At 41.0% G+C, this 134,843-nt stretch overlaps 1 protein-coding gene across 1 annotated transcript; it reads right to left on the bottom strand.

Moving 5' to 3' along the window:
* Positions 1-13,151: 13,151 nt before the first annotated feature.
* Positions 13,152-86,367, bottom strand: nectin1 (nectin cell adhesion molecule 1). Its single transcript, XM_022761498.1, has 6 exons — positions 85,574-86,367; positions 36,385-36,756; positions 33,990-34,289; positions 32,925-33,042; positions 27,026-27,177; positions 13,152-14,312 (listed from the first exon to the last, which is right to left on the bottom strand). The coding sequence occupies exons 1-6, from the start codon at positions 85,623-85,625 to the stop codon at positions 13,804-13,806; spliced, it is 1,503 nt and encodes a 500-aa protein (XP_022617219.1). The 5' UTR covers positions 85,626-86,367; the 3' UTR covers positions 13,152-13,803.
* Positions 86,368-134,843: the final 48,476 nt, after the last annotated feature.

The raw sequence follows: 134,843 nt of genomic DNA, 5'->3' as shown, positions 1-134,843 counted from the left end.
CCTGGCGTTAATTGACGCCACCTCCTCTTATGATACCGCAAAAACATTCTATTAATTTTTTTAAATGGCTCTCTGGGAACAAGAACTGCTATCTGTGAGATGGCCTGGTAAAGAAGCATTGGTTCCTTGTGGCCCAGCCACCTTTAATCTCCATCAGCAGCGGCACCTTGCCATCGGTGCTGGGGAACACATGGTCACCAGTTCCAAGCCGGCCACTGATTTCTTGGAAGCTGAATGTCTTTCAGAACATACAACAGTCCCGCCTGGGTTCACAATTTGGATGGCTTGAATTGCCATTTGCCCGGGTTTGAAGTGTTGAGAGAAACTGACGTCTCGCACTTGTCCCAGAAAACATTGGCAAAGATGTTGGACTTGACGCCACTGGTGTCTATAGAGATTCTAGAGGACAGCTAAAGTCCCACCGGCTTGGAGCTGAAGAGAGGGTTGAGCTTTCTGTGTTGAGGAGAAACAGCAGGAGACAATATGAAAGGGTCAGTAGGGTCCGTCGACACTGGAATGAGGGGGCGTGCATTTATTATAGGCTGAAACTCCGCCATGAAAGGTGAACGAGAACCCCTCGTGAGTGAGTTTTTGTTGGTTTTGAGTTCAAAAGAAGCATTAGTGTCAAGAATCCTGCCTGCCAGCCAACATCCATCTCACATGCACCGCCAAATGAGAGGGCGTGTGGGGGGATTGAAAGTCCATGCACATCCTTGTTCTGACAAAGGTAAGTTTTCTTCACTGCTGCATTGTTTATGTTTGAGGGTTATCTGGAGTTTCTTTGCAAGCACAATAAAATTAGTGCCCGCGATCGAATGGATACTCTTCAACCGGACCCCTAAACATAGCCAAGAATCGTCTGAGTGAGTTTTGATGAAACTTTGACGTGTCAAGTGGATTCGATCACTTCGATATGAACTGCCCTCATACTCAAACAGTGAAGATGACAGCCGCATCTTTTGTTGTTGTGTGAGCCTCCTCTTGTGCGTTTGTGCAGAAACCCTCCAGGGCCAAACACATCTAAGCCCCAGTTTGTAAATGGGGGTCCAGTTGAGAGACGTGTGCCTGGGAGACTGGCCATCTTTTTTGTACACTGAGGGGGGCTCTCAACCTATCTACAATCTTACACAATGGTGGATACACAGCTGACCTTCCTTTTGCCACCCAACCATCCACAACCTGCTGTCCGACCAGCTCCTTCTGTGACAACCGACCTTGATGGCGCGTCTGTTCGGTGGTGATTGTTCTCAACGATGAGGCCTGCAATGTGGATGTTGGCACAGGAACAATGAGTGGGTTCTTTTCTGACTTGACTTAGATCTGCCTCGCTGATTGGCGTCGCCCAACCCTAAGCAGACCATGGTTTTGTCTTTAAGAAGGATCAGATTTTTGATTGGATACTGCCTTAATGATTTTTTCTTGTTGCTCTTTTAATGCAGCTTGATCTCGTCCAGCGTACAGCTTCCTTCTTGTACTGATCGGATGACAATGTTTTTAGCTTTCTCCAACTCTTCCCACTGTGAACTCCGCATTTCGCAATAGTGCAGCCCCTTACAAGAACTGTCTCTATCTGATGGTTTGCTTGAAGCGTGAACAACATGCTAACAGAACCAGAGAAATGGCAACGCAGCAGGGAAGCTCCACTGGGAAAAACTTTGTGATCTTTCAGAACAAAGCAGTTTTCAACACTAAGCTGTGGTTTTCAGAGCTGAAGACCTGAGGTCTGACTGTCAGTGTCTAACTGGGTTTCAACAAGGTCCAATTACGTGTCGGATGGAACTTTGATTGTCTTTGGAGCGGAATTTGGGGCCAGTGAACCAGTTTAGTGTGCATGAGCTGAATGTTGCAGGAACAGACCGTGTTGCAAAGATCCGCTGGGTTCTGGTTTCGTACGGCACGTAATGCCACTGACTTGCTTGTGAAGACCTCTAATCCGTTGCCACCCGATTTGCTAAACATAGACATAGAAAAGCGTCCTTGTCCCTCGTTGTAAACTATATCCCCAAAACAACTTTAACTGTCCTGTGAAAAAATGGGTGTTGTTCAAGCTGAATGTCCAAGCTCTCCTGCCAGACCAAATCAGCGATGTTCAAACTGCTAGCACAGCGGCGCAAGCCAGTTCTTAGTCTGGGGATAGTTTGATCTGGCACGTGGTGTCAGCTTTGCTTGTTCCCATGATAAGCCAATTTCCACAGTTCCGCGTCTGCATCAGTTTACCTCATGTAAGCCACCGCTGCAATGGCTTTTTTGGTCGACGCGTCACAGAAGATGCACACGTTTCTCTGTACGTCCGACTTCTGAAGGTGAGATGTTAGTGTATACTGTTCTGGTGAATCGAGATGTTTAGAGCAGCGTCATCATGACTCTCCTCCAAAGAACCACGGCATGACTCCTCATCCGCGTTGGGGCATGCGGAGCGTCCCAGGGTCACACATTATCTGCATGAGCTCTCTGAGGAATAGGATTTGCCATGGTAATTGTAACGGCGCTACAAAGCCTAGCGGGTCATAGAGGACTGTTTATGGTAAGATAATACACCACGTCGGGTGAAGGCTTTAGTCTCATCAGACCAGCATTGAAGGTGAAACGTCTTTCTGAGGTCCCAAGGAGACCCAGGCTCCGTTGCATGGCAGTGCATCTACTTCAAGATCTAAAGTCTTTGAGATCTTTTGCATGATCTTGGGATGGAAAAGCTTCCAGGATCTCTTTTTCTGTTAGCTGCGATCTTGTGCAACCTCAAAGTTTGACTTGGCAAGGATATCTCGAGTCTTTCTGCAGGAGTGTCACGGCCATTTCTTACAGTGGGAAGAGATTTAAGGCCGTCATCTACATAAAATCACGTGTCACAAACTTGCTTGACGTCAGCGTCGAAGTCCATCTCAGAGCAGTGGTTACAGACTGATGTAGGCCAATATTGCTACTGCCGGAGAGGGACTGTTACCAAAAACGTGGACTCTCATCCGATCTCCTGTGATGTCATTGCAGAGGTTGTTGTCAACGAAACCACAAAAAACGGAGAAAATTCCTGTCCTCTTTCCGCGCAACGTAGAAACAGTAAAACATCTGCTCGATGTCCGCTGTAAAAGCTACTGCTTCTTTCCTGAAGCGGCATGAGGACGCCCGAGGAGTGAGTTGTTGGAGGTCTGGGCCCTTTAATGAACATCATTAAGTGACAGTCCATTGTATTGAGCACTGCTGTCAAAAACAACTCTGATTTGTTTCGGCTTTTTGGGGTGATAAACCCCGAACAGAGGCAATACCATCTCTCCTCATTCTCCTTTAAAGGAGGGGCGACCTCAGCATGACATTTTGGAAAATCTTTTCCATGAAAGCTATGAAATGGTCCTCATCTCTGGTTTTCTGTCAAAATGGCGGATCAGAGACATGAGCCGACTCATAGCCTGAGGCTGTTGTTGGGCAGCCTTTGACGAGGTGATCTGAATGGTAATGGAGCTGTCCAGTGATTGTTCGGCGGTCTTTTTGTCATTCCTTCTTCCATTATTTTCATGAAGGCATTGTTCTTGAATGGAAGGTGAGAGACTTGATTGTCATTTTTGGTTTGTTCAAACACACAACATTCCAAGGTGGTCTGATTCACAACTAGATTTGTCGCTTTGTTTGTGGTGTGTTTGTGGTAGGGGATTTGGAGACCACAGGATCTTTTCTTTTATCTTAAACAGATTAGGGGCAGAGCTGAAAAAGTGTAGGGCGTCCTCTCTCTGTTGTGTTTGTGTAGAAGGCATTCACACAGTGATTGTTTTTTTATGAACACCACCTAAACACACATTTCCCACTACAACCACCCCAAGTCTAATTTTTTGTGGCGTAGGGTGCGTCGTTGGGGCCACTTATCTGTTTATGGACTTTGTGAACCCTGACGATGTCCGCGTCCAAGCAGCATCAGTATGTGGGCGTTGGGGTCGAGTTCGGGATGAGGTGTGAGACATTCTTTAAATGGGGATGGTGGAGTGCTGCGCTGGGAGTGGGTATCTCCTCTCTGTTGTTGGGGATGTCATTAACTCCAATCAGACTGGGCAGGGGAATGTGGAGTGTCCCATCTAGTGTCTCTACGACATAACCAGTGGCTCTTCTTCCCATAGTCTCTTTAAGGCCTGCACACGTTCTCAGTGAGTAGGGAGAGCTGGGGCCATTTTTCACCGAACACTTCAAAAAAACTCTGAAACGGAAAAGAGAACGGTTACTCTGTTCATCATGTATTGCATACATCCTGATCGCTCTGTCTGGTTGGCTGGCTGGGTATCACGCTTAACAAGGCAGATTTTGGAACAAGACCTGCCAGCAAGATTGTCACCACAAACTTGAGTGCATTTGGAAGTGATTTCACTTAATGGAGTGGCGCCTTGCTCCCGCCGTGCTCTACATCCAGAGTCGGTTTCTTTGCTCCAGGGAGCTGGGCCTGGTGAAGAGCTGTGTTGTGATTTCCATTTCAACATTCAGACAATTGCACTTTGGCTTACAATGTTTAGGCAAAATGTGTTGAAGAGGCACAACATCTAAAACAAATATTGTTCTCTTTCAGAAATGTTTTGCGTTCTTCGATGGACCTTCTCAACGAAAGGCTCTGCATTTCCAGAGGGCATGGGGTTTTTTGTGTCACTGGGCAAAGTTTTGTTACAGTCTCTTGTATTTCTTTGAATTCCCCATATGACTCGTGGCGGTGGGATTTGGAAACACCTCTGTTTTATGTACTGACACTTCTCTCTGTCTGTTAAATTTCCAGGAGGGTTTCTCAGGTCTGGGTGCAGGGTCGGTGGGTGGCAAAGTTAAAGCTTGGGTCATTTTTAACAATGGCTTCTGACTAACAAAATTCTACAAAAACATGAAAATGGAGGGAATGAGACCTGATATTCACCGTTTGTAACTTGCACGACCTGAAACCCACTTATCTTGCAGGTGAAAGGGGAGTTTCTGAACAATTGGGTTCAAACCCCTTGCAGAGTCCCAGGAAAGAGAGGCCAGGGAGGTCTCCTTCCTCCTTGCAACTCTGGAGCTCCATGAGTATGGTCACTGGAATTTCCTCAGCTTCAACATAGTCTCTGTTTGTGATCTTTGGAAAATTGTTCAATTTCTTTAAGACAGAGCGTCCTCAACTACTTCTGCTGAGCCATAACATTGGTCAAGTCTCCTCCCAGATTCATCTTTAGCCCAGCATCTGGACGGTTGATGTGTAACTGGCTCTGATTGTTCAACATGCTCAGCAGATTCCTTACCGAGCCACACTTGAACAACAGATCCATCTCCTACTTGCTGTTAAGTCCAAGCCTCCTTACTGTGTTCTCAAAAGAGCGTTTTCCAGGCTCTGTAATTCTGTGGTTTGTCGTTGAATCGAAGGATGACCCCGTTGCTTACAAATTCCCGACTGAGCAAAGTATCTGACAAAATTTCACTGTGTTTCCAATCATCAGTGGCCGTGAATGTCTGGATTTGCGGCCGAGATTTCCATAGCTGTGACTTGATTTTTGTTGTGTCCAATTGTGTTTTCCGTTTACGGTCATCTGGACTGTGTATAGGGGGGCACCAGAGAGATGGAGCTGGATGAAGGTGTGCTTTATCACACAGGTTGATTGAATACATTTTGTTTCTTCTGGTGAGGGTGTCAACAGTCTTGGTGGGTTGGTGTGTGAGGGACGAGTACGCACCAGGGGGGTCAACTATATTAGCTGGAGGTTTATCAAATGATGAGGGCTCTTGTATTTCAATTGTTTTATTCTCTACAAACTGGACTTGAGCCAATGACATACCTTTCAGTCCGGTGTGAACTTTGCGAGAGAAGGCAGGTCATCTAAAACATGTCCGATGCTTTGTTCATCTATTTGTGATTTAACAGCAGCTTCTAAGATGTCTGCCTCTGTTGGCGGCCGTAGCTGGCCTCTTCTCACCATTGGAGGAGTTCAATGGATGCCTCTAACTTAGCCCTCTCTAGTTTTAGAGTTAATTCTTTCTGAGCAAAGGTTAGACGAGTCTTTGTGCCCCGCCTCGCTCTTTGCTCTTGCCTTGGCTGCTGCTGAACCAGTAGAAGAACACGAGGCTTGAGATCTTGTTTTATATGATTTAGCAGACATGACTGGCGTCGAAAGCTTCTGGTGGACACTGCCGTGGTAGCCGTGCTTAGCTTGATGCGTCGTGGCGTCTTGGACGTGTCTGCCTGTTAGCGCTGTTCAGCGTTTCAATTGTTCGCTGAGATGCCGTCGTTTCACTGTTCTGTCCTCAATGCGAAGCATGCATGTGTTGACAGGCAGCTAAACTCTTCACTCCAAACAACACACTGGGTATCATCTTTGCCAGATTTATTGATGAAGTAAAGTGTGAAACTAAAAAAGATAAACAAATAATACAGTCATAAACATTGCATTTACGGAGATGCATAAACCGTAAAATAAACGATTACCAAAGTCTAACATGGCTAACCAAATAGCTCACGCAAAGTAGACTAAATGCACATGATAACACAAATAAGTACACAATGTAATATTATTTTGCCACTTAAACTCAAGCATATAATATAAATTCACACGTAAACACATACCGACGATGCAACTCGAAGATGTATGCTGGAGTGGCTAGTCATAGCTAAAACCGGGCTGGTCTGAACTTCTTTGTTGTTTTTCTGTCACTTCCTGAATAAAGATTTTATTCAACATTGACAAAGCCTAGCCGCTGAACCAAAATCGGCCCGTAGATGGCGGTACTGCTATTTGACTCAATTATTTTTAACTTACTCCATAGAAACATCATGAAATGTATGAAATTAAACACATTAAATCCTTTTTAACTTTTTATCTGAATCTTATGAATTAAACTGAACAGCGGTTTTAAGTGGATGGAAAGAAGAGCGAGAGCTCACTCTGAGATGTGAATGTGCCTTCTTTTCTTTTTTTTTTCTTTCTTTATTTCACTGGTTTTGGTAATGGCAGGAATATGTCTCCAAATTATGTGCCTTGCGTTTTGGATGGTGCTCCAAGTGAAACATGTGTCATCTTTAATCGCGCTGTTCGTTGCCGGAGAGACAAAAGTGGAGGAGACTAAAAACCAACAAACTGAGAGTCGAAATGCAGAAAAATTGAAGCGGGAAGATGACAGGAGTCAGCTCAGGACATCTTTGAGGAGATGACCAACGAAAACACCACAAGTGAGGTGGGAAAATATTAGCAGCCTCTTCCCTGGTAATTATCATGAAGCTGTAGTTTTGTTTGGAATAACATCTAGACTCAGAACAAAGTAGCAGTATGAAATAGCTGACGTTAATCTTTTTTTTTTCTTTTTTTTTTTTTAAACAAGAGGATGATAATGTGTTTTACATCACCAATTAAATGGTGAAACTCTTCATGTAGAAGACTCACAGTTTCAGCAGTGGTTGAAAACGTGACAATAAAAATAACTAAATATTAGTTTTGTGGTTAATCCAGCTGAACTTCCAAAACAAACCCACATTAGGAATGAGTTCATATGCCGACAGCTGTGTTTGTTGGCATCATATATACAGATAAATGTATTTTAGCCAGTATTTTTCTATTTACTTATTTTTTGTTCTCGCTGTTGAGCTCTCATCGATATATATTCACATGCTTCTTGCTAAACTGAAGCAGCATGCAGTATATCACGTCCAGTCAGACCACAATACTGAATATAGTTGCATTTTTTGCTTTAATAATATAATATTACTGCACTAAGTGGTGCAGCAGCAACGTTAAACCATGCACCTCAGACACAGCTGCATATTCAAATTGACAAAAGCAACAACACCCCTGATTCTCACCACCACCTTTAAAAACCTTTCTCTGATGGTGCAGCTGATTAACCTGAACTGATTAAAGGCGTCTTTTATCCTTTGCGAGGCCGAATGCTGCGGAGTGACTGTGTTAGGCTCCTTGCCATCAAACCTTGAGAGGAGAAGCAATCTTCACAGGAATGAACTTTTATTATGAACAACCCCGTGTGACCTGAAACTGCACACACTGAAGAGAGGAAGAAAACAAGAGCAAAAGAAGAAACTGATTTCTAGAAGCTGTGAACAATCTCTTCGTATATGTATGAGGAAAAAAAAGGTTATTATAAAGAACTAACGCATAAACAAACCATGGTATATGCTGTTTTTACAGGCTCTGACACTGTCTTTTGAGAACAACATTTACCGACAGAACATTTCATAAAGCAGCTAAATAAAGATCTTGAGTGAAAACACCCGTCATTAGAAGAAATCAGATTTCCTCCCTCCTGTATGTGGAGCTGTATAAAATGGACCTGCAGCTAATAGTCGCTCACTGATCACTGAGGAAACTCTCCAGCCCCAATGAATTGTTCATTAACCATTTAATCGCTGTAGTTAAACGACTCGCGGTATTGGCTGCCTGTGTGCTTTCCTGACGACACTTGGATTGATACATTTTTCCAATTCTTAGTTTATCAGCAGCCAAACAATTAACAGTGAAGAGTTTATTCCAACACCAGCTGAATTTAAGAGTCCAGGCCTGAGTTAAGTGAGCAGTGGTGGCCTATAAAAGCAGACTGAAAACTCATCAACTCGTGGGTGCTGCACTGTACCCATGACTTCAGCTTCAAATACAAAGCTTGTCTGAGCATATTAGCACCAAAAAATATGAGAACTATCATTATGACTGTAAAAAAAACCAAAACATACTGATCTACATAAAATCATGGCAGGCACAGTCACAGATCATTTTTCATTTTCCTCCTCAGAGATTGCAGCCTTTGATACGACATAGCTGTGATATGAATCCTCTGATTTTACACCGTGTCGAATGGAGTGACATCACATGCCGCACGAGGTGCTTTAGCAAACTCGCTTTTGGATTTACGGCCCATGAGGAACGTATTGTAAAACAAAAATCCAGCCATATTTCATCCTAGGAGAAGCTTGATAGAGGAAATGTTGTAGGATTCCACTGGCGGCTCTGTTAGGAAGAGAAATAACTAGACGGCCATGCATGTTAAAAGCCTATGTGCCATCAAAGCCCCTTGGGCTACAAAGGGCTCTTTTAGCAAATGGATGGCAACAGCTGCAAACTCTGGGCTGTTCTTAATGTGCACGGTGCAGATGTCTGCACTTGAGTCCCACAGTCTGAGACAGATCTGTCTGCCTCTACACTGGGCCTCTCTTATCATATCACTGTAGCTTCATTAAGCACTGAATTCAGTATCAGCATCTGTCTGACAGTTTTTGCTCTCCAATTAAAGGAAAAATCCACAAAAAGCTGCTGTAATATCCATCAGAGACCCTCCTTATGTGCTTCATGTATCCCTTCATTTATCTTGCGTTAGCCTCATAAAATGATTATCAGTGTGACACCAGGACCGTTTCAGCTTCTTGCAATTACTAATTCTCAGTGGTAGAAGCTGTTTTGGCACCAAAAATGCTGGACCTTCTAACTCTGTAAGTAATATGATATAAGTGATATACTGTGTTTGGAGTATGAGATGTTTTCTGCTTCTATTTTTATTTCATTTATATCATCATACTTGTCTCATGCTCAGGCACAAACACTGCAGCGAACAATGACAGGAACCGCGGAGGCTCCCAAAGAGAATCACCCTCCTTTAGCCTCTGTAGCCTTTTACCGCTGAAACCTGAAGCAGCAATGAAGAGCTGTGTGGCTCTGTCTAATGGCTGGATGCCTGAACACACACGAAATTGGCTCTTGGAGCAGAGCTACAGCTGGATTTAAATATTGTTCTTGCAAAGTCTATTTTTGTTCAAACTGAAGAAAAGTTTATTTGCAGAACAAAAAAGTCTTACACTGAAGTGATACAGCTGGAAAAGAAATCCAAATAATCACCCGCATGAGGCGACGGGGACACACCACTGATCAAAGCTATCGGCAAAAGCGCTGCTATTACTTAAAATCAATTGCACAGCGATAAGAAATGCGTTGCAGACATGAACCATATTCAATCAGATTACACACATCTATCCAATCAGTGAACTGGGACAGAACATTGTTGACTATTGAACTCATTTAATGCTTAAAACAAATACAAGTTACTTCACTGGGTCATCACAATTGAACAAGAGATTTTTTTCATATTTGTAACACCCTCAGAAATATACATTCACATGGCTGCATACAGACAATTTCTCTCTTTTCATTTTCTTTCCATAACATCAAAATCGACAAATCGTATGCCTCACCCCTTATTGTATGACAGTGAAGCTGCTAGTGGCGCTTTTAAAAACGTACCGGAGGAGCATTTTTAGGGTGGGGCTTTGGAAATAAGCTATGTGTCAACTTCATCTACCCATCATCGAGTCTCTATGTTTGCAGTCAAAATATATTTTACATGAACAGGGTCCCTACGCAATTGTCCCTAAATAAATCCCGACTATAATCTCAACCGTATGTACAGTATTTACAGTGGAATGTTGAACATACTGAATACAAAAAGTAGATTAGGATGGAATGAAGTTACAGTCAGTATTACAAAATAGAAACTCATAACACCCCGACAACATGAAGACAATGTTTACATCTACCAGTATACAGAACGTCAACTCAAATCTGAAAGGTGTTTTTCTCTCTCTCTCTCTCTCTCTCTCTCTCTGACATGTGTTAGAAGCAAGCGTGGCAGTGGTTTCATGAGGGATGCAGGAAAAGAAAATGAAATGAAACCGTAAACTTGTGCTTTAAAAAGAAGGTAGAGTTGGTCTTTGCTTTGGGCCAAAGATGTTTTTTTGTTTTTTTTTTTTGTTGTTTTTTGTTTTTTAATTTAAATTTATAAGTTAAATCTCTTTTCACTGGATTAATTTCAATTGTTGTGCTTAGAAAAGTCAGCCATGTGTGACTAAGTAGCAAAAGTCTGATCTCTTCAGGACTCTTCAGGAAAAAAAAGTGCCGCGTTACCATTTTGCCATCAATAAATGTTTACATGGTAATGAATACAGCTTTTTAGGAGATCAATTGATTTAAAGGTCGGGTATAGACGAACTGTTAGTATCATGCTGGAGCTCAGGTGGAAGAACATCCCCACTATACTAATGAAAACTCACTGCAAGTTAAAAAAAATTAAATAAAATCAAACATATTTCGTCTGATTTAAAGACGTTTGCGGCTCATGTCATATTTCAGTATTATTTCTCATGTTAATCTGAGCGTGAATGACGGAGCAGCAACTGTTCAGACTAAATCATGTCTCCTAACTTCGATAGGCACTGAATGCAAGAGTAAAATATAAAGACATGCTTCTCATACCTTTGTCTCTATTAATTCTATAATGTGAACCATGTGGAAAACTAAAGGCTATAAAACTGTAATTTGCTTTGCACTTTGAAAGCGGCAACCCCGCGACTTGTCAATTAGTTTTTCCCCCCTCTCGAACTTTCTGTGACGAACCTCATGTATTGCTCTCCAACAATAGTGGATGCATTATACAGAAAAAAAAAAAGAAAAAAAGAAAACGTAGAAACTGATGAACCTGAACTAAACTGAACCAAACCTTTAATAAGAACGTGTTATTTACCATTTTGTGATGTTAATTTGTGTTGAAAATACGATGTTGTTTGAGGCTCATGATTAACATGCTCATCTAAAAACATACAGTAGACAAGCATGAACTGTAAAACATTCACATCTCCTGCTGGCAGAGAGATCTGCTCTCACAGAGATGTTATTTTTTCATCTTTATTTATATATATTTATATATATTTATATACTTTTTTGTGTGTTAACTGCAATATTGTTGCTGGGTACTGTGTGCCCATAAACTCATACCTCTTTCAATACTGACAACACTGACAAAGTGCTGTCTTTTGAGCTGCAAATGAGGACAAACGCACTGGAATTGATACAGAAAAAATAGCAACATACGCACTTCCACTCCCACACAAAAAACATGCATAAAATAAGGCTTAATACAGTATTTATATTGTTCAGAGCCAGTCAGATATGTCATTTATATCCACGGATTTACTCCTCTTTGCTTCTGTTTTATCCCATTTTTCACATTGGACTCTCTTTTTTTTTTTTTTAAGTTTAGAAGCAAATACATTTCGCTGATTGTGTGACGGACCTCAGTGCTGAGGAGAAACACAAGTCATTTGCTATGCTAGCATCCACTGGCACTTGTTAACAATGACTAAAAAAAACCACATATATATAATGCCTTCCTTCCGACAGGGTCATTGTTATCCCCGTTGGCAGATTCAGACGCCAACATCAGCGAGGGAAGGACAACCAATCATTCCTTTAAAATCCCCCAAACAGCGAGTGAAATTTGTTTTTTGTTTTTTTTTTTAGAAAGAAACAGGAGATGGATTGAAAACATCATGAAAGCAGCAGGTGACTTATCATATACTCCAGCGTGGTCACCGTCATATTTTGATTTCCCTTTACATGTTTTAAAATGTTTTCTCTGTAGATGTAAATCAAAGCATCACTGTGTTGATATTTTCCTCCTCTCCGTGTCCTTTGTGTCCATGGGCGACTCCTCATAGAAAAATGCTGTTGGTGTGAGTGGGGGAGGCTTTAGCCAATTCCTCAGCACCAAGTCACACAATTATAATGAGAGACAAAGTCATTAATGGGAAACTCCCCAGACACTTTTCTCTGACATCCATTTGATATAAAAAAAAGGGTTAGAACAAAACATAATTAAGACAACAAAAAAAAAAAAAAAAAAAAAAAAAAACCCAGACATTTCATTATAGTGGTAAGATTTAGAGCTCGTGTACACAGGTCAACCTGTTCAAGTCAAGAGACAATTACGACATTTCAGAGCATCATCAAGGTTTCACTGTGAGACTCACCAAACCTCTTTTGGACGTGATTGTGATGCACCACTGAAAAAGGAGAAATTGTTGTGTATAATACGATTGCAGCCCTTCTCTCCCCTGCTGTTCCGATTCGCTGATGTGGGAACTAGTTTAACATGATTGAAAATTGAAAACACTCAATATTTATCTGTTACTGCCAATACGGCTCAGTAGACTGGCTCCCTATCAGTAAAGAGACAAATCAGGCAATATAAACGCAGAGGGTCAAGAAATACTAAGCATGTCTTTGGAAAAACAGCAATAACATATCTGCCTTTAATGCTGTAAATATACAAAAGTGAATCATTTCATGGACGCTAACCCCAGTGAGAAACGAGAGAAATGATGCAGGTGCTGTATGGCGGAATTTTTTTTTTTTTTTTTTTTTTCTTTCTCAAACATTTGACCACAAAATTACAAACACTTACAACGCCACCTGTAATTATGTCAAGCATTATACTCTCAGTTTTCTGGTCAAAAATCATACAAAAAGACATAAAAGTAACAAAATGTCAATGATAATAGAAAAAAACCAAGACAAACAAAAAAAATAAAGGCAGAAACAAATCGTACATCCAGTGTAGGACTTTCACAAATGTGCTCAGCAAAACCTCAACCTGCAGTCTCTTTTTATACATTTAATACATTTATAACATGAAAAAAAAATACACAAAAAGAATAATACACCAGTATTAATCAACCAACCACCTCCCTGGCCTCGTAGGTCAGTGACAATAAGTCCTTTTACATACCTTAGTTTTTATTCTTGCCCATTCACCTGATGGAACTGATACCAATGCTGTCGTGCTGAGAAGTTGATGTTGCTAGCACTTTAAATAGACGCTTGATTTTCTAATAGAGATTAGTTGGATGGGGTCTGATGTGGGGGAGTCAGGGGGGGAGGGACCGTGACGGGTGCAGTTTGACGAATGGGAGGGTGGGGTTGTGATGGAAGTGAAAGGTGCGGTGGAATGCAGGTGGGGGACAAAGGGGTTGTTTGGTTTGGTTGTTGCATGCCACTACACATACCACTCTTTCTTAGAAATGACAGAGCCGTCGGTCTGAGAGATCATATCATCGGCTATCTCAGGTTCAGGGTCATACTGGAAAGCCAGAGTCCGCTCGTCATAATCTCGGCTCTCTCCTTCATCCACAGTGAAATAGGGCCTCTTCAGGTCCTCTGCTTCGCCATCAAAGTCGCGCTCACTCGCCTCAAACCCTCCGGGGCCGCCGATCTGGGCGGGTTTCTTCTCGTCGTCCGAGTCATCCGGGTACTGCAGGTTCTTGGGGATGGGGGGATGGGCGGGCAGGCCGCCGGCCTTGCTGTACCCATTTCCGAACACGTGTTTCTTGGTGCTGTAGTCTCCTTTGAAGGTGCGCTGGCGGCGGCGCAGGAATACAAAGAGCAGTGTGGCCGCTACGCCCAATAGGGCGACTCCCCCCACAGCGCCCCCGATGGCAGCGCTTGGATTGTGCGGCTCCGCCGGTATCTCACTGCCGTTCCGTTCTGTCGGGTTGTTAGGGAATTCTGGGTAGGAAAAGACAGATGGAAGGGAGTGTGTCAGTGCTCTGGTGGGAGGAGGTGCATTTGTGCAGGTGCAGATTTTTTTTTTTTTTTTTTTTAGGAAAGATGAAGTAAGGGAGACAAGGACGGAAAAGCAAAGGGGAAAGGAAGGACCCAGCCCCATGACAACCCCCCCAACCCCCCAACCCCAGAGGAGCCCTTACCAACAGTGTGGCAAGGCTCAGTCATTCACAGTCACATGCAGTTTCAGACATGGAAATAATGAAATTAACAGCCAGGCCACCACACAGCACCATCAAAGAGAGAACAAAGTGAGTGAAGCTTTGTCAGCATGCATTAACCATCATTTCTTCTCTGTTTGGGTGGCAGAGCAAAATGAAACACTTTAATGAACAAACTGTGGAAGAATTAATTCATGTGGCCTTTCACTTAATACAGTCAACTCTGCAGGATTCAAACAAGTCCAAGTCAACATATTGAATGATAGACTGCAGTTAAGCCCAGCATAAAATAGTACAGCAAAACATATAACCAAGTTCAATCATCATTGTGGTGGTAATGAAATGAAAGAAGACTGTCAGAGATGATTATCAGCAGCCAAGCATACACAGCCACGATGCATCAAGAGAGCTGATAAACATGAAGCTCTTATTTTCAGGCAGCAGAACAGACAGCAGAAAATAGCATATGCTTCCAAGAGAAAAGTATATACTATTCAGGAGAAACAGCAGAGAGAGACAGAGAAAGTTATCAAATGAAGCAAAGATGTGTTCTAATCTACCACAGAGTGACAGAGACTAATGGCCTACTAGAGACAAACAATGACTAAGATGCCAGAGTTGGAAGGCTGTGATTTTGCCTTGCAAATATAAAAAAAAGATATGCTTTTAAATTCACAACTGCCACAGCCATACCATATCTAGAGCTAAACTGAGCCATCACATCCACTCCACCACTTTAAGGAGCACAAAACCTCCACACAAGAAGATAAACAACACTTGTGACTAAAGCACAGTCGTCGCTTACAATAAAAAAATGTCCCTTACATACACGTCTTCACTTAAAACCGAAAAAAATAAAATAAAATGTACAAAGCTCCTTCAAGCACAGAGACGGGAGAGACTTTTATCTGAAACGTGATCAAAGCCTCGAGCTGCACAGGTAGTGCGCGTCTAAAGCTGCAGAGCAGAGGCACATTTAACTTCAATGGTAAACGCTGAATCCTCAATGGAAAGATGGGAGGAAAAAAAATAACAATGCAGTTAGTTACGCCGTCTACTAAACAAATTGTGGGGGAGATCGGCTGGAAAAAAAAGAAAAGAAAAAAAAAAAGTTCAAACGAAAACAGTGAGGAAGAGAGGCAGAAACCACAGGCTCGTATGCACAGTGTGCAACATGGCAGGACACGTCAGTACAGAAACAAAAGATTTACTGCTATTGATACTATTTGTATCTACTGTTGTACTTAATTAGAACCACCTCGTTATGACCTATCATTATCTTGTTAGCACACACCATTACACTGTTGATCAGCTGATCTCTCCAGGAAACATCTGGATCTGATAAACATCTGATGAGCACTGAAATACTCAGGTAGCACACTTCATTGTGCCACGCCTTCATTTTCACAATAGGGTTTTAATAATAGTTTATATATGCATAGATTATCTGCATATGTGCCGCCAACTGGCAGATAACATCGTTATTCATAGTTTATTAGTATTGCCCTGAACTGTGACACTTAATATATATAATATATACTGTATATGGATGATATTGATGGGGAAATTATCTTTATGAACCTCCAAACTCATTTACAAAGTAACTGATCATAATTGAGCCTGAATGAAGGTTTATGTGAAGTTCCACGGCGATATTAAATTCCCTGTGTTGCCTTCAAATACAGTCAACTCAATGCAAAATCCTGCAAATATGACAACCTCTGCCAAGAGGCAAAACAAAAATTACAAATTCTCCACATAAGCAGAAGATCATTTTCAAATTATTGCCTTACACTGTTGAACCAAACACATTATACTCCATTAGAGCTGTTTTTTTCAGTGGAAATGATGAATCTCTAGGCATTAATCTGCTAGAAAAGGATGGTATTGGGTTAAGTAAAGATGCCACTGAAGCCTGACTCTCTGCGTTAATTACAATGGCACTCATTCAGTCCTATGGAGGGACCTCCCAAAAACTGTCGCTCTCCTCAGCTGCTCTTCCTCTGCACCCTCTCTCGCATGCAGGGCCGACAGCAAAGCTCTCCAATTTCTAAAGCGGTGCCGGGCACAGTCTCAAATATCAGCTCAGGTTTTAATCTGACCACCTAATGGGATTATTCAGACACCGGCCTTCATTACACACATGAATGAGAGAGCAGAGCCAGGTCACCCCTGCTCGAGAACACATCCTCCCACCAAGTCCAAAGAGGGGTGAAAATCCAGGGGATTGAAGGAGAGGAGAGAGAAGGGAGAACGTTCTCCTGTAATCCTCTCCTCTACCCCTCACTGTCTTCCTCTGCGAGGATCAGTTTTCCCGCCCATCAGTCCCCTTATTCAATCTAAATTAGGGCAGCTTTTTGCCTTGCATTTCTAAGGCGGCAAAGACTTGATATTTACCACTTAGAGAGGTGAAAAACACAAGGCGAGACCATTAAAGTTACCAAATAGTGGCAATAAAAGATGATGCAGCGAGCCTTCAGAAGCGCACTCCATCCCCTCCATTTCTATAAAAGGATCAAGTGACACCACCTCTTGACACCAGTATTTGAAGAATGTGAATGTCAACACTAATGATTTAAAAATATGTTATACTTCAAACAAAACAGAGACATGAAAGCAGTTATAAACATTCAGGTATTTTTCTGGCTTCTCTTGGTCTCCGCATCTCCTCCGGAGGAAACCTTGGAAGTTGCCGTGCCGAAAACGAGTGCAGTTTTTTTTTTTTTTACAGGAGTTAAGATGTTTTACTAGAGGGAGAATGGAAGGGAAGAGTGTTGAAGTATTCAGATGGCTCTACCTGGGTAATGGGGGAGGGGGGTACATTAAAAGCAGCTGAAGAAGCTCAGGAAACACCAGGAAAAGCTCATCAGATTGCTTGTGTGCAGTGGTAGGAACACACTGCTTTCATTCTGCAACTCAAAGACGCATGTTCACAAATAGGACTGCCTGTTCTTGACGTGTTATCCAGCACACCTCTGCTGTGTACTCAACTCACTGCGAGGTCACATCACAACACCGCCTCCCATTCAGCGCGCAGGGGCCTCGTGCGCACAACAAGATAACAAAATGGCAAAAGAAGATTTCTCAATTTCCCCGCCATTGTGGCTTTGTCGAGGACACGTACTCTGTGAATGTGAGTATGTGAAATTAAGAGTGGCTATGGTACAAACTAATCACATTACAGAAGCACTAATAATAAAACGCATTTGAAATGGTTAGGGGTACGTATGGGTGTTTGACAGCACGGAGGTGGTAGGAGGCGTTCCACCAGCACGCCATCGCTACCGGCAACACCTGCCAACAGATAGATAAAAAAGAGCTCAAAGCAGCACAACAACAGCCCTGATACAGTTCCAGGCAACAAAAGGCAGTGTCTATTAACACCACTCTGGAAATATGCAGATAGTCGGGTAACCTTGAGTTGCAATGACTAAAATGTACTATTGAGATTAATAGGTGCCAAGATGTGCTATGAAAGGCTATAATTCAATCCAGGGACATGATAGATTTATGCAGGTAATGAATAACATGAAATACTGCAGCTATTCAAACGCTGCAACCGTGCTGTTTGGTATTACATTAATCACTCTATTTTGAATGTTCACATCTGACTTGATTGAGTGGATGATTTACTTCATCCAAACATCTTAGTGACAAAATCTGTTTCCTTCACAACTTGATGATGAGTTCTCCCTCTGAGTCATTTCTGTAAAACACAAGTGACTCTTTAAGAGAAACAAATGGGGCACACTCATTAAAAAAAAAAAAAAAAGAAAAAAAAAAAGCCATCTTGTTGCGGAAATGACACATCAGGTCCGAGCCGGAAAACAACATACAGGGTTTTGTGTTTCAGTGTAAGCCGCAGTATAAAACAACCAGCAGCAGCAAATATTCAAAGATATTTAAGAAGAGGCAAGTCTGAGGCAGAAGTGCCTGTAAAGTAGAGGAAACTGTTTCACAACTCTGTCCTGCAGGTACAGTTTCTGGGTGTGCTCTACTCATGTCTGCACATGAAAAGAAAGAAAGACTCTCATTCCTGAGTCTTAGCGCAATCACTTGGACAAGGTGTTATGACAGAGGCTGGGAAAATGAGAGAGGATTTCAAAGAGTGGTACAGGGTGTGGTGTTTTAATATGACTAAATGAGGAACACGCAGCAGACAACAGAAGATGAAAAGAAAATAGAGGGCTACTAAGACGAGGAGTGGCAAGTAGAAAAAAGAAAGAAAGAAGATGGAGCGAGTGTCTTTGAGAGGTTGGGGAGTGACAACAGAGAGTAAAGGATGGTATAATGAGTGAGTGAGGATGAGGACAATCGGGGAGGGGGATGCATTAATTCAGTGATTCCAACAATCCTCATTACTCCCCTGTCTGAAATTGCCAGTGGTTGTGAAGTCATGGAAATATAATGCTGCCACAACGAATAAAAGCTCATCACTGACAGGATTTCAACGTGCTGCCTGGGGAGTCGACACCGAGGCAAAGTTCTTTTTCACCCCATCATATACTACTTTCCAATACCCACCATTTCTTTCTTTCTGTTTGTCAACATGTCTTTTTTTTTTTTTTTTTGATTATTTCACAGAAGGCGTGAGTTTATCTTGTATACAGGTAAATGCCACTAGCGCCATTAAAACCTCCAGAGAAGTAATTCAAATTCCATTTGCTGTAAAAAGCCAACGGATAAGAGGCACCAGATGTGCTGGAGGAGATAGCACTGTGAAATACTGGCATCAAAACACAGGTGACATCATCTGTGACATGTTGTGAACATGCAGCGACTTGCAGAATGGTCCTGTCACACAAGGCACAGGCTTCTCTTTGTTTTCATCTCCACGCACCAGAAGCGGTGCGTAATCTTTATTGGCTGCCACTCGTGACCAAGAATACCACAATACTTGACAGACTGCGGATTACGTGTATGGTTGTTTACATTTGGAATAAACTATAAAGTCATGTCAACAATAAGCATGACTACGATGGCAAATCACAGCAGAGGTGCCACAAAAACCATTTCTGTCCTAAATGATTTCAGATTTCCCTTGCCGATATAACATGGTCATTTTGTGCTACGAGTGGGTGTAACAATCATTCTTAAAGCGCCTTTAATGACCAATGAATATTTACACCGGCATCTAAACACCAATGCTCTTTTACAAATCATGTTTGCTCATAAGGCACCATTATTAATGCATCTCTACATTCCCTGTTAGCCTGTGTGTGGCTCTCCTGCTAAGCGGAAGTGCTGTAAGGGGGAAGTTATTGGATCAGCAGACACGCAGCAAACAAATCTAGATGTTAGTACGTGTTAAGCCAGGAGAGGTCGGGCCACGACACAGCATCCTACCCTCAGCTTCTGCTCTGTTGTTTTGTTTTTTTCCCCCCATCTTGTGTTTTAGTCTCCTTGTTGTTATTTTGGAGCTGTGTGTGTGTAATGAGTGAATCACCACGCAGCATCAGCATCAGCATCAGCATCAACAGCAGCAGCTCTGGAGCCAGTGGTCAGACCCTGGGACAGCGTCTGACCTACTTCATCAGGCTCTCAGGGAGGCGTGACAGATCCAACACCACACGGGTGGACAGAGAGAAGGAGGAGGAGGAGGAGGACGGAGGAGCAGAGCTGGGCCGAAGGGGCTCAGCCAATCCCCCTGCTCCATCTGTCTGCCACATCGCTCTCCTCTGCATATCCTCCGGAGAGAAGAAACAGCAAGCCATGCAGAAACAAATGTTAAGATAAATCACTACGATCTCAGCTGCTCTGCTCTCACATGCTCTCCCCTGGTGACATTTCCATTTCACTCCTCTAGCCGGGCTATCTCTTTTCTCCAAATAAAAAACGAGCCGCAGCCACGATGTCTTCCCCCTCAGTGCTTTCCCTGGCACAGAACAGCACAGCAGAGGCTTTATGGGGCGGCCTATGGTGTGTGAGCGCGGGAGCAGCTCATGCTAATGTCTCATTTGGATAATGAGGTGTGATCTTGGCAGGATCTGAGCAGCGAGCAGCCCCTCCTGTAGCGAGGACGTGGGGGCTAGAAAGTCGCTCTATCAGCCTGCAGACCCAAATCATTCCATGTTTTTTTTTTTTTTTTTTTTTTTTTTTGACGCCTGATCGGGAAGTTCAAGGGTGATGAGAATCTAGCAGGGAGAGCAAAGACCAAGACTGTGAATATGCTCCTCAACCTGCCTGACAGACTGCGTCTACTTGAAGTGAGGGTGTAATGATATACAAGATATACACGTGTGTGGCCTTTGGATCTATGAATAATGCAGACGGTGCGATGTGAGAAAGCGACAGCGCAATGTGCTATAGCGCACAGATTGAGACAGACTCCACCATGACAGGCGAAGACAAACAAATTTCACATTGCTTGGGGAGCCTTTGCAAAGCTGACATCATAATGTCTCTTGTCTCTGTCAGAGAGAAGAAAGAGACAAACGGCTGCATGGAGCAGCTCTGCTGTTAGATGTTAGTAATATATGGTTCGATACTTGTTCTATTCAAGGATGCTCTCGCCTCGGTCTCGCAAGTTTTATTACGCGAAGCGATCAGTGCGATATCACGTTGAGAAAACCGTCAGACCCTGCTGTAACGGAAAGAGTAACACGCCTGTTTCGCAGCTGATAAAAATGAACCACACCATCAACACCTCGAGTTATTTGCAGTTTTGCTGGTGTTTGTGGAGATCAGCGAGGAGGGACTGGAAGTGTTTTAATAGAAATCACAGGAGAAAGTCCGACTTTGGAACATTCCTGTAGATTAAATTCTTTTGAAAGCCAACACAGTTTTGGATTGTTTTGGGGGTTTGGGAGCCCCTGCGGACAATAAGTTGAAGTTGCCATGAGAACCAACTGTGAGCTTCTTGTCACAACATCTCCCTTAAAGTACCATGAAATGGTATTATTGTGTCTCTAATGTGAAGTATTTTTTGTTGTAACAAGACAGTGGGGAATCAATCCTAAGTGTAAAACAGTCGGCTGTAAGTTACAGAGAGAAAAGGAAGTTTAATTTGATAGGACAGGCTGCAAGGCATGACTGTTGTAGTTCAAGTGTCCATTTCATTGGATGTTTAAACCATCCACATCCTTAGCTGCTAATGTGTTAAAAAGAGAGCGAACCAGAGAATGGATTTTGGCAAAGATATCTTGTAAAATGTGAACTAATGAGGCTGATACCTGTCTAATAAAAGGATAAATGTCTACTAAATGTCTAATTGTATCTATGTAAATTTGGTAATATAATCTGACAATAGTAAAAAAAAAAAAAAGTGTGTTACGCAGCCATGTCTAGTTGTAATAAGTTTTATGACAATTATAACATCTAATGTCAGCTCACAGCAACATCTCCTGCACAGTAATTTAAATTTATGCTGAGACAGCTCCCCCTGCCACTGCCAACCTGCTGCTGCTTCCCTGCCAAACTGGTAGCAAGCATTTGGAGTCATTATATAGACATAGCTAATGTTCTCGGCAATGGCCTCATTTACTTTCACTGGTTATGTGGAGCCAGTAAAATTAAAACGAGATTGGTAAATAAACAGTGAAAAAGTCCACACGGGTACATTTTGAAGGATGTCAGCCCCTCTCGCTACCACTACTGTCTTTGCATATCATTGTACTGCAGGACCTGGAGGATAGAGAAAGTGACAAGCAGAGAACACCAGGAGCCGTAAACAGCCCATTTCTGGATTCCACTTTACCTCTGCAACTAAATTCCAAAAACCAAACCCAGTGAAGCATCTCCATCAGTCACATGGAAACCTTTATTTATTTATATTTCCATTGGACTGCTTATGTTTTATTCATCTCATTTTCACCATGTAGTTATGATTTTTTTTCTCCCCCCCCCCCTCACCTCTTCTCTCTCAACTTCATTTTCTCACACGGGAAGGAACTATTGCTTGTTCAGGCGAGCGTGAACAGATGCCGGCACCGGTTGCCTGTGCTTACAGAAGGATCCATCCTCACGCTTTCTTGGTAAATTGAAGAGAACGCTCCCACTCCATCCAGTTTAACCTGAGTGGTAAAGCCCTGTAGCAAAGCTGACTGCACCTCTGCTCTCCAAAGCAGCTCGGTGCCACAGCTCCGACAAAAGGAGGATGAAAGTCAGCGCTGCTGGGCCATAAGTGGAATCACCGAGAGGTTCACATACTGTCTGACCCCCGGAGCTGATCTGATATCACCGCTCGCAGCTGATCCTGCTAATGTGGCGGGAATTATTCACTGTCTTTCCCTCAGTTCGGCCCTCGTCTCACAAAGATTAGCGCTGTTGTGTGGGAGAGTCAAGGTTAAAAAAAAAATATCTAATCAAGTTTACAAGATTATTTGTGTGGGTAAACAAATTAATTCTGCACTGAATGTGCTGCTTCACTGGAGGAAATTTTCCCACGTCACGTTAGCTGTGAAATGCCAAGAATAAAACCACACATCTCCTTTCTCAGGGGTGATAATGACATAATTGTAAGGCCATCCTGACAAAATGGTCGTTCATCACGTCTTATTATGCTCTGGGAAGAAATTTAAGATGGCAGCATCGATTTGTTTCGAGCACAAAGAGTGTGATGTTGGAGGAGCTGATTATCTTAATGAAAGGCTGATTCTGCTCTCTTAAGATGGGGAGGATCTTTGAGTTTAACCACACTGCTCAGCTCTCTTCCTGTGGCTTTTTGCAGCTGCAATATTTTACAGGAGTGCATGTTTGACTGGCATTCCTATTAGACAGTGAAACGCTGCGGAGAACGAATCGTCAAAAAATAACTTTCAATGTGAGGCTGTTTAATTGTCTCTTGTTTTTTAACTTGGCCTCTGATGCCCGTTAGTAATTAGCTGATTAATCAGATCTGACGACTTGTCAAGTTTCCCTCTGGAGAATTCTGATCTGAATTTGAATGAGGAGAGGTATTTTGCTAAGAAAAAGCCTATTACACCAAGTCAGATTTTATTTATATAGCCCAATATCACAAATCACGAATTTGCCTTAAAGGGCTTAACAATCTGCACAGCATTAGGACACCTTCTGTCCTAAGAAGCTCACCTCTCTTGTTATAAATCCTCTCCCTACCCTCGCCTCCTGCTCTTCTCTTTCCATCAGACTTCCTTTTTCACCTTTTTTTCTGAGAATGAGGATTGATTAAAACAGGAGAGTGGTTCATTAGATTCTGACAAGCGACACCATATCTGCAGAACACATGTCCTTGGAGAAAGCCGTCTTAGCCCATGTGGCTTACCGTAGTCGATGCCATCTCCACAGCAAACACTATCCCCAAACTAATTGAAACAAGGTGCTTCGCTGGCCCGCTATCTGCCGGGGTGACAGTTATGCGGCTCTCGCAAATCCGTCCGTGAAAACTGAGGAGCTTGATTAAAATGTGCCTTTCTTAAGTGCTCCATCAGTGTTGTTTCCCAGTGTGGGAAAATAGCTTTTCTGTGATACAAACAAGTTGTCACGGACATTTTATCTTCCACTGACACTGGAAGCAGGGTTGTCTCCCTGGCAGGTGTATATTGCCGTGCCAATCTAAAAATCTACTTCAAAATGAAAACAAAAAGTGCTACTGCCAAATCCATGCATAATGTAGCTAGTGGTGTTTACACAAATCTTGGTCTTGATGGTGACAAAACTATGTACAATGGTGGGATGAAGGGCTTGATAGCTTCTTTAAGTGTCTATTTGTCATTGCTCTGATAGAGTTTACTGAAGGCTAAAAAAAAACAGCTATGATGGCTGAATTATTGACTCTAGAAACACACAACTCTCCTGAGTGCCTCTAAATCCAAAGACTATTAAAATGTGCCCTTTAACAAGGAAACAAAATAATTATTTCATGCTCTGATATTGTCAGCCCTGGTAGCTCTGTGAGCTGCTGAACAAATGTACTGCAGCTATCAGTTTGGTCACCTTCCTTCTCTGCAGACAACACTTGGCTAGAGTTTACTGAGGCCCAGTGCTGCAGCCTTGAACAGCGGCCAGCAGTGGGCTCTCTCACCTGCCATGTCTGAGCCGCGCTTGTCCAAGACTGTTGGGAGGCACAAAGATGCTCTTTGAAGTTAATGAAGCATCAGCATACTTCTCTACCTCCACCACCCGGTCATTATGCACAGCCAATGTCAAGGCTGCACAGAGCACTTCAAAGAATTAGTAGGTAATGCCATGCTCACCCTCGAGTTCACCTCTAACAGTTTATTCATGTCATCATAACCGATGCGAAGTCCACCACGAGCTGATCTACAGTCATAGAAATCTCCTCCAAACTGAAAGATTTCTTTTACACGTGTACATGAAGCTTAATGGCGTTCAGTGGCGGTGTGAGAGATTATGCTGACATGCCCACATTAAGACAAGGATAGGCTAGCATTTCACAACGTCAGCAAGGAGCACAGTGTATGATCCTATTGTAACATATCCATGTTGCACCTGCATGAGACGCAAGGGCAGGACAGCTCTGCCCCTGTCTGTACACGCCGCTGCACCCGGCTCTCCATCCTACAGCACCAAACCATACTAACGTCTGACAGTCGAGCTGTTTTGCAATTTGACTGGGCGCCATGTTTGGAGCTGAGGCTCTGAACTGTGGAGGGGAGGACTGGCTCTCCTCCCTTTAACTTGTCACTGTTACTATGGGAACTGGCAACATGCTTTTACGGCTCGTATGGGACCCTTTGGGATTGCATCCTAAACAGAAATTCATGTCTAACAATATAGAACGACACTTGCATCCAGCCAACCTATGACTACAAAGGAACAGACCACCAAGTGCTTTGTGACTATATATATACTGTATATACTTAGGATATGTTCTGGCATGAGGGCACTTACAGTATAACTCCAAATATCAAGGATGGAGTTATTTCAGGCAAAGGAAAAACACTTCAAGTCAGAATTATGTCTCTGAATGAGACGTAGAAAACCAAGGCATAATGACAGGAAGTAACAACCATGTCGAGCTGAGAACCACAGAATTAAAATCAGTCATTGCATTTCCTTTAATCTACTGCTGAACATTTTTCTCAAAGTTTAAAAAAAATAAAAAATTTTAGATTTCAATTTTGTATGCAGACAAATTGAAACTGAACACGCTCAAATTATGTACCCACGCACTGCTCACCTCAGTCACTCCATAAAACTATACGGACAAATGATGAGAATAAACAGAAGGACTACTGGGACAATAGCAGTGTGGTTTGTTAATTTAAGCAATCAATGAAAAAGCAGAAATAGAAAATGACTTTAGTGCCATTGTTTTGCCTTTCAAAAGGGATACAGTACTTTATGCTTGGCAGTACAATCTTTTCGGAACACAATTACTCAATACAAGCTGGTGCAGGGTGATTTCCTGAAGGTAGATTACTTCCTCACTTTCCTGTCTGATAAGTAAAGGCTGTTCAAGCCCCTTTTGAGATCTCTATTATCACACCACTAACCCGCCTACATTGGATGCAGGTGCTGACATCACATCCTACAAAGCCGCTTTGTCCTAGCCTTACCCTTAACAGTAAGAATAGCACGCTGAATGAGAAGAAACAGAAAAGAAGGTATGCAATGATACTGTAAGGCACAGCTGTTCACTTCACAGCAAGCACAGCGTTCCCAGAGACACAACATGAGTCAACATGCAAAGCAATGCAAGTTAGAACACCCCCGCTTCCCAGAAACCCAGCAGCACAGAGAGTCAAGGGGGGAAAATCTTACCATTCTGACCAGAGCAAAACTGTGACAGTCTCCCAGTACCACACACACACACACACAGCTTGTACCAATAAGAGCAAGATCCCCACATCTTGTATACGTTTGTAGGAAGGGCTTTGAGAGCAAAATATCGTCTCCTATGGATAAGAACCCAGAGGAACCACAGTGCGTGTGTGCCAACAATTATGTGGAAGGCAAGGGAACTGAATCAGTTTTGTTCAGCATTTTGTTTTCCCCAGAAGACAGACGAAGAGGAGACAAAAAGAACGAGCGCAGAGCTCAACTGCGAAAGAGGCACGGGCTGTTTGGAGAAATGTGAGCGTGATGCGAGCAAACTATGATCAATACAGTACCCTCACCTCAAACCCCCATTTTGCTTGATGTTATTTTAGGTGCTGATAATAGACCTGCTTTATATCACTCCCACGCATGCGCCTGGGTGCGTAACAGGGCAGGCTGGGAGGGAGCGGCTTTTATGTTCTCACAGTGTGTGTGTGCATGTGTGTGTGTGTGTGGAGTTCTCATACACAAACACAGAGGCTTTTTTTTTTTCTCCTCTAACCTTCCACACGGTGCAGTAGGGAGCCGCACAGCTCGGGCAGGTGGGAACCACATCGAAAACATAGGCGGTCTGCTCCAATCACCCGGTCTGTGCTTGTGCATGGATGCTTGTGTTTATTTGTGCGGATGGGGGTCTGATGGTCCCAGACAACATTTTTTTTTTTTTTTTTTTGTAGGGTATTGTATTGATGCAGGCCATGCCAGACTCACTGAAGAAACAGAGAACGGAAAAGACTGCCGCAGACAACCTACCTGTGATGTTGACGTCCACGATGCCAGTGCGAGTCCCGATGCCGTTGGTAGCGTCGCAGACGTACGTGCCGGCCAAGTCGTAGGTCACCGGCCCCTTGAAGAACAGGGTGTTGTTCTTGATCTCCACATTACTGGGCAGGGAGCCGTTCAAGCTGTGGAGAGAGAGAGAGAGAGAGGCAATAATACAGACACCATAAAAAGGCGGAATTACACCAGACCACAGAAAAAAAAAAAAAGAAAAATCCCTCTCCCAGGAGCAGCAAAGCAATTCAAAGCGCATGAAAAATACAGTCTCTAGTGCCAAACAAACCTGAATGTGTGTGTGGGGGTGAGATAAATACCAGGAATATTTGACAGCGCTATATTTCAGCCGTCATCCATCAAGTCCAAACAAAATTATGAGGACAGGGAATCCCAGCAGGTCCAAACAGGTAAGACATAGCTGATGCCTGAGGACACTGAGGGTTTTTTTGGCATGTGAAATACAAAACAGACAGTGGTGGTGGGGTTCGTGGTGGTGGTGGTGGTGGTGGTGGTGGGGCTTCCTTCCTAAACTACAGCACAGCTCACATGGCTGAACTCAAAACTCAGGGGAGCTGTCAAGAGAGGCAAGTGATCAAGCGATAAATGCAGAATCTACCAAATGCTGAGCTGTCAATGGGAACTGGAGCCTCTTTCTCCTGCCCGAGATGTTTGTCTTCATGGTTCGCCGTCTCTACCGCGTTCTGACCCGCTCGTGTCCTTTGATCAGGTCAGCACACTTTGAGGTCATGGATCATGAGCACACCAACCACTCCATTCTATTATCTAAACCCCTTTTATGGAGCCCGGAGGCAGACAAAAAAAGAAAAACGGTATCAAATTGCGTCGCAATTAGCCATTTCCTGTTGCCTCCCTGTCGATAAGCCTCATCAGCTGCTCTGAATGGATCCAGCGCAAGTAAAGCTACAAACACGACAGCGATAATATTAAACAGGTCTCTGGTCCGATTGTGGTGAGCTGCTGCTGGGTGTTGGTGGCAGTTTTGGTTTCTTCAAACAATAAAAGATGCTGCAAAGACTCCTGGGCTCGCTCTCCGTCAGTGAAACACTTTGAGATCCACTGGTGCGTGAGAACATTAAAAACAATGAAATGCTCCATTTATTATAGTGAAAGAAAAACAAAATGACATTACACAGGCAACAAAATTAGACCCCATGCTAACAATGGCCACACATCAAGCACTTAAGCTACACTAAACAGGCCTTCAATAACAGCCTCTTCAGCGATAGGGGGAGAGAGAAACAGTGACGGGTTATTTGTTAATTAATCAATCATAAAATGTAAAATACAAACAGCTGGTCCATGTGTGGTTAAATTAATTCCACAGGGAGCATTTTCAGGACACGGCGGTATTAAAAAAAAAAACAACTAGATTTTTCTCTATGAGCAACAAAGTGCTCATGGTTCAGAACAAAAAGTAATAAGAAGAGCTATGGTTGAGTTGTTTTTCATTGGCCACCGGTGTGATGGGTTTGCAATGGAGCTGCAAACAACCCTCAATACAGTATGTCACGATTCAATAATCAGTTACCTTGTGAGCCTCTATCAAATGCTGTTCTGCAAAGCCCAATTGATTTGCTGCAGAAATGAAATGCTAGCAAACTGCGATTCACCACAGATTCAGCCACAACCAGAGATGTCTGCATTTGTATGACACATATGAATGTGTGTGTGTGTTTGTGTGTGTGTGTGTGTGTGTGTGTGTGTGTGTGTGTGTGTGTGTGTGTGTGTGTGTGTGTGTGCACGGAGCCTGAGGGACATCAAAATGAAAGGCTAACAAACAGCTTGAGAGGGATGCAGATTCTTTGAGGACTGGCTGGCCTGCGCATGTGCATGCATTTATGTGATGTGTGTGTATAGATGTGGGTGACTCAAAGACTCTATACATCAACCCAGGATCCAGATTTCACTTTAAGCGGCAGGATGTTGTGGAGATGGCTTCAAACTTGAATGTAGAAAAACATATATATGTGCCCCAGGCGCCAAAATCTGAAATTTCACTATTATTTGTATTCAGGTCTCAAAAAGACAACTTATTAGAGGAGATTATATTACATATTATATTCATTAAAAGAAGGAATAAAGAATGCTCTCTGGACTTCAAACTAACAAGTAAGTGGCATTAAAGGATGGTGTCTTTTAATCAAACATCCATCTGTTTAGTTGGCCTGAAAAGCTTTTGAACATTCATGTTTAATGTGGGATTTCATTCTGTTGGAATAGCCACAGTGTTTCCCTAATATGCATTCAGATTATGCGCGCTGCTGCTGAAATTCCACATGGTTAATTAATATTCATGACAAAACGTAACCTGGAGCTAGTATGAAACGAAGGGGATCCTACCACACACCCACAAACAAATACAAGCACGCACAGTGTATGCACATAATACCTGCACACTTCCCCCGATTACTCACGTCAAGTGTCTAATTAAACAGATACAGCTATATAGTACGACAGAGTACCGCATCACTGACATCTGTAGGGAATATCACCGAACCTTGTGGAAATACTGCACATCCGTGGGGTTGGTACGCCATGTGATCAGAATATGAATAAAACTATTTCGATTCATTTGTGAACACAAAATAAAAATTTGTGCCCGAGTCATTATCGAGAAATTAAATATTAAAATTTTAAGCAAATAACTCAAAAGTGGTCTAATTTATTTGTACATCATTTGTGCACATTTGTGCAAGCAAAACAAACATCTGCGCTTCTCACAGTTCTCACAATTTATTAATCTGGTGTGTAATGCTCATAACTTGAGAATTAATGAAGCAAACATGTTTGTTTTGCCTGCACAAACCTGCACAAATGATGTGCAAATGAATGAATTGCCACTTTGGAGTCATTTGGACATGAATGAGGTGCTGAGGCCTGCGCTTAAAAATATAATGTTTAATTTCTCACAAACAGTGCGAGCACAATTTTTTTTATATGGGGTGCAAACTTCAAAGAGGTACAAACTTAAACTAAACTGGTGTAACTTTGTCCTGCACACTCAGCATTTTAGTCAAAATACATATGAATTTCCAGACTTCAGAGTCTGAAAGACTGGCTCATTAAGTTTATGTTATGAGATTATCTATGTGTTGAGGCATTTCATTCTATGGGATTTATTTCTACAGCGATCTGGGCCTCCAGAGCCCTTCAACTGTCAAAAGCTGCTGGGAAATTGAACATGAATAACTCCATCTGTAACGGTTCTAAGGCCGTTTTCAGCTATCCCTCCACCAACGCACGTAAATAAGTGGCAGGATATAACGCGCTTAGGGAAGCGCGCACAACAGCCAGGCTTCTGAAATCCTGAGGGAAACAATGACCCAGAGACAACATTAGCAATATTTAGTAACTGGTTATGTTAAATAAAAAGATGCATCAGCCTTTGAAGCCTCTGCGGTGTCAGGACTGGCTGCTCTGATGCTTGAGAACAAACCTGACTTATATAATTTAAAGGGGAATTAAGTAACGTGAGTTTTATCCACAGCTATTAGTGACCGAGGAAGTGAACCAACAGTTCTCTCTGGCGGCTTTTAATCGGCATGAATAATAGAATCACATTTTCAATAGAGATAAGTAAGCTAGCTAATTAGAGCAGAGTTTGAGGTAATCACACTGCGAACAGCCGTAATAACAATAATACTGACGCTATTATTTATAGCATCCCATATCTGCGAGCAAGTCAAACTGTATCATGCTAACGCTGGAAAATGGCTTTTCAGGGAAACAAAGGAAAGGAACGTATTAAGTCTGAAATCTTAAAACACAAGTAATTGAGTTACTTGTGATAATAAACAACTCTGCAGCCCTCCCTTCCCCCCACTAACTATTCCTAGGCCTGTTGAAAGCTCCAATACAGCAGGGCGAGTCAAAAATGCCCTACAAACAAACATCTCAAAAACAAACACTATAGTTCAAACAGGTTGTGTCCTTTTTTTACTCTCGTCTGCTGTTTCACTGCAGCTCCCCATTAACCCATTTTGAGAAACAGCTTTGGCATTGTGCTCTAAGAAAGAACAAAAGAAAAAAAAATCAAAAGGTGTTTGGATTGTGTATATGCCAAGGCTTTATGCACACTCCACACACACAATGCAGAGAAACATGAACAGAAAGTTTGAAAAAGTGATTGCTGATGTTACAAATAAAGACTTTTTTTTCATTTTAGCTGCTGCAATAATGCAAATGATTTAGAAAAAAAAAACTTCTCTGAACTCAATGAATAAGATAAACACTATAACAATTGATTGTCTATGGAAATAATGTGGATCTGTATCAAAGTCATTAACATTTATTGGATGTGGCTACACCTTTACCGCACGTGCGCGCGGGTGTGTGTCTGTGGTTAAGTGTGACGCAATCCTGCCGGCCTGTTCCGGATCGTTCCGTCACAGTCCTGTGCTGACCTCCACACTGGAGCCCTGGGGAACCTTCACAACAGATTTGGCATCTCATTTTCAGTGCAGCAATGGCCGTCCTCTCCTATCTGTCAGCACAGTGCCCTCGTCTTTCTAGATCACATCTCCTCACCCTCCTCCTCTTCTCTCCCTATCTTCCCCTATCTCCCTACATCTCCCTTTGCCAGCGATAAAAAAAAAAGAAAAACAAACAGGGCGAAATCTTCTCTGTCTTGTCTTCTTCCGCTGCTGCTGTGTTTACATCAGTGTTTCTGCCCTGGAAGCTAAATCTATACATAAGAAAAGAAAAAAAAAAAAAAAAAAAGAAAAAAACCTCCACATGCCTCATTAAAATCTAACAGTGGCCCACTGAGAAGATACAATGAGGGCACAATGCTCTATTAATCCACATCCACTGAAGTCCACTCAAGACATATTTTTCAACTCAACCATCACCGGGCAATTACAGGGCAAATTGCTACATTTAGCTGTTAATTTTAACCTATAATACTTTGATTCAAAACCGTGATTTGCTTTATATTCAAAGAGCTGCACTCACTTTTCTTTTTTTTTTTTTTATATATAAATTTTTGTGTCTGACATCAAAATGCTGTGAAAAGTTTGATCAGTGCAAATTAAAGCAAACAGCCCTGTGTTCTAGTTGTATTCCTTCCATGTCGCTGTGCTATATATTTAAACGGCATAATTTCTACATGACCAACTTTCATACCGTTACTCACAGCAGATCAAACCTGGGGTTATTTGGTGAGTCCCAGAGGCCTTGAAAACATGTTTGTATCTCTTCCTTGCTTGTGTATTTGCAGCGATAGTCTCTGAGGCAAAAACACTGATGTCAGCCCTGCGGTATGCCAGCCTAATCCACTGCTCCTACTCCGGCTCCAGCTCCAGCCCCCTGCTCTGTGTGTCAGGGACAAACCGCTGCCTTCTGGGCCCTCCAGAGAGCACAACAGCACTAACAATGACGCTTTCGTACCCCTCTACCTGCATGCTGGTCCTCAGACTTCAAAGCAAAGAGCCCCAAAAGCAAAGCTAACCGTGCTCTGTTTGCATTTATCTCCCAGTATCTGTGACCGTCAGGCAGATAGGGGTGTGTGTAGCTGCTGTAATAGGCCCATTGTGCTGTGCCTCGGGTCCTAGTCTTATCTTCATTACCCGTTTTATAAACAAACAAATAAACGGAGACACATTTCTGGTGAGGATGAAGGAAGTTTCTGTGTTTTTATCTTTGCAGATTACTTTGTTGTATATGTATGCCTTGAAACAAATGTTAGGAGGGAACAGACTCCATTAGCCTGGGCCATTTTATAAAATAGTCTTCCACAAAAACATTTTTTTTTTTTTTTTTTTCCAGTAAGAAATCTAACGTGAGAGAAACAACACGTAGCCATGCTGTCTTGTCTTCGGAGCCTTAAGGGCTTTTAGGGTTTAGTCAGACTCACAGTTTCCACTGGTAGATTGTGACAGGGGGGTTGGCATCGGCCCTGCAGGTCAGCTGAACATTCTGACGGTTCAAATACCAGTTCCCATCAAAGCCCTCGATCTTCACGTCAGGTTCATCTGCAAGGAAGGCACGAAGACGTCAGCTCATCCCTCCACAACATCACACAAGAAACATTGTTTTATCATTGTACCTCTGCTGAAGCGTATCAATAATCCGGCAGTGAGATCATTAGAGAACAGTGATGCTCTAAGAACAACAGATCCATTCATTACTCTTGTAAGGCAGTGAAATCATCCTGATTATAATGTGTGTCCTTTAGCTATGTGCGTATATCATCCAAAACTGTAAAATGTTAAACTGTTGCGTTTTCAAAATCCCATCCTTTGTTGTAAAAAGTTCAAATTAACTCGACTCATGGAATAACAGCTGGGTGAGGTGTTGATCAGCTCCGTTTATTTGAACAACAGCTGAAAACATCGGAGCCGTTTCCTCACACCTTTAACCATTTGAGCTGTGCTGCTATTTTACACTCAAGCTGATGATTCAAAATACAAAGTAAGTAAAGTGTAATTTGATGCACACCTGTAAGACAGATGTGGAAGGGAAGTAGTGAAATTCTGCAGTGTCAGCACAAAGTTGATTAAAAAGTTCCTCTGAATAAATGTATATATTTTTAAAGTTTTGGATTTTAGTGGTTTTATCTTGAGTAATTAACATAAAATCTATTTTTTTTTTTTTTTGGGGGGGGGGGGGTCATTTTAAAAATACAATTTACTTAGAGGAAGTCTGGTGCATACTACATAAGCTTATTTGTGTATATTTCTCTTCACTTGCTGTAACTGGAGGGTTTCTGAGCTGTGTTTACAAAAGGACCTTGTTTACTGTAAACTATGCTGATCCGTGTCCTCTTGCAACTGGACACACAACTTTTGAGTGCATGACATCACAAAGTAGCAGATTAAAACAGGTTTGAATCCATCAGCTCTGAACAATACAAGGCTGGAAACCATCATATAAACGGAATTAGCATTAGCATTAGAGTTTTAGGAAAACAGGTTCTTACACTGCACATTGAGCACCACGCTGTCCGTGATCTTCTCATTTCGGTACGTCACGATACACGTGAGCCTCTGTTTGTGGGTCTCGCGGCTGGGCACCACCACGTAGTTGCTCCGTACCGTCACCGTCCCATTTTGGTTGCGGGTCTCCTGGAAAGTGGCTTCGCCCTTCAACCTGGTGTCCCATTTGATCACACTCGGGGGCTTGCCATTGGCCGATACACAAGTGGCGACGGTCATCTTGCGTTTCTGAGGCCTGGCCACAATCGTGGGCGTCGTCAAGGTCATACGTGTCATGGGCCGAGCTGCAGAGGAGAAAAGCAATCAAATTAGCGAAATGAAATTAAAACTCATTAAACAAAGATTTTGCCATTTTTGCTTTCAGTTTCAATCTTACTTTAATGTCTAATTTTGTCTACTTCATCCACAACCAGCCTTAGATTTGATGAAAACCGCCATTTGAAGTAAATTAAACTGCGAGGCTGAGATGAAAACGGTGTTGTAACTCAAATCAGGCGAAGTTTTGCTTCTTTCCGCCCTCAAAGCCAAAGCAGTTGTCAAAGCTCTCACAGATGTAGAAGCCACTTGCCTACCCAAATGCACAGTCATCCAATTTGAATCCTTTGTGAGTTGCCAATTAGCAATCTACTTTTAGTACATCAAAAGGCAGGCTTGAGCTTGAGCGAATGCACAACTGAAAGAGATAGGCCATGAGGAGGCTTCTTTGAACGCTGCCAGTCAGTTATCTGCACACAGGTTCCTGACGTTCACTGAGCCGCAGAAGCCTAAAAAGACCTGAGAGGCTCAGTGACACAAAATGGGGACTCAGAGCTAACAAGAAGCTCTTGTTAGGCAACAGGGACTACTTAAGCCAAGAGCTTTTTCTTTACTGGGACTTAATGGAAAACACACCAACACTTAATTTTGAATTAGATCTTTAATCAGAGTCAGCGCACAACCTTTTCAAAGCTGCCTCTCTCCAAGATAAACTACATCTCAGGCCCTGCTTTTTTTTCTCCACAAGATGAGATTATTCAAGCCGAATTACACACTCTGAAGTGGCCTTATTGATTTTCGTCTAACCTGCCATTTTTATTGACTGCTCTCTGCGGCGGTTTCCTATTTTATAAAAGCCATATGGGGCAAACTGGGATTGGTGTTAAACGACACGTCACTCCAATCATCACATCATGAATCCGTCACAATGATTTTCATCTCAGCGCCGAGCATGTACACTCTACGAACGAGACCCTTGTAGACTCAACCAAAATATGGCAGTCAGAGAGCTTCAGAAAACAGAGACAGATCTTCTGTTCTGAAGGAATTTAACCTATTTTACAACAAAGCCTGTGGCAATGTAACATTGAAGTGTTTTCTTTTAGTCTCTAAAAAGGAAGATGTCAGTTTGACCCTGCTATCTGATTCTGAAAAATGTTCTTTTTCTGCCTAAAGTCAAAGAGAAACAACATTAGAGTGACAGGTTTAACATCCTCAGACTGCTCATCAGGGCAGTGGTAACATGTTTGAGAAAATTGCTCCTTAACTCATTTTAAGATGTAGCTCCTGATATTTTTTTCTGTTATCTTGGCTTAAAACATAATTACACATTCATGATTCACTGCAACAATCTTATCTGTACAATCCATCTTTCTTCTAAAACGTGCAGAAACTTAACTTAAAACAACCAATTACTGACCGGGGCGTATAACCCTGGGCTCCAAAGTCATCAGATTGTGGCTCTGACTGTAGATGCTTTTCTGATATTACACAGTGATCCTATTTCTTTCCATCTCCGTCCAGTGAAAATCATGTATCTCCAGATTTGGTGGTTTTAAATTTTTTAGACGAACTGAAGGATTACAGTTTTCCTCACTGGACTGAGAAAATTCTACTTCTTCTTCAGCCAAATACAATAATGTAAAATCCCAGTGAATTATGGGGAAAATGCATCATCACAAAGCTAAAAAGAGGACTCGCAATTTGTTGGCAAACAACACCTTGGCAATATAGACTTCATCAATAAAAGTTGCTGAAAATGTTGGTGCGACTTGTAAGGGGTCAAGCTTTTAAAGATAGTAACTTAAATTAAAGAAGCAAAAATGTCTTGTTTGGGCCAAAAACACATTGAAAACCTATGCTGAGTGTCCAACTACCGCCTCCATGGAGATAAATCAGGCCGGGATAAAGGAGAAAACAAATTCTATGACAAAAAAAAAAAAGAAGAACTAAAGTTAAATTGCTAACATTCAGAACTCCACAGAGGACCAATGTTCTGACTAAAACACAAGATATTGCCAGTTTTATCATTCAAATTGCAGCTGTTGTAGATTTAATCCTACAGTAAAGTCAGTAGTAATCTCCAAAATTTTAACATTTCACTATTTCTCTATGAATTCTTACCAAATACAGTGAGGTTGACCATGTTCTCCCGGTTGCCCGCAGGAAATGTGGTATACTCGCAGATGTAGGCAGCTTCGTCAGACAGCTGCAGGTTAGAGAACACGATGGTGGTGTCCTCCAGCGAGGGCGTGCGATGACGAACCGCAGCCTGCTTGAAGCTGACCCGCTCCTTGAAGGGCTGCAGGACTGACACGCCGAGGGCCGGGTTGGCTATGGCCACGTTCTGTTTGGTGCCGTTGAGCAGCTTCTGCCAGGTGACTTGAGAGATCTTGACTGGCGGGTTACTGTTGATGAAAATGCAGCGCAGCTCCACTTGCGAACCCACAAAGCCAGACTTACTGGGGTCCATCTGTACCATCTGTCCGTTGCCAGCTAGAAGTAACACAGAGAGGAAAGAAAAAAAAAAAATGTAATTACGATTAACAGGTGTCCAAGGCCAAGCAAAGCACTTCATTCAATAGCAAGTACATGCACTGAAAGTCAAGGAGTCAATTCGGCCTCCTAGGTAGTACATGCACACATGACACTCAGAGGGAAACTCATGGATTCCGCCACGCACTCCCCATATGCTACCGGAAGCGCCGTCTGCTCCCTATACATCAGCGTAAAAAGTCGGTACGCGGCGGTGGTTGTGTGCAAAAATGCTGGGGGGAGTTGTTATTAACATAATGGGCACATCTATACAACGCTGTCTTTGTCCACGAGGGTGCTGTTTCTGATGAGATGGGAGGGCTGAGCGAGAACCAATGCATCACTAATGAATGGGTACAAGGGCAATGAGTTGGAGCCAAGTCATCGTCTGCTGTGCTCACCCTCCACCTACCCAGCAACACACTGGCTAGGCCCATTGTAATTTTAATTACTTTTTACTCACAAATACTTCAATGACTGCCTGGAGCTCCTATTAAAAGAAACAATGTGGAGTCCTGTGTAGGCACTCAAAACAATGAGAACACACACATTAGCTATATAAAAAAAAAACGCAAGTAATTATGCCCTTCTCCTTACTATCTAAGCATATGAGGAGTTTGATAGTAGAAAAAAAAAAAAAGTCAATTAGCAAAGATGGACCTTCTGTAAACTCGCCTGTGGTTTAGTCTTTCATGCTTATGTTGACCTAAACTGAAGTGTCAGCTCCCTCCTCTCTCAGGCTCATCTGCTTTTTACTCGATGCCTGGTATGGCCACTGATTAACAGTTGACATCCTTGAATTAGACACTCATTAGACCACCTGCTTTTTATCTAGAACTGAAACAGTTCGCTGATCGACAGAAAATGAACTAATATGAGATAAATATGAGAAACATTCAATAGTTCCAGCTTCTCAAACTCGAGGATTTTCTCTGTTTTAGATCATTGTCAACTGAATACCTCAAGCAGTTCTTGTCGGACAGACAAAACAAACACTGAAGTTTTAACCTTGTTACCGTGAAACTGAGACGAGCATTTTGCACTATTTTCTGACATTTTACCAACTAAATAATACAAAAAGTTTGAAGATTCATCCATATAAAATAATCATTGCAGCTCTTCTTTTATCAACAACACTTCCTCCTCACGTCCTTCAATCTGAGTCTTAAATGCAGAAAAACATCTAGAACCTTCATTTACACCTGATCTGGGGTCTGAAATGACTGCAGTCTGAACAGATGTGTCATTAAACTACAGCAGGGCTCCTGCATCCTGTTGTCTTTGACACATCTTTGTTATCTCAGGCTCTGATTTATGTTCCTTTCCAGGTGAAGCCTGATGATGTCCCATTTCCTCGTCCGACAACCCCTGGCTGGGCTCGTATTTACAACCAGCCGCAGCTATAATTATCTCCTGCGGATAGGTGAGGACCCACAGGAAGAAGGACTGAAATTCTTCCGTTAATCACACCGGACTCATAAAGCCACCAGTGAATCAAGTCATAAACAGAGAGGAAATATGTTGTGGCCTCAAGTGGAGGACTGGGGCCCGGTACACATGCACCACAAACAGAGCAGCTCTTTAACACTGAGTAACTGCATCACAATGATGAATAATCCCTGTGTTCAGAGATAAAGTTTCCACAGGGGGTTTTAAAATGTGTAAGAATACATGAGAGGGATCCATTTATGTATACCCCCACTGAATACAATATCTCATGTAGTCTATCTTCAACGATACAGGAATCTGAAGAAGAGAGGAGAGGAGCTCTGTGCATGCAGCTGTCAAACTGTCTAAGCAGCAACAGCAGCAGCAGCAGCAGCAGAGACTGTTCTGAAATTTCTTCTTATAAACTGTAGGTAGTCAGCCGAAGGACACCGGGGCACAATACATGCATGAAAAAAGGAAATAGTTGGTGCAGGCTGTGGCTCTAGAAGACCATTAAGATGAACAATTTATTTCTTTCCGTCTTTCACAGTAGGCGCACAACTCTCAGGTTGAATGGCTTATGCTGGAAAGCAGTGCATTACGAGAGAAAGACAATTTCTTTCCATTGTTATATGCTCTCATTCAAGTACAGCCTGTGCTGTCTACATGAAATCATATGAAAAAACAAAGTGACAACCTTTTGCAGTTACTGAGTACACATCATCTTTCATTTCCTTCTGACCACATCAGCAAGAACCCTCTCTATAGAGATTTAAACTTGAGGGATTCGAAGATGACAGATTGATTTACTAATACAGTTTGACAGGGAGGACTAGCAACCTTGTCATCTGTACCCTGAGAAACACCTGTGTCCTTGTGCACCTCAAGGCAATTCTTTACTCCATTTTATCACAGCTTAGATTGTTGGTTGTTGACCAGTTGTGGCAGCTATAGTATGATATTTTTTGAACTAGCAAAACACAATTTACTGTGTGACAACACTAGTTAAAGTTTAATCTTAAGTTGGTGCGAAGCGGGGGGACTGTGTGCTCAGGGGGGCTGTAAAAACTCATAAATATGTACCTGGCCAGACCTCACCCACTCAAATGCTAAAACAATACTGGCAGGGGCTGGCTTTATAAGAGGTTTGCAGCCCCTCCCTCCATCGCTCTGCCCTTCCTCTTTTGATTCCGATGCTCCCCACTCAGATTGAACCAAATAAACAGCAGCTCACGCAAATGGAATCCAGAGGAATAGGCATAATTATGCAGCCACAGAGCCCAAATCCCCTCCGTGAAGGACCAGGGGCACCCACGGGGACCCCTTTCACTCAAGGACTGGAGGAGTCCTTGGCTGAGCACACAGTAAAGCTTTAATTACAGACTACACCACAGAGCAGCAAAGCCATAGAAGAACAGAGCCACATACATACAAGAGGCATTAAGAAGGTAGATTTTGTGAGGGTTATGAGAGCCGGTGGTACAGAAACAGAGGAGGAAAACAGAGGAGGAAAAAAAAAAAAAAAAAGGAAGGCAAAGTAGTGCAGTCGCAGAACTGGCGAGAGGCAGAAGGAGACAAAGAGGAGGGAGGAGCTTTAGGGAGATTTGTAGGTGTGCTGCAGGTTTGAGGTTGGCCAGCGTTGAGGCTTGTGCTGCTGCTGCTGCTGCTTTGTTCTGACACTGACAAGAGGGTGACTGGGGGACAGTCATGCTCTAATACACCTGAGGCCAGACATTGGCTTGAGAGTTGCCAGTGGAGAGAGGAGCCCTGTTTCTGGAGGGAAAAGCAATAGGACCAACAAACAAAGCAGAAAGTATGCCCGAGCTGGCAGAGTATAAAAAAAGAAGAGTGGTCTGATTCACACCAGGTGAGCTGACTTGGATGAAGGGGGACATAAGGGGCGCTATTAAAACAGCTGCTGTACCGTCTGGCCCTGCACTGATAGCAAGAGACTCCCAAGGCCTGTTCACAGAACTGTAATAAGATCTTGCCTGTCAGGCAACAAGAAAAAGCATGTGCTTTGTGATGTTTGCTTATGGCACACTGGACAACGCATGGGGCAAATAACAACCCTCAGTCAAATGGCGATCCCATGGTGTGTAGTTGATATCCAGGAATATACAGAACTGCAGGGCAAATTTTCTTTTTCTTTTTTTTTTTTTACAAAGAATTGTGATCATAAAAGCTGACAAGTGAAAGTGTTTAAACCGATCGCAAATTTTGTTACCTAGATGGGAAAACAAATGTGAATATAAAAAATGAATGAGAAACATGACATTAACGTTTAATATTTGCTTTTTGCCTCTGCTGCAGAGAGAAAAAAAATCAAATTAAAGTTTCAACATCAAATACACTGCATTAATCCAGCCTTTTGTTCCCAGACATTCTTCCGTACAATATTAAACCAGATCTCTCTCTACATATAAAACAATACCACTACCATAAAAGCCTAAATTGAAAACCAGGGCTCCAACCATAAAACAACTACAATTTGGCAGCTCATCTCGTAATGGATATGTAACACTATTGTCTTTTTTTTTCCAGCTGAACTGGCCAACAACCAACAATATTTCACAAGACAATTATTGGCTTGTTTACCATCACTTGGGCCATTCTCATCCAAGAAATATCCATTTGAGCCTGAGTCAAATAAAGTTCAGCATAATTCACCTCTCGCTTCAGCGATGTGAAGAAGGCAAAGATTAAATAGGACTGAATGCATATTTTAGAAGAGGCACTCATTAATGTCTTCTATTTAAAGCGGCACCAGGCTACTTGGCGCACTGTCAGTCCCAAACGGCAGCTCGACATCACTGTTTGAAGTCTGAAGACTTCAAAACCCAGAAAATGTGTAATGTGATGTCATTAAACTGTACTCTTCTTGGACCTAAATGTCGTCTTCTCTGTGGCTTTTCGGGGGTGGAGATGAAGAAGAGCTTCCATTTTCACTGGACCGAAACGCTCACTTGTCACTTCCCGTAAAAAAGGGAAGATTTCATGATTCTGTCCAATCCCAACATTAAAATTCAATTTAGGGAAATAGGTCAAACCTGAAACTCAGTTTTGTAGAGATGCAACAGTCTGGTTTGCATCCACTTTGTGAGGCAGGCAGCTGAAATGGGAGTTTACTTGGGTGTAAACTTCTTGCCAAATGCAGCTTTGAAGCTTATCAAACGAAGACACATCATCTCCTCATGTTTGATATGGTTACTCCATTGTTACTTAAGTGGGATGCTGATAGATAAAACATGGATTCAACCACTCGGGATAATGACTGTTTAATGTAGTCCCAGTTCCCACGGCAATGGCACAGGCCTCTGAGCTCCCTTATTCATGACCACACATGGGGTGTTTAGGGGGAGTCCAAATCTTCTGTTTTACACACACACACACACACACACACACACACACACACACACACACACACACACACACACACACACACACACACACACACACACACACACAACCCACCCATTAGTTTTTTTATGATGCTTTTGTCATTCAGTATTTTAGAGCTCAACCAGTGGCATTCTTCTTACAGTACATTATCAAGAGACAAAAGTGCTTTCCAAAATGCTTTAGAAAATACATTATGCTACATTTAGGGACAACTGGGAGCTATTTCACTGTGCTGGAGGCTTTAATACATCCAGATAGGGCACTTCATTTAGCAGGAGCAGCTATATTCTATGTATAATGTATAATGCTACTGGTTGACCCTGGCCATTCAGCTTTTTGAGACAGAGCAGTGTAATGTCAGATAATTTGTTTTAATCTACACTCAGACACTATTTGGTGGTGCTTCAGCTGGGTCTCTTGGGTAAACAATGGTGTACCTGCCAAAGTAGCACTCTTTACCCTTTGTCTCCCCAAGCAAACATTCAACTGCAGAGGCAAGAGAAACCTCGCTGGAACAGATGGTTAGTAGACCTGTTACTAATTTTCCACTATCTGGTTCAAATTTGAAATGCTCTTTTGTACAACACACTCGTTCATTGAGGACAATGTAACATCTGCTGCGCTGTAAATGTTAATGATTATCGGGAATATTTATTATGTTAGGCATCTTCCCAATCTGGAAATGCTCCACGAAAGGCTCTGTGCATTTTCATTTGAACTATTCCCAATGGCTGTTTGTTTGTGGGTGGGGGTGTGTTGGTGGGGTAATGTAATGACCGAGCGCCACAGCACAGTAATCGTGTGTTTTCCACTGGGGTTCTAAAATTACAACTTTCAGGTTGGCAGTGCGTAGCATCGTCCAGTCAACCGTACACACCGACTCTAACACCTAATGTAGTTGCATCCATCGTTTCTGAGGCAACACGAGGTTCAGAGCACAAGCCCACACACACACACACACGCACACACACACACGCGCCCCTCGAGCAGCTTTAAGGCATTTCAAATGTCAAGGGGATGCATCAGTTCGCCTGCAACAGAGCTTCTCATCTTAGTTCAGCTGGATAATGATTCATCTTTGAATGAAACACTGGAAAACACTGCTACTCCATTTTGTTATCAGGCGGTTTCAAAGAACCCAACACAGATGACACAGCAGAGTATATAATGCCCTTTTCGGGAGGCTCTTACTCTCCTCTTTGAGTTTAATATATACAGTGGGTAACAGTGCTTTCCTGTAATTAATGCTTTTTATTCTGTTCTAATAGGAAATATGCTAGGAGTAATCTGGGATTTTAGTTGTCTTTGACCGTGGCAATGACAAATAAGGCTGGGCCAAAAATAAGGCTTTTGCCCTAGGGGGAGAGAGAGAAAGAGAGAGAGAGAGAGAGAGACAGAGAGAGAGAGAGAGAGTGTATAGCACGTATCAAGTGTAAACACAGTATCAGAGAGCTCTGACCCTCCTCCCTCCCCCTGCAGCTTAACTAAACAAGGCCACCACGGTTTCGGTTCTACAACACAAAGTAAACAGCACTGACGTTACCTGACCAAATGGCGAAATGACATCACCCACTGATACCAGATAGCAAGCAACTGTCAGTAAACAAAAGGCCTGGTCCAAGTGAAATGGAGGGAGAATGTCCCCCTACCTGGTAAATGAATGACTGTAAGTATTACAACTGTGCTTGTTTGACTGAAACTGGTGAAAAAACACAGGGAGCAGATCAAGGTATCACGAGTATCTGAAAGTGTATCCAAAATATGTTGTGTTGTAAGAGCAGTAACAGCTGTATAATAACAGATTTTATCAGCCCAGACACGAGGGAGCACTTACATAGACCAGACAATTAACAAAGCATCTCATCCACTGAGTGGGCTCAGCTCACACAATATGGGCTGGTTATTTTTCAATAATGCAAAAGTTTCCCTGGGCTTTCAAACGAGGACAGCTGTTCGAAGATTTTAATAGGAAAGAGATGATCAATAAATAAAAAGGTGGCCACAGGCGTGTGGCAAAGTGATGCATTATGGTCTCCGACAGGCCTGGCCCTTGCGGGCACAGGTGTGGGCTTGGCGGGTGCAGGAGGTAAGGGGTGGGGGTTACATAAACGTGCTGTAGAGGATTTTGGGGGAGTTACAGGGGAGGGTAAGCAGTGAGAATGACACGCAGTGGGTCAGACGTGGTGAGCAGATTAGAGCACTCAGGATATTAAAGTGGAGGAGAGACGATGCTGCAGGCAATACACCTCCCGTGGAAATCTCAGTATTAGCACAGGGTGACACAGAGGCTATGTCCACATTTCTTTCGAGTCGACGAATACACAACCGCTGCAGGAGCATGCTGCTCCTCACGCCTTTAGGAGGCAGTACCTGTGGCAAAGGTCAGAGCGGCTCTGACTGAAATTCTTCCTCATGGCACAGTACAAGGGAAATTAATTTGGATCAACATTAAATTTGACAGGAACACAATAAATGCATAAAAAGTGTAGATATGCAGGTAAACCTAGGTCTGCAGTCTGGTTGATAGCTGCTCACTTCAACTGCTGAAACAGTCAAATGTTGGAAAAAAGTAACAATGTTTGCTAACAATGAAGATTTGTTACTTTTCTATCATTTGATATCTTTGGGGTTTTCTGTTGGTTGGATAAACAAGCAGTTCTGGGAACTTGTAATGGACATTATTTTGTATTATCAGACATATTATAGAAGAAAAATCATCAGAAAAATAATGGACAGAATAACAAATTACCACTGGTTACAACAGCTGCTTGTTTTGCTTGCATGAGTCAGTATTAATGTTCTGTTTCTCAAAGTAAGAACCACAAACACCATCACTGAATATGCATTAGACAATGAAGCACACAGGATTATCTATACGAATGGTCTTGGAGTGGAACGTATAGAACGGGGGTGGCTCAGTCTGAGCCAGCACCGCAGCAGTACCCTATACCTCTGCTAAGCACCCAGAAAATACAGCATGAAACGCATATAAAGTCCTGCCAAAAAGTGCTGAGAAAGAGTCTGGCCCTGGACAACCATGCATGACAAATCCTTCTCTCACACCATCTGTTCCATTGTCCACAAGTAAAGATAAGTCTTGCATAGAGTACAAACACTGAATACTTCCATGTGATTATGCCGAGCACTTGTGTTGGATACATTATAAAACATTAAGATTTGAAAAATCAAACAACTATTCAGCTGAAACTGGATGATCAATTATTGGCTGAGCATGAGGAAGGAAATGGACGTGTGATGTGGAGCCCTTCTGCATTCTCAGTGAAAACAACATCATATGGGTGTAAATCCATACAGCCCAAGCAAGGTGACCTTTAGAAATACTCAGCGAGAGCAAAGAATATTGTTTTTGGCGTCTGACCTGTGTTGACCTTTATTGGTGGAGTTTTTCTCGGTCTTTTTAACAAAGACCAGCTGATATCTAACAGGCAAACAGGCGGATGGGGGACTTTGGGGGGTAAATTGGTCCAGTATAAGCATGGAGAGAAGCACTGTTGCATGACCAGTGGCTTATTAAACCAAGAAAAGAGAACGTACAATCAATATTTGATTAGAGTCACTTGTGATTTTTTCAGACATTTCCACTGTGTGTTATCGGAGCGGCCTCCATAGATTTCTTGAAAGAAATTAGTGTTGTGCATATCATGCATTTTTAAAGATGTGTGGAAAAAAATAGAAGAACTGGCTGTCATCAAAGTGCATCTCTAATTGTGGTTGGGACATAAACAGGACAGCAGGGGCAATGTGCACACAGCTCTGCTTGTTGGTGTGTTGCACTAAGCTATTTTTCTCCAGCATTTCTGGCACAGGCCATTTATACAGCAGATTCATTAACATATAGGAGAGGGAATTCACACTCCAGCTGGAGTGGGCAGTGGGCTGAAGCCCCAGTCTGCTATCAATTAACAAGCACACTTAGTATGTGTCTGAGTCATGATCATCATGGGACTCTGACAAATGCTGTGCATTTGCTCACAATAAGTATTGTTACAATAGCAAATCTTTAGCTGATTACAAGCCCTCATATCACTTCTGATGGTCTAAACCAACAACATCGCCTGCAAACTGAAAAGCAATAAAATCTACTCAACAGTGGCATCGACCTAATACTGTAACGAACCAGTCATCTCTGTGCACGTGTACAAGGAATTAAGTACAAATAAACACGATTATGAATTTTGCCCTGCAGTCACATCATTTAGGCATGGATTAGTCTCCTGTTTTCACCACTGGAGGAATGAATGTGCACAGTTACTTAAGCTGATAAAGTTAGACATGCTATACTTACTTTATCCCTGAACATGTTATCTTATCTTGTTATTTAAACAATTTTTCACATCAGTAATGCATGTTCATTTTTAATATGCAGTTTAACTGAGACATTCACTACATGCAGTGAGAAGGTTTCAGGCTTTTTCATCAGGATCATTTTGCCCTGAATCTTCTGAAAGGAGTGATACAAAAAGACAAGATTAATGCTAAGATGTGGCAGAGATGGCTACATGGGAACATGGAGAGTTTCAGCACAAATGTTGGATTCTGGCCTTTGCCAAATTCCCCTTTTTCATGTGTGTTTTGATCATAAACCTCTATGAAATGCAGTGGTTCTCGGCAGAACTCCGAGACCAGGGGCTGAACCATTTCCTAAACCATGACCACAGCCTATCTTTCCAAGGCGAGTACGGCTCCATGTTCCACATACATATAACCGTTGGAATGCTCACCACATCTCAGGACCATGTTAGTATTCTGCTGCATGTGCTTTCCAGCTGTGTTGGAGTATTGTCTTTCCCACCAGTCTCCGAGCTTCATCATATACAGTGCTTTCTCACATCTCGGTATGTTTCCATACAGCGTCTTTCTGTACATCAAGCCAATGTGGGATATCATGAAATATCTTTGATCTTGACTTAAATGTCAGTCTTACAGCACATCCATTTCTCTTTAATGACTGATGTATACCTAACTGACGGTGAGAAGAGAATAAACACTATTGGTGAATAGAGCTCTTTTGAAAGACTTAATGATAATATCAGGGGAAGCACTTTTCTGGACAGTTATCTTTCATTGTTCATATTGTGACATTATGTGATGGAGGGGAACAAAAAGAACACGAAATAACAGCACTTAAATGTCTGCACAGTTTGCTCTGGTCTTTCAACAGAGGAGCAACTGGCATGGAGACATGAGTAGGGGACCACAAAGCCACAGAAAGGGGAAAGGAACTGCCTGAAAGCTGAGTCGGTTGGTATGAGTTACTCCAGTCTCCACTGGTTGTTAGATGTCTAACAATGTGTATTGACACAGAGACCCAGGACACAAAAGCCATTTAGTGCATTCTCAAAGATGTACGGGACAGGAGGCACTCCTGAAATGTGACTGGAGGGAGAAAGAACGGGAGCAGTAATCAATCATTGGAATCAAAAATCACAAAACAACTCTCTGGGTTTCTCTCAGTTTCGCCTGAAAACACCGCAGTGGGTGGGCTGTGGGCTTGGGGCATAAAGAATGTCAGGAAATGAACTCATAGCTTTGTAGCCACCGCTGCTGCTGCTGAAAATCGAGGAGTGGGATTCAACACGTTCAGGCCCAGAGAGCGCTGAATAAAAACAAGCAGGGGGCTCAACAATCACTTGCTACGAATCTCAACATGTAAGTGTAAAACTTAACACTAAGTGGCATCCAGATAAAATGAACAATGGTGAAGAAAGCTGCCAGTGACTGGAGATAATTGTGTGGTTCAATGCAATTTCAGTGTGGCCAAATTGTAACTGTGTGTCTGCTGTGTGACTGCTATGCTGACAGCTTGTGCTATTAACTGCAATCAAACCAGCACCGTGATTACCCTCCGAGTTAAAAGATTCTGTAGTTAAACCTCTCTCCAAATGCAGGAGGATACGGAGGGAAATAAGCCTGTAAGAATGGAACAGGTTCTGGCTCATAGGGCTTTGATGAGACACAGAAAAAAAAAAAAAAAAGTATTGATAGTGTATTACTATTGATCAGAGATTCAATAACTCAATTAGGACAGTAACTAATGGAGAAACGTACTGTTTTTTTTTTGGGATGAAAAGAAAAAAAAAGTCTGATTTGCATTCCATGCAAAATTTGTGAAGGTGAGGGAACCATCTCCCATGATGCCATGGAAGTCAACCAAAAGCTTTTTTTGTAGCCGCAAACATTATCCCAGAATGCCGGATGGCATCATTAGCGTGAACACCTACACTTTGACATTAATAGCCTCTGAAATCTGCTGACAGGGTTTAAACTACTGCTGGAGCTGGCTCAAAGACACCGGGGCCTGTCCGGCAGGAGATCAGACGAAATAACTGTACACTGCATGTACCGGCTTTTTTTTTCCTTGGGGCTGCAGGAGTATTATTTGGAGCTCTTACCCTCGTGTTGCCCTCCCTTACTGTGTCTATACTGTGGGCTGCTCATTGTTTGACAGGATTGACAAGCTCCCTGGCAGAGCTGATTAAAAGCTTTAAGGTCAGAGAAGTGGGACAGATATCGAGCGAACACCTGTCTCCTCACTGCGAGCCAGTCCCCTTCTGGGTGTGTCCTCCATTGGCGCAGGATCAATGGCTCCATTAAGACCCAACGTGGACTCTTTTTTTTTTTTTTGTCTGACAGTGCTGCTTTGGCTTGCAAAGAACCTTTGACATGCCTCTTCCTCTTTTGACTTCCCTCTGCTTTACTTGCAGTCATATCAGAAAGAGAATGAGTCGTTCACAGTAAGAGAGCAACATATTTTTGTACAACCAAGAGCGTCGGCTAGCTTTTGTTTAGTTAAAAGAATGTTCGGAATAAAATGTACATGTACACTCTGCAATGTATTTATTTTTTTTCCAGCTTCAGACTTAATTTCATCATGATTTCCACATCCTGGTAAAAATAACTTTGAAAGCCCAGCTGCCCACTGAAGATTTGCCAAAGGATTATAGATCATTAAAGAGATGTTTGAAGTTCACTTGAAGCCTCTCCAAATAAGTTACTGGAATCACAGAGTTTATGGAGTCTCAGCCGCACGTTTTCTCTCTCGCTCACTGTAACCGGTTTTCTTTTAAAACGAGGGTCTCACAAATTGCAACAGCTGGCCACGCTCTCTGGAGACATAATCCAGAAATTGACATTTCAATTTAATTCAGCTGAGTTTGGATGATAGTGAATTAAGATACCTGCTCCCGTGGATACCTTACTGATTTCACCCCTTCTGGTAGGCTTTCCACTCACAGCTTCACAGAAGAGAAAATGTTCTTCTTCTGACATTGTATCTCGCAATAATCTATAAAATGAAACCTAATACCATAGCTTTAGCCATGGGATAAGACCTCAAGGGATGGGTGACTTTCACCAAGAAGATATCTGGAACCGTGTCCCACACACCACTCATCACTACTTTCATCTCCAGAGTACTTCCATTTTCACAGGTTTCTGAATCCCTCCCCCACACAGTCACCTAACTGGTCTGTCTTGATATGATTCAGTGGCTGAGCACAGAGGCGCATTGTGCTGCAGTTTTTATCACATTGATATGGTTTGTAATCTTGTTTCTGTTTGCTGTGAGAAAATAAAGTCGCTGACTAAATCAACTTAATAGACACTGCAAAGATTTTGACATAGAGAAACAAGCAATAACAAAGTGTCAGATGTGCTCATTTTCATATTTCTAGCCTGTACCACTGAAGAGAATCATTACTTTTATGACTGATGGCATCATTTCATCGTTACTGAATGAAAAAGATTGGTAGGAAAGTGTTAATTCATTCTATTAAAATAGATATATGAACGCTTCAGTGACTGATTACAAATATAGACAAAAAAAAAAACTTGCCGAGCGAGGTGAACTGGTTAATGACTTGTTACACCAAATAACCCATTACAATATACTACTAATTTGGATGTGCATGGAAGTGCTTCACCGCTTCACTTTTTCACATTTAGATATTTGATGAAGATGTAGCACAACAGTGAAGTGAAAGAAGCGAGTTCACACTTCTCCAGTAGTGTTTTCAAATAGGTGTGAAACTGGGTTTCCACAAGGAAAGGGTGAAGGTGTTGCTGGAGTGCTAGGTCACATCTCCATTTGCAGCTGCTCTTTGGCCCTTTCTCGTGTATGTATTTTTTTGTATCCTTTTATTTTTTGGAGCTGGGTTTGAGTCGAGGTCAGAAGGAGGAGGGGGTGCGGTCCAATGTCCCTGAGCTACACTGGAAAGAAAAGAAAAGAAGAGAGACTCGGAAAATCAATGGAATTTGTGGAAAATGTTTTAAACAATAAACTATTGTTGGTCTGACTTTAAAGTCTTGTTTACTTATTATAATGTCACATATTTACAGATTCAAATCATAATTTTGCCAATTTACGGCTTCTTTGAAAGAGCTTTGAAGAAAAACATGTTTATATTTCTCAAAGTTATGTATATAATGGTGCAGAAACTCAGATACCACGCTGACAAAAGAAACTTTCAAAATTTCAAACGATCCCCAGCCATTTATTTTTTATTATTTCTTATCTTTCTGTCCTGAAAAGATAGTAATTTCCTTTTTACATTTTGCATAATGCATGGAGCAAAATAAGGAAAGTTTATAGAAAAACATCACAGTTGTAAAAGCAGTTGTGTTCTTAAGGTGACGACATTTGCCTAACAAAACCATGGGGAAATATATCTTATCTTTACCGCTACTGCTGGCAACAATTAGAACAATGAGATTTAGACCATCTCTCATTGGTTAAGGGTCAGACTTTTGCCCTGCAGCCTGGGTATTTTTATAGACATCCAGGGAACACTTACTGGCTCCTGGATTATAAATACCAGTGTTTTCAACCACAGTGCATTAGATCTGTTGCCTAGAAATGATTGTTGCTTGGGTAAAATTTCTCATCTTCTCTGTGACCTTCACAGATTGCAAGTGTACCCTGAGCTCCCACACTCACTCGCTTGCAATCCCAGCCCTGCAGAGCTGGTAGAAAATGTTTGAGCAGAAATGAGCTGGGCACTGGCGTCTTGAAAATTGACAAAACTGCGTTTGGGCATTCAAAGTTGGGGGAGGCTCACGCCGCCGCACACACATAACTGTTGTGAATGGATGCTGGAATAAAGCTCGACATATGGGCTAATGCAGGCCAGGGTAAAATAAAGGGCAGTGAGCTGTGACAGGTGTATTCCTTATGGGCATAATCTTGTGTTTAATCTTGTTTAAAGTTATTTATAATTTCAGACTGTGTTGTGCATTAATCTGCCATGCATATCAGTACGGTAATTACAGCTGGTATTAATTTCAGAATGATGGATATGTTTAGGATAAGAAAAGAAAGCAACACAAATAATCACATTAATCATTTTATCTTTGGATAGACATGAACTGTTTGTGACAGTTACACAGACACACACAGCGGTGATGTGGCTACAAAACAACTGACAGGAATGTATCCAAGCATAAATTGCAAAGTAAGCTAACAGCTAGCATCTTATCAGCCTTTTATGTGACAATACTACACAAACAGTATTTATTGTAACCTACTCAACATTGTAGTTAAAACCTGTTACAGCCCCAGAGGACATGTGGCGCTCGTGCTAAGCTGTAACACGCCGTCACTGTCTCGGAATAAAATCCAGTAAATCACTGACTGATGATGGGGAGTGGTGGGTTGAAGAATATCAACAGAGACTGGGCTCTTAAAGCTGCTTTTATCTGCTCCTGCTCGGCTGCAATGTGTCCTCACGTCGCGTAATAGTGACACAGCCATAAGTCATAGATGTGTTGGCGCTACAGATGCTAGAGGCTAAGGGGTCGGTGCAGGACATTTTTTTTTTTCTGTTTTTCATTCATCGTTGAGCAGTAGCTGTTAAAACTGAACATATTAACCGATGACAAGTCTGTATTTCTCAACAATGGAAGCAACAAACAAAACAAAATCTATGAACCGTGACTTCACACATGGGGCGCTGTGAGTCTTCACAACTAGAGCAGCTCATTATTATGTCAACTTATTGTTCTTAATGAAACTGGATTAACGAACAAACTAACATTAATAGCAGATGCATTTAGATTTAACTGCATATTTTCTTCTGTTCCGACAATGATCAAAGACATTAGTTTCCTGGGAGGTGGGAGCATCGACGGTGTGGAGCAATTAACAACGTATTGTATTCCTATTCCCCAAACAGTTAGTTATTTAACAATTATCATGTTCACCATAATTTTGCTATAGTTTTGAAATGCAATTTTCTTTATGAATACAAATGCCTCTCCCCCTTTTTTTTTTTTTTTTTTTTTTTTTTTTTTTAATCCTGTTGTTGTGGGGAGAAAAACATTAATAAAAAAAACTGTTAAATATTTATATACCCATTTTCTAGCTACGAGCAGATCTCGCTCGGCTGCACTAAAATGAAACTTGTTGTGACCTAGTTAGAAGAATGCCGCATGACGAGGCCGTGCCCGCCCTCTATCCGTGAGACTAGCCAAGCAGAAACAGCCGTATCGAGCATGATATTTTGCACCGGGATCCTTATCGACAGTTTGTTAGCAGGATGCGGGGCAGCAAGGTCTGTGTCCTACTCCTTGGCTGATTAGGTGGGTGAAGGACAGACCCTGGCTGCTCCGGCTCTTCGTTGCAGGAGGCTGAGGTGGCCACGCTTTGTTAATGTCCTGCCACTCCCCTGCAGGGTGAGCAGGCCTGGACAGGCTGAGGTGACGCCCGCCCTCTTTCCCACAGCTCAGCCAGCTTGACTTTGCTTGGCTGATGAACTGTGACGGGACACAACTCCAAGGTTGTTTGTGCCGCTTTTTTTTTTTCTTTCTTTTTTTTTTCCACCACGCAAGCCAGTCAGAGCAAGAGTGTGAAACATTGTTGAACTCTGCTGATGGCTCTCAACCTTCATATCAGCTGGCTCTGCTGCACCCGTGACACACTCCAGTGAACACCTGAAGGATCCCCACTGTCAGAATGTACGTTGCAGGCTGTACACCCAGCTGCTTATGTTTCAATACTACAAGAGGAGCATAAACAACGTTACAGACCTGCCCAGACATGATTTACCTTGCACAACTTAAAATGAGTCACTCCTTTGATGGAAGACAGCGGAGCACTCAAACTCCACGAAACTTACTTCACAAGTCAAGCCTAAACAAAGCTTTCTGAGGAAGTGTGTTTATGTGTGTGTGGCGAAAGTGCTGTTCTTTTACAATTATTATTCCGATCACTTCTATGGCCATTTCTACCGCCGCTAGAGAGCTTAAAACCACCATTTGTGGGTCTCAAAGCACACTGTAGAGCTTTCCTCGGGTAGTTTTGTGATAATTCTCCCCTTACAACTGTAGAAGTGTTACAAAGGGCCCTGTGTGCTGGGAAGGTTGTTATTTCATGCTGCTCTTTCAACTCTCTTCAAGTCAGAAACATACAGTCGCCCATGTCACTGTACTTCAGGATCTCCTTCACGTTTGCTGAAATAGAATCCAACAGCACCATAAATGCTCACACTGCTGGGGTCAAAGAGGGGGCTGCTACAAAAGCAATCAGTGAGGCCATTGTACATTTTTGCAGGGAGCTTGACAAAATCCCATAGCAGGAGAGGCTGCCAAAACCTCTGCATGCTTATTATACAAAGAGCTCTCTTAAAATGGTATGATGAATTTCCACAAGATGAATTCTTCTTCATGTTACAGCACGGAGAACAAATTTCTATCAATGTTAAACAAAATTTTTTTTTTTTTTTTTTTTGAGCGCTACCTACTGAAAAGCGAAATGTCTATAAACTACTCTCTTTGTTGTTTTTGCAAACATATCACACCTAGTAGTTAGCTCCAAGACCTTGTTCACACCCATTGTCTCATCACTGCAATCTAACACAACAGGTAAACTGCACAAACTGCGGCCGTCGCAAAACAGCATTCACTCGCCATCTGTAGGTAGCCGATGTCTGTGGAGGCTTTGCTGGATGTAAACCGTTCAGATTAACACATTCAAATTCAGCACACGACTCCGAGTGAATACAAGAGATAGGCATTGATGTTGGGAGAGTGACAGAAAGACAAACAAGTGCCATTATCACTTCTTCACTTCAAGAAAAAAAGAAAATTACAAATTTCTCTGTGATTGTAGGGTGTTAAAATCAAACTGCGCAGACAGACAGTAAGAAAATTGCAAAGCCAAGCAATTATGTTCCAATCTACACTTTTACTGTATAATCGTTCTTCTGGCTTAGTGCTTCATCCCTCACAGTTGCTGTTAACCCCTCTCCAAACACTCCACTACAGGTCTGTACTGGCCTTTTCCAGCCACTTAACAAGTGTCAGTTTTCCTTAAAGTTTTCTCAAGTTTTTGTTTTTTTGTTCATTTGTTCAAAGCTAATTTAGCAGACTCGGCATGTGTGGCTGTCAGGGGATTACTAGTTCTACACTGTTTGTTGGTTTGACTACATAAACCAATTACAGAATGAGGCACCATAAGAGAATTAAAAGTTTGATTAGCCGTAGGGTGGATGGCAGTTAAATTGGATTGGATAGCAGTTGGGTGGTTGCCATCTGTGAAAAAAAAAAAAAAAAAAAAAGAGCTATGCATTTCTACAAAATGGCTGATAATGGTAAAGAGTTACAAATAAATAACTTGTGAAATGTTGAAATAAATATATTTCTATGTAGTGACAGGACAGAGAAGGCACAGATAATTAAATATACACCAACTACACCATTTAAGAAATGAATTATAAATGAAAAGTTGAATACAAAGGCATTAAATCACATTCATACTCTCTTTATTATAATAAGGGCTTTTGTTACTCCAGCTTTACTTGGTCTGGTATGACCGGTAGCTTATGGTAGCTAAAGTTAGCTAATGTCAGCAAGCTTAAGATGGATCTTGCTGTTCAACTGATGTTATCAAGTCAGTTCAGACCATGTGACTCGTCTCTAGTTGTGCTACCATTACACTACATTTTACCTTTTAGCATTATCCTGTAATTGCCACTTGAGGCTACAATGGCCATTATTCAGCAAGGTCTAACTTAAAAACTCGGTGGTAAGTAGCACATTCCAGTACAAAATTATTTTACACTACCAGGACTTCAAAGTATGTGTGCATGTCTGTGGCTGAAATGCATTGCAATGTGCATGAGGAAGCATTAGCTGTTGTTGAGTTTCATTTGAAATTTAAAAATATCACACTTTCCATGCGGCTTTGCCTTGTAAATCTTAGACACTGTGAGTTGTTCTGTGTGTCCTCTTTCTTTTTTTTTTTTTTTGCATTGTATTAATGTGACGAGCCAATCACAGCCCAGACTGCAACACAACAGTGTGACATTTGAAAATATCAGGTGAAAGTCAGTCAGGTTTGAAAGCTTTGATTTGAAGTTTGCGGTGTGTTTTAGCTGCAAAATGAACGCTTGTGTGATAAATAAAAGAACTATGTAGTTGCTATTATAAAAAGAGTGACACCTACTAAAAGGTCATCCGCATCGATACAACATAGAAAGAAAAATCAAAACAAGAACACACATATGTTTTCGAGGGATATAAAAGACAGGCGATAAAAAAATTGATGCATTTATTTTGAAAAGGTGTCTATTCTTGTAGTCTATGTTGCTCTAGATTTTCTACAGACTCCAAAAGCCAGAGGGATAATAATGAACCCACTAGGATATAATTTGGAACTCATAAAAGTATGAGCTATACAGATGATTACAATGCCAAAATAATTATGGCTTTTTAATCAGCTGGGCCTTGGTCTGTCCCAAAGTGCTGGGAATCCTGAGTTAGTGAGCCAAGTCTGAAGAGTTTTCGAGTATGTGAACAGCAGTTTAACAAGTCAAGTGTGGGAGCAGTGTGCGGTGCAGCAATGAGCTGGGTTTAGCTCCGTGGATGTCACTATAAGTAATAACAATTCTAAAACTGTGCCATGAATTATATAAAGCTGCAGTGTTTGGTGCCCCCCCCCCCACTTCCACCCCCCGCACTTAGATCCAACCCCCTCTCACCCCCTATTCTTAGGAAACAATTTGACACAGACTGAGCTGACATTTCTATTGCAGCCATGCTGACGGTTAAAGTAATCAGACTAGTTGCTGTCGAGCGCTTCCTCGACACTTTTAACTCTTGCCCATATTTCCTCCTTATCATAGCAGAATGCTGCGAACTGAAAACTGATTACTACTTCTATTCTTTCTGGGAAAACTGTTGCGATTCATCTGAATCTGCAGAGATGTCCTTGAACCAGCAGCTATCTACGATAAACACCGCATTAATCCAAACTTGTCAAGAATGGAGAGTGTTCGGATTACAGAGATACTCTCAGCGCTGTTGTAGATTAACTGCCTTTAATTCAGAAATCGGTTGAATATTTTACATGCAGTTCATGATTCAATGAAACACCCATCTAAATTCAAACACCTACAGACATGACTTAAATTGGGAAAAGGCTCTACTCTATTTAGAAATTATTGACCTGAAATGGCCTAAACCTTGAGCTGCTAATAAATAAAAACAACAGCGGAGATACATTTAAATTTCATCTTGTCTAAATATTCAATAAGTTTTACATGGTGAGAGCATAAATAAAATAACAGCTCAGCATTATTGAATGGTAAGTGTGTGTGTGTGTGTGTTTGTGTGTGTCCTCTCCTTGTGGCAACACTGTCCTTGACTGACCTTACTGAGGCGATCACCCTGAGGTTTGGCTCTGACATGTTTACACTGACTATATACTGTAGCCCGCTCTGTATGGTTTGCAGTCATGTAGCAGATCCTCTGAGGGGGGCCACTGACAGGAAAAAACCAGTGAACGCTGAAATGGAAAAATACATCTCCAGCAGCAAATACGCCTCCTGTTTTCTTTCCAATAAGTGACTGAGAGGAAGATCTGTATTAATTTTCATTCACACGTCCCAAACACTGTCACATCCAAGGGTAAGAGTAACCTACTACTATTATACAATACAGGGATGGCACGATGAAAGAAGGCGTGGGAGTTTTATGAGAAAGGCAAGGGAGAGACACAAAAATAGACAAACGGTGGGATGAGAAACGGAAAGAGAAAGAGATGAGCACTTTCACTCCTCTGAGATTCATCTTATCAGACGCCGCTTCTATTTGCTGTGTCTCCTTTGTCTCCTCTTACGTGTTTAGCAAGATACTGCGCTCTACCTTGTGAATGTGCATCGCCCACACTGTAAACAATAAAGTTCCTGATGAAAGAATAGGTGTTTGGCAAGGTGAAAATGAGGGATTATTGTTGGAACTTCTACAAAGTCATTTCAAAGAGCTTACCAGGAAAATTAGCTGTGTTTAACATCATTATGGAAGGATTTTCTTTCTTTCACTTATTTTGATTTCAACTTTGCTATTGAAATCAGTGGCTCACGGTGGAAAAAAAAAAAAAAAAAAAAAAAAGTCTAACAAAGTGACCAAAGCAGAAAACTAAGTGCATGTTAGGACAGCGCTGCGGTTTCCCCCAGGTAGTTTCTTAAAAGCACCCAAGAACCATGTTCCAATGCTTCTACAATTCCTGACACCTAAAAGGTCATTCAGGGGTGAATTTTTCATGAAGAGGAAACATAAGCTCCTCACTGGCTCCTTTTGGAAGCTGGAAGCACGACACCAGTGTTCCAGGGGTGCACATAAGCCTGTGAATTTAGACTTTTGGGCATTTGTAAAAAAAATAAATAAAAAAAAAGGAGACAGGGAGAAACAGGAAGCAGGAGGTCGATAGAGAGGACAGAGAGCAGAGAAACAGCTGGGGAGCCGGATCAAATGGTAATGGGGGAGGGAAAGGCTTGTTTTGCCCCTGCACAGCAATGGGGGAGAACCAAGCGTGTAGTGCATCAAATTTTCATGTGAGCATCAGTGAACAGCTTAGAACTGCATTATGGAACCAAAGCAGCAGAAAATATCCTTGAGGAACAGCTGAATAAAAATGTGGCTTATTTATAGACCGTGAGGAGAACACAGTTGAATGATTTAATTAAGCTAATTAAAGGACAGTGAAGGGCCATCAAGCAAAATATGTATTTATATAGTAATGTGCGTGGAATTATTCTGGGATATGCCACATTATATTCCAATTTATACCTACATTTCATTCAACTCTGTGCACATATTAAGAATTAATGAGAGAAGGGAAAATCAATATGCTCACTAGTTTAAGCAGAATTTTAAATGAGAGTCTTGGTCCAGTGTTGTGCTCATATGTTGCTTTATACTGCCATGTTGAGTAAACATATACTGGAATGTCTCCGTAGAGATCACTGGCAAAACGCTCACACAAAGCAACATGTCCAGACTGGGAGAGTTGTTGGTGGTAAACAGGGCTGCATTTACTGACATACACATCTGATCCTGGGTGTGTTCGAAATATATTATACATAAATTATACATATACTGTATATATATATATATATATGTACACACATATATACAAATACAGTATATATAGGTTAACTCCTATCATCGACTGTTTAGAATAGTGATGGCTTTGGGTTTTCTGCTATGGAAAAATTTCATGTTGATTGTGTTCAAACGTGACCGTGCCGCTGCAGTCAGAGCCACAACGCTCGAACAATATGAGACATGTGGCACGTGAGGCAACATCAGCATGTACTCTACAACTTGCAAGGTGAGTTTACTGAAACATATGACTAAGCTTCATCTTTTTTTTTTTTTTTATAAACGTAATGTGGGGCGCATAGTTCACAAAAGTCTTTCCTTGGAGTCAAATCTATCAGGAACATTTCTGCTTTCCCGGGAAATGTGTGGCTTTTATTTACATTAGAGGCTTGTAGAAGATGTTGTAGAAATGTTACTTTGTCCTAGGTTGATAAGATTTCCAGAGTGAGTTTTACAAGAAATTTGAACCTGGGTCGTTTCCAAATAAAAAAAAAAAAAACACCTGGTGAAAGTGACTCTCAATAAATGTAAAATAAACAAATAGGTGGAAGGATGAACTGATATTTGACAAACCCTTTGTGAGCCTTTTCGAGAAGGCCGTCTCCCTCAAACTCTGATGAAGACCGCCTCGTCAAAACGTTGATTTGGGATCCCACAAAAAATATACGTGTCCTTTTCAATAACGAGGCCAACATGTTAACCTGGCAGAGAGCCTTCTAGATTGCCGTGCTTGTCTGAAAAGGTCTGTAGTCATCAGCAGGTAAGCGAGAGATGAAAGTTCTGCCTGACAAATGAGGACTCTATAATCTCTGTAATACTTGGGTCATGTTTGGGAGCACACCTGGTTCCCAGCCTTGGCACCCGCTTCACAGATGCAGTTAGCAGATGTGCCATTGAGAAGATATAACGCTCTGTTATGTGGGTGTAAAAAAGAATGACTACAGAGCCCACAGGATTACAATATTCACAGACATAAAGCACGTTGAATAAATTGGAGGCAGGCTGCCTAATAATTTTTGTCCAAAAAAATGTGTCAACAAGCATCTCCCAGGGTAAAAACAACAAGCAAGGGTGTCCACATGTTTTTTTTTGTTTGTTTTTGTCTTATCTCCTTCCTCAGAGTCAAGGCTGTCTTTGGTTCAGTGCAGGTCAATTAAGCAATACACTTTGGGCTTCTTGAGAGAAGAGGGGGGCCAAGGAGCCAAAGCTCAGAACATATGCATCTATACACGTGAAGTAAAAACTCACACTCTGAATGAGACAGGCGAGAGCTGTGCAAGCCGAATAGCAGCAGACAGATTGGGCTGGTTGGCGTGATAAGGCTGTTTCATGGTCTCTGGTGTGAAATTGTGACATTTGAGAATGGTAAGGTAATGGTGTCACAACCGATCCCGCTTTCAAAAGCCACACGATTTTCGTAGTGAAATTGCCATTAAGCACAAGACTGAAAGGTGTAAGTGGCACATTCCAGTTCTGCGAAAGTTCCATTTTGAACATCTGTGAAGGAGCAGACTTTACGGTTTGAAGCGAGATTCGGCAATAATGGCAAATATTATACTAGACTATATGAGAGAAGAGAAAAGAGTTTGTGAAGAAATCCTTGTTGAACATTTAAAAGCTGGAGGACATTCATTGTGTTTCCTTTGCCATGTTGTTCAACTTAGAGTTCAGGTAAACATGTCAGCAGTACGATATAATGATGGGAATAAATGTGTCCGTGTTGCTTTTGGCTCTACTTCAACAGCTCTATTAAAATACAGTCATTCATCCCTGATCCTCTTGCTCCCATCTTAAGACATGTTTGTTTACAGAAGTCAGCCTGGCACTGACACAGTGCTGCGAGCTCGAGGAAAAAAAACATATCCATTCATTGTTATTGGTGTCACATGCAATGTAAGACGTATAAAATAATCATTTTACGTCCTCTTAAAATCGGATAAATGGGAAATGTTTCTTGTATAATTAAAGCTGCACAACAAAACTTTGTAAGATGGCGGATTCAGATGGGAGTATGAAGAAACCCAGAAATCCACAGTGACATGAACAAAGTCAGCACAGTTCTGGTGATTGGCAGGTCAAAAGATGACTAGATGTCTGGGTTAAAACTGGGCCACACGACGCACAAAAACCTGCACTTTTCGACAAATTTGAAAAAAATTGAGGAAAAGCTCGTTTTGTTCAGGTAAATTTGTTCCATAATATCCTTTACTTTGTTCTCTTAATCATTATCCACCTGGAATGATCTTCAGGACATACAGTAGGCTCACTGCTCACAGCTGTTCATGCCTGCTCACTGCATAAAAGTGACTCAGACACCCACACGTATCACTACCCCTCCATTAATACAACAGGTTTGTGACCCTATTTAGCAATGGCAGGGTCCACTTGTGCAAACTCGACCATACTAATCCGCAGCTTTCACGGAGCCTAAACAACACACTCAATACTCGTCTCCCAAACTCAAACAAATCTCTAATGGAAATACACACTATGCAAACACTCCCTCTTCAGCAAACCTACATGTACACACACCAGTCCAAACCACCTGGGGGTGAGTTTAACGGCTCTTCTTCTAGATTACAGCTCTCGTCCACAGACCGGTTAAACAGCTTGGTCCACAGCTGATGTCACCATGTTGGCTTTTTTTTTTTTTTTTTTTCGGTTTGGTGCAGACATGTGGGCGAGCCGGGTGTGGCCGCCTCTGCCGCAGCTTACTCTCTGGCCAGAGTCACATATAATTTCTACACATTTCACTAACCACGACATGGCCAATATGAGACGCTTGAAACCCCGTGAGCGCCGCTGCCGGCCGAACACGCCTCAATCTATGCTTTGTGCAAACAAGCTTCAAGGTTTGACAGCCACTCAGTGCCCTTCCCCTGCCATTATCCATAAGAAAGTGGCTGTGAAAGGCTATGAAAATGCTCTAACCACACATGAAATCCCAACATCTGTACCAAGGACAGTGTGCCTCTTGAGGAAAACAGCGCAGGCGATAATAGAGCCTTGCTGTGGGGGACGCACCTTCCTCTTTCCCCATCTGCTTGGTGCTTTTTATTCCAAACAAATGACTTTATCTTGAGTTCTTCTTGGGGTGTCCACAAGGTGACAGTTTTTTGTTGGATCCCACCTCCTTTCTTCAATATCTGTGAGCTGACACTGAACCAATGTCAAGGTTTGTGTAAACTGTGCAGGTTCAGGAACATCTACAGTGATTCATGAGTGGAATATTCACATGACAACAGCTAAACAACAGCCCTATTCAGCGGACTGAGCCCCCGGAGTTATGAGTAATTGTTTCGACAGTGGCTATGAGACAGTTGGTTTGGCGTTGTAGGTACAGGCAGGGACTTGTCCTTCCTGTCAGAGCTCAAACCTGAACTTCCATGAGATGAGGGTGGAGGGTGCAGAAAATGCAGAGCTGTCAGCTGATAAGTGCATATTGTGATTATTTATTTAAAACCCCCAGTGACACTTTGGCAGAGTAGCATTCTTAAGGGGGGAGGGCAAACAAAAGAAAAAGAGTGGAGGAATACCCAAGAGACAGCTGGAGAAATTGTTCAGATCTCCCTACAGCTGTAAATTCACTCAGAGGTGGTGACATTACACTCCTGTCTAACTCAAAGCATCTGCTACACTTAGAGAAATTCCCCAATTTATCTGTGCTGCTTTCATGTGATCTGTGATGCTTTTTTTTTTCCTCTTTCTTCTAATTGGTTCGCTAACAGGGACGCCATGGAGCCAACCATGATGTATCCCTCAACCCTACTACTGCTGAACTTGCAATGTTCCACTTCTGTCCCACGGTACACTCCTATTTCTGTAACACCTGCTCATTGCATGACTCCTTGTTGATAGACCTCACATGAATAAAACATTGGAAATCTAAGCATGTATCAAGCTTACACAGGGGTAGCACGTAGCACAAGCAAACATGACTGCTTTTTATTCTCATCACAACCTGTATGGTGAGGTATTAACATGTTGCAGCTATTAAAAAAACTCACATAAAATTAATCACCAACAATTGTGATAATGGTTTGAGTCATTTATAAAGCAAAAACAACAAACATTTGTTTCTAGCTTCTCGAATTAGAGGACATGTGCACTAAACAATAAATATGCTCATCAAATAAATTGCTGACAGGTTCATCCATAATGAAAATTACCTTCAGTTTCAGCTCTTGTTTTTATACCATAACATTTAACTTAAAAGTCAACCCTAACATACAACAAAATGATTGCCCAACAGATGCAACAGGGTGCCTTGTTAATGCTAAAGTACATAAACAAGCCAAATTACTTGCACATGAGTATTTCTCCACTAATTTTACACCATCATGAAACCTGCCAGGTCTTGTTAAGACTCCTCTGAAGCCTGAGGCGCAGGGCTACCACGCAGCCTATCTTCGCTATTTCAGTTATGTTTAGTCCACATATTCAAAACTTGACATTTAAAGCATTCATAATAAATTCCCAGGTTCTGATGTCCTGCTTTTTTTTTTTCCTTCTTCTTCTGTGCGGCTTTGTGTCAACACAAAAGGTCTCCACCCCGCCTCTGTCACCAATCAGATTTGGCCGAGAGCCTTGCGAAAGCATCAACACCGTATCCCCCGTCAACACAAATTAGGGCTTAATTACTACAGAAATACCCATTCACTATTGTTTCCCTCCAGAGTGCTCCCCTGCGCCAAACCATCTGCATTACTTCAATAATATTTATCATGTTATACTGAGCAGCCTCACTTTCCCACAATGCCCCTCCTTAATAAGCCTCGACCCAAAAGCACGCTGCGTGTGGATAATTTCCCCCACGTCCATCCCAGTTTATTGTTTCATATACTGTACGCTGCTACTCTTCCTCTGGGCAAATGTCCTCTTTTTTTTTTTTAACTTCCCGTGGCCCCAACAATCCCATCACAATGCTTTGCCAACACTTCTGTGTTCCATTTGCGTCTGGCATTCCTCCACTAATTGCATGAAACTAGGTCTGCAACCTCTTTTACACCCAATCAGCGGGGGGGGCAGAAGGGTTCCCTCTCTTGATTATATGCCACAGGAGCTGGGTAACAGCATCAGTGCAGATTAGGCGAGCGGCTCAGGTGGGTGTTGGGGAGGTTGGGCTCCTCTTACCTCGCCGTGTCACTCTGTTTGTCGTCACCGCCAGGAGTAAAAGGGGAGGGGAGGTGGGGAGACGGCTGGTGACGAAGCCAATTATTTTCACCTATCTGTTGCTCCCTGCCAGAAAACATGTAATCTTAAACGGTCTCAGTGATCCCTGGGCAGGCTTTGAGCCCTTGGAGAATACGGTTTCACAGATGAAGCTGTCACAGGAAACAGCTTGCATTCGGCAGCAGGCTTTTCAGGCGCTTCTCACCTGTCGCTTATTAGAGCATTATGACTGGAATTTACAAAACCCTCATTTCCTGAAACAAAAAAAAAAAAAAAAAAAAAAAAGAAGCTTGTTAGCATTTTATCTAAGGATGTCTGTGTAATCACTTATAGTTTTGTTCTTAAAACAAAATTTACTGCTTGCTCAGTGTCTTTTTTTTATGGAAATGAAGAAGTGTGCGGTGGCATATGAAAAAATGATCGCAGCAGTGAGCTCTCAGGGAAAGCAGGGTGGAATTTCAGCTCTGCAGCAGAGAATGGCAAGGTGGAGGGAGGGATGCTGTTACAGTTAAGGGATCAGGTGATGCAGACTGTCTAAAAGCTGGACTACAAAGTCTCCCCGGGTTATTACTAAAAATAAAAGACATAAGGCCGGACGAACAAAACTGTTAACTTCTACCCCAAGGAGAAAGCTGAGCCTGCTTTTGATGAGTCAGCCCTCCCTGTGGTGGGCAGGATACAAACAGCCTTTAGTGTCTCAACATTTCTATAGCACGTTTACATTATAGCAGGACCTGAAGCACCCAACTCTCCAGTGCATTTTCCCACCAGCCCACAAAGTTACACAGAAGTGGTTAATGCTGAAGCAAATGTCAGACATTTAAGCTACTAAAATCTAAAACTCACTTCTCTGGAGATACTATGGCTTTTTCCTAGAATCGCTAGGCTGAACACTAAATCTTTATCTTTCTTAATGGCAAGTGTGAAGCACCCTCTAGCTGTGCCATACCCAGAGATGGTGTCAGAATTGCTGTCCTTAAATAGGGAAGAAAGCTGGTTTTTCTTTGTTGTTTTTTTTTAACTGAAGAAGTACAAAGTAGTGTGATATTCCACCAACGCACCAGTGAGTCTGCCTTTCAAGACATGGCTAAACCCATTCAAAACTAAATAAAAGGAGCCCCTCTTTCAAAACAACCTGTTTTGTGATTGTGGGCCCCCTCCCCCTCATCATGGTGTCCCCTAACCCTTTAAATAATGACAGCTTTATAAGCCAGCAGTGTCTCTGTGTTGTCTGTTTGACTCCAGCTTTGAAAGCTCAGTGCCACTCCTTGACAAATGGTTTTTGGCAGCCTGAATCGTGAAAGTGGTCACTGGTAGACCAGAGCCGTATTTTGCTTTAATCATTTTAGTCTCTTTTACACAAAGCAAGGTTGATTTTAAGTGACACAGAACAACAACTCAGTCCAACAAGTCCATAAAATAAGCAAAACAGCCTCAGTATAGTATCTTTTGCTTCTTCTAAAGACGTTACGGTCCATCAATTTGAAATTGAAAGTTTCAGTTGAAGGGTTCTGCAAATAATATATGAGAGTGAAGTGGGGAATTCCCAATGAGACACACACATGCAAGGTCTTATACAGATGTTGTAATTTATAAGTAAATGAAGCTCAAAAATTACCTAATGCTCCTTTAAGTAGAGAGCACTGAGAGAGTGTGAACCTCCACCAAGGCTGCACAATCCTTCACTTATGTTTTCATTAGACGAGGATATAAGATCTTGAGAAAATGGCACTAATGTTAAATATATACAGTCTCACTCTCTCTCTCTCTCTCTCTCTCTCTCGTGTAACATCTTTTTTAAAAATCGCTGGATTTAAACCTGAATTTGTAGCAGCACCAAGAACCAAATCTTTGGTCTAACTTTAACTACATTTGAGATTTGCAATGTTGACATTTCCAGACAGCCCGCTGACAAACACGGTGACCTCAGCTCTTGTCTAGAACCACCACAGGGCACAAACATTAGGAACAACCGAGTCTTTAGCATGTGTCAACATGTTGGTTCCTGGTAGGCAATCAGTCACCTGTGAGTGTGTAACGTGTAGCACTGCACGTCCTTTGCGTTTATCTTTATTCTCATCAATGTCGGGTTCAAAGAGGTACGTTCTGGCAGAGCCACCTCAGATCTATAAATACCCTACATTTATATTTCATTTATTTCACTGGAGGCAAATCAAGGCGTGCTTTTCTTCTCGCTAATGGATCCCACACAATAAGAGTGACTGGACATCAAAGTTACATAAAAAGAGCTTTGAAATGAGGCCATTAATATAATTCTTCTCTTTCTGCTGCTGGACACATGTTTGCAACACATTGTGAAAGTAAATGTATTCTTTTCTGATAATCCAAAAGAACTTCTGGTCATCCGCTTTCATGTCCACAAACGTAAACTAGTCAAAACATTTCTGTGTTTTAAAATACTTGTATACACGGAAACTGGTGTGATACAAAAGGCACAGTGAAAATGGAATTATAGGAGACAATAAAGGTTTTACAAGTCACTAATCCTGGAAGATTACAGCCTTCAGCTGATACAGTAACTGCACAAACACAACTGATGTAAATACAAAAACCAGCCTCGACACACCTAAGCAAGAAAAACAACTTTGCAAATGGCAGGACTGTGTAATCTGACTACAGTAGGGAGACGTGTCTCTGTATCTGTAACCCAACAATATGACTGCAGATATGGATGTACTGTACTGTACTTTATATTCAGCATTTTAACAAAAGGGCTCAGAGCAGCAGTTCTCCTCCAGGACATCAGAGAAAATGATACACGGTAAACTGAAACACCAGAATGAATATTATCATTACATTTACACTTGAGGCTTTTGGCAAACACTCTAATCCAGGGGGGGCTTATAATAAGACACAATGGTCCAGGTATTAGCTGGAGGACACTTCAACAGGACACACAGCTGATGTTACATGTTAGTAAGTTGTTGTATGAATTCCATCAAGTTAATGGTTCAACTCCAACCTTCAAAACCACAAAAAAAATTGAATTCTTCAAAGTTGAAATTACATTTTTAAGATTTTTCTATCATAGAAATACACAGAGACACTTGATGAATATAATTTTTAACCAACACAAAGGCACAAAGAAACCACTGAGCGCTTCAAAGTACTTTTCAATCCCACATTCAGCAGTCACATCAGTTCAGGGGAGAAAAGTGTTTCCTATCGAGGGAAATTACAAACATCAAAACCAGGCCAAAGAGGTGTCAAGAGCGGTGCTGTAATCTGATTTTGGGTTGGGCCTTTAAGTCAAGTCAAGCCTCTTCTCTATGGAAAACAGCCCTGTCAGGACCTGCGTGGTGGGCCCCCTCTTTGTGTCACTGTCATTTAGCATCTGCGCTGGCCTGTCAAATAGAATGCCACCCTCGCACTGGCTGCTAGCCCCCGTATGAGACAGGATGCTGAACAAAGGCCCCAGGATGATAGATGATGTTATACAACGGCCACTGTTTTTGTCAGTGAAGGGGGTGTGGGAGGGGTGGGGGTGGGGGCTCTCCCTGACATCAATTGATGGATATGATTCTGAAAATATGTCAGCGTGTGAGATGAAGCCGTCAGAGGAAGAAGATAGGCAGGCAACCGGAAAGAAAACAGAAACCTGACGATATCAGCAAACGTCTCGGGGACCCAGGTTAAAGTAATAATCTGTGACATTTTCATTTATAAATGTTTGTTTTGCTTGTTCTCAATCATTAATTCATAAAATTCATAAGCAAGTCAGGCCAGGTCATGAAAGCTTTTACGTTTGCAAGATATGCTGTGGCACAGAAAGTGATGTGGTTTGAGTTTGCAAAAGTAGAAAACAATAGTTTGTTGATATATAAACAGAAGAAGTGGGGAAGGGTTAGCATGAGCAGCACTGTGACAGAGCAGACAAAGAAAAGGCCAGTGCCTGAACAGATCAGCTAAATCAACAGAAAATCCTAGGAAGCAGATGCCACAGAGCTGGACACGCCGTTTGCTTGCAGAGGGAACTCCGGCAAACGCAGTGCAAATTCATCATAGTAATGACTGCTTAGCACCAACGATGCAGAGAGAAAAAGTACTTTTAGCACTGTGAAAATAGCTCTGCAGCCCCAGCTGTCGTGATGTGAAAATATTCACTAACACCTCCTCATAAGCACTGCCCCCTATCCGCCCGCCCCCCTTCTCTTCTCTCACACTGACATATGTATTTCCGGGTGGTGAACGTTAAACTCCTGTGTCTTCTCCACGAGCTCCAGTGCCCAGAGGGTTCATGTGTGAGTCATGGCCAATGGCTGGTCTGATACACAATGACAGACCAGGCCTTGGGCAGACAGAACAAATGCCATCACGCCACACTCAGCTCACAGTGCTGCAGCACAAAACACAGCCATTAGCTATCTAAGTAGGCAGCTGTGTCTTAGGAGACGTATTCAAAAGAGGGAATTGGCATTTTACCACACAAATGCATCACTGGGAACTGAGAGAAATGATAAGCATATAACAGACTTAACAAGAATATAACTGAGGCAACACCAGCTAGGAAAATTCCACATTGCGATTTGTGACAATACAAGGCCAAGAGACAACCTTGATGGTCTTTACTATGAACAACCTCTTTCTCAAATGAGCTAATAATATCAAAACTAGTCATTTATTATTCCCTTTTAACAAAAAAAAAAAAAAAAAAGTTATTTTCCAAATGCAAACTAAGTCAATATTCCACCAAGAGCCAACATATGACCAAATCTCACTGGCATATTGATGTACAACTCCGGCCTTACTCAAATACAGTCTGTCACAAGCAATACCATCAGACTTACAATGTGAATGTCACAGATCAGTGAAGCTGAAGGAATAACTATTTTTTTCATGTAGCCCTTCTGTATTGTGTAACAATCTATGAAAGATAGAATGAACAACATGCTACAACGCAATCTGAAATCAAATGTCACAAAGTTGTACCAGAAAACCTTATCACCACAACCAACCACAACTTTTGACACAAAGTGAAACAAATTCAAGGTGTTCCGTAATTGTTCTTTGGCTACAGTGGTATTTAGTTGTCAGTTTTCACGACCCGGCCCTAAGAATTCTCTTTGATTAACTTCAGTCAAAACCAAAGAAAACAGATTTGAAGTGTTTCATGACCACAGTTGTTGTTTAACTTTCCATCAAGAAAATCCTCCACTCCTTCCTCACTTAAATCCCTTCCTGCTCATTCCGCAGGACTTGCATGTAAACTTGACATATAGGATGTAACAGAATCCATCAGGATCTTGAACAGACCCTGCTTTTTACGTGCTTCCGAACACAGACTGCACTTGGTGTGAAAAGCAGAGGTCAGAGAGCAGCAACAAAAGGAAACCAACTGTACTTAGAGTGTGACACACCTGGCAACAGTGTTTCAGACCTCTAGATGAGTGTGATTAACCCCCTAGCCTGCGAGCTTTGTTTTCTTCTGCAGGCATCTGCTCCAGTGAAGCAGCTCAGGCTACAAGAGTTAATGTACCGGTGAAAGAAACGGGCCAGCTGCAATCTTTGAGGTTCCAGGGAGGGGGATATGGGGACTTCCGGGAGGCTACGACACTGAGAGGACAGCGGAAGATGGATCTGCCTGTCTTGGATCACCTTTGCCTGCTCTGTCTCAAAAAGACAGCAAGACATTTGTGGCAAACATGTCAACCATGGGGGGCTGCAGCTTGTAAATAAGACATTAACCTCGGTGTTTACGAAGGAGCAATGTGGTTTTTTCATTGCAAAGTGCTTTTCCATGGCAGTGCAGTACTGTAGCACACAGCTCGCTATAAGGGTTGGGCGGGGGTGGCGAGGCAAAGTGTAATAAAGCGTGCCAGTTTCTTTCTAGGGATAAAAATATTAAATCTTTCCGTTTTCAGAGAAGGGGCCCATTTTCATTTTTCATTGCTTCCTCTGCCTCTCTACCCAACTTGAGAGGATAAAAAAAAAAATGTTTCTGTCTAGGATATTTGTGCCAAGGAAATCAATCAATTAGCTATAAGCGCGGAGATAAGTCGCTTTTCTCATTATGTGGAGGGGAGCTGCACACTGATGCTGCAGAGTGCACTTACTCGTGCACACAATGAGGTCAGCACGTGACCCCTCTCCAGTGCTGGGTACAAATACATCCCTTCTGCAGCGCTCTGGGCAAAGCGTTAAGGACCATCTGACTGAAGCCTTAACATGATGCCGCCCTGACACATCGCGTTGGAAACACAGACCGCTGTGTGTGCATGTGTGTTACTAAAAATACTTCCACACATGCAAGCACACTCTGGAGGATTGGATAGTAAAGTAGTACCTCACGGACGTGTGTGTGTGTGTGTGTGTGTGTGTGTGTGTGTGTGTGGGTGTGTGTGTGTGTGTGTGTGTGTGTGTGTGTGTGTGTGTGTGTGAGATGACTTTGCATGAAAGAGAAGCCAGCACACTCTCCATTGTAATGCATGAGTTGAAGCCATGGTGCTGAGCTCATTCAGCCTCTTAGACATATTCATTTCCTCCAATACTTAAAACACATAATAGAAGTGGGAGGGGCAAACAGCTTTATACTAATAAATCACACGGCAAGCCTCCTTGCAGAAAGGTTACACATTTCTAATTGGTTCCTTTTTATTCATCTTGGTGGGATTTTTCCCAGCTCCGCCTTTGATTTATCGCACATCAACTGGCCCTTGAGTTTTGAGGCCTTGTTGATTCATAGGAGGCCGACAGCTCCTGACAGTCTGCTATAAATATTAAACATAAATCTAAGGTTCAAGTCATGATTGTGAATAATCTGAAAGACAAAATCCGGTCAAGAATATTAATTAAGTAAATTTAATTAATACTCTGAATAAACTAGTACAGGAAGTCTTCTCAGCCAACCATGGCGACATTACCTGACTGCACAGTCTGTTTCAGCCGTACCTTTAAGAGCCGTGTGAAAGAAACTGCATCAAAATATGTACATTAATTTAGTGTGCAGCTTTTAATTTTTAATTAAACCTTTGTTTAACCAGGGAAATCAGCTGAGAACAAAATTTGATTTACAATAATGACTTGGCAATTTTAAAAAGGCAAATTGCAGCCTGCGTATTCAGGCAACCCAACCTGAGGGAGCAAGTTTTAGACTCCCGCAAAGATTGAGAAATAATCAACAATTATGTGGATTCAAATAAACCTGCATTATCATGAAACAGTAATGCCTGTAATCCTCTCGTTATTCATAAAGTCTGCTTTCACATCGACTGCATGAAAATCAGCACGGTCCACATCCAGACGAGCTAAACAAATGAGTCTACACATGCAGCACAAAGGGCTTATTCATGCCTGGGAGATCCTGATCCTGCTACCCATCCTTAAAATGCCTTTAATTCAACATATAACACAGCCTTTAATGGTAGTTTTCATTGGCTCTCTTCTAAAATTCTCACATGCCTATTGAAATTAAAAAAAAAAAAGAAAAAGATTTGTCAGATGAGAAGTCAAGTCTGTTCAAGGTGTGTGGGAAGGCAAATCTCACAGGCACAAAGATAAGTCTTTCATTTCTGGCTTTTGTTTATCTCACAGGTAATTTTAAAAGGATATCATTCATTATTCAATCTGTATTTGCAAAATACAGACTCTTAGCTGTGCTTAGTTTAAGAGACACTCTTTGTGTAAATGTTAAATAAACCAGACCTTTGATCTGGGGATTACCTTGCAAATGCATAACTGGCGTTCCCATACTCAATAGAGAGGTCCTCCACAATGGGCCTATACTATTACACTATCATATGAAAGAGTATTTTGTGCAGCGCTTTATGAGTGAAAAAAACTGCTAATCCACCCATGACGTTCCCATTTTTCTAGCATAATACCACTCGCCTTCAGTTATTTAACAGCCCACTTTCCTTTGCATATAATACGACTGTGGCCATCTTCACAGCAGGCTGTACTTAACCAGTTCTTCCTGCTGTGACTGTTATGATCATTTATTTTGATCTTGTTGTGATGGTGACTGAAGATGCCTAATTGTGCTGAAGAGTTTTCTCAAACATTTCAAGAAATTTTTACATTTGCTGTGTTTATCCATCGGCAAAAGGGCAGCCACCGACAATGATTGAATGAGTCAAAGGGCAATGTTTTGTTGATTTGGAGTAGATGCACGGCAGAGGAATTATGAAAAGGACAGCTTCCGAGCAAGGACGGCTACAAATATTGTCGATTTTATCTGGTGGGATTTTCAGTTTTGTTTTTCTGTGTTTCTAAATCAATGCAATAAACTTCTAGAGGGACTTGTAAGTCTGCAATCCTTCCAATTATTTGATAGAGACATACTTTTAGTGCAAGCGTAACTTGGGAAATGGCCCTATTTTCACACTGTATGAGCATGTTGTCACTATTCATATGCAAGATGAAACACGTCAACAAATACGCTGGGGTTCACTGCCCTTATGTGTCCATGTTAGGTTCTACTGCGAGTTATAATAACCAAGAAGGTACAAACAAGCAGAGCGAGTCAATTATCCCATACAATCAAATAAAGAACACCACTGAAGTGTGTATGCCTGAACAAACAGCAATGTCTTAATCTATGTGGTAAGTAGTTGTATTCTCCGATGGCACCGAGTTTCTGCTTGATGGATTCTCTGAGCTCAAAGCGTGAAAAGCAGTTGTGGATGTCAAGATTCCCCTGACACTCATTCACCGATGATCAATTTCCCATCCTCCATCCTCTGGCCTGCCCTCACACATCAGCATCAATCCAACACAAGTAAATACAGTGAGTGGCTTAATGCATTTTCCTCTCCAGGGATTCCGCAGACCAAAATGGCATCGAGAGGGTAAATAAATAAATATTCTGTTGAGTGGTGGAGTGGATTGCATTCTGTTGAACAGTGAACAACCTTTCTTCCCTACTGCTGTCCATAAAAAGTGAATGAAACTCTTTTTTTTAGTGTAGGCCTCTGAGCATAAACAGCCACGGACACGGCTGCAGAAGAGAGTCTGGAGTTGGATGATACTAAAAGTAGTGATAAAGCTCAGTTCAAATAAGGAGAGAGGGGGCAGGCTTGTTAAACAAATCAAAAGGCACCACTGTCGAGTCAGCATGTGCACTTAAAGAGGGGTAATTAAGAGTCCTCTTTTAGCGTGGCCTCCATTCAGACTGCAATCAGGAGTTTGGCACAACAAGGACTATGAAAATCACTTCAGCTAACTAGGTCCATCCACAGTGCTCCACCATGACATAATCCTTTGGAACGACTGTTTATTTCCCATCACTGCAGCAGTTCATGCCAAGCTAAAAATGTGCTGCCCCTTAGACAATGGCAGGAGGGACAAACAAAACAAGATCCAACCCAGTTTAAGGGGCACATGTTGGCAAGAGTGGCTGGATGAAACTTTACTTGGTCACTCACTCATAGCGTAACATCATACGATTTGATTAATCTCTCCAAGCACATAATCTAGTGTGCTGCCCACAGAGCACAGCAGTTCTCATCCCACCTCTGCACAGCTGCAGCTGGATAAGCTGTGATAGGACGAAGGGCATGGTAGAAAATACAACACATCCAGCGCTCGACACCACGACCTTGACCGGAGAGCAGGCTGACAGACGGCCCTCTCTATCTTTTCACACTGCTGAAAAGGGCCTGGTCCAATTACAGGCACTGGGTACACTGTCTTGTTAACTTCAGCTCTCACTGTACATTTGGGCAGCTCAGAGATCAAGCGCTCGCTGGAGTTTAAATTGACAGAGCTACCTTTTCCGCTGTCACAGCCTCCTGTGTTACTCTGTCACTGGCGGGTGATGGAGGAGCAAAATAAGATGTCTGAGGCATCTATGCAGATAGTGATGGCATCAAAGTCGGTGGTTGCTGACAGCCTACGCAGGAGGTCTGACTCTTGTTAAGCACTTTAACTCAGACACCACATTGTAGTAGAATTTCATGGGAGGAGATGTACACCTGCCGCCGTGGTTTAGTCTGTCTGCCATGACATTCCTGGTCACAGAAACAACTACAAGAGCTACGTTAGCCTGCAACAGCACCATCGGGAGACCCATGTAAACTTCATGGTTGCTGAATTAATGTGCCAGATAGTTGAACACTGAGATGTAATTGACAAGTAATTTATTAACCATTCAACTCATTTATTAAGCAAAAAATACCAAACATGCTCTGCTTCCACCTTCTCAAATGTGAGGATTTGCTACTTTGTTCATATCATTGTAAAAACCTTTGGGTTTTCAGCTGTTGGTTGAACAAATCATGCAATTTCAAGATGTCACCCTGGAAATTTTTCTATCCTTTTTTTTTTTCCATTTTATAGATCAAACCATGTGAGAAAAACAGCATATTGAACATAACTGTTTGTTAAAGCTCTGGAGTAAAATAAACCCAGATTTCTTAACTAAATGATATCAAACATGTCAGGTTCTGTATCAGTGTCCTGTGGCTTTTCTCTGAACTGGAATGTAGAAATGGTTGCAAGCTCAGCCACATAGACAAGACAGCAGTTGCATTTGATCCAAACTCCACCAGATTACTAATGAGGTATTGACCTATAAATGGCACTTCAGAAATGACAGCTACCAATATTGACCTTTAAAAGTGGAGTAAATATAAAGAGTGTCTCCCAAAGCTCTGCCCTGTGCATGTGCCAGAGGTCAATACCAAGACTCCATCAGAGCCATTAAGTAAAACATTCTCCTGGAATAAAATGCCACATTTAGCTATTTGGCCAAATGATCCTGTGGACCGGGCGTGGAATATCTGAATGTTTAAACAACACGCAGGGCAGGCTTGATGCAAGTGCAGCTGACAGACTGAGGAGAAAGGGGCGACCTAGTCGTGCAGACCACAGCTCTGAAATACGCCTGAGTGTTAATTGGAAACACAGCACAACTGCTTCCTCACTGAGGCGTGTCATTGGAAAGGAAATAAGCAGGAGCAGCAAAATATACAAAGACACTCATGAGGATAAAGGAACACAGCTCAATGTGATCAGAGCAGGCAGATGAGACGACACTAAATACACATCTGACTGAAGCAGCACAGTAATCTGAACACAGACAAATAGCCGTTTGTCTAAAAATGCCCTCATAGCAAAAATGAAATGTGTAATTTGTAATATTCAGAAAACTTTTTTCCCTCTGGACACTTGAGAAATATTAAAAACTTTCATATAAATGCAAAAACATATGATGAAACTTTTTCATTTCTCCTGTTTGGTATGAGATATAGTTCACTATTGGTGTCAGATGAAATCCATGTAATTCCCAGGTTAAATTGAGGCATTAAAATGTTCAGTGCTCCTCAGGTTAAGGGGGAACCTGAAAATCATATTTTGTGGAGATCTGTGGGGTTTTTTTTCCCTGAAAACATATATTTTTAAAAAGCCACTGGGAGAATCTGTCAACATCTGTTTCAGATGTATCTTACAGGTGTACTCCTGCACTGTCAGATGATACAGTTCTGGTGCCCCTGTGACTGTCCAACACCCTACCCCCATTCCCTGACCTCTATTTCCCTGTTGGTCAGTCCACAGCAAATCCGAAAAGCCTCCCAGCATCTCCATGGCGACGGGCCTCAGTCGAGCAGATGGCCTCAGTGTGCCGCGCGGCAATTAAAGAGGGAGCGACGGGCAGGGAAAAGAAAGTGGGTCAGGATCAGGGGGGGGGGAGCAGGGCCGGCAACGTGAAGCTGCCTCTGCCTCGGGCCTGCGCACAGACGTATGCATTTGCACACTCTGCGATGCGCACAGACACACACCCACACACCCACACACCCACCCACACACACACACACACACACACACACACACACACACACACACACACACACACACACAAACAAGTGTGCGTCTTCATGCCTCAGTGCACTCCTTTCCCGGGTCTTCCCAGTAAAAACAAACACCCACCCCACGCCGGTCACAAAGCGTCAGCAGTGTGAGAGTGAAAAGAGGGGGTTAGGGAGACCGGGGAAGTGCGGCGCATAACAAACCTGCCCCTGAATCTCACACACCCCGAATCTCTCCAACGGTGAGAGTTCAGAGAAACTTCCACCAAATTACATGGGCAAATCCCACCGCCCAATCAATAGGATTAACCCTTTAAACCCCATATAACGCCATACAGAATCAGCCCCATGTTATTTGGATTACTTCCAATGGAGCGCCACTTACTCTGGCAGGGATTGCCTCTTTTTTTCCCAGCTTAAGCAAAATTTCATAAAACAGCAGGGATGAAACACACCCTTGACGATGTGGGGCAAATCCAATCAGTTTTATCTCCTGACTTTCATCGCATACTGAGCAGTCTTCTGAAACATGGGACTAACATTTCATCGTGACTTGGACTCACTTGTTATAAAAAGATCTGATTGAGCATCTCAATCACTCATTACTCAAATTAAGAAAGGCTTTAATTAAACTCATTTAGCAGACAATATGATGTTTAGCACATTATGGAGTTGTTAATTTAATTTACTGTCTTATGTGTCATAATATTCTTACAATTATGCAACAGGCAGCCCCGTTTGTTTGAAGATAGCTTTAATGGAGAATGTAAGTTGGTTTTGGGGGGTCTACTGGCTTCCCGCATAGAAATAGAAAAAAGGCCTAATGAGCTGGAAAAAATTGAATGAACTTTTATTTGCACAAGTCTTTTCTTCCAGCGAGCAGCTCCAATGTGTCTACACAGAACTTCAGCCAAGAACACCATTTCAAGGCAAAGTGGAATCACCCTTGGAACATTTCCTCATTCACAAGCAGCGTGACCTTCTGCAAACTCCCCTCCCCCGCAGGGTCTACATGTAAATCTTTATTTCCCTGTTTCCTCTTTACATTTAGGCTGTTATTTTCCCTTGCAATTTTTTTTCTCACTATTTAGGAAGAAAGGTACAACCCTTAAACCCATTCTGCAGACCAATTTAAAACTTGGCATCCTGAAGGGTATGAGTCTGCAAGGCTGTAAGAGGGAAAGTATTTTAATAGTTTTGCTGCGGTATTAAGCAGCGTCTATATCAAGTTTCTCATTCCAACATTTGTTGCTCTTTAGTTCCTACTTTCATTTTGATAATGCTGACAACGGTGCCAGGAACAACTACAAGTCCCTGCATCCATCTCAAATAAACACTGACGATGCTCGTGCTGCATGTGAACAGAACATACGGTTAAAGTGGGAGAAGAAACTCAACACACACACATCAATAAAGGCAGGAAAAAATGCACTTTCCACTCTCACTCTTCATCTGCGAGACTATGAACTATGTGGGTGCAGGGTCAGCGAGTGGGTGTTCTTGTGGCCATTTATATCTGCATAACTTATCATCATATAAATGTTGTAACACATATATTCTACATGTGGGTGGGAGTGAAGAGGAACCCTTGACCCCCCCCTCCCCCCAACCTTCTGTTTCTCTGGCCTGACGTGACATTTGGCATCTTCGTTGCTCGGCTGACAATTGCTGTGAACTACAAAATGGCCCTGCGTGACTCCTTTACTGTTATCAAAGCCCTCTCCAGATTCCTGACTGGTTAATTCCACTCGCAGACCCGTAGCCAAGCAAGACGTGTGCTGCCAGAGTGGAAGCTCCCATGTGGAAACCCCTGGCAAAGTTATTCAGCTGGAAGAGGCAAGAAGAAGTGAGGAGGAGGACGAGAAGAGAGGTAGGTGGGGGGTAAATCAGGCATTTCATATGCAACTATTCTGCATTAGAAATTATTACCTTCAGGGGAAATAGTAGAAAGTAACCCAGACAAAATGTCAATGCTGAATAGTAGTCAAATCGAGGACAACTATGACCTGGATTATTCCATTACCACAACCAAAGTTTTTTTTTTTTTTTTTCCCAAAATGAACTACAGCTCAATCTTACTTTTAGTCCTACTTTAGTTTCCATGACAGTCTTTTTTCATATATATCCTGCATTTCAGTTGCCATGTGCTGCTATAACAGGATGATCGTACTGAAAAATATCAGTGAACATCTGGAAATGTGATCATTGTGTCTGACACTTTAAAGAACAACACTCAACAGGTGGCATTACACTTCTCTCCAAAAACAATAAAGCAGGTAAATGTAAAACAACTGCAAATGAACACAATCTGTAGAAGAGAGCAGAGCCTGAATATCACCATAATACTGGTGTCACCATATGTTGACAGAGAGGCAAAAGGAAAATGCAGTGCCATATACTGCAGCAACAACTGTTTTATGTGCTGCGTTTTTACTTCAATTTGACCTTCATGTTTAACTTAATTTTTCGTTTTTTAATGTTCAGAATCCACTATTAATTTATATTTGCTGTCATCTTTGATAATAAAGTGTATTCATCATTAAAATATCCTGCCTAAGGCGTATTTTTTAGCAATTTTTTTTTTAAAAATGCAACAAATATCCACAGATATGTCATTAAAGAAACTCATTATATATTTTCAAACCTAAATCGACCTCAACCACATATTGGTTAGGCTCTCGAAGATACAAAGGATGGTGGCGGACAGGTGCAGGAGCAGGAAGACCTGCTTACAAGGCCATCAGTCCCTAACAAAGTGCATTAGTGATACTGCAGCAGCCCTATGATGGAGACAGATGTGGGGGGATACTGTATGTACACATCTTCTATTCATGAGTATGAGTTTCCAAGGTTCATGTTTGTATAAGCTGCTCCTTAAAATGTAAGGTATGAAAAGAACACGATAGGTGTGCTCCCCTTGTACTCTTCCTCTTACTGGCATATGATGTGTTGTATTTATTATTTAGTGTGCTGCTTTAGAAGAGTAAATTGATGTACACAGTGTGAATGGGGAAGTGGTCAGACTTTTGGACCCCACTGTAGTTTAAGCACAGCACAGCCATACCCTGCAGCTTTGCTTTTATGCATACAAGTCAATAGTGTAAATGGGTGCAGCGCTAACACAAACTCAGTCTGTTACAGCTCGAGATAAAGGGATAAACAGAACCTCTTTCTCTGCTCTGAGGTAGGGCTGGTGGTTAGATTGCTCACTCACCCACCCACCCACCTCTTTTTTCCACCCACACATCTCAATACAAAATCTACTGATAACCACATGCACTGCAATGCCGTTTAAAAAGAGAGGACATACAGGAAGGAGGCGGAGGCCATTTGGCACACCTGACTTTCTGAAAACAATGCAACATCGAAGTGAAATTCAGCCAGGCTTGAAACTGGGGAATCGATAGCAGACTACATTAGTTGCTTTGGCATAGACCCTACTAACAAAATGGAAGGATCAATGCCAAACTGCAGGCCATCTCTGTGTTCATCTTCATCTCTCACATGCAAAGTTGAACCATGTGCACAAAAAAAAAAAAAAAAACAGGCAAAAAAAAAAAGAATTTCCACCACTCGTGTGGGTTGACCTCAATCTCACTGTAATGACAAGCACTGGGAAACGATGGTGTCAGCCGCAGCACAGGTGGAGTGAAGAAAAAATGGCTGAAAGATTTTGAGAAATGCTCACATATAAGCAACTGAAGTCCTTTTGAACCAAGCAATTATCTTTTAAGTCGATCACAGCGGGGAAACGGTGCAAACACAAACGAAAGACGCACACAGAGAAATGTGACAGACACAGAGCTGACCTGTTATCAGTCATATTTTGCTAGTCTGTCTGCGCAGGACGAGGGCACTAAGGAGCTTTGCACCAAGCTGCAGCACACTGGGAGCTTAGCTATATGTCAGGGAGAATAAATAAACCTGTGTTTGTGTTTTCTAAGCAGCCCCCCCTCCCCCCTCCCTCATACCACCACCACTACCGCTGCTGCTGCTGCCCCCCACCCCACCCCGCCTTCACCCACTCCCATTTACAACCGTGCTGTTGCTTTGAAGCACAGTCAGCTCCCGGAGAGATATCAGTGCGGAATATTAAATGAGTGAACACCATCACTCATTAAAAAGGGAAACATTTCATGAAACAAACCCCCTTTTGTATCAAGTGCTAACCAAGCCGACTCTCAGCACGCAACCATCCTCAAAGGCAGAGCGAGGAAAGGGGAGAGGAAGAGATAGAGGTGGCGAGGAGGGGTGGGGTGGGGTGGGGGGGTGCACCCAAGTTTGTAGAAAATAAAAGAGAAAAATGTGAAGTTCTGGCAGGAGATCGGCTCTGAGCCATGCGAAAAAGCCCACGTGCTGTGTCACAATGACTGAGATTTCGATGCTACTTTGATTCTGAACATTTCCGTAACGAAGGATTGAAGCAGCTGCTAAATTTTTTAGAAATGTTCGATATTTTCATTCGAATGTGTTCTGCAAGCTTATATTCCATTTCAGCTTCAACCCTGGAGGGTATTTATCAGTGGATGGCATGTGCAGTGGGTGAGCTGGAAGGCTTGTAATGGGATTGACAGATATGGTTTTTGAAGGCGGTGCAGATGTTTTTAGTCAGAAGTCAGGAGACACTTTGTGCTAATATTCAGTGTCTTATATCTTTTGACCCTTTTGAGGTCACAAATTTAGAAAAATCTGCTCTTTGCTGGATGGAAAAGGCACTGAGTTAGAAGTTAGTGTCAAAAACACAAGAAATCTAAAATGAAATTAAGAATAAAACGGCTCTTTCAAATTCTCAAAGCAGGAAGAAGAAAGACACATTATTGGCTTTGAAAAATGTATTATACTTATTACCATTATTAAAGAATGAAATGATACTCATTAACAGCAGAATTATTTAACAGTGGCAAAGGACAACATCAAAATGATATGGTAGTCAGGGGAAAACTCCTATCATATATTTAATTTAAGGCCTACACTTGCCCAGTATATATGCCAGCTGATACATCGGTCTGACCCCAGGCAGTGAGAGGCAGAGCTGCAGGCCAGCTCTCATCAACAGACTGCACAAGTCAGTGCACAGTTCGACTGAGTCAAACATGGTAACACAGCATCAACTAGTCCATCACGTCTTAAAATGAATCACAGTCCGAGAAACTAGAACCGCGAATAAAAAAACAGAAGTACAGAGCTGACTGAGACGAGCACACAGCGTGTAATGTGACTAAACCTTAAAGTTAAAGTCAGTCGGGTAAAATTCACCGTACATCTCAGCGACACTGCTAGATGGGTTTGCTGCGGCACAGGTATCAGGTCAAAACTCTACTACCACGACAGACTTTCCACTTTTCACATTACAGGATCCATTTTCCCCTTCATCCCCAGACTCAGCAGGTCGTTCACTGACTGGTTATCAGGACTTCTTTTCTCCTTAATGGAGGCACATCGGCACAGCTGCCTGTTGTAAACTGACATGATCAGGCAGTCACACAGGTGGGGGGTGGGGGGGGAGCTGCACTCATCAGATCTGCTTTATCTTTTTTTTTTTTTTTTTTTTTTTAAGGCATACAGCCTTAGTGGGAAGACCAGGAATTATCCACTCTCTCAATCCCAGATCAGCCTGTGACTAAATGCCCCAGTTGTAAACCCAGACACAATGGGCAAAGAATAGTATTCTCATTTGCTTTCTTTTTTTGCTGGACTAGAAAAGAAACGATGACTGCATAAGAAACATTAAAAAGATGCATTAAGAGGCTGCGTTCCCTCTTCACACAGCATCTCGGAAAAACACAGAAATTGAAGCAGTTCCTGTAAATACATGAATATGATTTCTGTTAACTGAAATGACTGATTACAGGTAGTAACTATAGTAACTGACCACTGAGGGGGAAATAGAGCAAAGAAACTCTACAAGCTATTGGTGAGCCAAGACAGTGTCACATGAAAACAGTGCAGACTGTTAAAATCCCTCCAACATGAGAGATTATTTACTTTTTCTTCAGAGAAGATTTACATCAACCCAGGAACCATAATAAGCCGATCCTCAGATGCTGGAACAGCTATCTGACAAACGCCAAGGAAAATATGGAACAAGTGTAGTCAGTCAATGCCATTCTCATTCTCAAGAGCGGAGCAGGAATTTAACCATTTAATCCCTTGACAAGGATTGGCTAAATAGAAAGAACAAGACTTGACAGATTAATGCCAAATCAGAAACACTCAGGGCGAGATTTGATCCCCTTTATTGATTTCCTTTTTCCTTACTTTGCTGATTGTGCGATTTGAGTTGAAACAGAGAAGAATTTCAAGGATTTAAAGCATAGAATTGCAGCTGCAGCCTGCTGATAAACGTGTTCTCCATCCTGATCCAACATGGTATCTGTCTGGTGTGAAGAAGGCAAAGGAGCAGGAGGGGACACCTAACACACACTACACAAGAAAATACAAGCAAATGAAAACACTATGTGTTACTGAAGTGCATGTTCTGACAAAACAAGCTATCTGGTAACCTTAGACAGCCGGCGTCTGGGACAAACATTACTTGTTTGATATTTGACTAAACTTCCCTAACCCCTAAAATAGCTTCATTCAGTGACGGGGGGATCAGATCCAAACAATTTCATCATCACGGAGACATGAAGAAGAGCTGTAAGCTCCTCACTCAAGGCCTTGAAACATTCATTCATTCCTTATCATGACCACAATCCTGCATTTGAAACTGCAGACAATGGGAAAAGTGAACTTAATTCAACATTCGTTCAGTTTTTAATAGTATTTGTGCAGTCTTCTGCACGCAGAGAACACTCCATTTTGTCATAACCATTCCATTATTTAGGTTCAGTGCGTACAGTCATGTTTTATTCAGTTATTATACGATATGCAGCCTTTATGCAGAGGCCAGTCTCTGGAAATGTACATCAGGAACTTACAAAGAAAACTGAGAATGTGCCTCTTGGATCAACTGCTGTGGTGTATGGAACAAAAATTAGCTAATTTAAATATTTGCCAATGACAAGAAAAATCACTTGTTTGAGAGCCGCTCCTGAAATTAATGAAGGGCCGATCCATTTCCAGAATCATAGCAGACAACAGAAACTACGCTTCACAGAGACGTTTCACACAGGGTTTGGAGAAGGATTTGCTAAAGAGCTGACAGCAGAACCACAATGAGCTAAAAATGCTCAAAGAGATGAAGTTTGAGTGGCCAAGTGCCTCCATTAGTTCCTATGGCAAAAGCGAAGCTTAATCTCCTGTCAGCTCTCCTCAAGCTAGTCTCCCAGGACTCGGAGCTCTCTCTCCCATCCATCACCTCAGCAGGGACCAAAGGGAGACTCCCCAAAGGAATGGGGATCAGAGCAATTTGCATTCACACTCTAGCCATAAAGGCCCAACAATCCCATAGCGACTCTCTCCATTTCACTATATCACAGCTGTCATCCAAATGAAATACAAAACTCCTCGGACTGGCAATTATAGTTTTCTTCAAAAGACAGAACAAATGAGAAAAGTCAAAATGCTAATTACAGTGTTCCAAAGTGGCAGCAGTTTTCCTTCCATGACCCGTCAGAGGAGACATTTTCCTGCCTGTTTCACTGCTCAACATCACACATCTATTTCAACACTATTTATGAGCATGTATGCAATTGTCCTCAGACCCCCTGACTGTTCAGTCAATCAGTCAATCCAACTGAAGTGTGTGACATTTCATACACAAAAGGCCGACTTCAATTTTTCTCAGATGAGTCTGAAAAACAAATACACACTGCAGCAGCCCAGCATGTGACCGTATGTCTTGAGTCAAAATGAACTGTCGTGTGTCGGGCTTCAGTGACAAGCTTGTGCATAGAAATCAGACAGTTAGCTGTGCAATTAACCCTAAACGGTTGAAACAATGAAACTGTCCATCAAAAATGAAACAGGAAGCGTCCCCCCATGGTTTGCACATCTCTCAGGAGACGTCACGTGAGAATCAAAACAGCAAATCAACATACTTGACAGACAGTGGAAAACAAAATAATGCAGCAGTGTTGTGATATTACTCAAGAGACATACTACTGAACATTCAAGAGAAGCTCATGTGATGTGAGAGACTGCATGAAATGACTGACAGTACTGAACAACAGGGGTCTCCAGTAGAGTGATTTTAGCTTGCATGGTGCCAAGTTATTACAAAGAGTATTATTCAAAGCTACACAATTTCCAAGCCTGAATTAATAGTACATTCAAAGTTGATGCTCGTCCACCATTCAGCATTCATTTCCCAAATGTTTAATCCAGCTAAAATGAAGAATTAGAGCTGGAAAATCTCCTTATCCCACCGCTGAGAGTGATATCTATATGGGCTGGTACAGCACCAGGACCCGATGATGGAGCCAAGCCATAAACAACCACCTGGTTGCTAACTCAATTCACACTCAATTAAATATCAGCCTGGAATACTGGAGAGACCGGGTGCTAATATAAGAAAGTGGGAACAGAGCTGCTGTTATTATTCACTGATCCATTATTCTCAATGTTCCTTTTATTTGATAATCTATTTGGCGAGCAGCTTGGAATATTTTCTGTTTATGAATTTGGCACTCTTGTGTTTTCTACAAATGGTTATTACCATGACAGGAACAAATGGTTTTCCCTGATGGATAACTGCAGCAGGGTTTGCTGCTACTTGCATTTGTTAGGGCCATCCTCACTTGTTTGTGCTTGGGTAATGAGGGAAGAGTCTGGAACATGTTGTATATCAATTAGACCATCAAAGACAGTGGGCATTTATGGCTGCACCCTTTAACCTCAGGGTGAAAGACCAAATTCTTGTTTTTGCATGTCAAAAGAAATGCTTCCAAACAACTGCTGAAATAAAAATTTTCCAGGCCCTTCCCTTCACGATGATGTCTGAAAGAGTGAATTATGGAGCCTTTTTGGTTTTGAATAAACCGCAGCAATGAAAAAAAAAAAAAAAAACAGTGAAGTGTATTTGTACCAAGGCTAATTAGGCTTAGAAAACACCTCCTGCTTTACTCAAATAAGACATTTTCCAGGAGCCTTTAAGTGCAATTTTTGAGACATTTTCCACTCCCTTGATTGAACAGCTTCAAAAGATTTCCTCCATGAATTCCAAGGGAACCAGTTAATCCTGATCTTCTCCACAAGCAAAGGGATCATCTCAATGTAAATCAGACAGGGCTTTTGATCAAAGTATTCAATCAGTGTTAAACACATGACGCCATAAGGAGCCTCGCTGCGAACAAGGTCAACATCTTAGTTGTTTCCGAGCTCAAAGCAGGTGAAAAAAGAAAAGCCCAGATGTGACTAAATATCCGACTAGAAAAGGCTTTTTTAGATTAATTACACTTAGATTTAAGGATCACCAAAGCGAGTTAACTAAAACATGTACATTCTGCAGTCTGTCAGAGAAATCGAGAATATCAGTGCCTTTCAAAACATGATCTGACATTTCTTGACCACACTTGACCCTCTTCCATTCCTCACTTAAAATAGGGGCGCCAGACGGAGTTTACCAGTCGTCCAAGATGTAAACAAACCAGTAAACTTTCAGCTAAGCCTCAAAGACCCCCTCTCACAAACACGCACAGGCGTGTATATACATGCTGTTTAGTTATTGGCTTGTTTTGTTTTCCAATTAGAAGGTTGTCAATATAACCAGAATAAAGATGCCCCTTCCGATACCAGTCAAATACACTTATTAAGCATGCCTTTAAACACTTAGGTCCTCTTTGGGAAGCTTTGATATCAGGGTGATTAATGTCAAATTATCACTCCAATTATCAACTACCAGTTTCAACACTTCATCCTCCACCCAAAGCGCACACACACACGCGCGCACACACACACACACACACACACACACACACACACACACACACACACACACACACACACACAGGTGATCTGACTTCTAAACTCTATTATGAATTCAGGACAATTTCTCAAAGTAAGAGTTGAGACAAATCCTTGAAATACAAATGTCACCATATCCTGTGTCATCCTTCCTCACAAAATATTAAATATGATTGAACATGAAACAGCAGAGGCCTGTGGTTTCCATTCATAGTGTAACAAAAAGGAGAGAGCTCTTTTAATAAGTGCTCATATAGTCATTATTTATTAGGCCATATTTAACAGACAGGAGAGCTGAGGATAACAGGCCACAGGTTTCAATTATCATTCAAGAGCACGCTGTGGCCCCGAGTTGCCATTACAATGAGGTATTGGAGAACTTGGAGAGTGCTGGCCTGCACGGTTCGCACATATCGCCATCTGCCTGCTGCTGGGGTAAGTTCATTATTTTTGCAGCCAAATAAGTATTCTGCAGCCGTTTAGATTGGGTTGGATTCTAGGGCAGGAAACACTTTCCAATTTTCTCGCACTCATTTGCACGTCTTGTTGCAAAAGGCAAAGCAGGCAATTACATCGATCCACCCATTCATGCATTAATCAAGTGTGTGGCATTGCAAAACATCATGCAACACAAACACACATACACACGCGCGCACACACACACACACATAGAGAGAGAGAGAGACACACAGAGAGAGCCAGGGGGTGATGATAAAATAAGGCAGATATGTATCTCCCTGCTGAAGTCTATTTCTGCGGCTTACCTTGGATGTGCAGCGCCAACAGGAGTATCCATATCCCCACACACATCGCCATGGCACCTCAACTATCCGGATCTTCTCTGGAAGCCCGAGAGTGGATGGATAGGGCTCACTCGAGACGACAAAGACCACGCATGCAACTTCTGCAAATCCCACTTCGGCCCCCCAACTAGTCTACCTCTCTCAATGAGCAGTAGCACACTTTCGCAAAACTAGAGGATCGGTGGTGCGCCTCGCCGTACCAAAGCATCAATTTCACGTCTGCAGCGACTCCCTGGCTGGCGGAGAGTTTGCCCTAAGTAGAACCTGGCCGGGTCCCCAAAATGAGATCCAAGCGGCTGCAGAGCTGCCGTTTAGGTGATGGGAGTCTTTTAGGAAACAGCGGGCGAGGAGAGAAAGGAGAGTTGGGTTCTTGTCAAAGCAGCTCTTCTCGTTTAACCATCTAGCCTTTGTTGCTCCATCCACCGCAGCGGCTGCAGAACTCTCTCTCTCTCCCCCTTCCAGTAGCCTATTGTGGATCAGAGGTAAAGTGGGCGGGAGGTCTTCGATCGATGCTGCGCTGGGAAGTTTCCAACACTTGGAGAGTTCCTCCGGGGAAATGTCGCCTTTTTCTTCCGTCCGCAAAACTGACACAACACCTAATCTGCTGGCACCGTCCCTGTTTTAGTTCCCTCAGTTCCCGGTTTTCCCTGTATGCAGCCACGGTCAGCCGGACAGATCAGAACACCAGGACGGTGAAGTTGTTGTAACTCTGGAAATGGTGGGATGCGCCCCCCCCCACTCTTTTTTTTTTTTAGCTCTTTTTTTTTTTTTTTGGATGCAATACTGTGTAGCTTTACCCCGCTATGCGCACCGCCCCGCTGATCTGCCACCACAGTGTGTTGCTGACTATCGCTGACGCTTTGGGAGAGATCGGGATCGGGTGACGTTGTGAGAGGGAGGAGCCTGGATTGTCCTGCAAAATGCAAAAGCATCGCCTGGAAAGACTACAGTACAACAGCCTGGTAGCCTCCTGGGAAGTGAGGAAGTGACTCACAAACTTTTACAGCACGTCAAGGGTCTTTGACACGACACGTTTGGAGCAGCAGCTGATAAAACTGTGCGCAGAGGAAAAACAGTTTCAGGAGGATAGAGATAGATCCGTCGATGAGGCAGGGTGGGGATGTGGGAAGACGACAGAAACACGACGTGCACAGTCATGCTTGAGTGAATCAACGCAATGGGGAACGCGGCTCGTATGTTGAAATTCCCCCTTGAATCCTCAGAGCCACCGAAACCTTTGGAAAGTCCTTTTCTGTTTAACGACAAAAAGGGAAATGAGAATCATAACCTTTACTGTGGTGACGTAGTTGTCAGGTAAATTAAGGACAATATATATTTTAAATGATTATTTTTTTTTATAACAAGTTTTCTCCCTCATGTAAATACTCAAAATGAATTCAATTATTATCCAGGGTCCTAAAATCACACAACAATCTTACTGGCAGCCAAACCCATAAAAAAAGAGATGCAATTATCAATTATTACATCATTAACTTCAAATTAGTTGAATAAGTGAGAAAGTATTTTTCATCAGGGATCCCCTCAATGACCCTTGCGGCACCCCAGACCTCATGTGAACCACAAATCTGACAAATAAATCAGGGTGGGGCTGTGAAAGCTTAAATGTGATCCAGATAGTCATCCTCCAATACTCTCATAGTGAGGTAAGGGTTTGTGATTTAAAAACATGAGAAGTGACACTGAAGGAAGAGTTCTTGTGTTAATATTAAAGGCAAAATGACTCACTCAAATAAAACATTTTCCTTACATCTACAACAATGTATGAGTGAGTGTGTGTGTGTGTGTGTGTGTGTACATGGGAGGGGGGAGTCTATTTTACCTCATAAGCCAGCTGTGAGAGCTGACTAACCACTACACAACCCCCCCATCTCTTTCTTTCGTTCCTCTTCACTCCCCCACCAGCTCATCCTCTTCTCTAGAAGCACAGGACACACAGGATCAGGCATTTGATGGTGCCGCCTGTAAATGAATGGGCGGATGAATGTGATAACACTTCCCTCTTGTGGACAGTAGTTCTTCAGATGCTTACAACAGACCTGGCCCTGCATGCTTGATGTTGCAGTCGATTGTGTTGTTTGGAGTTTGTTGGTTTGCATGGAGCCAAAATCATGATTTACTATCAGCAGCAAAGAATTATCTGCCGAACAGCAAGAGAAATTACCTGGCATGACAAACGAGAACTGGGCCAATTGGTTATTAGGGTCAGTGTAGTGTTTGGTGCACTGCAACATAAATCATGCTGTATAAAATGGAAACCCACATGCAACATACAATTTCCTTTCCAAGTGAAGGATGAGCGGTTAATAAACAAACCTACAACCCTGTTAAACACAGTAAAAGCGGACTTCTGCATTTGTCCTTGGTGCACACAGATAAACTCAAGCCTTGACATTTTATTTTGTCAAATACAAACTGCGAGTGGTGTTCATTAATCAGCCGTGGTTGCACTGGGCAGCTCGAGTCCAAATCTTACCTTACCGACAAAAAGCGCCCATGCTCGGCCAAACTTCCCGTGCTAGATAATAGCTAGAAAACTCTGAATTTGCCCCTTTGACTTCGGAGCATTAACTCCGATGCCCCGTTCATCGAGCGGCTGAGGTTGTGATTGATTTACAGGCGAGCTGATGAAATTTGATACACTCGTTCTGAACTGCAGCTTGTGCCAGAGCTCAAGGCGAGGCCTGAGCTGCTGTGGAGATTTAGGAACTGTCCTGCATAATGAATATTTGGAGATGCATAAGAAAAAAGTAGTGATGGCTAAATTATAGGGTAGGCCCAATAAATGTATCTGATGAAGGGTTTTCTGATTAATATATCAGTGTCAAATAAACTATGATGATGCATTTCACTGCGGAGAGAAAGTAATTGATATTTTGCTGATGACAGTTTTAGTGCAGGATTCATTTCGAAATATAAAGGCAGTGATATATCGGTGCCTGATTATTTCAGTTGAAGATACTTGCTAGAAGGTAGATGCTCTAACGTTACATTTAGACGATACCCTTCCACCTCAAATGCAAAAATATGTAATATGTTAAAAAATTTTCAAACACCCAATTATCTGTAAAAAATATATAATTTTCATTTAAAAACATTTCCCTTTATTGTTTATTGTGATCTTATTTCATTGTGTGGATTTTCTCTCATGTTTTAGAAATGACCTCCAGGCTCACACACTTCCTCTTTAAAGCTTCTTATTCACAATTTCATGAAAAACAAATGAAAAAGGGCGTCAAGTGGCGAAGTGGGTTGAGCAGGCGCCCTATATGTAGAGGCTACAGTCCTCGCTGCAGTCAGCCCCGGTTCGAATCCCGCATCGGACGGCCCTTTACTGCATGTCATTCCCCCTCTCTCTGCCTCCCCATTTCCTGTCTCTCTCTACTGTGCTATCTAATGAAGGCATAAAAAGCCCCCCCCCCCCCCAAAAAAAAAACTTTAAAAAACAAATGAAGGGAAAATCAAATTCATTACAACCCCATTAAGCTCAATAGGCCAATTCTTTAACTGTAAGCTACGTAGAAACGACCTAATTCACTTACATTATGTCATGTATCAATAACTCTGACACACCCAAATTCTATAATTACCTCGGCTGGTGATGCAAACACTGATTTACACTGCACGACATTTGTCGTACTGGTGATCTCATGTAAACTGTCACAAACTTGCAATTGTGCGCACAAGAATTATGGAAGAACTTTGGCAAAGTGCTGATGAGCGAAACAGAATCCAGGTTTTCATCCGTCCAGAATAGCATGAAATCTGCATTGGGCCTGACCCAAGTCTGTCTCCCTGGAGAGCAGACAAGTCTTTTCATCCAAAACTGTTAGTTTCCCTGGCCTGAAAAACATTTGATAGAGAAATCTGTGTCCTATAAAAAAAAAAAAAAAAACGTCTACAGTTGTCTGCAGTTTCCTCAGAACGAAAACAGATCGACAATTTTACAATTAAATTTAACAACGTCTCAACATATGGAAATCTTACATTATACTGTATGTTACCAAAACCTGCCTTCCTCAGACAAGAAGCAGACATCACACTGAGTTCAGCATCCAACATCTGGAAACAACAAACAAACATACCAACAAGGCTGTTGTTCAGCATTTAATACAGTGCAATTACATTGTACCAAACAAATTACTGGCCATTTAACTTAATGACTTGATACAGTGGCTGGTAATTGTTTTAGCAGACAGACAATGTCTTCAATTCAGCATTCTCCATAGAGACGGCTGTAGAGGCCTTATAGATGAATGATTTCCTGATTCAATTTTCTGGTTACAACATGTTGCTAAATCTCCCAACAGCTGAAAAATAGGGGCACACACGACTGTTGATAATTCGTAGATGTAAGTACTGTAATCTCAAGGCAGGAGACATAATTCATAGTGGACATACCATAATCTTTGGTGATGTGCTCCATGTTCCCAAAAACACAAACAACCAACACAGCAGAGAAGAGAAAAGCCAACACTGCGCTGTAAGAGGCAGCTAATCTCCGTCAGAGGGAACAGAAAGGTCTTATCAACCTTTTACACTGTTTACAGACAGTTTATCATCTTTTTCTTCAAATATCAATCAAAGGGACAGAAATTGGCTCTCAGCACGTTCTCCAAAATCACTGGAAGAAGAAAAGAGGAGGTCCGAAAGAGTTTTACTGTCAGTGGTGTCCTGGAAATGGATCAGGAAAAAAACAAAAATGATGACAAGCCATTCAACCTTGCCCTTCAGTAGCCCAGTGTTGGACAAATTGAAGGGAAAATACCTCTGTGACCAACGATAAAACTTTAAGTAAGATGGTTTATGAGGTTTCTAACAATGGACATTAGTAAGGCATTTTAAATATACATATATGCATTTGAGACCTGACCTCGGCCCACGTTCTGCACTTCAATAGCACAGATATGCAAATGGAAACATCTGGATCTGCTACCCCTCATGTTCATTATATTCTATATGTTCTGTTTAATGTCACTTGCATATTTAACTGAATCCCTCTTACAGTCCCTCACAGAGTAAATAGTGTTGTTGTGAACTGAACTGAGGTAAATATAGCCTCTAACAGCCCTGTGTGTTTACTAGCAGCTTGAAAATGATATTAAACAGTGAAGCTGATACTATTTAACACCTTTATAAAAGGTATCTGTGGTATCCCAAATGAATTCTTGATAAGTATAATACAAGCCAGTAAATTGTGTTCAACATGGTAGAAAAACTACATATACACACTTATCGGACTACTATTTCTCTCTAGAATCCCTTACAGGAATACACATTTATTAAATGTTCTGTATTAGCTCTTACTTTTTAAAGGCCTCCAGGGTCTAATATAAATCAACCAATGCAAACTTTAGCTTAAAACTCATCACTTCACTGTATTTAAGTCTTTAACAAAAGTGATTACTTGTAGCATGTCCCAGTTATTAGTGAACTGGTAGATTCAAATGAATGATGCTGTTGAAGCTGAGGCAGAAACATGTGCACTTATAAGTTTTATAGGGCAAGACAGGGTTGTAAGGATCAAAATAGATGCTTAATAATGAGAAAAACACACGTTATTACCCAGTCATTTTTCATTAGAATGGAAGCATATTTTGTAATAAAAGAAGAACATATCTCCTAATCATAACAAAAGACCTTGTTACTGCGACAAAACCTGGTGATTTTTCTTTGTCAAGCCAAATGCAATATGCTTCTATAATTCAGGGCTGTTTTTGTTTCATTTTAAAACCAGGCTGAAACACAAAAATGATGGCTAACCAAAAAAATACAGATGACGCACAGTAGCCCACAGCATTTCAAATTGTGTGCACTGCGCAGTTATTCAGTCTTTTATTTATGAATCCTGATGTGCTTCAGTTACAAGACAAGGAAAGATGATGTACCTGCGCATGTGGGCGAATGTGTGTAGCCGTTGTATGTGTACGTGAACGTGCGAGAAAGACTTTTTTTTTTTTTTTTTCCCTCTTCAGGGAACGTTGAGGAAAATGCCACTGTTCCCAACTTAAAGAGGAAATCAATCTGTAATAAAGCAGCTAAAGTAACATCCTGGTACTCACTGACAACAGTAGATGAGCAAACTAGGTAGCTGGCAAGTGAGTGAATAGCTCTTCACAGTATACTAAATTGGCACTGTTATATCTGCAGGGATACAATTGACCTGTGTCTGCTAACTAGCTGCTACTAATGAGCGAGCATTGGCCGTAGCTTATGTGCTAATAAACAAAGAATGAGTTAGTGTGGCAGAAAGCTGAGCTGACAGAAAAGAGGTTTTTCACTGGCTCAACAAGAGATCTCGACACACTACCACACTCACAAAATAAAGTGGAAATTGAAATGTTATTTGCTAGTTGAGTTTGTGAATTTATGATTTCATCTTTAGTATCTAAAATCCAACTGTTAGTTACTGGTTTTCTTAACAGAATCTGACCTGTCCCATTTCTCAAGTTCAAATTAACCCCATAATATTCCCTAGTCTTTATATTTTCTCATGTTCAAAACTGTACTGATCAGTTCAGATTTTTGTGGTCCTGAAACTGTGCAGAAAGTGTTGTGATGGCATTATCTCTGCAAACTGTGGATCCAACAGCTACATCTCAGCACGGAGGAACTTTTGCAGTGGCAGCAGGATAAAATCTCAGCTCGTTGGATAATGAGATGTATCACATGCATGGCAGCACTTGCTAAGTTACATGGTTTTATCTATCAACGGACTCATTTTCAAGCCACTTCAATGTCCTATAGCCTAGATAGGCAGTCTCCACTTTGACTGGCTGCCTTGTTAAAATGTGGATGTTTCTGCTCTCGTACAGAAGCGGCCAGACTTCCCCTCACATGAAAAATAAATTATCATTCTGAGGGTGCTATCAGCCGTCCTTAAATCACTCATGGTTTCATAATCACAGTACCTTCCTGATGGCAATAAGCCACGTTTATTTCACTCATCAGTGCTAAAAATAGACGAGATTTAGCATAACTGTTCCCTCTAAAGCTGTGGAAGGCAGGTTACTGTCGTTGATGTCCATGTGTGCGCCAGCCGGGGTTGATTTGCTTTCAATCCAATCAGTTCAAATTGTAAATAGAAACTGCTAATGGTTGAGTATTCATTCTGATATCTCCTGGTTCAGTATGACAACCTTTTCATGCCAAAAGCTTTTCATTTTTTTGAATTTCAAAGAATATCCACTTTGCTGAATCGATTGCTGAATGGTGAACAAATTGAATCCAGCTTTTGTGCCAGCATTCAAAGCCACGGTTTAGCACATGTGCTTCACAAATTTGCTGAAAATGTTCCAGGCCTGTCCTGTCTGATAAAATGCCTAATATAATTGACATCCTTCCTGGTCCTATATAGCAAGGATTTACCATGCTGGAAAACAACCCCTGTGGTGCTGGAAGTCTCCTTGTAGAAAATCAAGACTCTCCATTACAGTGGCTTCAGGACACCACAGGAATATTAAAGGACGATTTAACATCAGCTACGCCCACAAACCACACCTTTAGACTCAGTATCTAGAGAGCAAAAAGTCGATGCATATGTCCACACGGTCGAAAAGTAATGTGGAAAAAAAACTTCCACATTGTTGTCAACAGAGACTACATCAGCAATTTTATAAAGTAATAATGGAAAAAAAAAAATCCTTCTGTCAGAGTCTGAGGAGGACACCCGAAGGTGACACAGCTGCTCTGCCACTGTGTTCCTGTCGGAGTCTCAATCTTCCAGTTGGGATGCTTGATGATTCAGCATTAAGTTAACCAAATTACTTGTTTGTGTAATTATACTGTCTATCATCTGATGTGTCACCTACAATATGCTCATTAAACCCCAACCCTTTGTAGAGTGCATGTTTCCAGAACATGGCACCCCCCAGTGTGCCATTGATAAACAACAAATATCAGTTATTGCAATAAAAGTTGTTTACTGTTATATTTATGACAGATTGCCATTTCTGTGTTTTTGACTGCAAGTAATCACACACACACACACACACACACACACACACACACACACACACACACACAAAACCAACAAACAAACAAAAACCGGGCGATGACAGAAAAAGAAATGATTTATAAGAAATGTTTCCTTTAGACTATGTAAATTAATGCAAAGTAAATGTATAAAAACCCAGATTGGACATTTTGAAATGCTGACTGCATCATGCTCAGGCTATTCCAGACTATTGCCTCCGGCAGCTGATTTCATTTCTTTATTTCAAAAGGAATACATCATTAAAAGTGTTTGCAGAGAGACACATGCTTTCTGTTGGTGCCTATTAACTTCTATTTATATTTCATGATTTATTTACCAGAGGCTTATTAGCATAAATTTATCAGGAAGCAGTGACACAAAAGGCCACTCTTGGTTTTAGTGTTAATGCAAGAAAACACTTAAATAAGCCGACAGATCGAAATAGAAGCAGAGTATGAAAATAAACTTTTAAACCGCTAACCACCAGACTCCAAAATTTACTAGCTTCATGTTGCAGATGGCACCGATGTTCAAAGTATGTTTATGTGATGGGGCTGTTTTTTTTTTACCAAACTTATAAGACTTAAAAAAAATACTGATTCTGAATGCAACTTGTCATTATAGGCCTATTGGTGTAATAGCATGATCACAAATGCAACAAGCCACGCCTCCTACCACACTTATCTACTGATACCTATTGATCTTGGTTGCAGCTCACATTATTGCTACATTAGTACATTACTCAAGGGTTGGACCACACCCATCTTCAAGCTCAGGCTTCATTTTGACCTCAGCTACACAAGTGTAAAGTTTCCTGACTGTATCTTGCACAGCTGTGATGTAATCACAATGACAAAATCATGTTCACAGACAGACACCTGTCAAAGTACTCCAACCAGCTCTGTGTTAGTTCCCACTACAAAAGGTGTGTCCAGGATGACATTGTGCCATGACACACACACACAAACACACACACACAAACACACACACAAAATAATACCAGCCCTGCTGTCAAGGCTGGTAGCAACATGAGACACTGTCGCAGATGCTGCTCTGCCCCTTTTTGGGGGCAGTTAAAACATCATTTTAATGTTCTTTCACAAACAACAACAACAAAAAAAAGTATAAAATTCAGCCTGAAATTGCATATACCCAGTAAAAGTGCTATTACTATAAGTGGACTGAAGTATCACTGAATATAATAGTATCATATTATACTCCTACAATCACAAGTTTGTCATCAGTATACTTATAATAACCAGGGTTTGCAGGAGAGAAGCTTTGTTGCTCATCCAACACATCAAGAAAAAGGTGGCAGAGTTGGCTGTGATTATTCTCAGATGGCCTATTTTTTACTTTTAAGTCTCTCTCAGTACTTTTATGCAAGGTAGTGGCCTTTAGGTCGAGTAACATTTATCTAAGAGTACTTTTTTATTTCTGTATATCACAGTTTTCACTCTTTATTATTGACTATTTCTACATGTTGCATTTACACATTTGATTTTCTGGCCAAAGCCTGTCAACAGCTTTGAAAGAGGTTTGAGCGGTCACTGGCCATAACTCCATGCACATTACATGTACATCTTATAAACAACGCAACTATGTGTGCATTATGTATGAAAAATTATTAGATGTTTTCTATATACAAATTTAGCATCATATCCTGTACTTCTCTTTTATGTAGGCCTTGTAGAAACACGTGGGGCTCTGAACTACCATATAATCTACTGTTTTGTTTGATTTCCTATATTTATGTTTTCTGAGGCTCTTTTAAACCATTTAATTGTCTTTGTATATGGTTGCATTTATCATGCCAGTGTATATTTTCAGATGTGATAATAAAAATTACGACACAGTTTTTATGAGGTGACATTAATGTGTCTACATAAAAAGGATGTCCATCATGCACCTCTGTTGCATGACATCAAAACAATGTGAAATCTACTTGTCTCGTTTTACGATAATTAGATCATCACAGTAAGAAAAGGTTGGTGTACTTCAATCTGTGTAGAATATAAGGGAAATACATGATTTGATTTTTTAGAGGAGCCTGTCTGCTGATTCATACACATAAGGAAGACAGACTATGTCTGCACTCCATAAATACACTTTAATGCTTTTAACAGCATGGCAACAGACAGAAAGTAATTTCACTGCTTGTGTTCTTGCAAATTTCAATGTAATATTCTGCACTGCCATCAATATTAACAATTATAAAAGCCATCAGATGTGCATCCAATCAATAGCTCTTATGTTAAGCTTTCAGGAAATGCACTGCAAGCAGCAGATATAGTTTATTCTGTCTTTTGAGTGGGATTACCATTTGTCGTTAGCAGTCACAAACTCTGCACATGGAAAAGTTTTAGCCACAGCAAAATGTTACTTTGTGAGTGAACCATTTCAATGAATCATTTGAGGTGTAAAAATGTTAAAAGTAATGTTAGACTATTTAGCTATCTGAGAGGCCAGATGTGTAAATGAGGAATTCAAGATAAAATGTTTCAAAAAGAAAACAACAGTTTCAATTTGGTGTGGCAGAGAACCCTCAAAGACTGACATGTGTAACAAATACAATAGTAAAATAGTAGAATACATATTACTGTGCATAGCAAAGTCTGTTGAGTTAAACTGCTGAGCAAGATGGAGAAAGAAGAAGTGCTGGAAGGAAAGGATTATATCTGGAGATCTTTAATTTCAGTCTTGGGCTTCAAAGGCCTGGAGAGAGAAAATGAGAGAGTTGGTGAGTGACCAGTGGGCTATCAGCAAATGGGTGGGCAGTGGCAGAGGGCTCATCACAGGGACCATTCTGGAGGTGCACACAAGACAAAATTACTTTGTCTGAATAAATTCTAGCTGTGGGCAACAGCCAGTTCCATTATATATTTTATTAGGGCTGAAACATCAGAAAAATGAGTCATGGATCTTATAAGATTATCATTTCTCATCTGTGGTAAAACCTCAGAGAAAGTGAAAGATATAACATATGTATGGGTTACATTTTTTCTTTTGTAAGATGAGGAAAAAAAACATTCTGTTTGACAGAGAGATGGGAAGCTGTTTGTATCATGAGTGCTCCTGTGCACCTTGTTTATTTCCGTATTATCACAGTGGGGGCACAGAATCAGCTCAAGATCAATCCTCTTTAATGCTTATGTGAGAGAAACATCTGGTTTTCAATTAGATATTTAGCAAGCCTGACAACAGGGGTTACCTCAAAGTAGCCGTAGTGTCACTGAGCCTGCAATGATGATGTGGCTAATGTGCCTATCGAACAACACGTGGATCGAGAGCTCAGCCTGCTGCAGTATCTTAAGATAGCTCTGCGCAGTCTGTTTCTTCTGATAAGGTGCAATCTGATTCAAAGAGATCAAGCGTGCTGCAGGAATATAAGGCCGTCTAACAGAAAATAAAACCCAGTCAACAGCCACAGATTAATAAATCCACACACTCAATCAGAAAAACGGAATCCTGTCATGTTGGTCTCATGTTCCTGTTTGAAACCCCAACAGTCCACCAGTCTATCTCTGATGCCTCTTTGCCTGCATGAGTTTTAATAATACCCTCTGAGCATGCCAGGGGGTTATCAGCTTTCACCTCCCGGTAACAACCGGTCTTATAAAGTTGTTGTGGAAAAGTGTTTTCTTTTTTTTTTTCCAGCCAAGGTAGCAACATTTGAGAATACGGAGATATCTGAAATAAAAAAAAAAAAAAAAAAAGAGGATCTGCTGGAGCTGATAAGACTTCAGGATGGTGAAACTGATTACAGACCCCTTTCCTCAGGATGTGAATTTTGCTGATCCAACGAAAATCTACCGAACAATAAAGTTGAAAGGAATGAATTTGACTTACAACATCCTGTATCTGTGATAGTCAAATAGCTTAGTTCAAGGGCCACTTTTGGAACATGATGGGAGCTGAGGGCCGGTTGACGAAACTCAGTCATCACTGCAAGCCTTTCAACATTCAATCTAAATGTTTATCTTTGCTGCAAGACATCACAGTTTCACGTTGTAAACCAAGTTCTATGGAGACAGGTGGAGCCCACTAAAGGGTCTACAGGTTTGGAGTAGCACCAACAGAGTGGGGAGATTTTTCCTGACTGACACAACACTGTATCTCTCTCTTTGCATGTGTGACATGCTAGCAGAGGGGAAGTGAAGCATGTTCTCCTGCTGCTCCCCACACCTTCCCTCAGGCTTGTACCCTCCAAGAAGAGGGTACAAGTTGGCGATCATCAGGACGTTGGTGCTCTTCAGCTCTGAGCCTGACATTATCTGACAGCTGATCCAAATATACTGCTTGAAGCCTCTAAAGGTTAACGTCCGCATGTCTGCACAGACCCTCTACAAGTTGACATGACTCATGCAGTCACAATAGCTACATTTATAGGAAATACACCAATTTGAGTTTAACTGGAATTTACCTATAACATCCTTTATGAATAGTTTTTCAAAAAGTAGCAGTAAACTTCCACTCCTCACATTCTGTAGCACAGACAGCTCCTGCTGAAGCTCAATCTGTCTCACCAATCCACCTTGAATGGTGGCTTCCTACCAGGGCTCCTCCACACCGGCCAGGAGATAATAGGCGTGCTGGCTATCTTGATAAAAAAGAGTATGTATGTGGACAGACGCAGAGATGAGTGACTGTATTAGAGAGGGTGAAACCCTTTTTAATTGGGACAGCACATATGTTCTACTGGTGAGTCAAAGCAAAGATTTTGGTCCTATATGATCAATATAGGCATCCTGCCACCACTGCAGCAGTCATTGATTGAATAATTTGCAAGGCGTCATGCTGTGTTTCAAACTTGTTAAAAGGAAATGTGCACTGAAGGCCTGCTATTGGAATAATAAAAAGGAAACTGGGTTCTCTTGACACAGAGCTGTGTGTCAGGGTGGAAGTAAAGTGAACATTGAAAAATAGCAGCATTTTGTTGTCATTTTAAAATACTGTGATATATACTGGAAAAGATCTGATGTGATTCACTAAATAAATATGATCTCCAAAGAGTGAATTTCACTTTTGAAAACGTTGTCATTTATGTGCAGAACTCTCTCAGCCTTTGAAAGTGGCCGAACCGGTTGGCTTAAAATCAATGTGTTGTCTGAAAATATCTCATTGCAGCCTGCGTACCAAGCGATAGTCAAGTCACTGAAACATGCTGCATGCAAATGACCAAAAGCCAATCCCTCTTAACTAAACAATTTGTAATATATATATATTATATATTTAATGTTGTCATGGGAATGTAGCCAAATGGCCAGTCCCACAAGACTGCCAGACACTGATGGTCTGAGGCTCTTTTTTGATGATAACCCGACCTGACAATATTTTTACTGTCTCCATGGAAGTAGGAAGAAGCTATCACACACTGACTCAATCAAACACAATCTCAAAACATCATTTCACCATTCTTGGAATAGTGTCGTCTTTGCAAGTTAGTCTCGCTTTTGAAAACAGTGTTTGCATTATGACCTGAATTGTAGAAGTACGAACCTCGCTTAGACTGTTAGATCAATGTTAAAACAAAACTCACACTTAAGAAAAAAGTCCAAATACAATCCAAAATCAAAAAACCACCTGAGAATTGAAAATACATGTGTTTCAAGCAAAGCGTACCAAACTTGAATACAAAGATAACATCTGAGAAGCAAGCGGGGATAAAGTGAAGAAAAGACATTACAGACTTGTACAGGTTGTGGGTTATATATTGTGGATTATAGAGGATTATATGAGGCTTGTCAGTGTTTTCATTTGATGAATGAGTTTTAAAAATGCATCAGTACTGACACCCTCAAAATTGATCTGAGTCTAAAAGTTTCTGAGGTAATAAATGGACTCTTTATACTTTGTAGAATAACCAGCATGTACACGAATGTAAACATTTTTTCATTTATGCGACTAATGATTATTTTCGTTCTCAATGAACCTGTGGATTATGAAATGTTTATAAAGTGGTGGAAATGGTCACCATTAGTTCCCAGTGTGTCAGGAGAAACATTCATGTTTTATCTAACCAACAATCCAAAACAACCCAAAAAATAATCAATTAATAATGATATTAAAGTGATAAAAGCGGCAAATTATTATAATGTGGAAGATTGGACCAGAGATTATTTTACCATTTTGTTTGATTAATAATTTACACAGTTATTATTTGATTATCAAATGGTTGACAATTGATTTTACATCGATCTACTAAAGGATTAATCCACTGTGTTTTCAGCAGAAGAAATGTTTTTGTTCCTTGTGAGAATTCCTGATATCTTTAAATATGTATGAAAATATGAGCAAAGCAAACATTCTGAAAGATGCTGTGTGACTGTTTGGTGTAGCTTCTCAAAAGTGCTGTACAGTTCACTGCATGGATGCTTTGAAGGGTTTGTGTGTGTGTGTGTGTGTGTGTGTGTGTGTGTGTGTGTGTGTGTGTGTGTGATGCTGTTTGAAGGAGAGGGAACCTGAAGAACTGAGGAAGGTGATGAGCTGGTGTCAAAAGTTAAAGCCAGCTTTGGGATGCGTAGGCTACACTATCTGTTTGGCCGCCAGAGCACAGGGCTGTGCTTGTGGTTTGATAACACAGGACCCATGCATAAAACAGGCTTAGTCTCCTAGAAAAGTTCTTTAATCAGCTCGATGCGCTTAGTGAGCAAAGACTGTGGGAATTGAAGTGAAGAAACTCAGGTCAGATAATGAGACTTACATCTGTAACATAGAGAATGTGATTTCCTTGAATCCAGCAGAGAAAGAAGAAAAGCTCATTATCCTTATCACTTGTCAGAGAGAGCAAGATATCGATATTATGCATATTTTGTGAGGCTCTTGTCGGAAATTAGCTAAATCCTTCTTTTTTTTCCAGTTTGCATTTTATGTGTCCATTTCCATATTTCACGCTTTCAAATGCATGAGGCCACTGTTTCAATTTGTCTCCTGACTTTATCAATGTACTTTATTTTCGCACCCTTTTCATTCATTTCTGAGAAAGCTGACAGTTAATTGAACAGATGGATGATAATCACGTCTGTCGCAAACTCTCCCTGGAGGCCGTCCTCTCCCTCTGGTAGGGAACAGCCCAGTTTTTTATGTCCTCCCGAGCAACAGACAAAATAAAATGTGATGGATGTGGGGAGAGAGAAGAAAACAGTTCATCAAGCCACAAAGCAACAGGCATTGGGACATTCAGTAATTATGGCTGACAATGATTAGCACTTGGACTAATCATTGTAAAAGTTGAAACCTTCTCTTATCTGACAAAGATCATTTTCCCCAGAATGCGGCTCAGTCGCAGACATCTTCATATATTTTGTATTTCACTCGTAATCGAAGAGGAAAGCCTTCACAGTTTGAATTTTCGTAATGCATGAGAGGCTACAGATTTTCTGAATGAGAAATTGTCTTTTCACAGAGGTCAGAGCGCTGTTCCAGCTACAGAACACAACGCCCGGAGCTGGTGCAGTGTCGTGCTGAAGGGCACTTCAGTAACTTGCATGCTTGCTGTCACAGGGGCTTGAGCCTATTTTAAGGATATTCTCCCAACTAACTACTACGCCAGTCTGCTGAGAGGCAATGTCATGGTCACTGGAGTCACATCATCCCTGCCTGCTGTAAACAAAATGCAAATAAATCTTATGTGGATGCAGTCAGGAAATGAGACTCGTACTGATGCAAGAATGGAAGGCATAACAGACAGTCAATCAGCAACATAATAACACTTGGAATGCCATGATTGATGAACCAGAGGAGGCTTACCTCTGGCTTGTGTTCATCAGAGTGTAGACTTTTTTTTTTTTTTTCTTAAGAAAGATTAGGATGTTAAGTTTTAGATTCTGATATTTCAACTAATTTCCAGATGTTGGAGCATGTTTAATGTAATATTATAAACTGGGGCACAGTAAGAAAGTATGGTATTTCTGATAACAGCTGATGCAAAACTGTGTCAAACATACGGCACCACAAGTTACAGATAAAATATATACACACGTTTCTAATTGTGTGTCTCGCCTCTTGGTGGTGAAAGTCCCTTTTTAAATAAAGCACATTAGATTTTTTTCTTTTCAGCTTTAAAAGTAGTTTGGTTAGAGAAAATTAATTCATTCTATAGCACTAAAGTGCTGGCTGTCACTTTGATTTTGGAGGATTCAAGCCAAACAGGTTGAGAAGTGCAGCTGTAGGCAGTGCCACATTTGACTTCTAAATGAATGTGTTACATCCCACATCCTGACGCTGTGATCACAGTGTTGAGCCAGCAGTGCATGCATGCAAACAAAAACTGTAGAGCTTAAAATACACTGTACAAGAGCTGGGGAACTGCCAACATTTGCTTCATTTTTATAAAGTTTTAAAAAATTATAATCTCTGTGCCAGTAACATTGCAGCTCTGGAACTGAACCAAATAATCTTTAGCACACTGGTCTGAGAAAATCAAAGCTTCTTCCATGTAAAATGTCATTTTTCATCTGCTCCTGCTTTTACTAATGTGTGAAAGATATTATAGTGAAACACTCAAAAGAAAAGGTAGAAAACAAAGTGCTTACTAGCGCTTAGTGTCTGCTTTGGCTGGAGTTTTGTTTGCCAGTAAAAACAGTTCTTTTTCAAAACACAGTGAACACCTTAGGCTCCACACAATGCAAATGCAGCTTAAAATCAATGATGCATGTGTAATGGATTTCCTACATTTGAAATGACTGACTGAGCAATGAGCACTATGTGCATCTGGTGTGAGCAAGGGAGTGCATTTAAGTCCATTTAAAGCTCACAAGTCATTTGTTTTATTTATACAAAAAATAATAATAATAATAAAAGAATAACAGACAATGCAGAATTACAGGGAAGGGCAAATGGATTTTTTTTTTTTTTTTTTTTTTGAAATAGCTGCCGTGGAATCACCACGAGACAGCAAAAGACTGGTTAGATCCGGACATTGCATTCCCTATTAGTATTATATAAGAGATGTCAAGGCTGGCTTAGCTAACACTCCCCATGATGCCACGAACTACTCATGCATGTTTTACATCCTGTTACGCTGCCGTGAGATATGACTATAGAACCTCTGGAGGATGAGAAGTGACTCCTTTTGTAGAGGTCAATGCCTTTGCTCTACTTTTTAACATATAAATTGTGCAATGTATACAATTACTTGTGAGCATGTGTCATAGGTGAAAATGTAGTTTCAGTAGCTTTTACATTACATTGAATACTTTAGCAAAGGAAAGAAAACATATATATATATATATATATATATATATACACACACACACACACACAGAGTATATGTATAGTGTGTACTATAGTGTGTACTATGTAACAGTTACACTGAAGGGAGAAGTGTCTTTATTGAAATTGACTTGTTAAATTAAGTTTCACAATAATATTAAATGTGTTTATTGTTAATGAAATGACAATCCAGACTTTGATTTTTTATTTATAAACTGTATTAGTTTGATTGTTTTTATACTGGCAGCTGGGGGAAACGTATTTCTTATTGTAACCTTTATAGTTTGGATTGCATTGGATTTTAACATTTTGTGAAGCCTCCCTGAAAACAACATGTTGCTGCCATTGTGATCACTATTTATACTGGGTGTGAATAAAATGATGCAGCACAGTGTAGCTTGTTTTCAGGAGTAAGTCTGAACCTCACTTTGGCTGTGTGTCATAAACCTTAGCTTTCATAGACTTAGCAATGTCAGGACTGCTTTAACTAATGCCTATGATCCTCTAAGCTACTCTTCCTTAGTGTATACTCACTGCATTATATCCAGCAGGCGTGGTCACTGGAGGTCTTTGTTCTCAGTTTCAACTATGAGGCATTTTCTGATCATGCTATTTTGGTGCAGTGTAGTGTATACACAGCATTTCAGTGCAAAATGAAAATAGGCACAGCTGTATTATTGTCCTTAAGTATTAAAGACAGCAGAGTTTTGGATGGCTGGTTTCAGTTTTGTGTTAATTGTGTGTGACTGAAAATAAAGACTGAAAGATTGAAAATAATCCACATCAAAATGATCCACAGATGAAGTTAATCTGATTTTAGGTGGCGTGGCTTGTCTAAATTGATATACATAATTCACCGGACAAGTCAAAGTAGCCTTATAATTTGATTTCTGTCACTTTTGGGTCAACTGGTGTCCTGCGTAATTTGAGATATGATGGACAACTATAAAGTGCAGAGTGAACAGTGTTATTTGTGCTCAAAGTCGTATAATTAAAAAATCCATTTCTGCATTATAAATGATGAATGATGAAATTTGCTATTCCAAAGGCAGTGTGATCTACTCCATTTTTGGCAACAGATTACATCTGAATTAATCAGGTTATTGTAATTCTGCAACATGTAATCCTTCACCCCCAACTCCGCATGCTTGGGTTTGAATCTCAATGTGTTTGCATCTGTTGCTGCTGAACAGCTTAATACATGAAAGTGAACTTTCATGATGTAAGTGAAGCTTTAAATTGAACATTTTCACATCCTGCAATAAAGGAAATATCTCTTTTGTTGGCATCATCTCGGGGTGAGGAAAAGGATAGCGCTTAATGTCATGTGTGTGTCCACTGCTCCACCCGCGTAGAGAGCTAAGTAATTTTATGCTCTAATTCTTTCCTTTAAATTAGGCAGGAGGCATAAAATATGAAAAGGGCAGAGATATTTTGAGAGGTCATGTGATTTGTGGCATAAATACTTAACAACCACTTGAAATGAAACATTTCATTATGTCATGTGTGCAAATAATATTCAGCTGTAACTTGATTAAATACGAGAGTAGTCTCTAATGTGTTCTTGATCCTTTATTTACCCGTGAAATGAGATGTGATGCAGCCATAGGATAATCTGCCAACTGGTTTTGCATTAATCTGGGTGTAATGCAATATGCAATCCCCTGCTGCGACTGTTTCTGGCGAAACCTAATCAAACATAACAAACAAAAATCAAGGGTTCATTTTCTTACGCATGACAACTAAAATGACAACACCTTTGTCGAAAAAACGGCTCCAGATATGAGTTTTACATGCTGCTGTTAAATTAGACAACTGTATCGAGACCAGTCGAGGTGCACTGAAAATGATATAAAATTATAACAGTCGATTATCTTTCTTTTGGGAGTTTCACCTATCATTGACTTTGTTATCTGCTTTTAAAGCTCAGTCGTTTTTTATCTACAAGTATGAGCATCAGACATCTCTCTTTGTTGTGTGTCTCATTTGTTACTGTTTTGACATGATAGACTTTGGTTTAAGCTTGGGATGTCTCACACCTTCATTCTGTATTATAAGCAGCGCGTTGCTGGGAATAAATTAACCGCTGTCAAATCTACACCGTTTCCCCCTTACCTACTGACATTTATGAGGTGTTATTTCTCTCATGTATTAGCAAATTGCATGCATGCAATTCATTTCCCCCAAGGCACCTTGTCGTTTTTCTCATCTGAACGGAGGGACTGGGGCACTGAGCTATGTGGGAGATATATTAGTGTCCAGGAGCACAGCACAGAGAGGGTAAGGCCTGTCTCGATGATTTATTCCAAATCCAAAAGCTCTGCAGGAGCGTGTTGTCAATCCCATTGGCATCACCTTAGGGTCACATCAAAGCACTGAGTTGGAAAAAACAGAGACAGTTGTTTACAAATTCTGCCGCCTGTTTTGGTCTTTGTTGGAGATGGGAATTAAAACGTAAATTGGGGCTGCTGTTGTGGTATTAAATATGAAGAGGAGGTGACGTGTCTGTGAATTTTGACTGGCATTTTCTTGGCCCCGACAACAAGCGGCATCAATGTTGAGGCTTTACAGTGATTTACTTAATGACAGTATTTTCACACATGGAACGCATGTGTTTCAATTTAAGTCGGATACTGGCTGCAATTTTGAGGGTGAGCAATTTATAATGTGTCACTAAGAAATGCACGTATCATGACCTAACACAGTGCACAAACAGGATGCTCAGTTCATCACTAGAGACACAGTATCCTCCTGAATCATGCTGCTCACATGCTTGTGTCATCACTTTTATGCTACGGTGCTACGCAGAGGTCACTGAGCTTAATCGTCGCAAACAACACACAACTGTTTTACTGTCGCTTTCGCTCAATTCACACCAGTTTCTTTGTATCAAACCTCTTACCACAAAGAGCCCCAAATCTCAAACACAAAGTGCACAACCTGAAGTCATTAATCATTTAAATCAGTGCTTCCCAAACTTTTTTTGTCTGACGCATCCCCACAGCCTGGTGAGATGAGCACCACCGTCATGTTCCAAACGCAGTCTCATGAACTGACTGGTTATTCAACACTACTCATTAGTTACGTAGAAAAGGATATTGTTACAATATGTTTTTTAATAAATTCAATTGAAAATGTTTAGGTTGCTTGGGTCAAGGCTGCATTCATACTGGACATTTAGGTCATTTACCATTACTTTTAGCCAACTATTTCTAAGATCTATCCAATGATTTTTGCTATTTCAAGTGCTAGTTTGATACTTTTTGATACTTGTAACTATTTAAACTTATCACTTAGCTTATCATTACTATTTTTATGTACTTGGCCATTACAACTATTTCAACTATTATTGTTTTGTTACATGGTTACTATTTCTTAGTTGAGTTTAGTTGAGTTAATTACACAGTGCCTCTGGTTGGGAATCATAGATTTAAATTACACCATACATTGAATCCATGATACAACATGTCTTTTCAATAACAACCCATTTTTACAACAATATAGTTGTGAGGCACTAAACCACCTGACAGTAGGTTAAACTCCCACCACTAAACCAACTCACAGTAGGTCATAAAAGCAATCTTTGCTTACCATACCATATTTATTTCTACTGCAAAATGAAGTAATGTACTGGAATTGTATGATTCGTATACATAACAGTTTTGTGCTTTTTCATACCTCATATTATTTATAAAAAAAAAAACTGTAAAATTGAGAAAATATCTCAAAACATATAGTATAAACCCTTACACCATCCTCCAGTTGTGATTGAATCTGTTAATTTCCTACTTGCTGAAGTTGTTGATGTATTCTGTCTCTGTGTGATGGAAGTACGGACATTACCCTCCCATTCGCTTCCATATTGTAGTCCCAGTGGGAAGCATTCATCCCAGTAAGGTTTATTCATGAGGACAGGCAAGTGCCCTGTGCATTATAAATAGAACAGAGCTCTCAGCCGCGCTCAGGATCCGACTGCATCTCACCAGTCGCTACAGGTTTGAGATCTCAAATGCAGCAAGACTCTCATACCAGAGACACAGCTTAATAAAAACAAGAGCATGAGTTTAGTTTACTTTTAGTCTCAATCACAGAACAATGACACTTGATTGGAAAATTTGCTTGTTACCCCCACATCCCACAGTTAAGTCAATATTAGACAACAAGCTGAGAGATTCACAACCCTGAAATCGTGTTTGCTTTGCTCACAGTTAAAGGCAAAATCACTATTGACTCAGAGTTTATGTTTGAACTACAGTGATTGGCAATATTTTCTAGTGTTGCTTACATTGATGAGATGGAGAATATTAAAAATAAAACCATCCTGGATGCTGTTGGGAGTGTAGCAGGCACCACTGCAACATCACAGCCCTGAGTATAAGTGACTGCCTTTGATGCATCTTATCTGCATCTCTCCAATTTTCCTCTGCTGCTGAAAAAAAATTCAAATTAATCAACTCCAATCGAAAAGCAAACCACACTGCCATTCATAAGAGCACCTTTGATTACCGAAATTCCACCCTGTTTCCTTTTAAATGGCAAAATCTAGTTTTAATCTTCAAGCATATTTTATTCAAAATGGTCATGTCGCCAGGATCCTCCTTCTCTATCAGATGCCTGAAAGACTTCTTTGTGCCGTGTTCTGTGATTTAAATTTTGATACAGAGTCAAACTGATTGCACCATGAGAAACCAAAGGTGATTATCCTGATGGACTAGATAGCAAAATGTAGCCTATTATGTGTGGTGAGAAAAGGTTGATTAAAATGAATTTCGAGTTGACTCTTCTTCTTTCTTTCTAACCTCTCTTTGACTCACCCCATATTGCCCCAAGGCTTCTTAGCCTTGTGGGAGTAGCAAAGACACACTTTGAGATTATTCACTAAATGGTACAATCATTCAAGTATGTACAGCTCGATCAATCGTATAAACTCTTTAGTGTCTTATGGGACACCTTTGAAGATAATGTTTATTGATTTACAGATTCATTACCATTGTGGAAATGTCAAAGCAACAATCAAATCATTTCTGGCAATTCCTCCTTAAAATGCAGTAGTAGTAGAGGTAGTAGTGCGCCACATAAGGTTTTCATGTTAATGAAATAAAATGAATCGCAAGGCTGAGAGAGGAAAAGCTTGTAATCCAATGCAAAAAAAATGGCCCTGTAGTATTCACAATGTTTAAGAGAACTTGCACATATCCATGCTGGATAGAGATCATTGAGGATTTGAAGCTGCACCCCACACAAAGCACAAATGTCCCTGTGTGTGTGTGTGTGTGTGTGTGTGTGTGTGTGTGTGTGTGTGTGTGTGTGTGTGTGTGTAAGAAACTTGTATGTATGGTATAACAAGCAAATCCTACTTCCTCCCTCAGAGCATTCCATACTGTGATATGAGCCGTATTCTTTGCAGATGGTTAGAGAGAAGGTTATTGTATGTTGTATGTTTGTGCTCATGAAACAACATTTACTCCACTGTGAGATACACAGTATTTTTTCTTCGTAGACATTTAATCTTAGCTCAAAGAAATCATGTCCTTTAATTCAGCCCAACTGGTGCTGAATGCGAACAAAATTAATTTCTAAACCTCCTTCCTCTTTGCAGTGATCAAAAATACAGATCAGATGTTTATGCACATTGCAATTTCAGCTATGTTGGTCCAAAACACATTTTATTCGCTTTTACCTCTTACTCAGAAATGTTATTTATTTTTTTGCCTGAGATAAATAACAGCCAAAATACATTAGTGAGACTTTATATTGAGAATAATACAGAGGAAGTGCTGCCCCTAGCAATGTCAGAGTAAGTTACAGTCATCCAGAAATAGGTACTGAGGATAAGAGGTGAACATGTCATCCTGACTTAGGCCAAGCCAACAGGAGCTTTGCAGAGAGAACAAAAGCAGCCTAACTGCTTCCCTCTGCCACAGAAAACCTTTGTTTCATGCAGCAGGCTACAATTGCAGCTCATGTGCTCGCCAATCAGATCAAGGTTTCAAATACGTTATCTCTCCACACCACAATGAAGCAGCAGAGGCCATCGATATTTCTTTCCTGAGAAAAAAGGTTGATATATTCAGACATTTCACATTTTCTTTTTCTTATTGGAACAAAAGCTTGCTGAAATTTAAGCTAAATGATGTCCTCAGTGCTTATTGAGCTCACATTTTTATAGAGGCTGTGCGATTGCATCATAAATCTCCAGGCAGCCACAACTGACAACATCATGGCGGTCCACTGGAAAACTGTCCAAACAGCCAGATCAGAAATAGATACCTGAAAAAGAGTGCTGTCATGTAGAATTTCTTTCTGTCAGCAGCTGAAAGATGAAAGACAGCTCGTGCTCAGAAAGAACGAATAATACTGGGTCATTATATCCCAGACTCATGGCAGCTGTAGTTGTTAAATGCTAATATTGTACCTATGTTAAAAGAGACAGGTTATGTGCAGCATAGTATCATTTTCAGCTTTTCAGAAATCCTCTTCTAGGTTTTTAGATGAAGGGAGAGAAAAGGTAAAATCTATTTTTATTGTATGTCTGTATATAACTTATGTCCTCAGGTGTTTTATAACACAGAAAGACTCAGCAACAGTGCAGTGTAGTCCCGTACAGCTCAGTATTTTAGTCTGTTTACCACTGTCAACAGCTACGAATCAGTGCTGTGACTCTCCACATTCAAACACTTACCTTTCATTGTAAAAAATGTATCAACACTGACACCGATAGTTCTTTGTCTTGGTTCCACTAGCATTTTTCTAAAAAGGAGGATCTACAAGCTGACAGACTCTCTAGTGGTTTTGGATGTTATTTCATATGAAATAATGTTTTATTTTATTTTGTTCTGTTGTGTTGACGTTCATTCATCAAGGCCCCAAGAGGAGCATTTTAATTTAGGATTGTTAAAAATTAAATACAAAAAGTTGTTTTTTGCAAGCTAACTGACATGCTATTTAGCATATGCTAATATCAGCATGCAGCGATCCATTCACGCTACTTGCATGCTAACAATACAAATACAATGCTCATTGTATTAGCTACAGTACTGCATTTGGCATAGGGCTGATATTTCAGTGCAACTACAAATAATTTAAACTTGTACCGAATGTTTTTCCAAAATCTGATTATCTCGGAGACGGGCAACGAATTAAAGGAAGATCTGAAAAATGAGTGGAGGAACAGGGTCATGGACAATGCACATGGTGACCAACACCTTACTAAGACACTGTGTTCTTCCTTTAATGTCACCTTTCTGTATATCTCCCATGAGCCTTTAGTGCTTCCCTTTCTCCTTGTCACACAGAAATACACAGAGAACAATGAGGTAAAGCAACATGTCACTTGCGCTATTCATCTTTACAGTCAGTCAGAACAGCTTCCATACATTCTTTCATTGCAAAATATCAACCAAGAAATGTGTCCCTTTCACACTGACACACAAAAACAATCCACTTACTATTTTTTTTCAAGATTCACAAGTCAGAAAATCTCTGAAATATTGTCTCCCATTCTTAAACCCTTCCTTGTCGTTGAACCTGTGAACTTCCCCGGTACAAAACCAAACAGTGACAACGCTTAGCAGTGGATCACTTGGCTTGTGCGTCAATGAAGAAAGCAGGTAGCTGCGAGAACTAATGTGAATTGCAGGATTGATCATCGACACTACGAACGCATATTGCTACCCCAGGCTCCTCCCGGGGCTACACCTGTCTGAGGGTTGCTTTGCCATCTATTGGAAACGTCCATGTTTCAACAGCTGTGGCAGTCGCAGGCCGCGCTCGCTGCCTTAATCCCTCTATGTGCAGACTTGTCAGAGATTGAGAGTTTCCCCGACAGTGGCTCTAATACTTAGTCATATCTTTGATGTCAGCGTCCGACCATGTTATTTTTGGAAGCAGGTGGATTCAAGTCGGTCCTCGGCCCGTCTTTGTTCTCTTCTCATTTTATTGCTAAAATATTCTACAGCATATGTGACCATCGACTTGACCTATTACACATCACCATATCAACCAAGAAATGTGTCTCTTTCACACTGACACACAAAACAAACTACTTACTATGTTTTAAACAGATTCCTAAGTCAGAACTTCCCAGTCATTCCTTCCCAGGACACACAGGTAAATTCCCTGCTCACTCCTGGAGTGTTGGCAGCCCTAATTATCTGGTGTGAAAATCAGATGTGTTGAGACTGAGACAGTGGTGTGAGCAGACCATGCTACGGTTTGCAAGCAAAGGAGCTAACATCATCCTAAATCAATCAAATTTAAATCAATTTCCCATGTCTAATAAATTCAGGTGAGTCAACAAAGTTGTTGCTTTGTTGTCTCACCTTAGAAACACAATCAGCTGTTACAAACCAGTGAAGATGAGAACTAAGAAACTCAAATATGGCTGCCAGGGGTGTGTTAAATCACCTGACAGACTTCTGCTGGAAAAGGAAGAAATGCCAACATTACTTTATTCTCTCTGTATATTGTTGTCGAATATAATCTTCAAGCTGTAAGTTATTCAGCTAGAGAATAACAGCCACATGATAACACAACTATGCCCCCCACCTCCCTACTCTGTCTCTGACAGCACAGATGCTCCGACAGGCTGAGACTGGTCATAGAGTGTCACTCACAATCAATCTCTGAGTGCCAAAGTGCATTCATCCAGAAAATGCCAGATTCCACTTTAATCATTTTTTCTTATTCTATCTCCATCTCTTCATACCTTGGCTATCTCAAAATCTGAAGACAGGCTATTGAAAATCTTGACCTTCAGGATGACAGTTATCACTGTTCAGAGATTTGTGTGTACTGTGAGTTTGTGAAATACAAATCTTGGAACACAGCAGGATTTTCTGTTCAACATTATTTGACTTAAAGCTGATGTTTTGGCTGAATATTTGAATTATGAAAATGACCCCTGGCATTATTTTTTAAAGTCTCTGTGAAGGCTTTCTTGATTTTGCTAACCAAAATTTTACTAATCTCCACATATTAATAAGGATTTTGTCTTATTTTTTTCTCCTAGTATTAAAATATGTCTTTCAAATATACAAGCAGATGAACTTTAACTGCTCTTTGTGTTGGAGAGAGGATCATATGTAAAACCGTTTTGGCATGGTTGGCAAACTTTTCTTCACACAATTCTTATGAGGAGCGATAGTGGAGAGGACATTCTTTACTGTGATTATGGATATGACAGTGATGCTGCGAGGTATGATGTGCTTGTTCTGACTGCATAAGCATCACTGCAGGCCATCCACAAAGATATAGTTTTTCATTCAAGGCTTAGGAATACATGGTTACTGATTTTTTTAATGCTAGGTCAGAAAAATGAAGTGAGACAAAAATAGGGATGGGAGTCAAGAACCGGGTCCAGTTGAGAATCAGTTCCAAATTGTCCGAATTATCAGAATCGTATACGCCCGAGCTTATGCCTGCATGTTTTTCAGAGCGAAGCGGGCCTATATGCTCACTACGCCACCTGTGTAGGGCTTTGCAAATTATGCAAGGACCCAATCTCCACCTCGTGTCACAGTGGGTGTCAGTGTTTACAACTTTGATGAGAGGATGCAGCGGAGCTATCCTGGTGGTCAGGAAAAGAGAAAAAACACGAGTTAATTGCGGGAACAGCAATCAGGACATCTTCTCTCCTCTCCCAGTTTGATGTTAAGCAAAACAGTAGGCTAACGTTAAGCGCTAGCTTGCAGTGCATCTCTCTCTTATCTATATGGGGAGAGCGTCTCTATCTGTGTCTTGCTTACCAGCCACTTCCAGGGCCGCTCTGTGACTTTGTGCCTGACAAAAGTTAGAAATTAATACAACGATTTATTATGTTTGATAAACGCCAACAGGCTAGGGTGTTTATAAACTGCAGCTCGTGCACTGTGCAAGAACATGTGTGCGTCCACCAAATGAAACTTGTGCTTTCCAGCAGCAGCAGCGACCCCTGTGGGGACCAGTCTAGACAATATACAGCTCACATCATTTTAAAATAAGACAGTGATTATCTAGTCTCTCAGTCAAGGTTTAGTTACACCTCTGGAGTAATGCAAGATGGGGATACTGGGCAATATAGATGCACATCTCTCAGTTAATAATAACCATCATGTGTTCAGTCAAACCATAGTGTAAATAGTGATTTGTATTTGAACATTTCTAAAAGCAAATCTGGGGAGAATTTTTGAATGCAGATGATAAAATGAATATTAAAGCTGCAGTTATAGTCTATAGGCCTGTGTTTACATGGTATATACACAGGTTTTTGTGTGGCAAAACCCTGTGTAGTCCTACTTTTTCATGGCGACTCAAGCATGAACTGATTAGATTTTGGTGGGCAAAAGTCAAGGGCGTGGTGACCTCACAAAACTGAAGGGAATTTCTTCAGACTTGGTAAAAATGTTCACATGGACTCAAGGACAAACTGATTAGATTTTGGAGGTCAGATGTCAAAGGTCATGGTCACTGTGACCTTGTAAAACATGATTTTGGCCTTGTGAACACAGTATCTCCAGAACTCCTCAAGGGAATCCCTTCAAATTTTGCACAAATATCCACTTGGACTCGAGGACAAACTGATTAGACTTTGGTGGTCAAAGGTCACAGTGACCTAAAAAAGTGAGAAAACACTTTTTAGCCATTACTTAAGACTTCACTAAGCAATTATGACAAAATTTCACACAAATGGTTAATATTTTATATGATTCTGGATGAACAGGGTTGTAACTGCGAGGCGGTAATTCTACTTTCACATGGAAAATTCATCAGGAATCATTAAGGGAGTTGATAAAGAATCGGACCAATAAGCAGAATTGATAATGACATTGCTGTCAATAAAATCTTATCAATTCCCATCCCTAGACAAAAACCTATAGACAAGTAGATAACCAAGTGGTTACCATTGGACTTTGGCAGTGATCTCGTAAACTACAGCTGTATTAGCACAACTGGTGGTACTCCCACTGCAGAGGGCTATTGCCTTCAGCTTATGCACTTTGTTTGAAATAGAAGGGCGTTATTTGGAATTCTCATGTTTTTGTAGGGAAAAATGAATGAGGCACTGTGTGTTAAGCATTCTTCAGAGGGAGGTAATTTCCCTCTGCAAAATGCATTTAGAATGCATAACACCCCTGCCCAAACAGATTGTAGATGATGGCTGCAGCCAGGCGGAACCACGAGAGCCGTCCCTTCATGCTTAAATGGGCAGTCAGGATGCGTGATCCTTCATGTGATGTCAGGAAGTAACCCCGTAGCAGGTAGAGTACACCAAAAACTACAATGATGATGTTTGTGCATATCTGATGTTGCATATTTGATGGGAAATATGAGGGCAGGATGGCAAGGATGAAAAGCCACGTCTTTGCCTGGAACGCGGAATTTGATCAGCATATTAATGCGGAATGGTGATTATACTTTGTCGGCAATACCTCAAGGCCGGACTTTGAGTGAAAAAAAAAAAAAAAAAGAGGCTGACCTTCCAGCCGAGCAGAATGAAGTTTTACCAAAAAATGGAAAGTTCACTATCAGCATTCAATCTTAAAATAAAGTCTCATTCATTTACATAATTAGAACTTGGATCTCCAAAGGAGTCTATCCATGCTATCCGCTGTTTAGTAATAAGTGCTGCAGGACATCAGAAACCTCCACAGAGGACAAGTGAGAGGTGTTTTAAAAGGGAGATGAGGCACCATGCTGCAAAGACTTATACATGAGTTCAAACCAAAGGAGACACCTCTCTGTTGAGAGAAGCTGATTTAATGTAGCTGCTGGGGAGAATTTGCCGTCTGCCTCTTGCAGTATGTAACCGCTGTATAATTTACCAGTTCTTATCTACCCATGTTGCACATGCTGATCTGGGATAATGGCATTGTTTGATGAGCAACCAAGAGAGCCGACTGCAGAGTCATAAGATAGTGTACATCCTTCACACATGCCCCAGGTGGGGAGTGTTTAACTTTTTTTTTGGAATCTGGGAACAATACAGAGGGAAACTGCATTTATTACTAACTGTTTGCTGAGAGTTATATCCCTAAAACATAATTCTGATTTTCCCAGATAAGACTTGCATCAATCATAAACACTATATTTGAGTCAAAAAGGGTAGAAATTTACTCTCCTTCACACCTAAGGAATATTCTATCAAACCACAAAACAAGGTTGAATAGTGATGGTGTGTGTGTAGCTTTAAAAATGTATGTAAATATGTTTACACAGACAGGACCTCGAGTAGCACTGGAAGATCACCATGGCGAAATGAGAACAGCAGGGTGATCTGCTCCGTGGATGATATCAATTCATGTAATTTTGAGTAAGCCCACCTTTCCAAAGATATATGTGAAATTAATTAATTCCTAAGAGACAGCCATATGGCTGTTAAAATAACAACCCACCACACAATTCATCATCCCATTAAAAGTGAGCAGAATCCAGAGCAGAAGTTTTTTTTTTTTTAATTATGGTAATCATCCAGACTGAATTTATGAATCCTTGTCTGTCCAGTATATAACTGGTATTTATCTTATATGTTGATCTTAATCTTTTACTGTTATTTTACTTAAAAGTCAGTGCAAAATCACTGTATACATGTTGTGGTAATAAGGTGAAGACAGTTGCACCACTTTGATACCAAGACACAGAAATTACAGCAATACTTCACTACAAAGGAATTAGAATTTTCCTCTAATATTCCCGAGCACAGCCAAGAACTAAAAATATCACATTGACAGCAGAGTGGGTTTTGGTGCGATAATAAAAGGAATTTTCTAAACTGGGTACAACATTTCCAATTCCATTCTGTCACTGTTATCACAAGTTTGTCATATTTGTGTATCATGTTCCAGTACTCTTTAATCCCTTGTGACAAGGTCTGCAAAATGTACTCTTTTACATTCCTTCATATTTCTTCAAAGAGGAACACAGTCAGAGCAAGGAGCACAAACTCCGACTCTTATGTATTGATTAGATGTGGTGTTTTTTTTTTTTCATCTGCTCCTGTACTGCAGCTGAGAGACTAAAAGAATCAGACTAAAACCTCAAAACAAATCTTGAGGTTTGTTTTTCTTTTTAGGTTTGGTGTCAGAAATTACAGCTTGAGGAAAGTTTTAGTCTTTAATTATGGACTGTGTTGGGCAGATCTCTCCATTGGCTGTTACAATGACTCGCTCTCACCCCCCCTACTCACTTGGCAGTGTTACCTTTTCAAGAGTCCCGCTGCAATGCAGGACAACAACAGGGCTTATCCAGCCAGCAGCAAAATGCTAGCAAGCTTTTGATGAAAAACTGCAAGAAAGAATTTGATCAAGCCTCTTGAAGGCCGGTACAACATTCAGTTGATGGCTTAACTCACCTCAGGCATGCAAGCTATTGCTACGCTATTCCATAACAACATTTTGCCCTGACACTGCTTTGGAAGGACATGGTCACCATGTCATAGGCTCTGTGCAGGGAAAGACAGGGATGACTAAACATCATGATTTGTTTTTTTCACATTATCCAATCACAAAAGTGAGTTCTGCAGATGATTCCTTCAAGTGTGAGGATTGTTTGGCAGAGTCAGACTAGTATGACCTCTTGGTTTGCCTTTTGATTGCTTTACGTTTAAGCGAACTGAGAATTACAAAAATGGTTTCAGCCAAGAATGGGGAGGTATTCCAAAACTGCAAAAACTGGTACAAAGCATCACTCAAGAATCATTCCGAGCATCACAGCTAGAGGACTGCATTTCCATAAAGAATTTACAGCACACAACATTTTAAAATTTGAAAAGGTACAGACAGTGTTTGCATTTGAGCAGAAACACCGGACGCGAAGAAAACAGAAGGTTTTTACTTCTGGGCCGAGAAGATGAATTTGTTTTATCCAGCAAAGCAAACCCTGGCTGTATACTAAGCGAGACAGGATGTGCCCAGATATGTTGTGTGTTTGTGTTCCACTATTCATCACTTCAAACACATCCTCAGCTCACTGCCAATACGATGCCTCATCCCTGATGCAGCTCAACAGTGCGACTGCCACCAGTGCGCTCAGCCCAGGAGCCATAGCCAGTGATTTACTATCTAGCTGTATTTTGTCTCACTTGGGTGCACACCGCTTGCCACACTGTTGCCCTGTCACAAGCTGCCTCACCATATTTGTAATTCTGTGTAAAGCAGTACCTGTGAGGTGGTATCTCTGCTGAATTCATCAGAGGACACTCTAATCTGGTTCTGTCTCGACTCTGCCTCTGCAACAATGAGCAAGATGAGTGTGATGAGGCAGAACCAACAGAAAACATTCTGCATCCAGCTGATCAGATAAAGTGTTGCAATTACTCGCCAGGGAAGTTTGCTCTGCGATTTAAGCTATTGTTGAACCTTTTACAACCTCAAGAGAGTCAGTCATGGGTGAAAATGTGATGTTGTTCTGTTTAATGCTGAACGAAATCTACCGCTGACAAGTTGAAAACTATAATTATCCAATTATTAAACACGTCTGAATATGTAATGAGTTTAACTATTCAGGTAAAGGTGTTGTTGTGAGGAGCTACTTGCATTTCTGCAGCATAGGCAGCTTTTTCTCATTTCTCTTTGTTTTGCTTTACTATGTGTCCTACTTTTTTTATGCAAACTGGAAACCTGAATAAAAACAAATGAATGTGTAATGGAGGTTCTGCCACCTGTGCCCGCAGGCCAAATGGTCTTTGCAGAGTGCGTTTTCCACTCAAAATGATGCATACGGATTTTGAAAATGCCATTTCATATTTTCACATGTGCACATTTGTTTAATAGCTTATTTAAGTACAGTCCTTGGCATTCTTTCCTTAAGGGGATAATTTAAACTTTGACGTAAAGCTGCACTGGACAACTTTTCAGGGTTGCTGAATGGCAAGGGAAAATACATTTTTGAATAAATTGAACCGGAATATCCCAAAATCCTGTCAGTAAACTGCACACAGCATGCTCATGTTTACCAGCCTGGATGGTCTGTGATCACTTTATACCAAAAGATACCAAAATGGAAGCAAGAGGGGGAAGAACTGGCATTACTTTAGAGTCTGGAGTAATCGCTCCAGGCAACAGTTTTGGATTTCATTTTTTTTTACTTTTGATTTGTTTTTCCTGTGTGTGGAGAAGAATTCAAACCACATGTCAAAAATTCAAGTGGGTAAGATCTGAAGGGTCTGAATGAGATGACAGCACACTCCTCTCCGTTGCAGCTCTAATTTATGATTTGGGCTTCTATGTCAGGTATAAATATAAAGTACTGTATATGTACTGTAGAGTGCAGCTTTATGTGCTGCCTCGCTCAGCTTTTATGTGCAGAGAGCTCAACTCTCCATGTGTACTAGATGTGTGAGGACACATTTAAAAGTTTGTAAATCAAAGCCTACACACCCGGTCTGATCTTCCTGAGTCAATTTATGGGCTTTTCTTTACCTAAAAGCTCCATGTAACGTCTGCAAGTCAGTCTGGTTTCACACCTGCAGACTAATAACATCTAAAATATCATATTAAGCTATGAACTGTTGAGTCATAAAAACGTTGATGTAATAAATTAAATTGTGTAACTGGTTTCTGAATAATTGAAATGGATATTGAATCTGTAGTTCCCACACAACTAAGCAAACACGATTCATCCTACCATTTAGGTGCCGTGTTTTTAATCATTAAAAGAAAGAGTGGCAGTGCCAAACTGCATCTTCCCCGCATAACATGACCTCTGGTGCTTCTCAAGTTCACAACCGACAACTTCAAAAATGGTATAACACTCAAAGTTTTGCAGCAAAAAATTGATGAATAACATCCAAATACTTTTGTTCCTTCTACAGTAGCTTTGCATTTGGAAATATAGCTGGCATGAATAAGCAGATTTTCACATTTTTTGATACAAAACATTATGTCCATGATTTCTCGCAGTGCAAAATGCAGAGTAGCATAAATCATGTCACATTAATGTACTGTAGATTTGATTATGCTGTTTTCCAATTAATGTGCCACAGGCATTTACAATTCAATTTCAGTTCTTTGTGCGCTGTTGTCTTAACCAAAGCTGAAAGGAAGGCACACTGTGTTCAGAGGTAATAAAGTAAATAAGCAGTAATTCGTAAAAAAGGAGAAACATCCATGGCCCAATTTTATTTACTATTTAGTATGCTGAAAACATCTCAGCACAAAACAGACTCGACTGAGCTCTGGTTTCAACACATACTGTATATTGTTGTGTATAGTGTTAGATCAGTCATGTTTCTATACAGGGTGGCTCAGTGGTTACTGGGACTTTGTAGAGTGTGTTCTCTCACAGTGTGACATACCGTGGAAAAACACTCCTGTTCTTGTTAAATAAAATGCTTCCTACATTTGTGTTTTCAGCTCAGGTGACTCACAGGAGTTCTAGCAAAAACATGGCAAGATTTATTCATTTCACTCTAATTTAAAAACACAACAAATACTATTCAGCTCAGATTCAGATAGTGTGTATCCGAGTAACCTGGAAGTAAAGATGTTTTAAGCCATAATGGTTTATTTTGATAAAAATTAGGGCCGGACAATTAACTGAGAAACTGACATTTAAAATCTCTCACAACTTAAACTTGCTTAAGTCGATTAATTCGATTAATACTTTTCCCAATGCGTGCGGTCATGAATTGTCCCCTTAAAAAATACTAACTTGTGTTCAGTCACGTGCCACCGCTCCATCCAACTAACGTAAGTCTATGAAGCTGACGATATGGACGACACAAGCACAAGCGCTACCCTACTCTAATACGTTTTAGTTTTAAAACGTATCACTTTTACTATGTTGACTCTTGGCGTCCTCCCTACTCCAGAGTTTTTTAACCCCTAAAACGGAGACTTTTGGAACCGATGACAGACCCATTGCGCTATAGGCAAATGGAAACTTTTGGAAACAATGATGCAGACACCTGCCTCACCTCATAACTGGGCATCATCAGTCACGACTACCAAACTGGTGAATGCAACAGGCAACAATTTGTTTAATTACCTGGTGCAATGACATTGCGGAATACAAAGAGTGCCTCCAATAGAAGTGAAGTCATTCTTTCAAAAAACTCGTGGGGCTAACTGGCATGAACATTCGTTTTAAAGCCATTGTATAATACCTGGCTGAGCTACTGTTCTGTGTCTCTATTAAGACAAAGAACTGATGCTCAGAAGGATTTGAGAGTAAAATGCCCTTGGATCTTTACACAGAAGACAATCTGAACAATACTTGTTGTAAAGACTAAAAGTATGTCTTTACAAGGTGAAAATGGACATGCTACAGTATATGCAGACTGTGTCAGAGGAAACAGTTTTTCCCTGTGGTGAGGAGACCTTATGACACATAATATTTTGGAAGTTTTATAATAACTATTCTTTCAGACGGCATCCGCACTTTCACTCTGGCCTCTCTACCAAACTGCACAGTGTGACACTGAAATATCTTTTCATTCCAGTGAAAGATTTATAAAGAAATTTCATGATGACAGGTTCTGCTATCACGGGTCAATGCTATTCAGACCACAAGTGGTTTCCTGTGGATAAGCAATGCACAGTGGATATAATGGAAAAGAACATTCATCCTTGCAAAATTGTATGAGGGGAGCCCGGCTTGCGGTGCTGCACAAAAGACAAAAGTAGAGATTCCAAAAACATGTCTCAATGTCCTGAAGCCACTGTGGTTGTTTCTCATTAGCAAGGTTCCCCATGCTTTTCACTGTCAAATACATTGATTTCAAAAACTCCAGATTGCTGAGATTCTAAATAATTTGTGCTGAAGTGCAAAATGTCAACAAAGGCAAGAGGATGAGAAGCCAGATACAAATTATATCTCCACTGAATAACCACATAACACATTTTGATGAAATTCAGTAAACTTAGATACATGCTAAGATTTGAGCAGAACTGCATATTAAATATTCTGATTATATGAGCAACTTCACTGGTTCACATTGTCAATTCAAATGTTTAACTTGTTCCTCTACAGAATCCACAGACAGCAGGAGCTGCCTGGAGCTGCAAATTGGAAGGTGGTAGTCTTTTTATAATTGCAGCTTGCAATATTAAACAAGTGCCTATCACACACACAGGTTGTGTTCATCACACTTGGATTCTATTAATGGAGATGTTAACATTATTTCACAGTGCGTTATCCAAAAGAAGCTTGCAAACATAAAGGTCCTTCTTCACTGCTGAAGAATAGATTTGGTAATTTCACTGGGTTGAAAATATTCAAATACAGTAATTAAGAGTTCTAAAAAACGCTAAGTTTGTATGTAAATCCTGGAGAGCAGAGAAAACTTTGAGGACAAAACATCTGCTGGCCAATTTAAACAGGCTTTGTCTTCAGTGAAATGACAGTAGAAAGAGTTCACTAGATGGATGGAGAATCCGCAGAAAGAAATGGTTTTCTCCGTTACCACTGAAATGCTCCTGGGTCAACTGCTGCTTGGTGGAGAATCACTGAAAATGATCAAGGAATTGAAGTATCACTAAGCATTTTTCAAGCTTTACAGTTTTGTATACCGAGTATTCCCCTGGAGGCATATATAATTTTCAAAATGCTGATGAGCAGCTCTTGCTTTCACTGTGACAAATGGCCTGGGATATTAAATTGAACACCTCCGTCCTAAAAAATCTATTTACTGTATGCTGATGTGAAAGAATCCCAAAAGTGAAATAAATATATTCCCCATCTCTCATAACAACAGTACAGTGGCATTAATGAACAAAGCGTCTGGTCCCTCCGTTTGTCGCTTTCAGGTAGAAATCACAGCAGCTTCCACTAAAGACTAATGATTATTTTCTTTTTTATTTTCTACTTTAACTCTGCTAAGGTGAGTATGTTTTATTGTTTAACGTGGTTGAGCTGGATCAGTACCAGCATCATTACCAACCTTGAGTGAATCGGCCAAATGACCATAATCCATATGATATACAGTATACTGCTCGGTACATTCACGAAGTCAAGAGAACGTGTGTAAGGATGCCGCTGATACTTCGCCACTTTCTGCATGTGCTTCTCAATACAATTTAATGTGAAGGTAGTGATAGGCCTGAAGTCCATGCAGTTTTTCTAATGCTACTAAATAAACACATTTTGGAGACATTTTGAAACTTTGCATCCATGTTTAACAAACCTTGATAAGTGGCCCAAAAAATGAGGGCTGATGTTTCATCTTATAACAGCAAACTTTTAGCAAGTGAGGTTAAACAAGACTAGGTATAAACCTAGTATATGACTGGACTGCGTATGGGTGCCAACCATGAGCTTAGGGCTACATCTCTTGTTACAGCCAGTCACGTTGCCACCCTGGTTTCCCGGATGCTCAGGAGCTGCAGGGACGTGGAGTCGCGTTTCCAATTCACAGAGCTTTGCCTCCATTACAGCAAATAAACTAGATTTATTACATGTACCATCATCGCTAAAGGAGGCTGAGGAATAACTTAACGTAAGACACACTGAGCAGAGGGAGCAGGAGAGTGGGAGTGGGAGGGAGAGAGAGAGAGAGAGAGAGAGAGAGAGAGAGAGAGAGAAGTCAACAGTAACTGCTAAGCTAAAGAAGCTAGCAGATCTGAATAGCATGTTAACAACAGAAACACCAGAAACTGGAAATGAGACAATACACTTTCTGCAGCAATAAAAGCCCTGTGAAGAAATAAAGGGTTTTTCTGTCCATGAAACTGTTGGGCATCCCCTGATGATGTAATAGAAACTGTTCGCACCAGCCCATTTTCAGAGGGCAACAGCCAGAAGGAAAGGTCTAACACTTCATGACATTGTCACATGGCTTTTGGCTAGCCAATGGTGCAACTTGATCACACAGCTCAATCACTCAACGCTGGAAGAGCCTCACTGCTCAGCAGGTAGTTCGGTCTGTGGAAAAGAGAGCCACACAGAGGAAGTGGTCTGTGTATGTAGAAGTGTGGAATTACAAGTCTGGGTGTTAGAATCAGTATCAGGGGAGAAAAAGTAGGACTGTTGCATTCCTATTTATTAGTACAGCACTTAAGCTTAATTCTGCCATTGAATTTCTTTGTGCAAGATGCATTTTTCAGTACTGGGCTCACACATTTCTGCCTTAACAGATGTCTGCATTTTAATTTCTTCTCCTCACTCCTACGAACTCCAATCTGTATAATGGTAAATATTGAGTCACACATACTTCTGTAAGAGCTAAACACATTGCAATCTTGCAAAATTTAGATATCGTTACAGCAACGTGATAAATTCAAATGGCCATAAATCACTGATCACGAGACTTGAACCTGACAACCTGAAATGGAACACAATTCACCCTTATGTTTGCAGACAGGATTTAGATGATGTGAAAAAAACGAGACAACCTGACCATCAGTGCTTGTATTTGATGCAAATCAAGGTGCAGATTAAAAAATTCTAAAATCTTATAATATGTGGCCTTGGCGGAGCTATGACTTCTCTGAGTGTTTTCCAGTTTCCCTCTCCTACGGGGCTTTTGCTCTTCAGCAAAACACTTAAAGCTGCAGCAGAGTTCTTCTGGTGATCACTTCATACTGAAGTCACTTTGAAACACATACTGCATTGTATATTGTTTCTTCTTTTTCCTCTTTCTTCCCTTTTCCTTTACAGAGTGTGGGCAGCTCCACTCCAGCTCTTCCTGTGAGCTTACTGTATATAATTGCCTGACAACAGGCAAGTGTGAGTCCTCTGAATCTCTGTGGGATGCACACGTCAGTATGCTCACTCTTTTTTTCAGTCACATTTAACAGCCTTCACATCGTGTTCTCTCAAATTACTGACATTTTATTTCATTTTTTATTTTTTTTATTTAATCAGGCAGTCTTGTTGAGATTAAGATCTCTTTTCCAAGAGGGACGTGAGAACGAGAAACAATCATAAAAACACAATCAAAAAAATAAAATCTCCAAGGGAAATGTAAGACATTCATGAGGGATATCAAAGTTTTAGGGGCCACACAAAATAGTGACATAATTACAATCTAACCTCATGTACTTTTCATTGATTAGATGTGATGACAATGAAACACATGAGGCATTATTGACAGGTTTACTGAGAACAAACTGATGTGAAGCAATATTGTTTACTTGTCTTGGAAAAGTGTTCCATCTTATAGTTACCTTCATCTGTTAGATCATTTACCTGTCAGTGTAAATGTCTCAGTATGTATGAAAGGATTTATGGAAAATTTTGTGTTGTTCAAAGGAAAGACGGATGACTGACAGATGTAATTATTTTCAGATCTATCCAACAAAAAAAAACTGTCAACTGTCATTTTTCAACTATGAAATGGAGACTTGACACTGAATCTTAAGTTATGTTTACAAGGTCATGAAATCAATTTAACATAGTTTAAGTGACCGAGATGATGCCTTTGTATATAACAGCATGTTGGAGAATGTGCTGGCAGAGCTGCTCTATGTGATTTCTAGTTGTTGAAAGAATTGACCCTCCAAAGATGAGAGGACGTATATGTAAACACACATTACTCGTACAAAGAGGCAGCGGCGATGTGCTTCTGTTTCTTCCCTGTCAATGCCCCACTGAGCACAAGGCAATTTCTTCTCTTCTTTTTACTTCTCTCATGTGTACCTGGATGTTTTATTGCCTCGCGCTGAAATTGCTCAAGGACAAAAAAAAGAGTGCCAGATAAAAAATGAGATCTTGTAGACACTCAGGAAACACTGAACTGTAACATGCTCATTACGTTCTTTCTCCATTTGCTTAAGCCAAATACACAAGCACAAGATGATTTAAGACGAAAACAGAAAAAAAAAGAAAACAAAACAAAACACTGAAGGGGGAGAGATTAAGTTTGGCGTGTACACTTTAGCAGAACACTGTGGAAATCACTGTGAGCGGTCAAACACAGAAAGAGGTCACAACCTGACAGATCCCTGTGGGGAAGGAGAGTGCTTTAGCAATTGCTTCCTCATAAAGTTTTTTTTAATCAGAGAAATGGGGACCAACACCAGATTAGCACCTTTACAACATGAAAGCCTAAGTCAGCGACACACACAACCTGAAGCACTTTGTCATAAAACTCAATTAGTACAATACACTAAATCATGGCATGTTACCATTATTTAACTTTTAGATTAAAGTATTTGAGTACTTCTGCAGATATAGCAACTGTGTGTTTTTCTCCGCACTTTCTCGATCACGTCCAGACATTCAAATTTGCCACACCAACACAATCCTGACAATGGGAGCTGACAGTGCTGAGAATGAAATAGATGAAAATTAGCAAAACATCTAAGTACGCACTTTCATCATAGAAACACTGCTTTAATCTCAGCAAAGAGGATGTTTATGCTAGCTATGCCTCCAACCATCTTATTAGCTCACACGGAAATTTTTGAAAGGGAGATCTGAAAAGGGCTCTCACAGGAAAACGACAGAACACTGCACATCAAAAGAAGGGAAACGACAACTTATTTGACAAATCATCCAGGTAACAGCTTGCTGCTGCACTACAGGTTCTGAGAGGAAGCAGTTTGCATACAAAGCGTACGTACTTTCAGACTTGGATCATAATCATTCGAAGGGTACATTCTGTCTGTGAACTGAGACACAAGTACTGTAGCGGGTAGACATCATCTGTTTGAGGAAAATTCATCTTTTGTGACAGGTTACAGCAGAGGCTCCTAAACTTTTTTGATTTGTATAATGTTTTGATGACTTTCCAGTGCTACATTCAAAATGAATGGGCTAAGGGGAGACATGACTGGCTTAAGTTACAGGTGACAGTTTCTTGCATCAGTAAGTGCAGCACATATTCATATTCATTCTATTTTCCTTTTTTACATAAATTCATGATATGTATCGTCAGATAATAAATCTAGACCCTTTTCATTTGTTCTTCTCAGCCTCTCCACCATCCGTCATGCCAGCAACAGTATATCCCAGGACTTAATCTTTCCTCCCTCTACATTTGTCATTCTTATTAATGAGAATCGCACATCCACATTGTCTGATGTGCCACACAATATGTGAGGAGGATTGAAAGGGAAAGTTAACATTCACAGATGAGGACACACTATTGTTTAAATTTGCAAATTCATCACAAGAGCACTCTGATAAGCTTTCTGAAAAATATATATGACTGAGATACTACAGGACCAATAATGGCTTCTTGGATTGGAAACTATGAAGAGAAAAAAAAAATGTATTTCAAATAGCCTTTATCTTTCACTGTCAAAACTGAGACACAGTCAGTCCTTTGAAGTGTAAAATTTCCCTTAGAGTGTAAACAACTCTCTCCCATCCATGACGTTTACCTCTCCTCTTTGTGCTCATAATTTTCTACATGAATAAAGAAGCCTCTCCTTTCTCCCACTGGCTAGACCCTGACTGAAGTGCAATCTGTTATAATATCAACTCAAGTCCCCATTGGCAAGCATCATTAGCCTCCGCTCTTTCTTGCATATTTAGTGATGGCACCATACATGTGGCAGTAGACAGCATTACAATTGATTTTGCATAGTAAGATGATTAGTGCTTATGGTGTGATACTGTTCTTTACCCTGAATTTTCACTCTTATCTGATCATTACAACCCCCAGAAAATTTAAACAGCGGCGAAAGGATCTTTTGTACTCATTACTGTGGACTGAACCAAATTCCCATCTCTTGATTTTTTTTTTCATTTCACTCCTGCGCCTGTTCTTTGCAATTCCTCACAGAAGATGGGTTATTCCTTTTAAACAATCTCACAGGATGTAAGTGAAGAAAGCTGTGACAGCGTGTAAAAATGAAATGCCTCTTCCTCTGCCAGTCAGCTTAGGATCCTGATACCACTGCTAGCTGTGCACCTCGCACTGCACTATAGGTAGGGAGGCTGGCTTAAGATTTCACACACATCCCTGTCATGAAAGATTGAGCATGTGGGAGTCATTGAAATGTATTCATGCTCACAATGTAGAGGAAGCACGGGGCCACAGTAATGGTTGTCAGGGGCTGGTATGCCTCAGTGAACTGAAGACGACATTTTCTGTCTCACTGGCTGCAGGGATGTTTGAGTTATATAACCCTGCAGGAAGCCACAGATGAGAATGTCACATGTGAGCCCTAATAAAATGCTACATTTAGTATGTGTGCCATGAAAAGCCTCACAAGTGATTAAATAAAAGCTATGTTTTTGTGTGGCTTCGGTAAAAAATTGATAGTTTTATACAGAACTACAAGGTAACACTGACTCCACAAGCCTCAGCTCACTTCTGTGGGTGAAACTAAATCAATACGATGCTGGCTAAGGACAAAAATAGAAATACTTGGGAATGTTTGGAAATTGAAAACATTATTGTAAATGTCGAAGCATGGTTTTGACCTTCAGTGGTATACTTGAAACCATAAAAGCCCATCTGAAGTCTGTTTTTCTTCCTGAACCTGCACAAACAGCCATGTTTGGTGGGTTAAAGGAGTCTCAGGTAACACCCATTTTCACCCACCTTCTGTAGCATTCTACAATATCACTGCTTGGGTTAGGGTGTCCTTTTAACTGATGCAAATGTTGTGAAAATGGGATGAATGCATTTCTGCATGCTCCAGTTACATTAATGAGATAGAAAAAAGGAATACACTGTCAATGGACATCTTATTGTTCTGGAGTGGAGTGCTGGATGAAGGAATATGTCCACAATGTCAGTGGAGAAGAAAAAGATTTCTTGGCAAAGGTTTTTTCTTTTGAGGATAATTAGCATCATTTAACAATGTCCAGGGCTGAATTTCATTGTGTCTGGTATTTGATGAGATAATGTACAGAGCCAACCTGACCTTGACACATTTAAAATAGCGGTTCCCCAAACTACAGCTCAGGACAACCTCAGGAGTTCTCGAGGTTGTCTTCAGACTCTGCATTAAAATGAGGATTTTTTTTTCTTCTTTTATTGCATATGGAGGTGCTAACGATAGTATGCCATACAGAATGTTAAGCCTTCTGGGACGATCATGTAATTTTAACCCGTGTAACTAAAACCAATTTCACTTTCATGCTGTAAGGACTAGGTAATTGATTGGCCAACTGACAGAAAATTTATGAAAAAAAGAATTGTAGTAATCAGTTGTTATACTAACCAGCGGGAAGATGATAGTTTGGTAGCATTGCACATCTGTTTATTTTCTGACATTTAAAAACTTATACTAGAAAAATAGCATTTACACAGTACTGGTATAACTCAAAGAGCGGGAAAGCATCTTGTGATCGGGATTTGGGTGTGCTTATGTTTTTGTGCCTCGAGTGAATAAAGCAGCCAGACGTTCCTTTTTATTTTTTAGACTGCATGTTGTTGAACAGTTTCCTGCTACATATCCAGCTTTTAGATATGAGAGGGGCTTATAGAGGTCAGGTTAGGACTTTTTTATGGAACAGTACAACAGATTTGTAATGAAATCTGCATTGCTATTGTGTTTTTTTTTTATTTTTGCTTTGTTTTTATGTTAAATGTCTTTTAACATCTTGGGACCATGTTGAAAATAAGTGTTTTTCACTAACATATTTTTGTTTGTTTCTGCTTATCAATCAATCAATCAATCAATCAATCAATCAATCAATCAATCAATCAATGTCCTATTCCTAGCTACCTTCCTAGGAGCAGTTTCTTAATAATTTAAACCACATACAAACAAATAGTGTCTGGCTCCTTTTAAAAGGTTGAATTACCGGTATCAGTGTTGATATTGGATCTTATTAAGCTTTAAATGCCAGTCATGGTAACTTTCCAGCTATCTTTACACTGACTTTGTTTACATTTCTGTAGTTCTTCTCTCACTAAGTGACAGGTATCACTGCTTTCAGAAATCTCACACAGCAGTGACTGTCACAGTTAACGAGTACCACAAGCCTATGTGAAACATTATTCTCTCTGCATTACAACTAGCGTATATAAGCAGTGGTAGTTGGGCTAATGTGACAAGGAGGCTAATGTCACTGACAAGGACATGGACAAAGAAAGTCGATGTCTGCTGCTCTGGTTCTGATGAGGAGCCTGTTAAAGTTTCATTGTCACATTCAAAGCCTGAATAGTAAACTAAGCCCCCAAATAAGAGGAGCATCATTTGAAAACAAGGTGCACCTGCTGAAACCAGACAGCCGAAAACAACAGATAAAAGTTCAGGTGCATCCAATAATGTGTTCTGTGTGACTATGATTGGCTCTTTTTAGGTCACAGCAAAAAACATTCAGGGCTCTTGATCTAAAATGTTTCCACTTGGACATCTTTGACACATAAAGTCGTGGGAAGCCCTAAATACTAGTTGGAGATATTTCTTCAAGGTATTTTCTTCCAAGTCTTAAAGAGTATGTGTTATCTTGTCTTATATAGGGTGAGCTACAGTCTGTGAGTGAAGTATGTGATATGAATGTCATTTATTACAAGTAATGGCTCTGTGATTGGAATGAGCTCCATGATTACGCTTGCCATTTTTTGGTATTCACCAAAAGGGGGTAAAGTCCAAATGGCATAAAACTACTGTTGTAAACTGAATATGCAGTGAAACAGTGACACATTTCATTTTTATCATCTCTGGACTCTTATCTCTTCAGATCCAAACTGATAAGTGAAGCAGGCATTAAAGTCCTGAGACACAACTAAAGTCTTTTGCTGTTTTTATCTACACCGGTTCAACAGTTTAAGAGCTGATTCACTTTATTTACTACTGTGCCGTCACCTCAAACAGGGAGTTTATTTTAAATTAACTGAACGCACCCAGCGTAGGGAGACTCAGGTTGATTTTTGAATCTTGCCGTTATTCACTTTGCCTAAGAGAGACTAAAGTTTAATTGCAATTTCCAAAGCAGGAAACCAGATACTGGCTGTGTGACTGCAACCTAGGATTGCCATCAGGCTTTAAAACCAGAGCTGCTCATTAGAGGCTAAAATGGCAAAGATTTTATAAAGTGACTGCAAGAATACCGAGGGCAGTTTCTGGGAATAAGGGAATATTTATTTGATACAATAAAAGATTGAAATTTGCAGAGTCACATTAGACACTGCAAAACCACAGCATGCAGCAAAGCACCCATTGTACTGTAATTATGAGATCATGAACACAATGATCACAGAGCTAGGGATACAAGATGTACGCTCTTGTGACAAGTAATGGAGTGATAAGAGTTTGCCTTTTCTCCTGCTCCAAAGTAAAAATGCATTTGTCGTCAAGCTTTCAAGCATCGAAGGATGAATCAACATTGATTGTATTTATATTTGGAAATCTTCCACTGGGATAAAATCCAAAGCAGAACACCAGATGAACTTTAGTGGCAAGACTGAAATATTTATTCATTCTGAAGACCAAGAGGCAGGACTTTTTTGATATCTAAAATGTAACAGTCACTTTGCTTTTATAAGTTTTGTTGACATTTGGTGAATTTTTTTTCCAACCTTTCCCATTTCTAGTTGTGTTCAGGCATTACAGGCTACAATTTTCTTCTAGGGGTGCTGAAGTACAAATTTATTACAGCACTCTATGTTATTTTGGTGCAAAGACCTAAGACACAACTAAAATATGATCCAAATCAATGCAATAACTGCAGGTGCTGAGGTCGCACTGATCCCACTCACATTGTCTATAGCTCCAAACGCAGTGCAGAGATCAAATACAAGTGCCAGCCTGCTCTGGGAGTCTAAAAGGGCACACAGCTGAAACCAAAACTGTATTTGAGAGCAGAGCTGAAGTGAGACGATTCCCAGGTGAGAGGGACACAATATGAAATCCATTAGCTTTCACACTAACTGCTGGACACATACTTGACATGAAATGACCGGGTAACAAAGATCTGCACTGCAGCCTGGAGGACTTACAGGCTTAAAGGCATAAGGCATCGCATTATAAAGTCTCATAAAAAAAAAAGTAGAATTCATGCCTCTTAGTTGTATGCCTCCACGAACCAGTCAAATTAGTTTACATTCACTTCTGGCCAGACTCATAATATGAATGTACATAGAGAGGAAGAAATGTAATTACAAAGAAGGTACCTTTGCAATATAAGATGACATAAGTTAATCATTTTTATCCTATTAGTCATTTGTGTGAAATTTTGTCATAATTAGTGGATGAATTCTTGAATTATGGCCATTTGTGAGGTCGCAGTGACCTTGACCTTTGTCCACCAAATTCTAATCAGTTCATCCTTGAGTCCAAGTGAATGCTTGTGCCAGATGTAATGAAATTTCTTCCAGGCTTCCCTGATTTATTCAGTTCACAAGAACAGGCCAGTCGTACCTGCGTACAGACGGCCAACCTGTAAACATAATGCCTCTGGTCACAGCTGCCCACCTGGTTCTCCACTAGTATTTCAAAATTTTTCCAATCAGTGATTTTTTGCACCTGTATACTTCTCAGGGTGTTTTTTGTTTGTTTTTTTAAAAAGAAGAAAAAAACAAACAAAAAAATATATATATATTACAACCTCAAAATTACGTGATGAAATTTCTTCGCCAGTGGATATTTACAGCTTTCCTTATCACTTTTGCTTGATGTCAACAATTACAATACCAGAGAAAACGAATGAATGACGAACGAATTAATGAAAGAACAGTGCCACTTAAATTCATTACTTTAATTTTCAAGAGTCTGCATCTGACATTTTTCACACCACAGTCAGTGATGCCATAATTACAGAGATGTTGTCATTATAACACATTCACTAACGATTAAAGTGAAAGAGAGTGGAAATAAATTACCCCTCTCAGCATTTCTATTGCATCATGCAGAGTGAATGTATAACAGGGAAATCACAGGGAAAGGTGAAGCTATTTTCAAATGGAGTGAGTCTAAGTTACTGTAGGTTTCAGGCACAGAGCAGCCTCTTAAACCAACTTGTGCGCTAAACTTTCCAACTGATGACTCCACTGAAGTGTCTAAAAAGAAGAACTATTGATTTGTGTTCAGCATCCAAACGGATTTAAATCTTTAATTAGCTCAGTGGCATGTGGCCAAATGTAAATTAGACATCTGACTTGTGATTGTGTCAAGATGTTGATGAAAGGTTCCAACATTGGCTTCTGGCGGAAACAGCATTGTCTATGGTGAAAATAAATCTGATTACTAAAATTGAATTGTAGGTAGTGTGTGTGTGTGTATGTGTGTGTGGGAGAGAGGAAGGGAGAGAGACCCAAATGCAATCTAATGCACTAATGCAAATCTAATGCCACTAAAAGCCAAGTCGTTGCTCATGTTGACTGTAATTTTTTTAAGTTTAAGCACAGAAAATACATTTGATCGAGTCTGGAGTTAAATAATAATAAATAATGCTTCCAACAAAATAACCTAGTCGCCCATAACTGGCTGTTACACTGCCATCTTGGCCTATTTGTTGTGTTAATATGTTACATCTGATTGGCTGAGCTGACTAAAAGGCTGCTGAGTCGCATATCTAAAATGTCAGCCATGTTGCCGGAACAAGTCACAGAAGTAGTGACAAAAAAATAGCTCCAGGCTGTGGTGTCAGAACTACAAGCAAGAAGTTCGATCTGTTGCATTGCAATGTGTGAGTTCTCATGTGACATATTTAACAGGTAATTAACTCTCATTTATGTATTTTTCCCATAATTTACTGAAACACCTCAGATTGTGAAGAATGCCAACACTGCTTTATACCCTGCATGGAGAAGACAACACCTGTCATCAAACTGACAAGACACAACTGGCAAATAAATGTTACCTGACACACTATTAAAGCACTTTACAAAACTAAGTGTTGTTTTGACATGAAAACAACCAGACCCAGCAGCTCGGCCCATTTAATCAAACCCCAAACCCTCAGAGGCTTAATAAATGTCCCTGCCAAGTTTCATAAATGGGGGATCAATTATAATTGATTTCACAGTCTGATACATTTATTAAAGTGACATCCATTTATTCACGTGCTTACCTGTTTTGCCATCAGCCTCTGCTTGCAGTCGCCGAGAGAATGAGCTGACTACCTCATACTTTATTCAAAGTATCACTTGCAGATTTTCGTTACACTGAAATAATTGCTACACCACCAAGATGGATTCAATACATAGAGCAACACTTCATTTCTCACACTGGTCAGCCAATAAGACGTCTTATAATTTGTTAACTACATGATATGTACTATTGGCGTGTGCAACAGGCAGACGAGAAATGGAATTTCCCTTAAGAGCAGAATAAATTAGTTCCAGGGTGTCACCTCCTGTCACATTAGGTGACATCCCCTGCAGATGAAACCTGTCACTCAGCAGAGCAGGAGACCATCAGAGATTATCTCATCCCACCAACGACACTGCCAACATGCTGGGATGAATGATGAATAAAGGGCTCCTGTGGGGCCGAATACTATGTTTGTTTTCTTTTAACTTTAAAGTCATATCCATTGCAACAAGTCAACAAATGTGTCTCTATGTTTCTGTATGCACATTAGGTTTTATGAGTGGTATATGCACAGCCACCGGTGAGCCTATTAGGTGAGCCTGGGCTCACCCAATCAAAGGGCTTCAAAACACTTCAAATCTGAATTAATACAGCTAAAAATGTTTGTCTAGATTGTGTGACGACCCGAGTGCTGCACCACGCTATTCTCCCTGTCACACGCTGAGACTGATGTTGATGCTAATTCAGCTGTAAATCAATCTGCCTACAGAAGTAATAGCCTACTGAATAACATCACATAAAGTTAAGTCCCAGTGGTGTGTTTCCCAAGATGAATATTGTCCTATAGGCCTTAGTCACCCTGCATGACAAACCGTTGTGATATCGTTCTTCTCAAGTGTCAGAAAGATAAAACCTGGCATCAGAGCGTCAGCGGTGACACAGACTGAACCTTCTTCGTGCTGTCGCTGAAACGGAACTGACTAAATGGAACAGTGGAATAATTTCATTGCTGACGTGCAGTCATGACATTTACAGTCTTTGTCCCCGCTGTGTTGCTCGTTTTGGTTTATTGTGCATATCGACACAAATTCTATCCTGCTGTTTCTGCGACCCTGAAGGAGGGGATGTGCTCCTTCAGGTGGGTGACTGAATGTGGTACTTTGACCGCTGTGCCAGACTGTTTTAACTTTAGGTGTGTTTGGTTGCGGTGTATCTTTATATATGGCTTAGTGTATCTATACATATGGTTTAGCGTTGATGCATGTGGTTGCGAACACGTGTATCAGACTAGATTGTCATCCATCAGGAGTTATAACTTTTTTTTTTTTTTTTACACTTTCTTTACACTGGTGCATATGATTTAATTATGCACCAGTGACTTAATAAGTAATGTTATGGCAGCACTTGCCTATTTCTGAAAAATACTGAAGATAAGGGCCGACCTGATTCTCTCTGTGCCCAACTACAATATAATTCCTGGCTAAGCTACTGGTGAGTGAGCACCTTTACCCAACCAGAGAAGACTATGAAAGTTAGATTATGGATTTTCAATATTGGAAACAGAATATGAATTAGGTCTGCTGCACACACATTGAATAGATAAAGAAAAAACAAAATGACAAAAAGTTTAAGAAAAAGTATCAGCTTGAAATTCAAAAATATCATGCTACTCCTTCTGTCTATTCTATCCCTTTATCAATATTATGTTCAACATTTGTCGTCAGATTAATTTTTGGCAATCTCCTGTAGAAATTACCATCTGCTCCCACATTTTGTCACAACATATGATTGCTTGATACAGTGTTTCCATGAAGCAAATTCAAATCAGCGATGACTACGCTGCAAAAGATAAGCACACGTTGCCAAAGATAGAAAACTGGGTTTTCTCATTATCAACAAGTGAAGGAGTGCACGAGCTGATGCTTCACTGATTTTCAGCTCAGTTTTTTGCCCTTGACAGTGTACTTTTCTCTCCTTTGCACATGGCAAGTTGCATTTTCTCTTTCTCTACATCCCCAAACAGAGTATAAGACAACTGTGAAACAGATGGTTATTTTTCTCCCAGAGATTCTCTGACCTTTGAAAAGTAGACTTATGACTTGAAGGCCTGTGGTTTGAATTCAGAAGCAGATTGGAAAGAGAATTTAAAAAATGTCTCCCCTTTCTCTATAAGCGCTGCCCAGGTGCTCATGGGAAAGACAGTGAACATCAAACTCCAATGGTAGAGAAG

This window comes from Seriola dumerili, unplaced genomic scaffold, assembly GCF_002260705.1.
Source record: "Seriola dumerili isolate Sdu_G_001 unplaced genomic scaffold, Sdu_1.0 BDQW01000413.1, whole genome shotgun sequence".
NCBI classification, from domain to species: Eukaryota; Metazoa; Chordata; class Actinopteri; order Carangiformes; family Carangidae; genus Seriola; species Seriola dumerili.
This window is presented reverse-complemented; position numbering and strand designations above follow the sequence as displayed.

Bases quoted from the DNA above. Each gene is read 5' to 3' on its own strand.
- nectin1 (XM_022761498.1), bottom strand. From the start codon at position 85,625: ATGGCGATGTGTGTGGGGATATGGATACTCCTGTTGGCGCTGCACATC. The intron at 33,043-33,989 runs GTAAGAACCTGT...CCTTCCTTGCAG, and splicing joins CGTGGTGCTCAATGTGCAGT to ATGAACCTGACGTGAAGATC. The intron at 14,313-27,025 runs GTAGGTTGTCTG...TTTCCTACCCAG, and splicing joins CGTGGACGTCAACATCACAG to AATTCCCTAACAACCCGACA.